This window comes from Lycium barbarum, chromosome 3 (assembly GCF_019175385.1).
Source record: "Lycium barbarum isolate Lr01 chromosome 3, ASM1917538v2, whole genome shotgun sequence".
NCBI lineage: Eukaryota > Viridiplantae > Streptophyta > Magnoliopsida > Solanales > Solanaceae > Lycium > Lycium barbarum.
The window spans coordinates 129,652,874-129,781,054 of record NC_083339.1 but is presented as its reverse complement, the minus strand read 5'-3'; the positions used below and the strand labels follow the sequence as shown (position 1 = coordinate 129,781,054).

Here is a 128,181-nt window from a genome sequence, read left to right as displayed (position 1 = left end):
AAACATAATACAATAAAAAGATAAGATAATCCGTAACACATTGGTCAAAGTTTATTTTTCTCTAAAGTGTTTTTTTTTAAAAGTGAGTTGAAAATAAGTGCTTGTGCAGAGTAGCAGAAGCTGTTTTTTAGAAATTAATTAAAATAAATAACTTCTGCCAAAAGTACTTTTTTAAAAAATTACTTTTGAGAAAAATACTCTTAGAAGTACTTCTTAAAAGTTAGATCAAACATTAATTATTACTTAAAATTAATTAGCCAAATACATATAGCTTTTTAAAAGTGCTTTTTTAAAAAATACTTTTTAAAATAAGTTGATTATAGAAGACAAGCTATAAACCTTTTCATTTACCTGGGGTCTTAATATTGTCTTTCCAATAAGTAGAGCACCAGTTTGTAAATAATTGTAACGAAAACCGTCCATTTTTCTCATTGCGGGTCCATCGGCAAGCAGCAAAATAAACTAAAGCAACCGGTTTCAGGTCAAAAGTCGGGTTTTTTTCCTCAGTTCAATCTTCTTATGGCGGCGGCGGTAGTAGCGGATACCCGAAAGCTTCCCCGGCCGGGTCGGGGCGGAGTAGTATCCCTCGGCTTAACAGAAGAAGAATCCAGAGTTCGTGCTATAACAGAGATCGTCAACAACATGGTTGAACTCTCACGTAAAGGCAAAGATGTTGACCTAAATTCCCTTAAATCAGCAGCTTGTCGCAAATACGGGCTTTCTAGGGCACCTAAATTGGTAGAGATGATTGCTGCTTTACCTGACTCGGAACGTGAATCACTGCTTCCTAAACTCCGAGCCAAGCCTGTACGTACAGCTTCGGGTATAGCTGTTGTTGCTGTTATGTCTAAGCCTCATCGGTGTCCGCATATAGCTACGACGGGGAATATTTGTGTGTATTGTCCTGGTGGACCTGATTCTGATTTTGAGTATAGTACACAGTCGTATACTGGATATGAACCTACTAGTATGCGGGCTATTCGAGCTAGGTGAGACTCAATTCTATGTATTTTTTACGCACATATACATGTAAGTGTATTTGCATTTTGATGCTACTAATGATATTAAGGTTTTATCCTGAATTATGCCTTAGATTTCAGAAGTTCATCTGTATGTTCAATTTTTTATTGGAGAAGTTATGCTGTTATCACCTGAAACAGAGGCGGAGCCTGAAGCTTGTGGGTTCGGAATTCTAATTCGCTTAAGTTATTGGGTTCCAAATCAATAATTTATACATATTCAATGAATTTTTCAAGACAAATACAGGGTTTAGACCAAAGTTACTGGGTTCGGCCGAACCCCCGACTACCATGCTAGCTCTGCCCCTGACCTGAAAGTATCATATGTTTGCAGAAAGATAATCATTAATGTTTGTTGATGTGTCTTTTCACCCGAGATTGTTGAGCGACATATCCCTTTGTCTCAAATTATCTGTTGTGCTTTCTAAGGATAGTTGTCTCAGATTATTTGTCATTTAAGAAGTTCAAGACAAAATTCATTTTTTTTCCTTCATTTTAACCTTAGTAGTAATTGTTCTTGAAGACTACAAACACCTCAATTATGGGGAGATGGCACATTAATATAGTCAATATTAGATGAAGAGAGATTATATCTTAAGACATAAATAAGAGTAAAATAATCAAAACCCCTCCTAATTAATATTTTCTTAAGGGTGTGTAAGAGAGAAATACGACAGATAATTTGAGACAAAGGAGTATTTGTTACACCTTCCATTTACCATCAACTGAATTTTTCTTCTTCTTATGAAGATAAATAGACTAAACTGTGAATATTAGCTTTTCTTCTCCAGGTATTATAGGTCTTGATCTTTTAATTTTATTTCTTGTATGGGAAAAAATGTGGCATTTGCTTAGACATGGCTAACTAGAAAGTTGTTTTTCTCTCACTTACTCAAAAAGTGGTGTTTGGAAAGACAAGATCAGGTTTTGTATCAGAATTAGGGGAAAGTACTTACGTGGTTCATTTTTTCAGATACAACCCTTATGTACAAGCTCGAGGCCGGATTGATCAACTTAAGAGATTGGGCCACAGTGTTGACAAGGTTTTTCCCCTCAGAAGTACTACTAATTCTATGCTGATTTTGGAAAATTGTTCTGAAATTGGCTGTTTTCCTCATAGTTATGAATGTCTAATTGCAGGTTGAATTCATCTTGATGGGAGGCACATTCATGTCATTGCCAGCAGAGTACCGTGATTACTTCATACGGAATCTTCATGATGCTTTATCTGGACATACTTCTGCCAACGTTGAAGAGGCTGTTGCATACTCTGAACATGGGGCGACAAAGTGCATTGGGATGACAATTGAAACGTGAGTAACTATTGGCTACATGAAAAAACACTTGGAAAAAATCCACAGGGAAAAGCACGTCGAGAAACCTTTTACCTTATATATTGTAACTGAGATATACTCTTATTATCAACCTTATTCTCCTCCCTTTGTCCTGCTTTTTCCATGTGTGAGCTGAGTTCGGACCAAGTGTTTAATGCATGATAGTGTACTTCCAGTAGGGAAGAAAATGCATTTTGAGTTCTTGTCTTCCTCCTTATGATTATCACTGCCATCTTTGGTTTATTAGTTATATTATTATTCTGTGATCTTTGATCGTTGTTGTAATTATTCTTCTGTTATTTTCAATTATCAGAAGACTAGTTAGGTGATGGGAAAATATTTGAACTAAAACAAGAATCAGATTGTGCTATACTTAATTGCTTTGGAGGCTTAGATTCATGGTTGAGCTATTACCTCGGAATAATATAAGCATATATCATTATAGTCATATCTTTGTTGTGTGCTCAATAGTGTTGTTTTTTGCCAATAGGAGGCCAGACTACTGCCTTGGACCTCATCTGAGGCAGATGCTTTCTTATGGTTGTACGCGGCTAGAAATTGGAGTCCAGAGCACATATGAGGACGTTGCTCGTGACACCAATAGAGGCCACACTGTAGCAGCTGTGGCTGATTGCTTTTGTTTGGCAAAGGATGCTGGCTTCAAGGTTCTTTTCTAATTTCCTTTTGTTGGTGATTTAGGTTAAATCTCTACATTTAGTTCCAGGCTACAAAACCCTTCCGCCTCTAATGCCCTCGCCCCTTCACCCTCATCAAGCCCTGCGTTGCAGATGAGCCTTGAAGAAGAAATGAAAATGGAAAAAATAATGAGGAAAGTCAAATTTACCTTCGTAGTTGCTATTTAGAGGTATTTATACCTTGTTAATTTTTTGTAGGTGGTTGCTCATATGATGCCTGACCTTCCAAATGTTGGTGTTGAAAGAGATTTAGAGAGTTTCAAAGAATTCTTTGAAAGTCCTTCATTTAGGGCAGATGGACTTAAAATTTATCCCACACTTGTTATTCGTGGCACGGGACTTTATGAACTGTGGAAAACTGGAAGGTATAATCTACTTTCCGGATTTTGTTATCCCACTTGTTGTTTTTCCTATGCCTAAATCATTTATTTAATCATTCAATAAGACTGACTGATGCAACGTAATTTGCAGTAGCACTAATAGCTATAATGTTGGATGATAACTTGAAACGACTATTTCAATGAGGTCATTTTAAGTGTTAATACGTGCAGGTATAGAAATTATCCACCAGAGCAGCTTGTAGACATTGTAGCTAGGATTCTTTCTATGGTGCCACCTTGGACACGTGTTTACAGGGTCCAACGTGATATCCCTATGCCTCTAGTGACTTCTGGAGTTGAGAAAGGGAATCTCCGAGAATTGGCTTTAGCTCGAATGGATGATCTTGGCTTGAAATGCCGAGATGTCCGAACACGTGAAGCTGGGATCCAGGTAGCAGAAACTTTATATCTACTTTCTTGCCTCTGTTACACTGTGGTCACCAAACTCAAAAGTCTTTTGATCGGAATAACATATTAGGACATTCACAACAAGATAAGGCCTGAAGAAGTTGAGCTTGTTCGCCGTGATTATACAGCAAATGAAGGATGGGAGACTTTCCTTTCATACGAAGATACACGTCAGGTATGTCAATTCAGCTGTTTCTCTTGCTGATCTACAACTCCTTCCTTGCTCTAGTGTCAAACTTGTAAATTGAACTAAATACATTTTGCTGCCGAAAGAAGTTACTTGCTCTGCATTCATGAACATAAAAAAGTTACTTGTTCTAGATTTGTTTTACTTCTCCTGCCGTGGGATCAGCGCAGAATTTCTTGTAAGGTGATGAAACAAAAACTTTTTTTCTTTTTCTTTTTTAAGGAAATTTATATGAAGTCATGTCCTGCAATTTAAAAATGGAGAAAATGGGCCAGGAAAAGTCATATTGCTATTTTTCTTTTATCTTTTTAATTTAATAACGCAAGATTGTGGAATCTAAACGTGTCTTCTAGATCTTTTTATTAGTGCTGGTAACTTGAAACCATTGCAACAGTGGGTCTTCTTGCTTGCACTGGGAAGTCATATAATTGCTGAAAAACTTTGTTGTCTCAATTTCTGTCTGTCGTATAACTGTTAACTTCTTCATAAGAAGGGACCTTGAATCAGATTATACAATTCCTTTTTTCTTCTCTTATGATGGCAGGATATTCTTGTTGGTTTGCTACGGCTGCGGAGGTGTGGACGGAATGTGACTTGCCCAGAACTAAAGGGAAGGTGTTCAATTGTTCGTGAGCTTCATGTGTATGGGACTGCAGTTCCTGTTCATGGTCGAGACACAGATAAACTGCAGCACCAGGGTTATGGTACTCTGCTGATGGAGGAGGCCGAGCGAATTGCCCAGAGGGAGCATAGGTCGACCAAAATTGCTGTTATCTCGGGTGTCGGAACCCGGCATTACTACAGAAAGTTAGGCTATGTACTTGAAGGTCCTTACATGGTAAAAAGCCTCGTGTAGAAGTATGCTTGTTATTTTGCTGCAAGGTCTTACTCCTTGCGACAAATTTTGTATCACGGTAGATTGTATTTTAAATGGTACGCATATTTCAATGCTGGTAATGACAAGTATCGTTTCCTTCTCTGACCCATCCCCCAAACTTCCCGGAGTGCAATACTTCTTTCTGGAAATATCTATCAAAGACCATTTTATACTGTGCTTCATTTGGAAATTTCTATGCTGTAAAATTGCTTTTCAAAATGTCATTAGTTAAATGCATTGGAGTTGACAAATGGATCTTGAAGGGGGTCTCTTATAACAGTAGTGGTTACTTTTATTTGACGAGCTATTTTACGTCTTTGGTTGTCACCTTTCTTCATCATTCAAAGAATTAAGAGGGTGGAAAGACGAGTGAATGTCTAACATGAATAGCAGTGGTGTGAACTTCTATTATCTGATATTTTGTCTTTATTTCGTCTTTCCACGTTGGTTTTGGAATTAACAATGGATATCATTTTCTTTAAAAAATTATAATTTGTAGTTGTGTACCCTGTCTTCTTTTTTCCCAATGGAATAAATAGGATTATGCTTTCGGGTGACGAAGGCAAAGACTTTTCTAGTCAAATGAAAAGGCAAAAGGAAAAATCATTGTTATGATCCGGTGGAACAATGTTTTGAACAGCTATATGAAGAGTGACAACGTGATTTTTAGAGCACTTAGGGGCCAAATGGTTTGAAGTACAAGTTAAAGTTCAATCTTGGCATATCAATCGATATTATTTTATACCATATTTGATTTTCGGTATTAAACTCTGCACAAGGATTTGGGGAATATATAAATAGTTGCCCATCAAAATAATATTCAAAAAATGTATATATACATTCTGAATACATAATAGTGTATTTTTGTACATTTTGGATAGCGAATGTAATTATTTTTTACCGATAGGCTAAATGTGTAACTTACCCCGAGTTATATGAATTTTAATATCGGAAACCACACATTATATGACTAATATAGGTATAATTTGCACACAAAAAAATTGCATTATTTTATGGGGAAAGTGCATAAAAACACCCCTAGACTTGTCCTGAATCATCAATAATACACTTACACTTTGAGGAGTCCTATGACCCTCCTGGACAATTTTAAACTGGAATTGCTAACTCTATACGTGCTGAGGTGGCGTGGCAAATAGAGTGTATTTCACCCTCTTCAAGAGTGTGAGAAACACAAAATAATGTTAAAAGTTTATTTTTGAATATTAGTTGTTTCCTTTTCTAACACTTCGCTCTTCCTTTAAATGCAAAATCGGGTCAAACTACTCCATATCTAGAATTACAGAAGCATCTTTGTGCATTCCTAAATTAAATACTCCTATGGATTTTGAGAATTGACAAACGATATGGATGATTGATTAATATAGTACAACCTTAACAACCAAAGATCAATCTCCATAGATGTAATGAAATACTAGGATAATTAACTTATTGTTTCAAATTTTTAAGTTTAGACCCAATTAAGTTTACACCATGAGTAGACGGTCAACTGAAGAAATCAAAACAAGAAAGTTCATGAACAAAAAACAAACCCAACTTTTTTGCACAAGGGATTAATTTTCTATCAACAGTTTTCTTTGTTACGGTGCGGCAGAGATGATGGCAAGGACAGTGGGTGTGTCGATTAAATGTGGTTTTTCATTGCTAAGAACGTGAAAAAGATAGAGAAATCACAGTGATTTTTTTTTTTTTTTATAATGAGAAGAAAGTGGGTTTGTCGTATGGTGGATGTTTAGTGGTTGATTTATAGGGTTTTCTGGTAGTGAAATGGAGTGTTTAGATTTTGTGGTTGTTTAGTCGCTAATGGTGGGTGTTTAGTGGATGATCTATGATGTTTTTTGCAGTGAAATGAAGTGTTTCTGGCTGTGAAATGAAGGGAAGTCGAAAAAGCTCCAAACTCCAGCTATGACAAACTTCACCATTTTCGTCATCGATCATTTTGTAGTTTCACCATAAACAACCGCCTTGATCCTTCAAACTAAAATTTGAAGAAATCATAGAGAAATATTGAAGAAGTTAAAAAGTTTTAAAAAAAAATATTTAGTGAAAAATACAAGTTGGGCGCGTGTATTTTACTACTCAAACACATATTTGGTGGTACCATTTCAGGAGATAGTAATTCCGTTTAAAAAATAGTATAGGATTTATTTTAACTATTTTCCCTATTTTATATGGAATAAAGGTGGAATAACTTAAGGGAAAATGGCTAAAATACACCCTAAACAATGCCCGAAATTACAGTAACACACCTAACCTTTACGGGGGGTCATAGACCTCCCTGAATATTTTTAAAATGAAATAAACTCCACCTTAAAATTGGATAGTTAGATTTCTGGTAGAGCGCGTTGTGCACGCACTGCCATGTGTACATTTTACAATATTTTTTCTTTTCTTTTCCCTTTTCCTTTTTCTTTTGTTAAATATATTCCTTTTCTATTTTCCTTTTCATTTTCTTCCACTTTCCCTCTAACTCCCTCCCATCTTCACTGTTGTCTCTTCTTGTTGCACTTTTTTTCTTCTTTTTTCTCCACCTAATACATTATTTATATTCATGGTTAGTTGTCTAGGTTAAAATTGAGCTCAATTTTTTTTTCGGTTATGTAGCAATTTTATCCGATGAATTTTGTTTCTTTTCATGGGTTTTGGAGTGTTTCTTCACAGATCTACAATCATTCGTGGGTTTTGAATTTGAAGGGCTGGGTTTGGTTGCTTTTGTTTGGATCACTTGGGGTGGTGTTGTTAGGGTGGTATTAGAGCAAAGGCTTGTGGGGTGATTGAAGGGATGTTCTTGAAATCATCTGAATTTGGTTTTGTTAGAACATACGTGTAGCATCCCCTTTGGGAGGATACCACTTGCGAAACAAAAGCAAATTTCATACTTCAACATTTAGAAGAAATTAGTTTAATAAGATATTTACAATAATTTAGTAGCGGAAATAGGCCCATGTGAACAAGTTTCAAAAGTGCATACCTAAGTGTGTCACATGGATCACGTACAAGTCCCCAAACGTATGCAAAACGAACATGCTCATGCAAATGTGATCTTCATCTAAGCTTCCAAATAGTCTACCTCAATTGGTCATCCTTAAGTCTCCCTCGGAACATCACCTACGATAGTAACAAACTAAGTCTCCCTCGGAACATCACCTACGATAGTAACAAACTATCGCTAAACATAAAGCTTAGTGGCACATAAACTTAACTAACATTTCATATCAAAAAGAGAAGCAGGCTATGTAAGGAGTACAACAATAAATTCTAGGAATAAGCTTGTCAAAATCATCATCAAGTACTTAATGAAGGTACAATGGTTTCAAGGAAATGAAATATCAAACAAGAACTAAATGAAGGTACAATTCTTTCGAGAAAGTAAATATCATATATTAAAATAGTTCAAGATATCAATATTCAAAATCTCACATATCAAGAAGCTTTCAAAAAAAAATCCAAGAATTTCCACCATTTGGTTAATTTAATAGTGAGCTATGAATCAAATATAAATGCAAGAAGTAAGTTCAAGACATAAGGTCATCCGAGTTATAACCAAGTACTTAATCAGTGTACGACACTTCAAGAGAATCACCAAACCATAAGATAGTTCGAGATACTAATATTTCAAATACCGAGTGTCAAGAAAGCTTTCAAAGCTTCAAATACCAAATGTCAAGAAAGCCTTCGAAGCTTCAAATACCAAGTGTCAAGAAATCTTTCGAAGCTAATTCACGAAACGGCATTCAGTTAGTTAATTTCGCCCAACACATACTTCATGTTATCACATCAAGCACAATCGAATATCAAGAAGGACCGAAGCCCCTATCAAGAAGGATCGAAGCCCACATCAAGAAGGACCGAAGCCCATATCAAGAAGGGTCGTCACCCAATAATCAAGAGAATCATGAGCCATGTTGAAAGTGGCTTTCCACTCATACTCGAGAATGGACAAAGGTCCATTATCAAGATGAAATGCAAATCCAAAGTCAAGATGGGCAAGATCCGAAATCAAGAAGGGTTTTCACCCCATAATCAAGAATGCAATAATGCTCAATAAATCCGTATATGTGGTCGAATTAAGTCGTCTTACAAAAATGCTTCGCATAACACCAATGTGATCTTAGCATACTCATAACTCAATTACAAAATTATTGTTACACCTCGGAAAATTTCATGACGTCGTGTGGTGGACAGATTAACGCAGGGTAAGTAGTATATGGTGTTTCTACAAGTAAGAAGTGGTATTTAACGGTTCCAATCATGATTCCAAAGACATTTGAGGCAAGAGAAGAAAGTTCGTTGAAGAATGTCAAACTTAAGTCGTGTTTTGGAGAAGGGTTTGCAAGTACCGACCTAATGTTGATTTAATAATGTCTTGAGGAAAAGTTATAATGCTTCTTAGGTTGTTATTAAAGTGATAAACAAGTGCTAAGAAAGTTCCATAAGGATTGGAGATCAAACGAAACGGCGGAAATAATTTCAGAAAAGTAGAGTTATACGACCACTTATACGGTCCGTATAACCCAACAGAAAAAGGGATTTCCTTGATGGTGAAATACGGTCACTTATACGGACCGTATAATATTATACAGACCATATAAGGGTCTGTATAACACCTGACGGGCTGAGTATTTTTCAAGTATAAAAATGTGATCCCACTTCAATTCCTCATTCTTCCAACTTCTCCACTTCTCTCCAGCTCTCTAGAATAGTCCACCCACTCCATTTACATAAATCCAAGGAAAATAAAAAAACAACATCATTAATTCAAGGAAATCAAGTGCAAAGAAGCTCTTTAGGGTTGCTAGAGGTCAAGAATTTCTTTGGTAGTGGAGCTAGGGTTTTCTTCAAGAGAGCTATTTCCATCCAAAACTCGTTCCTACATAATCAAAGGTGAGTTTTATGATCATTTCATGCTATTAAGAATATTGAATGGTTGAATAATGTGGATTGAGGAAGAAAGTAGAACATGGAGTTCAAATATGGAAATTGTGATATTCTTGAATAGTAGATTGACATGAATCGTAATTCTTGACATGTTATGGGTATGATCTTTCTATAAATGATATTAAGAATATTGGAGAAGCATTATATGAGGATGAATGTAGTGTTGTATCATGGCCATGGTTATGGATGACCTTGAGAGGCATTTTGAGAATTGAATAATGTCGAACTTGTCAAATTACGGATTATGATATTATGAATGTTGTTATTGATGTTTGGGAGTTGTTATATTATATGGAGAAAGTTATAGAAACAAAGGAGATGCTGCTCAATTTTCATTAGCTTTAGCTTAGCTTCAAGTATGTTTCCGATTGTCTACTTTTAGCACGGATTCCCTTGAATGTAGAATTACAAACTCGGAAGGAAGCATTTAGTCGGCAAGTTAGAAAGGCGAAAAGGTATGTAAGGCTAGTCCCTTTTTTTTCTAAGGCACGATTCCTATAATATGACCTCCTTTATCTTTCCATGACTTTCTCATATTCCGGAAATTATAAGCCTATGACTATTAAGAACTACTCATAAGATAAAGATAAGCGATATGGTATGAATATGATAATGATGATGATGGGTCTAAGTCTAGAGACTCTAAAGCTCATGATATGATATTTCTACGAAGCTAATGATCCTTATATGATTCTTTGATATCATTCATTGTTGATAGACTCACCTTATAATGCTAGTTCCTTCAAGGTGAGACATGATGATCATGACTACTCCATAATGGAATCAGGGGTTCTCGACCTTACGTCACCCCGATAGAGTTGTAGTATTTAATTGATTCCTAATGCATGTTTTACGATAAGTGTATATGATGATGATTACACCGTGCATAGATGGCAGGATAACACTGCTAAGGCGGGCGGCTTACTACACCGTGTCTATATAGTACGAGCAGCACCAACTAGTGGGCGGCATGGGATGATTAGCCCGGACACGGGCTAATGATGTTGTTGATCCAGACAGTTTATGAATGTATGTGTGATATGTCTTAAGGGTAAAAGTAAACCAGTGTGATTCCGCCTTAAGGGGCGCGCAGTACAACCATCCCTTCCTCTTATGCTTATGCATTTTCTTATTATGTTATCATACATGCCTTACATACTCAGTACTTTATTCGTACTGACGTTCTTTCTTTTATGGACGTTGTGTTCATGCCCACAGGTAGGCAGGGAGGTGGCCCAGATTCCTACGAGCTACTCAGCAGATTTACAGCAGCACTCCATTATTCCGGAGGTGCCATTTTTGAGATATTATTTTGTGTATATATATTTGGGCACGACGGGGTCCTGTCCCGTCCTTATGTCTAGCACTCTAGTAGAGGCTCGTAGATACGTATATGTGGATAGTAGATTTCCCATGATGACTACATTGTACATTCTTGTATATCATTTTTGCAGTCGTGAGGGCCTATGTATATTTGTGCATTGCTTGAAGGGTATATGTGTTCAGGTGGGGTCTGATGATTAGTATAATGAGTGGTGCTCGGTAGTCAGCTCCGGGTACTCGCCATGGCCCCCTAGTCGGGTCGTGACAATTATACTCCCAATAATCATGTTATCATATTGATGTGTCTCAAGATATTCTTCTCAGCCCACAAAACAAGCAAGCTATCAAGTAGCAATAAAGCCAATATGCCAACAATTTAAAGTAGATATTATTTCACCAAGATTCAAGCTCCTCACAATATCTCAACCAAAACAAACTGAAAGAAAAGTTCAAGTTTAGGTGCAAACCTTGGAGCTTTAGAGCTTCTAAAGCTCAAATAACCATCAAGAAGTTATAAATCCCCAAAGCAACAACAAGTAAAGATGTCAACTTCCTTAGCCAATTTTCCCTTAGCTTGTAAAAGGGTATATATATATATACACTCAAATACACCTTCAAATATCTAATTAAGTTCAATGGTTTCAGCACGTTAAAAATAAACATGATATTAGTGAAAATCACCCTGAACTAGCAAAACAGAAATTCTGGACAGTGTTACTGTCTTGTATTGTGACTCAACCCCTTTTTTACCGTTTACTTCGGAAGACAACCGTCCTTCAATTTTCACATGGCCCAATGCCTCTTCATAGGCGAACACTCCTCCACTACAAGTGGAAGACACTTTTCCTTGTTTGTCAAGGTAGGCATCCCTCGATGTGGCAACTTTTGCCAACCATTTCCTCATGGTCCTTTGTCCGTTTTCCTCCGCAAGATCCCGCTATACCAACTGTATAAACAAATCGAGGCTCTACCCCATAAATCGAAGTTAACTTGCCCACACACTGGCACTAGCGGCATTTCAAACCCAATCTTGTATCCTTTGACGTATAACACGGCCCCTGCATGACCCACGCTCCACAGTGGTGTCTTTGGCACTTACATACTTTGCACCCTCTTGGCACTCGTCAAGTTCTTGGGACGTACTCGTGGTGAGTACTTCATTTCCATAAAGTGGTAGCTTCGCCCATTCTGAACAACATCTTTGTTCTTAAACTGTCACTCCCTCGACAGATTCCTTACGATCCCGGTGTGCCTCAGCACTCGATTCCATCTCTATGGTTCCCCGGTCGTTTGGTGTAACCCAGTACTCTCTGCTCTGGAAAGACTACATTCTCAAACTTGGAAACCCCATCTAATCCGAAGCTCAGCTAACCCCACTTTACCTTGGCCTTCTCACATCCGTGATTCAGCCCATTGCCTTCTCGGCTAACTCTTGTATCTCCCCACTCTGGTGGTTCGACACATTTCCATACATCTGCCTCCCCACGCTAAGTGGTTCGGCTCGCCTTCAGCATCACCGCCCTGCCCTCGCAGTTTGGCCTAATTCCAGCTTTGCCTCCCTACAAAGTGGTCCATCATTCTTCAAAGATCTCCCCGCTTCACGCGGTTCGACTCCGTCCACTTCCTGCTCCACGCAATTCCATATTCTAACCAACAATGCCTCTCCGTCTAGCGGTTCAGCTTGGTTTTTGTCTATGCTTCCCTACCTCTGTAGTGGCTCCCTTCTGATTTTACCTCCCCACTAAAATGGTTTGGCCTTCCATTTCACAAACATGGTGGCTGCCTCCACCTCATTGTGACATTCAATCATCCCGCAAGGAATCCTGCTCTCAGGCCATTCCTTACGTTGTCGCGGCTCACTGGCACGCCTCACTGATCCATGTTGTAGGCACCAAGCCTACTTGTCCGACATGATTTTTTTAGGGTCTCACCTTCGATTCATTGCAACCCTTAAGATGGCTAGGCATCCGTTATCTTCCCTATAACGTCCAACCCTCGAAGGACGCTTTTCAATGCCCTCAGGCAATACTTAAGTCTATCCATCCTGGAAAGACACTCAACTGATGCGTCCGTCACATCCACTGTAGGATCTCCACGATCAATACCAAAGTTTGTAGTCCATGGCTCGTAGCTCTCCACAACATGGTTGCTCGACCTGGCAAACATGGCCTTTTTCCTGACCACCCGACTCATCGGCATGTCCCTCTCCTCAACGGGAGCCCAGACTGTTTGAAAGAAAAAATATATTTCCTATTTCCCCTTTTCAAAATGGCCAACAACTCTTACTTGTTGCATCACACGACCAGACATTTTGAACCGACAAGTTTCTGATGCAAGTGAACCCTCTGGAACGCTTGCTACCTTCACTTGACATTCTAGCCAAGTCCATGCCTTGCTCAGCAAAGCTGCTAGCCCACTGCTAACAGAGTTTCTAACTAACTGATGGCTCATCACAATCAAGAACATTTGAGCTTCAACTATCCGTTTGTCCCATCTTGCAATAAGATCCCAACAGTATAGCACGCTGGTGCACTAAGATGACCATCCTCTGATGGCACAAAAGCCAACCAAACATGCCTCAATGGAATCCCTCTGAAAACAGCATCCACTGCACGGAAGACATCCCCTGAAGATACTTCAATCAAAACTAGGATGCCCCAAAATCAAACTCCCAAAACATAGACGATGGCGGAAACAACGGCTGTGAAGTGGCCTGATCCTGAAAGTTGTAGTTCATGGCTGACAAAGCAATTCTAGCCATAATACGCGCAACCAATCCCTTGTAACCAGTAGTATCGAGTTCACCCATTCGACTGGCACGAAGAATATCATTCCTGCTTTGATGTGATCTCTGCACTGACACTCAACCAATGCTCTTAAAAAATTTTTTAGCTCATGGGAGCTGTGAACATAACCATGGCTTCACTTGTCTTTCTGACCCTGGCCAGATCAACCTTCGCCAATGGCTTCATTTCAAACCGCACTGCAATCCACTATTGCTAATATCAATCACACGTGATATCAACTCAGCATCACAATGCTCACCCTTCGCTCTGATACCAACTGTCACGGGCCGACTCCTCCTAAGCGGCAGCGGCACACAAATAGCCCGTGCGGCGCCCGTAGTCCCACCTGACTACAAGCCATCCTTTCTCTATCCCAGGTTTTCTTGGCACGACCCCATGCCTATGGTGAAGCTTGCCTCAGAGGCTTAGCTTTCCTTGTGCCGCCCGTTTGATGTCAAGGCTTCAGCCTTGTCTTGCTATCATACCATTGTAGCACATTTCATATGTTGGGTCTCGTCTATGCGCACCCCTTGGGTTGGCTACGGACATGCACGTCCCTCGCCTGGCACTGAGCGTCGCTCCTGCGCGCACAGTCCTATCCTCAAGCTTGACACTTGCCTTGTGTCGTGCCCGAGTAGGGAAACTTCCAATCCTTGGCCTTTGTCAGGTGCGGTCCTCTTTCATGTGCCTATGGTTGTCCCATAGCATTGTAAAACATATCCCTCGCAACTTACTTCCATCCCTCGTGGTGCAGCGTCACCCCACGACTGCACGTCTAGGCCAACGGACCCTTGCTTGCAAGGCTGAACCCAAGCCAAGCTCACAAGTCAATATACGAGGCTCTTGAGTGGTGCCTCGAGTACTCAATCGGCACGGAGGTCTTTAACATCCATAAAGATAGCCCGCGGGGCATAATCAGTTCCTACGTCAAGCCTCCGGCACATGTTGTGCGCCCAACGCGGCCCGCAGGCACGACGTCGTCTATAGAGTCCCCTAACTCGTATGGATACCTAGGACACTCCTATGAGATGCCTAGTCAGGCCCTTGAGGTCCTCCCTCAAGGTTTCTCACTTGGTGCGACTGGCCGACAGCACGCACGGGGGAGGCTGGCTGAGCTGTGACACCTCTGCCCCCCTTATATATGCTTTAAAAAGAAAAACCCAAGTTCTAGCACTCGACATCATTTTGCCAGAGAATCACAATGGGCCTTTCTCACTCTTCTGAACTCCAAATGAGGCGCCGTCTGTTCCTAACTCTTTCTCTTGACTTCGTTCACTCCTCCATGAAGTTTCGTCTCATCCCCATACTCGTGGAACGAGATATAGCCTTTGGGAGCTTTATCACTGACACTGCTCCTTGGCTAAGTCAAGCCCTTAGGTGAACGATCTTCAAATGACGCCAAACTTGGTAAGAACATTCCATAACATCCTAGGAAGGGTCCCCTCACCCTAAATCCCAAGATTCCATCCATAGCTCGGAAACGCACGGGACTGACACTCAGGCTCACGAGTAGCCTCATCCGCCGACGGCCCATGGGCTCATCCCAGATCCTTGCTAAACTTCCTTGGCACTCTTATAATATGCCATAGAGCATCTCTAGATGCTTATTGACTCTCGCCCGTCGGAGCCCCTTTTCAATGCACGTCGCCCGCGCACGACTGACACTGCCTGCGCGGCCGACCCTGCCTGCGCGCACGGCTGACACTGTCTGCGCGCGGCTGACACTCATCTGCGCACATCTCCTGCATGACTGACACTCTCTTGGCCCTCCTGGGCGCGCACGGGTTATGGGCGTCAAGTCACAACGAAGGCAGCCCGTAACAATACGTATGTGTTGATAGTAGATGTCCCATGATGACTACATTGTACATTCTTGTATATCATTTTTGCAGTCGTGAGGGCCTATGTATATTTGTGCATTGCTTGAAGGGTATATGTGTTCAGGTGGGGTCTGATGATTAATATAATGAGTGGTGCTCGGTAGTCAGCTCCGGGTACTCGTCATGGCCCCTTAGTCGGGTCGTGACAATTATACTCCCAATGATCATGTTATCATATTGATGTGTCTCAAGATATTCTTCTCAGCCCACAAAACAAGCAAGCTATCAAGTAGCAATAAAGCCAATATGCCAACAATTTAAAGTAGATATTATTTCACCAAGATTCAAGCTCCTCACAATATCTCAACCAAAACAAACTGAAAGAAAAGTTCAAGTTTAGGTGCAAACCTTGGAGCTTTAGAGCTTCTAAAGCTCAAATAACCATCAAGAAGTTATAAATCCCCAAAGCAACAACAAGTAAAGATGTCAACTTCCTTAGCCAATTTTCCCTTAGCTTGTAAAAGGGTATATATATATATATATATATATATATATATATATATATATATATAAGTTCAATGGTTTCAGCACGTTAAAAATAAACATGATATTAGTGAAAATCACCCTGAACTAGCAAAACAGAAATTCTGGACAGTGTTACTATCTTGTATTGTGACTCAGTTTCAAAGGGGTAAACAACAAAATTGGCCTTTGTGGTCTTAATGAATGTTGTAGATATATGTCTTTGGGTTCTATAGAAATTTAAATCACCCCAATGTCAATTTCGTACAAAAATATATGCCCAAAATACTAACAGTAGCACGTGGGGGTTTGTAAAATAGAATCTGGGCAGCACCTTCCCTATACTTCATCACCTCTTTTTGAGTAAATACAAGCAAAACTAGGTTTTGGGGGCCTGAACAACAGTTATATATCTATGAAATAGCTTTCCAGATCATCTTGGCTCACTTAAAACTAAATTTTATACAAGGAGATAAGCTCAAAATACCATCAGCTGATCAGTTAAAAAACGAGATTCAGCAACTTACCTCAATCGTGTGGAGTTGTTTGTGGCTCAACCAAAACAAGTCTTGATGATTGATTTAGAGGATGAATATTATGAGAGGAGAGAAGATTTGGGGTTTTATTTTTGGTGGAGGAAACAAAATTGGGGGTGGAGAGGATAAGAGCCCAAAAAGATATTATATATTACTTTCTTAAGGATGAAGGAAAAAAAGTGGTTGACCAAAATATCAAATATCCATTCCATTTCTTAATTTACTAAGATAATAATAGTAGGAGTAGTTTACATAACTACACCATAACACTTCAAACAAGTTCCAAATATCCTCAAATTCATGTTCAAGAAGCGCGAAATAAAATATATCCCTACTATCAAGATATGGTCAACCAAAAATTCAAGTGTTAGTTTAAAAATTTCGGGGTGTTATAATACGAGTTCACTAAACAGTGTAGAGAACCAGGTTCTCTATCTGTTCCCTTAAGTAAAACTAAAAGTAAATAACACAAGATATTTACGTGGAAAATTCCTTGTTCAAGGGATTAAAAATCACTACCTACAGCAGCAGGATTTTCTCAACTTCACTATAAACGAGCAACTTCATGTTACAACCTATTGCAATCTAGGATTTAAACTCTTAATCCCTCATCCTTACAATAACTCTATTGCAAATAACACACCTTGACTAACTCTAGCCAAGTGAACAAACTCAAAATGGTGGTAGTTCTTTCCTACTATTACACTTCTTGAAAGCCGTATAAGAATACAAGTTAATAACGAAAGGCAGAGACTCAACAAACCTAAGGACTTATGATATCTTCAGTGGTTGGGAACTGATCCTTTTGTTTGTTGAAGCTTTGTTCTTGAGATCATCTTGAGAGGCGGCTGCTTGCACTTGAGATATATGTGATTTTCTAACTTGCAAGTGTTAGGTTAAACCTTGTAAAATGTTGTTTATATATGAGAGAGCATGTGAGATGTGAGAGGGGCATTTCATTATTTGCTTTGGCCTTTAGCAAGCTATAGTTGTGCTGCTGCCAGTTGGTATAGTGCCACAACTTTTACAACTGTAGAGTTAATTGTACGACGGCTAGGGAAACTGATCATATTTGGTTCCTGTCTGGTCCCTCATCTGTTCCCTCTGTAAACATATCTGGTTCCTCATTTGGTCCCTCTAAAGACATATCTGGTTCCTCGAGTAGGTTTATCAAATCATCAAAACACGAAGTAGCATAACTTATCAATTTTCCTGAAGAACCAGATCCCCACATATTCCCCTAAGAAATAGAGCCATCTTCAGGTATGAAAACACTTCCCTCTATAAACATATCTGGTTCCTCGAATAAGTTTGTCAAATCATCAAAGCACGAAATAGAATAGATTATTAGTTTTTTTCTTGAGAATTGATTGAGGGACTTCAATATTTTGGAGTGACAATGAAAATACTTTTGTGATTTTAGGTGTGAGAGGAGAGACAAAGATTTGAAAACCCAAGAAATTGGAAGCAAGCACAGAATTCGACATAATCACTATTTGGGAGAGGTTTCTTCACAGATCTGGAGCAAAAAAAATTAACAATCGCCGGCCTATTTGTGGAGTTATATCTTTGGTGGTATTGCTAGTTATACATACAGACAAATTTTCGCAATCAGTAACTTTATAGGCGCGAAGTCGATAAAGATAGTGAGGTGTCCGGTGATTTTCAGCAGTGGTCAGTGGTGAATAGTGGTCGGATGGTGATTTCCCGGCGAGAGTGAGATATTTTAAAGGTAGTAATGAAGAAGAATGGAAAAGAAGAGAAAGAAAAGGAAAAGGAAAATGTAAAAGAAAGAAAAAAAATTCTAGATAATGCTTATAAAATAAAGTTTTAATACATTTACTGCTCCCCACTCTCGTTGAGAGAGTGAAAGACATACTCTCTGCCAACTCATCACTTAGGAGCTTTATAATACCTGTTTAAAAATATTTGAAAACCTTAGAAATTGGAAGCAAGCACGGGATTCGACATAATCACTATTTGGGAGAGGTTTCTTCACAGATCTGGAGTGAAAAAAAATTAACAGTCGCCAGCCTATTTGTGGAGTTATATCTTTGGTGGTATTGCTAGTTATACATACTGAAAGATTTTTGCAATCAGTAACTTTATAGGCGCGAAGTCGATAAAGATAGTGAGGTGTCCGGTGATTTTTAGCGGTGGTCAGTGGCGAACAGTGGTCGCATGGTGATTTCTCGGCGAGAGTGAGATATTTTAAAGGTGTTACTGAAGAATAATGGAAAAGAAGAGAAAGAACAGGAAAAGGAAAATGTAAAAGAAAGAAAAAAAAATCTAGATAATGCTTATAAAATAAAGTTTTAATACATTTACATTTACTGCTCCCCACTCTCGTTGAGAGAGTGAAAGACATACTCTCTGTCAACTCATCACTTAGGAGCTTAATAATACCAATTTAAAAATATTTGGGGGTGGGGGGTGGGGGGGGGGGTCATAGGACTCTCGTAAAGGTTAGGTGTGTTACAGCAAATTTAGACATAGTTTAGGGTGTGTTTTAGGCATTTTCCCTAATATTCATATTAGTAATAGTGTATCTAAAGATAAAATGCTCTTACAATGAATAATAACAACTTTTGCTTTATTCATTCTCACCATAACAATTTTTATCTTATTAATCAGTATATTCATAATTATAATCTTCATATTATTAGTCACCATATATTTTTTTCAATTAATGTTTATGAGGCCTCATTTATTTTTATAAGATTACGATGTTTAAATGTGATAACACATTATAATAATACAACAATATATTTAGATTTAAATATTTTAAATTTTTTTCAACATCTAAATTTAAAAATCTTCTTTATTTAAATATCGATAAATATAAATTTAAGTAGTTAATAATAAATACTATTTCACAAGGTCTTAGAGAAAATAATAGTAGCTTATATAGTTGTTCGAAAATTGTTTAAAATTATGAACTATGATCCAACAATTAATGGCAATTGACGCTAGTTGTCATGGTTAGTGGGTGGGTTGGAGATGGTGTTGTGTGATGGTGGCCGACAGTGGTTATATATTGAGTCAGGGGCGGTGAATGTACAATGATAGTTGGTGGCAGAGGTGCTTGGTAGTAGAGATGTTTTGCGATGATGGTTGTGCTGGATGCTAGTGGTAAAGGTGGTTGGTAAGACACTAATTGCGATAGTCAGTGGTGAAAGTGGTTAGTCGTGATAGCTTAATATGATGACTACCGATGGTAAATCGTTATAATTGTACGGTTAAACGGATAGTGAAGATGCACGATGCGTATCGATTTATAGAAGCGACTGTAACGGCTATGTTGTGGTCGGAAATAGTAAAATATACATGATAAAGGGAAATTCTTACATTAAAAGTTTTTTAGTGATCATCTAAATGATTTTAGTATTTTATGCATGTTTAAATCTTCACACCTATAAAAATGAAAAGTGATTGTAAAAGCAAGAAAATATATATATCAAAGTTGATTTAGTACAAATATCGATTAAACACAAACAATAAAGATCTTAGTACGAGATATGCTTAGCAATATACTTTAAGATGTTCTAAATTAGGAATGATCATTTTGATCGATCAAGTCAAGTGTCGCTTACTACCACTTTGAAAGATGGATTGTTATCTTTATTATCTTTAACAATTTTTAAAAATATGTAAGGTATTATTTTAATAATTTTCTCGCTGTTTCCTTATACTCGTTCTCAACTTCAAACTTGATTATAAATATGAGATCTGCATTTGTTAAAAAGTAAATTTCAAATTTCAAATTGTTTAAGAGTTTTAGAAATTCTTTTAGTGTTAGGTGAATAACGGAAATATAAAAAGTTAGATTGAAAAAGCTGTGGATGATATATGATAAATTGCAAGTTGCAATCACTAGATTCTGTCAATATGGTGTGGAATTTTAATCCCCCCGTTCAAGTATTCGTCCATTTACTTTTAACCACACAACCCATATTCTTTTGTGGTCCATGTACATATGTGTTGCATCTCCAGTCCTATCAATATCTTTTGTTGAAATGATATAAGTCCAGGTTACCAACTTATAAGCTGTTTTCAGTTTTTTTTGAGTGTTTGACTGGCCAGCTTAAAGTTATTTTGTGTTTAAAATAAGCTCAAAAAAATAATTGGGTCCATTTGACTTAACTTATCTAAAGCAGCTTATAAGTTGAAAACAGCTTATAAGCCAAAAAAAAAAGTTAGACTACCCCAACTTATTTTTTTTAGCTTATAAGCTGCAAACAACTTAAGCAGCTTATAGGCATAAGCCCATCCAAACAGGCTCTTAACCGTGTTATTTTAATAATATGTACTATTTAGGAAATTATCGTTCGATTGTCTTTTCTTGACGAGTATTAATAGTTTTACCACATTTAATTATTTAAACAAGTTTAACTTTTTAAACATTTTAATGTCATTTAGAAGATGATCACGTGCAATTATAGAATTAATAACTAGAAAATAGGATTAACAATATATTATAACAACTTAAATTACAATAATAGTATTAAATTTCATTACACTGCAAATGAGTATAAGTTCTATTCAATTTGTTTACCTGAATTTCTAATGTCATTATTATAATCTAGTTGACTCCTTAAATGCTCCGTGATTAAAAGCAAAAGAGAGAGCTAAGATACTGAGTAACTAAGGCCATGTTTGGCATATATTTTGGTTTCAAATTTGAAATAAAAATTGAAGATTATTTTAAAGAAAAGTTTGTTTATTGAATTGACTCATTATTTCATGTTCAGATTTTAAATTAGAATATTGAGTTTGAAAAATAGAGTTTAGGAATTCATTTTTTTTTTAACTTCATTTTTTTTTTTAAATCTAAATTAAATTAGGTCTTGATTATCCATATATTTTATTTTAAAAATTCAAAATAGTAGTTGAATTTTATTTCAAATAAATATTTATTTATTTATTATTTCAACTTCAACTTGAAATTTAAAACTTAAAGCTTGAAACTTTCTAGGTTTATTGATCCAATTAGGTAAACTTCTTAATTTCAATAAGACATCAGAACCTCTTAAACTTAGTTTACTTTGATGTGAATATAAATTAAAATAAGCGGCGTTGATTCAAATAACGGGAAACGAAAGTTTCCTTGTTCAGTAGTGTAAAAGTAGTCATCCTCCATTCTTTCTTTTATACATACCTCTTTGTATAGTATCATATGATTAATTAGGCCATTCTATTGATCTCTTCTTGATGCAAAATGAAGAAGTCATTCCCACGACTATTTCTTGTATACTAGGTTCACTTAAATAAATTGATGGATAACCCATTCCTATTATGGAAGTTGATTTTCGTTGTCCATAATCAACAAAGGTTTTAATAGTCGAGTAAATGGTGGAACCTCCTCCCAAAAACTCTAATTAATTAATTTTTATTGAGCCTTTCTTCTATGGCTGGTTTACTCATCTAATCCTAAATCATTCAATAACCCGAGTGTTGCATCTCTTTTTTGCTCTTGACTGCTAGACGGGGAGCTAGATAGAGAGATAATATATCTGCCTTTAGAAAGGTAGTTTTTTTTTTTAAGCCAATTCCACAGACTACTGTTGTTTGTGGTCACTGGGGGGTTTGGCATTGACCCCTACCTTGTTCATTGAATACGCAAAATATACATGGGAGTAGGGTTACGCCATGACTCCCTCTACAATTTACTAAGGATAATCCTCTATAACCAATGCCCTATCGCTAAAGAGAACATTGCTAATTAGAGAACAACTTCTAATTAGCTATGTTCTCAATCAAACTATGATACTATGGTACATCATAACCAAAATGATAGAAAAGCCTACTAATTTTACAAAGGGCATGCAATACATTCAGCTTGAAGGTATTACCAATTGCCCGACAAAAAATAGCTATCCTTTTATACAAAAATTTATGCTTCTTAGTGCTTTGAGTTCCTGTGATCTTCTTCTGCCTGTAGCTTCTTCTATTTCTTTTGTGGTTGTGCTTCATTTTATCTTGACTGTCTGATCCTGAAATTTTCCATTTGAGTTTTATCCATCCTTGCTGCTCCTCTAGCTTCACTTGGCATTTCCTGCATAGAATTGACTACATTAGCTATCAGACTAAGTTGAGAGTTACTACCAAATTTGGACAATGCTTCAGCTACTGTGTTTGCTTCCCTGAAACAATGCTGAATTTTGATGTGCCTTCTTTCAATGATTCTCTTCATATGCTCTACTTCTTGTGCAAACTCCCACGGGGTGGAATATGTCCCTCTAACCATTTGACAACCAGCATAGAGTCCACCTCTAAAATGCAGTTGTTGATACCCTTGTGTTCCATCCAGCTGATTCCAAAAGAAGCTGCCTTGATCTTTGCACTATTGTTAGAGCAGTATTGCAAAGATTTGGCAAAAGCCATAATGATATCTCCATTTGAATCTCTAACAACTCCCCCAATTTCGACTTTGCCAGTTTGAGCTAGACTACTCTCATCAGTGTTTATCTTGATAACACTATGTGGAGGTTTGTCCCATATGACAGGTCTGCTGGTTAGCCTAGTTTTATAAGCCTCCATTATGTTACAGATCCCTCTCCAGTTGCAATTTGGTTCCAGTTTATAAGCCTTCTTGTTCATGATTTTTTTTAGGTGTTGAGTAACCTCATAGCAGATCTTATTGACATAGTAGCTCTTATGACCATATTTAACAGAACTCCAGAATTTCCAAAGTTCCCAGCAAATAAAGACAGGCAAACTTTGGCAAATTACTCTGTTCATAAAATTCTTAGTGTTAAATTTCCACCAGGACATTATCATGGATTGGATACTGTCTCTGCATATTTGCCCAATGGTTCTCCAAAGAATTTCCACACTTTACTAGCCATATCTCTATTAATGAAAACATGAAAACCAGTTTCATCTTTGGGATGTTCACAGCAAATACACTCAGAGTCAGCTATCCTAGCATAATCTTTTATACTATCATACATATGGAGCTTTCTTTTGATGGCTCTTCACGTAATGAAATCCATTTTGAAAGGAATACCATTGTTTCAGACACACTTCCAAATGGGGACCTCTGGCATTGTTTTTCTAAGGATTTAAAAGCACTTGCACAGGAAAACTTACCAGAGGAGTTGTGAGTCCAAATAGCCTGATCCTTTCTATTTCTGGGGCCAATTTCCACTCTATGTATAACCTGACATATCTCCATTGGAAAGATTTTAGAAATATATTCCATGTCCCAGTTGTCATCCTTTAGGCAGTCAACAACATTAAGAGTTCCAGGATTATTGTCAGAGTGATGGTACAAAGCTAATGGTCTTAGGCCAGTCCAGTTGTCCCACCAAAAAGACACTTGAGCTTCATTGATCTTCCACAGAATATGTGGTTCAGCTTCAGCTTTGATCCTCAGTAAATCCTTCCAAATAAAGGAATGCTTCCCTTGAGCTTTTCTAGCCACTACATGGCCCCTTTGACAATATTTAGCCATCATGAATTGAGACCAGAGGTTGCCTTCAACTCTCAACCTCCACCATCTCTTAGCTGAGAAAGATCTGCATATATCCTCTAGTCTTTTAAAACCAGTTCCACCCTCTTTAGGTGGGTAACACATATTAGCCCAAGAGCTCCAATGATACCTCTTCTTGTTGTCTAATTGACCCCAGAAAAAGTCAGCCAAATAACCTTCTAGCTGTTTGATAATACCCTTGGGTGGGGACATAGCTGCTAAGGTATGGAGAGTTTGATATTGTAACACATGCTTGATTATGATTGCTCTCCTACCGGAAGATAGGATATTTCCATGCCAACCTTGCACCTTGTTCATAATAGCCTTAGTTATATCAGCAAAGTGTGAGTTCCTTTTCCTTCCTGGAAAAATAGGACAGCCAAGATATTTATAGGAAAGAATTGATGCTGATATCCAGTGATTCTACTGATTCTTCTTCTTCTTCCTTCAGAAGAATGTGTGGCTGTCAAGAAGACGCTTTTATCCATGTTAATTTGCTGGCCTGAATCCCTTTCATAGTGTCTTAAGGTTTTCATGATCATATTAATAGTTCTCTTATTGCCAGATGAGAAAATCACTATATCATCAGCATAGCACAAGTGGTTGATAAAGGGCCCTTTTGGATGCATAGTATAACTAATGTATTTTTCTCTGTTGTGTAGAAAATTCAGAGCCTTGGAGAGAGTCTCAGCCGCTAAAACAAATAGACCAGGGGAGAGAGGGTCCCCTTGCTTGAGTCCTCTAGTAGAGTGAAAAAATCCATATCTTACCCCATTGATCATAATTGAATACCAGGCCTCAGAGATGAACCTGTGAATTAGATCAATGAAACTTTCTAAAAAACCCATCTTCCTGATCACCTCCTTTAGAAAGAGCCAAGACACTCTTGCCATTTGATTCTAGCCTTCTGTCTTAGCATGGAAGATTCCTTGTTTAGCCACTGGATTTGCTCAGCATATTTAGAGTGAAGCTCAGTCCTGTTCTGATCAGTGTTCTGAGAAGTGTATCTTGCTTCTACATCTTCCACCTGTACCTCCAAATCTTTTAATTTATCAAAAACATTTCCAATGGACCTTTTAGACCACTGACTTAGGCAGTTGCTTAATCTTTTCAGCTTTTGTTGAAGGATCCACATAGCATTTCCTCTGATTTCAGCTTCCCACGAATCTCTCACAGTTTCTATGAAGTCCACTTGATCAATCCAAAAGTGAAGGAATTTGAAATAATTCACCTTTGGAGGCTCAATTGTTCCACATTTCATAAGCATCACTCTATGATCAGATCCAGTTCTTGGTAAGTGTCTGACACTTACCACAGGAAAACTTTTGGACCAACTATCATTGTACATAACTCTGTCCAGCCTCATTAGAATCCTTTCCCTCAATCTCTACAGGTTCAGGTGCAAACGCATTGATAAGACTATCTGCCACTTCATCTTCAGAGCTGACCTGGTCAACTGCATTGTATTCTTTTGATTGTCCTTCAGTACTATTCTTTTGATTGTCCTTCAGTACTATGCTCTTTCATGTCATTGTTAGAATCTGTCACTGATTTCTTAGGGGAAATTCTAATGAGGCTAGTGTCAGCATTTCCTCTATTCATGATTCTCTTTTGATTTTTCTCCTGGAATAGTATCCTCTGTATCCTGCCTTTGGACTTCTTCATTTTCCTCCAACTATCCAGTATCATCAGCTATGCTCTGGTAAGTATTGTGAATTTGAATTGGAGGATCAATGGGGACACTAATGTCCTGAATATTATCCTCCCCAGTATCATAAGTAGTTATAACTACTACAGTCTTTTGCATTTGTTTTTCTTTTGCAGGATTTGTGATGCCATTCTCCTCATTTTCCTTAACTTTGTTTTGCTTCTCTCCTTCCACTGTTGGTGCTGACTGCACCTCAGTTCCAGGTTGAGAACTTTTGTCTCCAAAGTTATTTTTGTCTTGATGCCGGGCATTATTACCTTCATCAAGTTCTGATTCTTTATCTTCCTTTGGTTGTTGTTCCCCTTTGTTTTTGTTGCTTCTTTTACCCTTATTCCTTGCAACTTTCAAAGCATTTCTCCTTCTCCTTTGTTTTATTTTTTTCTGTGTTTTTCCCCTTTGGTTTTTGTAGCTTGAATCTCAGCAACTTTTTCTTCAAACTGCTCTTTTCCTTCCTCCTGCTCAACATTGATATTTTCCTCTATGTCCTTATTCCTACTAGTTTCAGCATTTTCATGAGTTTCTTGACTTTCAACTTCGTTTCTAACTTCTTTTTTCTTCTTAGCAAATCTACATAAAGCTAAAGCATGTCCTAGTTTTTTGCAATGAGTACAAAATTTCAGTACACTCTCATATTCTAGCTTTTGGTAAAATCCTCTAAGTGGGTGTGATTCATCTTCCAGTCCCACCCAGATTTTATCAGGGAGAAGCTTAGTCAAGTCAACTTCCACTCGAACTTTAGCCATACCTGGTCTAGTTCTGTTGGCTGTAGCCGCATCCATAATGAGAGGGACTCCCACTGGCGCCAAGATTTGACACACATAGTGCCATGAGTGACAGTGAAAAGGAAGTTTGGGAAGAAGAACCCAAACTGGAGCCATAGGTGAATCTTCTTCAGGCTTGAAGTCCGGATGCCACATCTGAAGCCACATTTGAGCCCCATTGATCTCAACCGCCCGTCTGAAAATAGTCCTTTTGCAGTCATCTTCATTTGTGAAATTTATGAATACAGAACTGTGATCATAAGCTTCAATTGTGGCCGTTCCTTTCAAAGTGATTTTTTCTGCGAAAGCATCTCGAACAAGTTCGATTTTGGGTCTCCCTTTCAAAAATTTCCCAATTATAGTGTACTTGCACTCCATTGCCATGATTCCATAGTAATCCTTGGATTTAAAAATTACTGCAGGGACGCCATTGTGGTTCATTCTCCGAGTTTTTACCGATGGACAACCGTATTGATTATCCGGTGGTGGAGAAGCGGCTGGTGCCACAATTGTACTTGCATATGAAGGTTTCTTTCCTAATTCCTCTTTGGATGTAGTCGCCCCTGCGAGTTGGGCATGTTCCCTCACCGGACGCGCCATGATTTGGCCGTCAGGTGGCTGTATGATGGCCGCACGTGGTTCACGCGACTGATTTTTGGGTGGAAGTATACCGTTAGATGTTAACGTTATAAAAAGTTTTTAGAGAGAAGCTAGTGTTTCTCTCTCATCGAATAAGAATCCATTTAGAAAGGTAGTTCTACTCTTGATAGCTTGCAAAATTAAATACAAGATTCTAATAAAACAAAAAATTTAAAAAAATTCACTCACAAAATTTCAACTGCATTTCCTTATCGAAATACTTTTTTAACTTGTAAATATTTTTTTTCCTTAACATAACTTCAAATACTAATTATTTTTTCTTAAATATGAATCAATTTAATGTCCAAACACCTGCTTAAAACAAAAAAAGGCAACAGGAGAAAGTGTGAAGGGTGGAATACTCCTGCTAATCCAAATTTAATTTGGATTCATCCTTCCTACACCAACCCTCGGCTACTCCCATCTCAACTACACACAACAATCATAATAACACATATACTTAATTCACATTTACATACCACAAAGAAAGGAAACGACAAGAAAAATAAATAAAACCCAAACTACTCTCTCTCTCTCTCTCTTTCTTTCTATCTTTCTCTCCAGAGTTTTTGGTATTTGGAGAAAGAAATGGTTGCAACAAGACGAAGTGGATCTCTTCCTTCCACTGTTAAACGCTCAGCATCTTCCTCCGATGATTCTTCCTCTAAGCGCCACAAGGTAACTTCACCTTACTCTAGTTTTTTCTTTTATTTGTTCGGTGTGAGTTTTTTTTTTTTTTTAAATGGTTTGGATGGGGTGATTTTTTAGGTAGATAATACTAATGCTGAGTCATCGGAGAAACCGAAGTCGCCGACGGAGAATCCTAAGGAGTTGCCTGAATTCAACGGCGGTGGAGATACTGCCGACGGTGAGACCGCCGCCGCTGCCGCCGCCGACAAGGTTGATGATGCCGCACCTATCGCTGAAGGTTAACTTGCTTTTTTTTACTGTCTTTGTCTTACTTGTTTACTTTACTTTGAATGTTGATGATCATGTACAAAGGGCATGTGAAGTAAGTGGCCGTTTGGCTATGGATATTCTTTTTACTTTTATTCCAGAGTTGAATTCCGGAATTTGAAGAACACCAAAAAGTTGTTTTCACTCTAAATCACTCACAAAAATTCAAAAACAACTCCAATTTGTATTCGTGACCGAGCAAACCTCCAATTTCAAAATGCTATTTTTCACTTTGCAAACAAAAAAAATACTTTTTTTTTTTAAATTTCACAATTTTCATGGCCAAATGGGCTCTAAAATAAGTTTCTTTTCATTTTTTTGGGGTTTTAGGGGCTACACCTGCTATAGTTGATAAGCCGAGGAGTTCAATGACTTTGAGGAAGCAGAATCAAGGTTCGGAAACGACGTCGCCTTGGTGTAGGCTCATATCAGAGTATCCACAGGTGAGCTTTCTCGCTTCAAGATTCTCTTTTTGTTATTATTTCCTTTATGTTCTTTTCAGAGGTTGAATGCAATTTGATTGTTGTACTCTAATTTGTCGGAGTTTATGTTTTGCAATTCAAGATATATTACTTGTTTTTCACATATGTGCTGCAGAACCCAACTATACATGTTTCGGCGACAAATTTCTTGATTGGTTCTAGCAAAAATGCTCATCTTCCTATCAAGCACCAAACAATTAGTGCAACCTTATGTTCAATAAGGCTTACACAGGTATTGCTTCAGTTTCTTGTCTTTACCCCGACTCTATTCCCAAATCTTGTCTCCATCTGCCCATGTTTTTAGACTTTCCCTTGTGCCAGTGACGGTATCAATAGATAGAATTTGGGGAAAAGAAGAAATAAAGAATAAAAAGTTTCTTTTGACATTTTGCATTCTGAAAAAAAAAAAAAATGTTTCTTTTGCCATTTTGGATTTTCTGCGTTTTTTTTTTGGTCAGCTTATGGACTGTTTCTGTCAGAGATTGCAATAAGATACCGCTATCTAACTTGTTGTGGCTCAGCCATTTTTTCCTGGATCACTGGTTTTGATTGTAAAGCTATCAACCATTTTGATAAAAGTCAACATTCCCGGTCTGAAATTTAAACAATTCTTGGCACTGTTTATATGTGGGCTGAAACTGTGCAAGTTATTTGGAGTAAAAAATCTTTGGGCGATCTCGGATAGTTTTTCAGACTTGGCTTTGAACCAACTGCTTGGAACAACTGCACCCGTGCTCATTTTGGTGTTTATTAATTTACTTTTTTGAACTTAAAACTGTGCATATGAAGTATGAGTACTAATTGTTTGTGAAAATGTTCAGCATGAAGGAAATTGGGTTGCTGTGCTTGAGAGCAGGGGCAAAGGATCCGTGCAAGTTAATGGAAAGACCATTAGGAGAAACACTAGTTGCATTCTCAATTCAGGCGACGGGCTTGTTTTTGGTCTTGGGGTGAATCATGCTTATGTATCCTTAAAGTCAACAATATTCCCAAGTCACTTGTTACTTCTCTGCTTTTCTCTTTGGGTTTTCTTAGGTTCTGTGTTTTTCGTTTTCGGCCGCATGATTTGTAGGAATATCCTTAACACTTTTACGGTATAGATATTTGAACAGCTGCCATATGAGGTTGGAGTTAAGGCACCTCCTTCAGATGTTAGGACCAGTGCAGGTAAATTGCTGCGCGTTGAAAGAAGAGCAGGAGATGCTTCAGCTGTGGCAGGTGCTTCCATTTTGGCATCGCTTTCAAGCCTGAGGCAAGACCCATCGCGTTTGAAACCTACGTCTCAGGTTAGTGGGAACGAGCTGCCTTCTTCCCCAGTTATTCATGAAGATGAGCTTGATGGCCTCGAAGTCGATTCAGCTGCAAATGTTGACAGCAGCAGTGCTGCTGATGTTGGGTTGACTAGTAAGATCCTCCCTCTTGATGGAAACCTGAACTCTGGCAGAGAGGCAGGCAATGTAAAGTGTCTAACTGATTTATTTCCTTTTGGTCTTTTATTATGGGTATGAGCCTGCTGATATGTGAGATAAACTGATTAGAATTACATATGGACAGATACCGGAGGAAAGAGAGTGGACCAGAGATTCAATGCCAGCTTCAGCAGCAGGTGTGTCTCTGAGATGTGCAGTATTTAAAGAAGAGATTCATGCTGCAATAGTTGATGGACAACAGCTAGATGTTTCATTTGATAGCTTCCCATATTACTTAAGGTATGCCCCAAGACCACAATGCATTATCCCATTTACATCAGATACTTAAAATAAGTTTGGTTTATATGCTATATGATCTCTTTGAGTTGAAAGATATGGTATTTATGGAGTATATTCTGTATTTTCTCTTATTCGTTTCACTTGAATGAAGCAATTTTTGCTTAAGCCCTAGGGACTTATGTCTTTCTGAATGATGTTAATGAGTTACAGCTTGTGCCAATGTGTCACGAGAGTCACAATCATATCTTGTTTCCGCGTGCACCGTAGTCCTCAATACTCTACCCTCTTTTGAAAAATCTGTTTTTGTTGCCCAGCTTCGGACAATTGCCATGTCAAAAAGTTTGTGCGTCGCAAACAGTATTCTTTGTTTGTAAAATGTTACTGCTAGAAGGGAAAAAAGCCAAATTAATCTGTGTTCTGGAATTTCAAATTCAAAAATATAGCTGTAAATGTCCTGAATGTATTTCTTTCAAAAGTTTATGCCTATCTAGGAGGTAGAAGTTGACCCAATTCAACTTAAATATTATCCATATTTTTCGATCTATTCAGTGTATCTCTTACGATGCCCGACTCAGTGAAAGAACTTTTAACAGCTGGGATGTTGGGGGAACAGAAAGAAAACCTTTGAGAAAGATTTGGAACATAATACCTGCTTGTCTTTGTTGGATAGTGTGGAAGGAAAAGAATGCAAGATGTTTCAAAGGGAAAGCATATGCTATACCGAAGATTAAAATTTTATGGCTTTTGTCTTTTTGGTGCAACCTGCAGGATGTCAAAGATGAAAAATTGCATGCAAGAATACTTTGTTTCTCTACAGTATAACAGGAATACTACTTTGTAGTTTGTACAGAAAGAATCATCTTTTTTTTTTTTAATGGTATTGGGGGGATTTCTGTTTTTATAAGGTCTACCTTCTTAGTGCTAGGCTGTTTATTATTTTCTTATTAGTAATATAATCAATATTTACCTGTTAAAAAAGTTGAAGTTGAAAAAAAGAAGTGTATTTGAGGCTGAAGTTGGAAAAAGTTTATGGCATTTGTTGGAGCTTAATGGTAGTATAACTTATTTTAACCTACCAGCAAGAGTATGGACTGCAGGCAAGTAGTTTCTCTTTTTTTCTTTACCCAGAATTGTGGGGGTGTGGGGGATGGGTGTATCATCATTTTTCTGTATAATTTTACATTTCAATAAGTAGTTTTTCTCCACTACTAAAATAACCTTACAAATTTTTAAGCAGCATGAAGCCCTACTCTCCAGGAAAGGTTGGGAATTCATCTACGGATTTTTTGTCTGTCTTTTACTGTGATGAAAGTCCTGAACGCAATAAGTGCATCACTAAAGCTATTAACTACACTTCTCATTTCAGTTGCTAAATGAGTGCGTTCAATTTTTGGTCCTTACTGAGCATTGTAGTGATGGAATTCTGTTGGCTATTTACCAGGACTAGTTGTGCTCTCATTTTTGTTCTTAATTGGTTTAGCAATCTCATAGTTGTTACCTATATTAAATAGCCAATGTATACAACAACCATGATTGGTGAAGATTCGTTTGATATCTGAACTTGCAGTGAGAACACAAAAAATGTGCTGATTGCGGCTTCATATATACACCTGAAGCATAAAGAACAAATAAAATATACATCTGAGCTACCCACTATCAACCCAAGAATTCTGCTCTCAGGTCCTGCGGGTAAGTTGCTTTCCTTAGTATTTTTTGATGAAAGGCTTCTTATGAATTGTTTGTCTTGTTGATTTTTGGTAGTAAATTTTAATGTCTGCCTATTAACCACTTCTGCATTTGTATATCAGGATCTGAGATATATCAGGAGATGCTGGCAAAGGCACTTGCTCATTATTATGGAGCTAAACTGCTTATCTTTGATAGCCATACCTTTTTGGGTGTAAGACAATATTCATGTTATTTTTTTTTGAGGATTGATTGCATGATACCTCGTCATGATTTTCTTAATCGTGTTTGACCTCCCTTGCTTCTGAAATACTTTGTTTCCTACCTTGTTCACTGCAACTTCTTATTGTGATTGCTTGCCTTGTAGCTTGTCCTGTTCGTATTGTCGGTATTTATGGACCTCTTTCTGCTTCTCTACTTATGGAACAGAAACAATATTATCTATTGGAATGATACTGGAGTAACCTCAAAATTTTGAAGAGACTTCTTTTTCTCCAAGTGTGTTGGATGGGGGATGTCACATGTCTCCCTATTTTGTAACAGTGGGAATCTGTGCTCTATTCTGATTTTTTTAGAATCATCAATCTAAAATTTTCATGTTTGGGTTTGTCACACTCTTGCCCCTTTACTGCTGTTAAGTTGTTACGTTCTCTTTCAAAAAAAAAAAATGTTACAATGTAATGCAACTTACGAATTACTATCATATCATTCAGGGTCTATCGGCGAAGGAGGCTGAATTACTAAAAGAGGGATGCAGTGCACATAAGAGGGATGCTAACTCCAAGCAGATCCCTGGAGATCCTGACTTGCCTAAAGGCAATGGGTCATCATCGGGTCAAACAGCTAATACTAACACTCAGACTGATCCGTTGGGTTTGGAAGCACAACCAAAGATGGATAGTGGCACTGTACCCTCTTTAGCCGGGACATCAAAGAATACATTGTTCAAGACAGGTATTGCCATTGGGTTTTAATGTTTATTAATTCTTACTGCATCTGGTGTTCTTTTGAGTGCTATATAAGCATGCTACGGTTTCTTTTGCTCTTTTACCTTAGTAACCTATGTTGGTAATATTTAGGTGATAAAGTGAGGTTCATTGGTTCTGCTTCTGGTGGTTTGTATTCAAACTCTGCCAGGTAAGTTCTAGAGAACACTTTCTCCTTAAAACTTTCACTGTTTCACTTTTTCGGGACCCAAAATGATTTGTATTATCTTATTTTTATGTATATTTTTTTGATTTTGTATCTGCTCTTTTTTCTGCAACTTTTTTTAGTTTTGAATTTGGATGCATTTGAAAATGATGCACTACTTTGCCCACAAAAGCGTAACTGTTATGGTTGTCAAGAACAGTGCTATCAAAAGCGCAAAAAAGCTCTAAGGTCCTTTGGGGTTTTAAGCGCAAATAAAGTGTGGGCTTTTTGAAAAAAAGGCACTACTGGAGAATATATACAAATATAGATGCTTAGTCCAAGACTAATAATTCTAAGCATGAATAACAAATATATGGACAAAGAAATTGAAAAAAATTATGATAAAGTGAAATATCAATTGTTAGTGTCGCTTCTTCAGGACACGCTCATTGGCAAGGAAAAATATGTCTTAAAGTCGTGATGATGACACTGAAGTGCACATTAAGCGAGGCGAAGCAGTCAACATGTTTTGAGCCTCGCTCCAGGGCTTAAGCGTGCCTTTGATAACACTGGTCAAGAGATATCATCATTTCTGTGATTTATCAAGCTAGAGTATGTCTATCTTTTGCAGTATATCCATTAAATTGTAAGGTAGAATAACTTGTTTCAATTTAGATATTAGAAAATAGGAATGGAGGAGAAGAACAATATAGTTATCAATTCTTCTGATTACTAGCCTGTTTGGCCAAGTTCTGGGAAGCCAAAAGCACCTTTTTTGGTTTCTCCAAAAAATCATTTTTTTTTTTTGGGGAGAGATTTGTGGTGTGCAGTTTTTGAGCAGCAGTAGCAACAGTTTTTGTGTCGTTGGGGAGAGGCTAGAAGTTTCTGCTTCTTTCAAGACAAAAGTTTATATACCAAATTATCTCTCATTAATTTAACCAATATATTTCTCAAATATAAGTACAAACCTTTTCTCTTCTTCCTTTTTTTTTGCTTAACAATATTTATATTAATTAAAAGCCTTAATATAGGTTCTCATATTATGTTTTAAATTTTAACCAAATAAAAATAAAATCTTAATTTGAAGTCTTCCATAAAAAATATTTTTCTATTTAAATATACTAAATATAAAATGAACCTTAATATTGTCTTTTTTCGTAATTTAACACTCAGAAGCAGTTTTTGGAAAGGTTGGTCAAACACAATCAGTTTATTAAACAATAAAAGAAGCATTTTTCAAATCAACTGGCCAAACACAATCAGTTTATTAGACAATGAAAGAAGCACTTCTCAAATGAATTGACAAAACACAATTGCTTCCCTCCAAAGGTACTTTTCTGAAAAGCTCTTAAGACTAAAGTGTTTTTCAAAATAAGCAGTTTTTAGAAGCTTGGCCAAACATGCTGTAGGTCCATTTGTGGGATGACGCAGGGACTTATGTAGAGAAGTTCAATCTTTTCTTTTTGCCTGTCCACAAGTGAAGTTGGGAAAAGAAACATAGTTTAGTCAATAATGCCAAAGGTGCTCATGGTAATGAGTTTGGCATTTTTAAGAGAGCGCATGTTCAGTCAATCAACTCATATCAGGTCCTCTTTTTCTTTCCTAGGAAACCAAAACAAGACCAACATGGTTGCTATCTGTATTTCTTTTTAAGCGGCTTCTCTTTTGCTCAGTTAGTTAGATTCAGACACATTCTCAATGAAAGTTGATGTGCTAACGTTTGGTTTATTTACTGAGCTCCTGAGCAGGACGGAAGGGGGTAATGTTTTGTTTCCACTTTTTCTATAAAATTTCCTTATGTATCGCCATTCTGCCAAGAAAGCTAGGAAAGTATATGAGTTGCAGGAACTTATATGAGTCAAATCAAATAATAGGGAGGAATTGACGTGTGAGTATTTTGGACTTGCTGTATGGATTTTTATAACGTATAGCAAATAATCCTTGGAGGCGATCAAGTTCAGAAATACCTTATAACCTATTTGGAGACCTTATTAAAGACCTAATTCATTAATAACCATGATTGTTTCTCTTTATGCATCTCTTGGTCCAGTTGGTGCTTGGCCTGTGATGGTGTCTTGTAAGTTGTAATCAGTGGCAGATGTATCTTAGAGCTACGGGTTCAACTACCCAGTATTTTTACACGTGATATAAATGTGTCAAAAATAATAAGATTTCAACAAATATTAGATTTTGAACCCATAATTATGAAGGTGGAACCCATGAAATTAAAATCTTAAACCTGCCTCTGGGCTTGTAACTACCATTTGTTCCAGATATGATGTATATGGAATATTAAAAAAGTTGATCTTTTCTCCGAATCTTTTGATCCTTAAATGCCACCTGCAAAAGGATTTTTTAAGTCTAGAATCATAATGCCGAGGGTCTATTGGAAACAACCTCTCTACCCCCACAAAGGTCCCTATAAGGTCTGCTTACATCCTACCCTCCCAGATCCCACTTGTGGGATTACACTGGGTATAGTGTTGTTGATAGTCGAATCATAATGGAGTTTTAACTTTTTTTGTTGCCGGCAACTCAGACCAGTGATTGTGTTGTACAGTCGTTTTGTTTTCTACCAGTGATAATATGTGAGAAAGATCAGCTCATACTATTTTACATCATTATGTGAGTCAATCTGGGAAATTTAACAGTACTTGAAGTGGGTATTTTATGTGGATACATGATAGTGAGATTGCATGTATTTTCCATTAAGAGAGAGTTATATGGCACAAAGAAGATGGAGAGAAAAAAAAGGGTAGACAAGATTCAGTGCTGGTTATTTTCTTTTACTTTATGACTGGGAGGCTTTTGGAAGAACCAGAGATTCAAAAAAGAAATTTCTAAATATAACGGGTAACATGAAAGTGATAGTCGGCGAGTCTATTTTTTCAACTTGTGTTAGCAGTGACATTGAAGGCGAATCTTCTGTTCTAGGAATATGTCTGAATACCCAGTTGATGCACTTACAATGGTAGGGATAAGGCCTGCCTACACCCCACCCTCCCCAGACCCCACTTGTGGGATCACACTGGGTATGTTGTTGTACCCAGTTGATGCACTGATCATATTTGTCTGTCAATTTGAAGGTAACATTAGGCCTGCAACTTGCATGAATTCAGTGCCATTCCCAAATGTATCACTCACCTTTTATAACTGTTTTTTTTTTTTCAAATTTTTCGGAACTTTGGGATTGAGACGCTGTTTGATTGATTTCTGTTCTGGGTCTGGCCGTGCATATGTATGTTCATGCTTTACTTGCAACATTGTTTTGATGCCTTTTGTTGTCGTTAACTTTATGTTTCACTTGAATCCCGATGCTTTCTTGATAATTTGATTTCATATGGACTTCCATTATGGATGCATAAATCTTTTCTTCCTCCTGTTTCATCTGTGGAAACCTTTTAAAGATTAAAATTTTTCCAATGCTTCAATTTTTACTTTGAGTCTACGCCATACTTCTTTATTATCCTCCTTTTTTTAGGCTTTACCTTTCCTCATTTTTATTGATTGTAAAGTAGTCATGCTTGTAAGTATTTCATTCTGCAACAGTGCCTATGCTTAAGTTACAGTACAATTTATAACTTTTTTATTTAACTTATCTATCTTTGTCCGAATTAGTAGGGGCCCGACTTTTGGGACTCGAGGGAAGGTTGTGTTACCTTTTGAAGATAATCCATTATCAAAAATTGGTGTAAGATTTGATAAGCCGATACCGGATGGTGTTAACTTTGGGGGTCTTTGTGATGATGGTCATGGATTCTTTTGCAAGGGTATTGTCTACATGGTCTTACTTTCTTTTTCCTTTAATTTTTCAAGTTCAGTGATGCCGAATTTAGTTTTTCTTGCCTTTTATCATCTCTCTCAGCCAATGAACTGCGCTTGGAAGCCACAGGTGTCGACGATATGGATAAGCTACTCATTAGCACATTGTTTGAGGTTTGATCCTTGTGATTACTTTGTGAACTAATGCTATTGAAAGTTGTGTTAATTTTTCTGGTTATTGTGAGGTCCTAATTATCTCTGTAATTTTTTTTTTGCTTGTAAGGTTGTGTTCAACGAGAGTAAAAATTCCCCCTTCATTTTATTTATGAAAGATGCTGAGAAATCTATGGCAGGAAGTTCAGAATCGTATTCAACTTTTAAAAGCCGGCTTGAAAAGCTTCCTGCTAACATCGTTGTTATTGGGTCTCACGCTCATACAGATAATCGCAAGGAAAAGGTACTTTTGCTTTCCATGTTGTTCTGAAATGTACTGATGTACAATTATTTTTGTTGTCGGTATGCGGATGCTGTGTTTTAGGAGCCCTCTAGTATGAATCTCTTTGCGATTAAGTTTGTTGATTAAAGAAGTCAAAGGAGCAAAGGCTGTAGAGGTGATGCCTGATAAGGAAGCGAGGGATTTTTTGATCAAAGCTTCATTGCTTCCTTTAGACATCGATTCCTTTTGGACTGGAACCTCTTCTGCCATTTCGCTAGCCACTTTGATCAGCAAAGAGTAACTTTATTTAGGATAATGCCAGCCAAAAGGGATGATGTTGGGTAAGTTACATCCCCAGAGAAAGCCATTACAAGTTTTGTAATGTGCTAATGAAGCCAATCATGGCACTAGAGTCAGAAGCCTAGACTCTTTTCAGCCCTTTCAATGACAGGATTCCAAAGTGAATGGTCTATGCTAAATTGCTCCTAAGCGGTAGTCCTAGATAAGCTGTTGGCACCTGTACTAACTGATCGATGTGTTCCACATATCCCACCGGTGTAGTACCGCATTTCTTAAGATCCGTTTTCAGTCATGAAACTACTGAAACAGACCGGTACTTTCATTTGATAGGAAAGATTTAGAGTCTGCATCACAGCATATCAGGGTGTTATACATGAACAGTAAATGGGAGACTCTAAAATTGTCATTTCACCTCGTGCCTGCCTTGAAACCTCTAGAAAATCCCCTGCCACCAGATTGTCCAATATCTTGATCAACACTGCCATCATCATAATGAACCAACATCGGCGATAATAGGTCTCGTTGTTTCAACCTGCTGGAGCTATCTGAAAAGCTACAAGGGCTTCCAGTGACTGGGAGAGAATTTGACCGTCCATTTGCAAAACATTACCTGCCTCCTTTACTTCTCTTCGAAGCCCATGTCTACATCAGAAAATACATGATATTCCTGTTCACATGATCTTAGGAGTTCTTTATGTTGTGCAAATTTTCTCTTCTTAATTCCATCACTTCATTTGTCGTCAAAGTTGCATCTACATTCTGTCTGCCTCCACAATGGGTCTGAGATTGTGATAGTGTTCATTTTTTCTAAGACCTTCTTTAGTCTGTCTGAGTCTCTGAGAGCACTTTAGAAATGATCTATAACTGGGAGAGAAACCAACCTATTTCTGCATTGCAAATTTACTGCACAATTGTGGGACATGCTTTTAACATTTTTGGACCTAAAATGGACAATGTCGATCGGAAAACTTCTACACAGTTGTCACAAGAGGGGGCTGAGAGGGGCTGGAATGCAATTCCAGCAACAAATTGGTGGGTTATTTGGAGAGAGAGATACTCCAGAATTTTTTTAAACAAAAAGGAGAAAGTAACTAGTTTAACTAGTTTTAAGTTTTTTTATATTTCTTTGCTTTCCTTTGGGAGCAACATGGCAAATGTACATTATGTTCATGACTTTGAGGCTATGGTTGACTTTATTAGTTCTCTAAACAATCTGTAAGAAGTTCTTATTATGTACCATGTTACATGCAATTGATGCTGATACATATATGTAATTTTTTACTTTATCAAAAAAGAAAAAGACGTGATCTAGTAAATGCTTTCAGTAGACCAATTGTAATAGGTCTATAATCCTGATATTTGAAGCTCCCTCTTGAGAAGGATTGCATTAAGGCTCTTTTCAAACTCCCCAATTTCGTGGAATGATGCTATAGTATCCATGACTTCCCCGCACTTTTGAAAGGATGCTAGAGTATAGTTGTTCGGCTCTGGTGCTTTGTCTGAGGTGCATTCGTCCATTGTTTTGCTCACTTCCTCCTGTCTAATCTCCCTTCTTTCCCCTCCAATTTGGCCAAACTTTATTCTGCTCAGAGATAGGTTTGAACTACCTCTCCTCTTTGTATAAAATGGAATGAAAATCCACTATAGCCTCCTTTGCACCTTCCTTATCCTTTATATGCCATGTCGCCTACTTCGATTGTCTCCATTAGGTTCCTTCTCCTGTTCATAGTTGCCACCCGATCGATGAATCTTATTGCAGCAGGACAGGTTTAGAAATGCAATACTTTCAGTAGGTTTGAAGGATTTATATTTTCTTCGCATGCAAGCAGCCTAAGACATCTACAACTAAAAATCCCAATTGAAAGGGTGGGAAGAGGAGATATTCTTATAAATGAGCTGTAAGTAAGAACTTGCAAAAGTGATGTTACAGCATTACAATTTTGATTAACTCAAGTTCTTATCGAATGGAGTGTCGAAGAAGAGAGACTGGTTTGCCGGATGCTCAATTTCAAGTAACTTTTGTTTTCTTGATTGATAATTGAAAGAAATTGTATTCTGAGTGCTCTTCATTATCTTTCTTATTGGAACTCCAGAAAGAACTAACAATGCGCTTGTAGGTTGGCTGCTGTTGACCTAGTGGTCAGACCACTAATCTGGTTTATAATTAGTCGGGGTTTTTTTTTTAACAAAAGCTGCTTCATAATTATCTGGTACCTGTTGCTGGTATCCCGTGGAATCAGTCGCGGTGTGCGCAAGCTGGCCCGACACCACGGTTATCAAAAAATAAAGGCCAATGGGTATGATGATCCAAAAGAGTAAGAAACATATTAGTTGCTGACATGCTTGCAACAAGGGCAGGTTTTCTCATAAAAGATAACAGTTTGAGTGACTAAGATTACGTTATAGCACGACCGCAGAGGTCCAATGGAATTATAAAAAGAGAGATCAAAGAGGGTTTATAAAAAGAGAGATCAAAGAGGGTTGGAAGCCTGACTTTTGCTTAATCATATGCTTTGTGATTAAACATATAGATATCACACAAAATTGTTTTCAAAAGTCTCTTACGGCATCAATTTTATATATTTTTAGCTGTGTTATATTATGTGTGGGTTTTAACTTTTCTTTTAAATTTGTCAATCTTTGTGTTAACTATTTATTAGTTGGGATAAGGTCTAATTTTTTTTTTCCGTTCTGCCCCTTGTAGTCACATCCTGGGGGATTGCTTTTCACCAAATTTGGCAGCAATCAAACTGCTTTGCTCGATTTGGCTTTCCCGGTATGTACTCTCTTACAATCTTTTCTTCCGTAAAATCCTGGGTAGAGTTTGCTGTTCTTTAAATTTATACTTTTATTTGTGCAAGTATTTTTACAAGACAATGCCAACTGAAAACAATTGCTTTATTTGTCTATGTTTTCTCTTTGTTTCTTTTTCTAACTTTTGTTTAGGGCCGGGAGGGGTGAGGGAATGTAGTTCAGGGGAAGCAGTACCCCTAGTATGAGTGTACTATACTATGTTATATCTCTTGCATCACACTAGCAATATTCTGCCGATGGCCTTCAATACAGACTTATTACACATCTTTATTTCCCTTTATAAACAAGCCTGCCCCGTTTCTTCTCTGATTTGAACTTCTTTTCCTACTTATTTGATGTGGATTGCAATTTCTTTTCACCAAATTCGTTAAGTCATTACATCTGAAAACACTGGAATCGGGCAACCCTAAGCGTGACATTTTGAGTGGTTTCCTTTCGTCTTGATACTAGTTTAGAGTACAATGAATATAAATTTTAAAAAAAATCACATAAATATTAGACAATGTGTTTGAGTTAAATAAAAATTAAAGAAAAATTCCTGAAAAATGATACATATTTTACGCATTTAGCTAGCTCAAAAAATGGAAAAAAATCAATGTTACACAGTAATTTTCAAATGCCTTATAGTGATTTTGAGGACTTATATGGAAATATCTTATGGGGATTTTTGTGACATATTATTGAAAACAAAATACAAAAGTAATTTTATCAGAATGCTTTAAAGATTTGTCAAATTACACATATTGAAAATGAAATCTTTTGGTCTTTCAAAGATTTGGGAAGGAGAAGGTTGTTCCGGATGCAGACTTAGAAAGTAAAGCACCTCCTTTAGGCCCCAAAATTGTTAAAATACTATTATATGATGTATATAATCATAACGTATAATTATTAATTTTAAACCTTGTCTTTTTATAAAATAATCTTCAACATTTTGATTGAATTCTACAACGTACATGTAAGTTTTCCACAGGATATCTCTCAAAATTTATAATATCTTTATAGCTCTATTTTTATAATTCTGATTTTTTTTTAGCCGAATGTCAGCACCTGGATCCGTACCCCCGAATCTTAAAATTTCGATTTTGCCGAATCCGACCGTCGGACACGCATCTGTGGCAGATTCCTCCACCCAAGTCCAAGCAACTTAGAATCTAATTATGATTAAGAAATTAATATACTACCAAAAGAAGGCAGAGAAAAGTCCCAGATATATTACACATTTAATTAAAGTCCTAAATGTAAGGTAGAATTGTGTGTTTATTTTGAACTCTAATAATGATCATTAATTACTATACCACGAAGAAGAAAGAGGAAAAAAACCAAATATAAAGGAAATATTATTTATACATTTAAAGTCCTAAATGTAAGGTAGAGTTGTGTGTTTATTTAGAACTCTAATTATGGTTGGGGTCGGAAAAAACTTTTCCAACTCAAGTGTAACAAACAAAATTGAGAGTATCAAATTTATGATATAACTTTGCATGGAAATTTAACCATTGCCCATAGAAAGAAAAATATTTTCCAAATTTAATTGATTTTAAAGTCCTAAATAGTAGAAAAATGATTAAATGACAATTTTGTCCAATGTGAAATCTATTCTGAAAGGTGAAAAAGACGATCGATATTTCGCTAAGGGACGTCGTGCTTTTAATACAATATAGTAGATAGTCTGTCTCTTTTTTCTGATGTTACTCGCACTTGGATATTTTTTTTCCTTTCTAACTTTAACCTACAGGCTTATATTGCTCAAATTTGTTGACCTCAGGATAGTTTTGGGAAGTTGCATGACAGGGGGAAGGAAGTTACCAAGACAACTAAACTTCTGACGAAGCTTTTCCCCAACAAAGTGACCATTCATATGCCACAGGTCTGTTTCCAATTTTTTTTAGAATTTTTGATGTTCTTACTGTCTTGCATAACTGATGAGTGGTTATGGCTATTGCAGGATGAAGCGCTTTTATCTGCTTGGAAGCAACGGTTGGATCGAGATGCTGATACCCTCAAAATGAAAGGAAATTTGAATAGCTTGCGAACAGTAAGGGCTTGTAACCTATCTTTCACCTGTTCGTTGATTATATTGTTGCTAATCACCCTTGCTAAAAGTGTGAACCGAATACTTTGAACTGTTCAACGTTTAAATGAATTGTCTTCTCTGAGTTCGTATGAAGATACAAGCTTCTTAGGTTTGGTAGTTCGTTTTCCTTTACATGAATTTTGCTTTTGGTTATATAAAAAAGTTGAAGAGAAACTACTGCTATGTTATCCCATTAAAGTTTTGATGATAATACGTGCCTTGTCGTATTCCTTTTTTTTTTTTTTTTTTTTTTGATAATTCAGAAGTATTTAGCTAGTTGTACACCAAATAGTTGTTACTAAAATGCTTGCATTAGGTTAGGCTATCTACATCACACCCCTTGGGTGCGGCCCTTCCCCCAACCCTGCTAACGCGGGATGCTATGTGCACCGGACTGCCCTTTTTTCTGCCCTGCCAGTTGTTACTAAAATGCAAAAACTGACAGGATGGCTGAACTGTCAAGGAATTCTCTTTACACCAAAATGATGGGCCAAACTAGTAGATGTCACTCGTCATTGATGTAGTTGCTTTCAAACCCTCGTGGTTCGCTTAGTCATAGCTCCTATAGCATCAGTAGCAAGTCTATCTGTCAGTCTTGTTGCATCACCTGCCAGACAAGTGTCTCAATGTCCTGATATTCCTGTCTGTTTCCTTGCTGCTAGACAAGCTTCTCCATATTGTCAACGTGAACGTCTTCCTTTTCTTTTCTTTTAGGGGGGAGGTTGGGGTATCCACTGTTGTAGAAAAGAAGATAGATTTGAGATCATTAACATTCTTTGGTTCATTACAACCTTCTTTAACGATATGGAAAAACAGTTTGAAGTAGAAGAAAAAGGGAAAGCATTGTTGCTGAGGGTGATGAAATTTCATGTGAATCACTATCCCTCTGTACCTTTGGGTTGTCTGAACTTTCAGCTTGCGCCCTCTCTAGAATACTGGTTGTGATTCTAAGTTGGCCAACAGAACACGGTCCACTATTTTAGTTCTATTCTTCTTTAGAAAGTGGGTAACACGCCCCAGCATTCCGAGGTATTGCAAATTATTTAAGACTAGTGGGCTATATTATTTTATTTTAAATTGTGTGAACAAGTTGTACACTTGAGTAAAATGCCCCAGCGTTCCGAGGTATTGCAAATTATTTGAGAATAGTGGGCTATTTTATTTTATAAATTGTGTGAACAAATTGAACACCTGACATGCGAGGTCAAGAAATTAATGAAAAATTTATGATGCTTTTTACTTATTACTATTGTTGGTTGGTTTTCCCCCTTTATATCCGGTGTAGGTTCTTAATCGGAATGGATTAGACTGTGATGGACTTGACACTTTGTGCATCAAAGACCAGACTTTTTCTGTTGAAAGTAAGCAACTTCTTTTTCATATTGTTTACAAATTCTTTGGGTGGTGAAGGGGGTGGGGGTTTAAGGTGTTTGTCAGGCTACTTCACATTGTATTCTGTTTAAGTCAACATAGGATATTCATGAAATGGAAAGAACTGTTTTTTGTCATTTGATTTGATTTTGTTGCACAGAGGCAAGGGATTTAGTTTTTTGTTCTATTTCTTTTGGTGCTTTGAAGGTGCAGAAAAGGTGGTTGGATGGGCCTTGAGCCATCATTTGATGCAGAACCCTGCTGCAGATTGTGACGTGAGGCTTGTTTTGTCTCCTGTGAGGTAATAGAATTAGCAGCAGCTGGGACTATATGTGGCTTGCTTAACTGTGATATTATTGTGGTATTGAACAGTTGTTTGGTATCTTTTTCAATCTAGCAGTATTCAGTATGGTTTGGAAATTCTACAAGCTATGCAAAATGAAAGCAAGAGCTTGAAGAAGTCACTTAAGGTAATCTTCTTTCTGGTTGTTTGCTGCTTAATTTTTCATGAGATGTATCCTAGTACAACTCTGGCATATGAATTTCTGAACAAATTGTTTGTCTGGCCCAGGATATTGTGACGGAGAATGAATTTGAGAAGAGACTTCTGGCTGATGTTATCCCCCCCAGTGATATTGGAGTAACATTTGATGATATTGGTGCTCTTGAAAATGTCAAGGATACATTAAAAGAGCTGGTCATGCTTCCTTTACAAAGACCTGAACTTTTCTGCAAGGGTCAATTAACCAAGGTTTTCATCTTCTGTTCTTGCTTGCTTACATGGTTGTTTCTAAGTGGAACATCTAGTGATTGATCTTGATGAAAAAATAATTTCTTTTTTATTTATCTTTGTCACCTTCCTATATCAATATGTTAACTATATTTCCATCCTCTTGATCTTTGTGAGATCCTTGTTATGGATAGTCAAATTGATTAAAACATTATGTGGCGTGAGAGAAGCTTCTTGTACTTGGATACTCTCTCTTTGGTGGGGGTACAAGAGAATCTTTTTGTAAATAAATGCTCTCTTAATTGGCTTTGCTCAGTATTCTTCTTAGTATCAGATATTTTATATCACATGTAAATGTAAGTCTCATTTGGGATTGCCAAAGTTTTTACAGAAGATGATGTTCTTCAACTGCTTATTTTGCAGCCATGCAAAGGAATACTTCTATTTGGGCCCCCTGGAACTGGAAAAACCATGCTCGCGAAAGCAGTTGCCACTGAAGCGGGTGCTAACTTTATCAATATTTCTATGTCAAGTATCACTTCAAAGGTTTGCTTCATTTGGAATTTGTCGGACTGTTCTATCGAGTATGATTATGTGTTCATATGTGCTTTTTGTCAAGAATAAACCTTACTATTTGTTTTTCCATGCTACAGTGGTTTGGCGAGGGTGAGAAATATGTGAAAGCTGTCTTCTCCCTGGCTAGTAAAATTGCTCCAAGTGTCGTTTTTGTTGATGAAGTATGGTTTCTAGAACTCTTACTCATGTCTTTGTTCTTTTCCGTTTTATTTGCATATTCTTATTCTCTCTCTCTCTCTCTCTGTGATGTGATCTACCTAAGGTTGATAGCATGCTGGGACGAAGGGAAAATCCAGGAGAACACGAGGCCATGCGTAAAATGAAAAATGAATTCATGGTGAATTGGGATGGCTTGCGCACAAAAGATACTGAACGGGTGTTAGTACTTGCAGCAACAAACAGACCGTTTGACCTTGATGAGGCTGTCATAAGGCGACTGCCGCGTAGGTAAAAAAAGAACCAGTAATTTGCACTTACCAATGAAGTAGGCAAATTTTGTCAGTCAGTCTCAATGTTCTTATCATGACATTTCATGAACAGGCTGATGGTCAATTTACCAGATGCTCCAAATAGAGCGAAAATTCTAAAAGTGATACTTGCGAAAGAAGACTTGTCTCCAGATGTTGATCTGGATGCAGTTGCAAGTATGACCGATGGATATTCCGGAAGTGACCTTAAGGTGTCTTTGCTATTTCATTGCTGCATGATAAATGACTATTCCTTTGCAGAGGTTGACTTAAGTCCGGTATTTTGCAGAATCTTTGTGTTACAGCTGCATATCGACCCATTAGAGAAATCCTAGAAAAAGAAAAAAAGGTACTCTCTTTGTTATTTGATGTTTGTGCGTGTCATTGTTAGAGAACATATGCATTGCTTCTTCAATAGATATTTATGAGTGCTGCTGTTTGGATGTGTCAATTCTACTTTAATTATTAAGTGCTTGGGAGGACTTGGTGAAAACATCCATGCGCAATCAAGAGGGAATAAGATGTAGGTATATCAACATAATGTGAAGGTTCTCAAGATGTGGATTTGGCTCTAGAGTGTGGGAAAAGACGCCTCTTCTTAGATAGTTATAGTTTGGCAAATAGTTCAAGATAATGAATAGGCTTCCTTAGGTAGTTCCAGAAGTACTTCACCTAATTTTGAATTGTACTTGTAGGCACAGGTTAGGAGTCACTTGGGAAGTATTGTCGGGAAACTAAACTAGATCCATCTCAAGTACATAACTTTTCCTAATTCATGTATTAGGATTTAACATGAGAATGCATGTACGGTTTTGTACATGCATTTAGAAACGGGAAAAGTCGAGAGTAAAACTATGATACCTATAAATACTTTGGTAAAATAATTATTTTATTCAAGCCAAGCTGGAAGAAGTGAAGAAGGCTACTTTCTTCCATTTGTCTTCAAGACAATTTGATTGATTCAGAGTGCTCTTCCTTTTTTCTTTTTTTGTGATGAAGTAAGAATATTATCAACAAAAGGGAATAAACTAAGCCCCTATACAAGAAGTATACCAAAAAGTAGAAAATCTTGCACAAATACATGATTTTCTACGAATGCCACTAAATCATCTATGCAAAAAGTAACCTCATGGGTACACCAAAAAGAAATAAGGAAAAGAGGCTATTTCTCAAGTGTACAAAATCTCTCTATCTCTCTGAATTTTCAACATTTGGTGCCAGAAATACTTCTCCGACGACTTCTCCTTGTTCTCTCTCTCACTCATTCCCCTCTCAGAACTCACCATCTTAAATCCACCAGTCTATGACAACCTTCAATCCACCAGAAAACCCCGCATGCAACCCCATATAAGAAAACGGAAGAAGGGCGTTGCATTGGTAGGCTGTACTTGAATGTTCTTAACTTATGTATTAGGATATTACTATGAGAATGAATGCATGGTATTTTGTACATGCATTTAGGAAAAGGAAAAGTCCAGTATTAAATTATCATACATGGACTAGACTGAGGTACATATTAGAAGCATACCTATAAATAACTTTGTATGGCATTACCTTCCAATAAACCTATAAGTACCTTTGTAATATAATATTCAAGTCAAGTTGGAAGAAGCAAAGAATACTTTCCCCACCTGTCTCCTAAAGAATTTAATTGATTGAGAGCGGTCCTCCCCGAATTTCCAACAGTGTGCACTTGATCTGCCATTCATAAATTTTCCCACTTAATAGACTTGCTATTACTGGAATCTCATGCTTGGAGTTGATTTTAGGAACATGCTGCAGCTTCGGCAGAAGGTAGACCTACGCCAACACCATGCTGCAGTGCAGACATACGGCCTTTGAACATGGACGACTTTAAAAACGCTCATGAACAGGTGAGTTGACAAATGTTAATGATGTGCCTTTAAGCTCTTTGTTTATTTTGCTGCATCAGAATGCTGAGAATTCAAGTGTTTCGTCTTTTTATAGGTTTGTGCAAGTGTGTCATCGGAATCCATAAATATGACAGAGCTTCTCCAGTGGAATGAACTGTATGGAGAAGGGGGCTCTAGAAGGAAGAAGTCCTTGAGTTATTTCATGTAAAAGCTGTTCATATTGTACATTGGTGTCTTCAGGAAGAAGTCCTTAAGTTATGTGATCTCCTCAGGCCCAGGTCAGTCGCCGCCCATTGTGGTTTGCCATGAAATCCTGGAAGTTTGTACAATGAGTATAGGGTCTCTTTAGTTATACATGAGTTTTGCGATGTAATGAGGGTGGAGTAGCCCTCTAGGAATAGATAGTATCTCCACCTTCATTTTCTTTCCCCTCTTTCTCATAACGAGCAGAGAGATGTCGAGGCTATTATTTAATGCAGTTGCTACTGTTGTCATTATTTATTATATGTCAAGTTGGAATCAAATAATATGCAAGTCTTCTCATTGCTGCTGCTATTCTTGGACTCTTTGTTGTAGATGCTGACTTGTTTTTTTTGGATGCTTGCTTCTTGATGAGCAATTACTTGCCGAGTTCCAGCAAATATAGAAGTAATTTTTGGTACTATTGCATAACAAATAGGTGTTTGGTTGTTATTTTTGTTTCTGCATTGATAACGCCGGGATTAGTAATGACATAATTCCTGTGCTAGTTTGCATGAACTAAAGTATAAGTGCACAGTTTTTATGCTATTATTTGTTAGATTTACATAAATTTTAATCCTATGTACTACTAAATCAATTTTTTAAGTTGGATAAGATAATGCAATATAGGTCAAGGGTATCATTTGGATAAATCTAAATCAAGAAAAGAGCATGCGCACTAGACTCGGACACTCGATATGTCTTCAAACATGATGGCCCTTTTTACCACAGGGGTAGATCTAAATCAATTTAAAGTCGAACACGTCCGTTTTATTGACTTTTAAGATGATTAACCAAGCATCAATAAAAATAGCTCAGATGATTATCTATCACACTATCATGTGTGGACAACCCGGTACACTAAGCTCCCGCTATGTGCGGGGTCCGGGGAAGGGCCGGACTACAAGGGTCTATTGTACGCAGTCTCACCTTGCATTTCTGTCAGGAGCTGTTTTCATGGCTTGAATCCATGACCTCCTGGTCACATGGCATCTATCACACTATCATCTGTTTTATAATTCTAATCAAAACTCAGAAGACCCCTTAACGTCTATTGATAGAAAATTTGGGGGCACTTGAAATATGAATTCACCATAAATTATAATTTGTGGTGTGGGCTTTCTATCGGGTTTTCTTGTCCACCACCAACCAAGACGCATGAAAACGGTCTTAATGAAGCTACGTAGAAAGATATCATGGCATTAAAACTTAATTATGTATATTGATTGTTCGTTCACTTCAAAGATTCAAAAAAGACAATTTTCCGTGTCAAATGACAGGGATTTGTTTGGTTGCTTAGGAAAATCCCAGACAAAGAAATAAATAATTTTTGGGTCCATTAGTAGGAACAAAAGGTCCCTTATTCAATTCAATACCATGTTCACGACATCTTTTTTTTTTTTTAATAATGTTATTCACATTTGACTAGGCTTTTCGGGCGTTCAATAATTAAGCCGTTGTTCAGAATAATGCTATTCGAGTTGAAGAGGTATAAACCTTAAGAGTGTGTTGGTATAGCATTAAAAAATTCTCTGCTAAAATAATTTTTTAGTGTTCAGTTTAAATTGTTGACAGATGAACATACTTAGTTGAACTGGTGTTTGGTACTTTATTGTATTTAAAATTGGATTAGACCAAATGCATTGCAAGATGATTGTTTGCATAAAAGTAATAGTTTTTCCTTCAATATCACTCTTGTCCACCAAACGATGACCAAAAACAGTACCCAGAAGGAAGAAAATAAATGCAAAAGCAGACGAAATTTGGTGTCCAACTTCTTAAACAAAGAGTACCCCTTATTCACAATGATTGATCATACCAACATCACATCAACACTTACTAAAAAAGTCCCAATTTAAGAGATACTATTGAAAATTGTGACAACTAAATTAAAAGGCAAAAAAAAAAAAAAACGCTTCAAACTAAAGGAAGATACCATTCCTTCTTCTTCACTCAAAAATTCTGAAGGAAATTAAACACACGTCACAACAAATTTTTAAAAGCCCCCATTTAGGTAGAACGTAGTGAACATAAGAAAAGAACACCACAATGCCCCATTCTGAAATTGCTTTCCCTCTGCTTCATTTCTCACCCAAAACTCGTCTAAAAAAGACCCTTTTACACAAGTACTACAGAGTTATGAAATTTACAAAAAGAAATATCATCCCACTTCTTGTTTTCATCTTATCATTTGCTTCAATACTCAGACTCATCAAGATTTCTGTAATCACTTCATATTCTTCTCCAATTTTTTCCGTCTTGTCTCCAGCTGAATACCGCCCTCATCTCCTTACGGAGAAAGAAATCAATTTTCTCTATGATATTGTATCCCGAAAATCCCCTGGCAACATTCTTGTTTTCGGGCTTGAAACACAATACTCTTCTCAAATTTCGACCATCAACAGGGGTGGATTCACTGTCTTCCTTGAAGACAACCTCGCAAAGATCAATGCTAACAATTCCACGAGTAATACAAATAGTACTCGAATTCACAGAATCGAGTATCAAACAGTTGCTAGAGATGCTTACACGCATTTAAAACACGCTAGACAAAACCAAAAACACTGCTACATTTCATCAAGAAAGTGCAAATTTATGTCGCTTGTGACAAAAGTTCCTAAAGAAGTGTACAAAGTGAAGTGGGATTTGCTGATTGTGGATGGACCAGATGGGGATAAGCCAGAATCACCAGGAAGAATGGCTGCAATTTATATTGCTGGTGTGTTAGCAAGAAGAAGCAAAAAGAAAAAAGGGACTCATGTGTTGGTACATGATGTTGATAGAATGATTGAGAAGTGGTTTTCTTGGGAATTCTTGTGTGACACTAATTTGGTTTCTTCTAAAGGGAAATTCTGGGATTTTAACATACTAGCAAAACCAAATGCCACCACATTTTGTCCAACATAATTGAACATGTATAGTCTGATATTGTAGAAGAAATTCTTTTGTTTGCCATTAGATCTAGGCATCTAGCTTATGTTTGTTTCATTACTATGTATCTTCCCTAAGTTATCTTGAGAATTCATCTTAATTTATCTCTTTGTAAATTAGCTCCCTTCAATAGATGTTTAAATCCAAGAATGCCTCCATTCGTTAATCCTTTCAATCTTAAGGTTTAATCCCTCCATTTGAATGGTAAATAGTATATAAATTTCCAGAATGGAGAAGATGAAGGATCTGGTACAGGTTAGACTGAATTTGAGCTGGTGAAAATAAGTTGAGTTAATAAATGGGTTGATTGGAGCAATGTTTGTAGCCTCGTTCTAAATATTTGTAACTTTAACACCACTAATTCCCCTCCCCCCCCCCCCCCCACCGGGACCCCTAACACCCAAACCCCCAAAACCATCACCACGACACCACAATCCTCGAGTAAATTACCACTCGTTGAGTGCAATATATCATTTTTGTGGTTTGAATTAGTTTGCCTGAAATTCACCAAGTGGTTTTAACTACATAATCAGTTCCTGAGTCTCTTATCACCATTTGGCTATTCTATACTTCTTCCTCCCTACCCTTCTTTCTTCTCACTTTTAGAGATAATAAGTCTTCAATAGAGCTTACTTATTCAATCAAATCTATTTTAATAGTTAGATACAATTTTAATCTAAAATCTAACAAGACAAGTGATGTGTCAAAAACTACCTCCTTTTTCTTAGAACAAGTACGGCATTAGTGACACTTATTACTTCTATTCACTTGCTATTTACCCTTTTGCACCGAAATCAGTCCCATAATAGAGCAAGCAATGGTCATCTACTGCTTGTTAACAACGAAAGATCAAATGCCAATAGTTTGCCACCAAAAGAGTCAACTTAGATCTACAATAATAATTCAACAATCAGCATGTGTGTGCGCGCGAGAAGGGGGGCGGGGGGGGGGGGGGGGGGGGGGTCACGTCTAAACGACAAACTTTTTCAACCTGATAACCAATAAGGTTTAAAAACATGAAAAGGTTTTCTTTTCCCATCAACACTAGAGATATCTACAGAAACTGTGTTTGCCACAACCTGAAAATCAACAAGGTTCAGATGCAAGAGACAGTTTTTTTTTTCGAATTAACACTAGAGATATTAACAAATAAGAGTGTTTGCCATCAACAACTTTACCAAGTTAGCATCATAAGTATAATCTGGATGATGAAACTTAATCGGGCATTAGCAAATCTCAGTGTCAAACTTGAGAGATATGCCCATGCTGAAGAGCTCCTGGCACAGCAACTTTGCACCATATGGCACATTAACTTTCACTATATCTTCAACTGATTCACAGAACCGGCAAAACGGACCCCTTACCTTACCACCTTGCACAGATCTCTGGATTACATTTGCCATGTTCTTGCACTTACCACAGATGTGCATCTGGGAGGAGTCACTGAGTGTGAAAAGACGTTCATGCAAATTTGCTGCAGCACCATGAGCTATAAGACAGTCGCGTTCCATTTCACCAAACTTAATTCCACCAAAACGTTTTCTGTCTGCCACAGGTTGGCGAGTAAGGGGATGGACAGGCCCAGTGTTACGGAATTTCACCTTGTCTTCAGCCATATGGATGAGGCGTTGATAGAATGTTGGGCCCATGAAAATTAGGGAATTAACCATTTCACCGGTCCGGCCGTTGTAAACTCTCTCATTTCCCCATCTGGAGAATCCTCGCCTGCAGGTCATATAGCATTTAATAGTCAATGACAAATCACCAGAATTCACAAGTGAATACAACAAGACAAAAACACAGCTTGACTGGTCGGCACAAGAATATGGAATTATGAAAAAAGGATATCAGATATCTTACCCATGAAGCTGCTCCATTATGGCATCAACTGATAAAGTGGAGAAGGGAGTGGCATATTTTTGACCACCACCTAGGGCAATGCCCTTCCCCAAAGAAGCTTCCAGCAGCTGACCAGGAGTTTGCCTTGAAGGAAATGCATGGGGATTGATTACAATATCTGGAACAATCCCCTGAACTGTAAAAGGAAAGTTCTCCTGAGATTCCAGAAATCCAAGGACACCCTTTTGTCCATGCATGCTAGAGAACTTGTCTCCAAGACATGGAGAACGAACCTGCACAGAATATACAAGACAACTGGAATCATTTGAAGGGAATTAGGATTAGTTATACAATGTCTTCCCAGTATATTCTTTTTCTAGAGGGAACAGGGTGGACGAAATGTAAAGATGGGTGGTAGGTGACCAGCTCACACTATTTGAATCGTAACACAGAAACATAATGCTTACCCCTAACAGCTTTCTTTGCCAACTTTTTTTTAGAAGGTAACGTAATTTTATAGATAAAGTAGCACAAAGGATGTGCTATAGGAACTGTACAATGTTGTCATAGCAAAATAGCAAAAGTACTCCCAATCTAGTCCTGTAGGGGATTCTAACATCTGTAGCATTGATTCAAACTCAGTCACATGTTCCAATTTACACCACAAGTAAAACAAAATATGTGATTAGGCTTTCTTTGCTAACTCTAAAGAGTACAAAAACTTCTGAATAGATATATCAAATAATGTACTGTGTGACTTAGTATCAGCTGTTGGTACTTGGGACCTTGTCCCACATATGTCGAAGACACGGGGCTTGGACAGCTTATGAGCTCTCTCCACTCACCTCAGCAGGCATCTTTTTAGGATAAAAAATCCCTCACACCATGTTGGTGGCGGAGTGATACCTCATAAGGATTTGTTGAAGGATCTATTTGTCAATAGGTGGCGCAAAAGGGCAGCCACAAACCCCTCGTTGGGGGTGGAGAGAACTCTGTTGATACATCGGACATTTTCTACACTAGTTGAAAACAAGGAGCTTGGGTAGTTTATAACTCACTTGCTACTATCACCTTGTCTTACTGGATAAAACCCCCAACACAGGATAATACTTCCTAAGGGCACGTAGATGGATGACCAGAGGCGGAGCTAGGATTTTGAGTTTATGGGTTCTAGATTCTAGAAAAAGAAACTTATTGGGTTATTGATAAATTATTTATACATATTAAGCTATTTTTTTAACACGAATACAAGGTATGCGCCAACGCTACTGAGTTCTGCCAAACCCGTAAGCGGAGTGCTAGCTCCGCTCCAGGATAAATCTGAATATCAACATAAGTCAGTCCTTAAAACATCAAGCTGGAGGTTTTCTACAATGGCTTCTAGTTTCTAAGAGATAGCATAATCTAGTAGTGCTACTTATAGACAGATCAGCTTTTATTCAGTTCAGTGGCTAGTCTTTCAATGTGTTCATTAATAAGATGGTTCAAGGCACTTGCAGCTATATATGGTGTTTATGTATATAGCATCCTTTTTCCTTTATCATGAAGATATCCCATGAAGCGCAGGTACTTTAAGAAGCTTGCTAAATTGCCTGCAAACAGTTTTCCAAGGACTTAATATGGTGTTTTACATAAAGAAATGTTTCTCATAAACCTGCATCTTAAAGCAATAGTTCCATATTGAGATACCGAGTCGCATAGGTAGAAGCATATACATAAACACACACACACACACACACACACACATTATATTGTGCATCTTACTTGTCTGAGAGATACAACAGCAAAATTCTTCCCTTCATCATTAGCGGAGAGCAAAACCTTCTGAACCATGCCCCTTTCCGTGTGCTTCAGCTTGACACTGTGATCAGCCCCTGATTCAGCAAATTTCCCAATTATAATATCTCCGCTCTGGAGATTTGCCCCAATGAATGGAAAACCATCATCATCCAGGCTGTCCACTCGTCCAATTTTACTCTGGGTTTTCCCAAAGTTAACAGAGTCCTCAACCTTTAGCTTCTTAGCAACAGCTTCCTTATTATCGACCTCAGCCTTGTAGCTCCTAACATGCTCCGATCGAAACATTCCACGCTCCAGTGAAGCACGATTCATAACCAATGAATCTTCTTGGTTATAGCCAAGGTGAACATTTACTGCGACAATAGCACATTGCCCATTGTAGTATTCAGGCCGAGGAAGCATTCCTTTCTGGTGACGAGCATTTTTTGGTTTCCCAAGGGAATCTGACAGCATTGTCCGGAAAAGTGGCCTCTGAGGATAATATAATTGATGGGTATTCGTATCAACTCTATTGTTCGGATTCACGGTTGAAAACCCAATTGCCTGTTGAGAGTGCTTCTCTGATTGGTAGAGGACCCTCCTAGCATGATCATGGTTTGCAAATGGGATAATACCACAGCTCAAGCCTAACAGAAATGACATGTCCAGCTCACAATGGGTATACTTTGCGGGTGGGTTCTCTTTATCTGCTTTCAAGACGTATTCAACTCCCCATGCAGTTCGACAGTCTTCTTCTTCTTCAGGTCCTATGAGCTCAATAATCCCATTGTCCAGAAGAGCTTGGAAGCCATAATCTCCCCCTTTCAGAGCTTTGATTTTCTTTAGATTTGAAACAACAAGAAGAGGGCGCAGAATCCTCCCCGCATCAGAAAATATGCGAATTTCACCCTGCAGCTCATCTCTCTTAACTTCAACCTAGAAGAAAATTTTAGATTGTTCAGTGTATAAGTATCAAATTGACAAAACTTATATGAAAATATACATCTTCTCAAAAGAAATATACTAGACTGAATTTTTAATATCCATGTACAAAGAGAGACTTTTCGCAGCACATCCACTGCTAATGAAAGAGTTATCGGGTCAAATTTCCCCAATCAAGAAACGTCAACTTCCATGATTATAACATGCATGGTATATCTACAAGTGCTAGAAGAAAACATCAAATCAATTGCCAAATTTGTATAAAGGTTATTTAATAGAGAACTCTTGGATTTAATCTTATTGTTCTGCCAAATATGAGATAAAGGTCATTTCATCGAGAACTCTTGGGTTTAATTTTATTGTTTGAATCCTTCAATCTTTAAAATGTTATAATTCTTATTTGGTCGTTTAAATTTCTGCACACTGCAAAGAGATATTTTCCAAAAGGTGAATTTTCCCCCCTTTTCCTGAGCCTTGGAGGGTAGAGTTAATGGTGTCTGTGCTAGTAGGAGGAAGCAAGTAGCTGGTGGATTAGCCGAGGTGCTCGCAAGCTAGTTGGACACCACCATTAAAAAAAATGAGATATTTCCCAAAAGGAAAAAGCATCACAGAAGTGGAAAGGACAGAGTTCAAGGATTCCATCTATTCCGAACACATTGCGTCTATTTCCATTTAAGGAAACTCGGCAATGACAAGAGAGGGTTGCTCTAATAGTAGACCCTCTACTTCCAACCAAGAATGCAGTTCAGGTCACCACTGGACGTAAGAGGCACAACATACTGTTTGGTAGCTTCAGGATTTACTAGCATACAAAAGTTATTCTACATTCAATAAAATATACCACAAAAGTCACGTCTATTTCAGGAACAAAGAGGAAAAGGCGAGTCTTTCACATTTGGTTTATAATTTTATAATCACATTGAAGGAATTAATGAACGTATTTGCAATATAACGAAGCATTCTACAGTAAGTTTAATGACTCTGCTGTACATAATTAAATGAAAATGATCACTACTTACCCGGTGTGACACTTTATTCCTATCGGTCCTATATGATATTTTGCACTCTAACGCAATATACCATAAACTTGAGGAGCCAAGGGCATGAGACAAGTGTTTTACATTTGGCTTACAATTTGATAATCGTCCTTTTGATGAATTGACTATCATACTTATGATATAAACAAGTATTCTAATTTAAACAAATATTATAGCCATAAGAATCTGTACATGACTGAACTAAAATGATCATGAGTTAACCTGATGTGGGACCTTATTCCAGCGGCATTTACATGATATTGTACATCCAATACAGTATACCAAAAGATTTACATCCTGCTTGAGGAAAATAGAGAAAAAGACAAGTCTCTATGTTTGGTTGAAAGTTTCATAACCATCCTTTTGGTGGATCAATGAACAAACTTGCAATAGAAAGAAATATTCAACAGCAAGGTTCCATGACTCTACTGTACATAATTAAATGAAAATGATCATGAGCCAACCTGGTGTGGTACTTCATTCCTGCGGCGCTTACGTCTTAGCTTTGAAACGAAGAGTGCAGAATCTTCACATACTCCAACCCACTCCCCATCTAGTAGTACCTTTTGCTTTCCGTGGAGTGAGGTGGCACTATCGTCTACTAATTTTTGCATCCCACACCGGAACAATGTCTCAAGAAGTGGTTTCAAAATAGTTGTGCTGACAAGACCCATACTAGCCAAATTTTTTACCAGGCCACAATTTTCACCATCTGGGGTAGAGAGAAAACATACCTTTCCCCAGTGTGAAGGATGTCTGCATAAGTTATTTTAACAGTCATTAGATTATCATATTTAAGTTAAACAAAACAGAAACAAAATACCAAAAATAATTATGACAGAATGAGCGATGTTCAGGAAGCAAGAAAAATGAAGTCACCATTTTTGTTAATGGAAGCACAAAAAAATGGTCGGTATAAATTTACAAACACTTACGGGTATCTAGCATCGCCAACCTTCCCGGTGTATGTAACCTGCTGACGCGTTTTCCTCATATCAGCAGTCATTTGCAATGGATTTGTTCGTCTAAGAGTTGCAACTACACCAGAAACCCTCTCCATTCTCTTGTAAGCGTGACACCAATGTCCAGTGGAAAAAGCCCTGGAGAGACCATTGGTGATTATTGATGCATCCAAATAGTGCTCAATTGGCTGCACTTGTCGATCTCCATAAAGATCTCTTTGCATTGCCTTCACCATACGCCTTTCGGCATGTTTAATGTGCGCCCTGAGCTCCCGTTCAAGAAGCTCACCAGCCAGCTCCAATCGCTTGTTTCGAAAATCATCTCTGTTGTCAACCTTTCTGCGACCAATGAAAGAGTGCAACAGGCACTTTACCATATAGCCAAGGAAGCGAGCCTTCTGCTTGAAACCACTAAGATTAGGGAACAGGTATTCTTTTATGCACTGCTCAACAGATTCTTGAGGTGGAAATTTACAGCTCTTTATAAGTCTATCAACATAAGCAAGAGCCTTTTTCCCCTTCCTGAAATCCTCACAATTCTTATCAGCCTCATGGATTGAAGCCATTAGTATATTGACGATATTACTATCTTCAATATCCACATCTATTAAATTTACTACCTCCCTGTCAGAGGATACACCTAGAGCAAAAAACAAGATCCAAATTGGCATTTCTGCCAGGAAGTACACACTGAGGGCTTTTTCTCCTCCTTTAATGTGCTCAATCTTCAAGGTCTCAGTCAGTTTAATGTAGATTCTCTTCCTTTTATCACCAGGGCGATATCCAACCATCCAAGTGGGATTGCTATACACCCAGAGTCTTTTTAAACAAATCTGCTCCTGTGCAATGAAGGTCTGAAATGGAAATTACAAAAGGTTTCAATCTTTAAAGAACTGCGACATGAAATTTACTTATAAAAGGTCACAGAGATCAAACAATATTCTAAATCAATATAGTAATAGCACAAGTGTAGAATGCATGCCAAAGTTACAATTATTTCCTCAATCCCGAAAGAATGATGGATTCGGAGTATGAGAGTCGGACACATTAAATTTCCGATATGAAGTATCCATTTTTTTTTTCTTTTGCAAACGAATATTACTCCTACATATTTAGAAACAACATAAAACGTACTCAAACCACAATTTTTTTTTGCTAAGAGTAATTAGAAAATGTTGGAAATTTGTAGTCAAGAAACAAACGGTTTGACCTCCCAAATAGTACTTTGTCATTGTTTTTGTGACAAAGGAGTACTATATAGTCAGACAAGGGAAAAGATTGCATTACTCACCTAGAAGCTTGAGAAGGAGCTTCTGCATATAAGAGAGCTAAAGACTCTTCATAGGTAACAATACTACTTTACATTACCAGTTCAAAAAATTGAGCAAATAGTTTGGTTAGGTAATAAAGTCCTTAAGACATTTAAAGTATCCAAACTAAGTTAAACCAGGTAACATGAAGTTTTTCTGTGCTTCAATTCTTAATCTGATCCCAGTTCCATATGAAACGGCTTTAAGATGTAACAGAGCTGACATGAAGCAGACACGGTGAATGATTCCTTATTCTTCCCCCAGAAGTTAGAAAAGGTTTGTCGTGAAAGTATACATCAAGCTCATTCCTGCATCATATACCCCCTTTTTCCCCAATACAGAAGCTAAAAAACATTATTTGTTTAAATATACCGAAAATGTTGGTTCACTGTCACCACCAGCCAAGTTATGCAGATAATGCTGTAAAAAGAATGTTCAACCATGAAGTGTTATTACAACTGCCTTATATTCAACAAGCACAGTGGATTTTTTTGGATCATTGTCTTCACGTTAACAGCTTAGGTCCAAAAGTGCATTCCTTTGAGTGTGTATCACCTTTTTTGCACATCAAAATTCACAATCTACGCAACAACACAGAGCAGCGAAATCCATCTGATATACTTAAAATCATCAGTCTCTTAGCTGCCTAACAATGAAATCTGATCTCCAACTGCTCTGAGTCATTTTATGGAAAGATATGTTGTTGTTAACGTCGAATCATATATAAGATACGAAGTAGTCACTCCAAATGTCTAGTGTCTTAATGGAACACAAGTTGATGCCTTGAGGTCCTGCATCAGAATTTTTTAAGCTGCACATGTAGGTTATACAGGGTCTGGCTCTAGGATCCATCATACTTCCGCTATATTCTATATATAGGTCATGCAAAAAGTTCTTGAAAAGTTCAAGTTCCTTATTACCTCTTGTCTATATGACTCTTTCTTTTACATTCATTTGCTCTTATAACTCAGCATATTTGCGTCCCAGGTTAAAAGATAGAAACCAAGACTAGACTCGATAGGTTTTCAGAAAAGTAAATGACCTATCACCAGAGATTTGTGCTACGTGTATTAAAAGGCATGCATGCAACACTCTAATCACCACATCATAGAAAGTCCCAATTTTTTTTGTTTTTGGGAGAAATATACAATGTCAAAATTACAGTGTCAAAATTCTATCGAATACGCGCTTTCAGAAAAAATAAATAAAATACACCACTTACTTGTGCAACTTGTATTAAACATGCAGCATGATCGCTTGAAATCAACACATAATACAAAAGACAAAGTTCTTATATTATTTCCAGACTGGCGTTGAGGTTTTTACAGAAGAAAAAATAACTTGTCATCATATGCTTTGCAACTTGTCTTACAAAATCAGAGGTCTTATCTTACTAACAGTATGTAATATCCAACCACATCAAATTCCGCTTGCGCTAAGGTGGATAGGTTGGAGAGAGAAATAGGAGAGCTTTTGAAGTAGTGTCAAGTTTCTCTCAGCTGAGTAGTAGTCTCCGTTCCCTTATTTTCTTTTGGTGTAATCAGAAAGTTCCTTGTTGTCTAGATGAATGGGCGGAGTTTGTCGAAAATCATATTTGGTAGATTCCTTACCTTTTAATCCTTGTATACAACCAGTTTGTCCATGTTTATGAATGAAAATACATTTACTTCATAAAAAAATGATGGGAGGCATATCGTCTTTCCTCCTAAAGGTTCATACATGCTAAAAAACTGTTTCATCAGTTCGAACTCTAAAATACTGGACATTATGTTAAGTGATACATAAATTTCACCTTCATAAGATCTTCAACAGTATGCTCAATTAAAAACAATAAACAAACCCAAAAGTAGCTAGCACCTTCAGAACGACCTCACACTACACATCATTTTAATTAATCACTTGGTTAAATGTCTAACATGAAAGATCTCTTTCATCCTCTTCTGTTACGCCTTCCATTATACGGACACAACTGTTGCAATTATCTGAATTTTCAAAATTAGAATATTTGTTAAAATTACTAGTACAACACTACGAATCAATTTGGGCTCGAATAAACAAATCATCCATATGCTTTCCATCCCATTGGACTCATTTTATTTTAATATTCAAATATATTGTCTTGTAGGAAAAAAGTGTCACAATCCAACTAATAGCCTGTTTGGCCAAGCTTATTTTTCCCCAAAAGTGCTTATTTTTTCAATAAGTGAGGTGTTTGGCCAAGCTTTTGGGAGAAAATAAGTGCTTCTAGGGAGTAGCTCAGAAGCTAAAAAGAAAAAAGCTTTTGTCCAAAAGTACTTTTCTGAAAAGCACCTTTGAGAAAAATACACTTAAAAGCACTTTTTAAAAGCTTGGCCAAACACTAATTATTGCTCAAAAGTGCTTTTTAGATTGATTGGCCAAACACAAACTGCTTTTCACCAAAAGCACTTTTCAAATATGCTGATTTTAGAAGCTTGGCCAAACAGGCCATAAAGCTAAGATATTTAATTTGAAACATAAATTCTAACACTAACAAGTGAAATTCCTCTGTCTTGAGTTATGATAGGTTGATGTGTAGTAAAATGGTTGATGTGGCTGTTGTATTTTGAATAGTATCTTTATGTTTCACTTTGGACTCGATAAGGCTTAAATAATATACAAACTACCACCAACTTTCCAGCCTTGTATTCTATGCCCTCTTTAGGTAGAAAAGAGGGAGGTGTCGAGAGTGAGGTGCTAACAGGAAGATCTTACCTTTTCAGCCCCTTTGACTATGAAGTATCCCCCATGATCAAATTCACAATCAGGCTTGTCAGCACCATTCATCCAGCACAACTCTGAGTTCACCATCACAGGGATTCTCCCAACCAAGACATCTCTTTTATCTTCCATCTCCAACTCCTTGTCAACAAATCGTTCTACCCCAGTTTTGAACTTGTCACTTCTAACTAGCTTTTTTGTATACACCTGAAATCATATACAAGGGCAACCAATGAAAATAAAAGAACAAGAAACTAACAGAGGGAAAATAAATGACATGTGACACGGATGAGAAGGGATTATATTTCAAATATCAGTAGTACTCCAGATAAAGGTCGAATTTTGTGAAGTTTAAAAAGATGGTATCTAAGTATAAAGGATTAGGATGCAACAGCTCAGAGCCTCTTATTTCCTTTGTGATGAACATTTTCTCACTTTTCATCAGATGGGCAATGCATTTAAAAAAGAACTGTTCAAGAGAGACCAACAAGATTGGCAACTTAATCTACGGAAGAATAACACAATGCAATTTTAGAACATAACTACCTAATTCAAAAGATTTTGATAAAGTAAAGTTTTACTATAAAAAGTCACTTGTATACAAGGAGTATACCACAAAAAAAAAGTAGAAAACCTACAAGCTGGCCGATTCAAAATTGAGAATAATGAGGAAATGAATGTATATCAATAAACAGAAAGAAATTGATACACATAAAACTATAGACTATAGACAAGAACCATTGTTTTTTTTATTAATATTAGACAAAAACAAATTCCAAACCTGAACATGAGTTTCAACCATAATTCTAGCGGAATAAGTCATGTTCTGAAGGAGAGCATGCCGTGGCCACAAATCCAGGTACTCTTTCCCACCGTCCACAGAGAACTTCTCCCCTGCCCAAAACTTTGGCCGCTCAAGGCTTACTTTCCCAAACTTTATAGAAGCGTGCTTCCAATCACCTTCACCTCTCTTTGATGGATCATAACCTGGCTCAACATGGATCTCCCCAACCGAGGCAAACACCCTTTGGATTCCATAGTTGATGAAGTCATTATATGAATTAATCTGGTGACTGATTAAACCATACTTCTCAAAAAAACCAGTTGATGCCTTTTTACAGAAGGTTTTCAAGAAACTTTCACCCAGCTCTTTTATTGAAACCACATCAAGATCATCATCCTCATCCTCATCTTCTTCCTCGTCATCGTCCCAATCATCATCACCTACTTCAAAAAGATCATCTATATCAAAATCCATCCTTGCTGATCCATTGGATAACTTCTCTTTACCACTACTACATCCCACTTCTTCCGTGATATCAGAAATTGTCATTTGAATGAAACGCCTGCATCAAATACAAAATCAAAGTGCATCAGTCGATATTAGTTTTATCCCAATACTTGTATGCACAAACATGTTCTGTACTTTCAAAAAGCATATTCAATCATTAATACAGTAAAGAGACAATTTTGACAGCTAAAAGTCTTTAGATAGCCCAGCTGAAACTGCGAATAGTGTCCTTCCAGGAAGGCCAAATGAACATTTTCTCTAAAAGGAGAAAGGACTAAGGCTTGGTCTTTCATTTCTAACTAAAAAACGATTTTATTTAGAAAATAACAAAGTAACAACTTGGTTACTACCCCCACCCCCCCAAAAAAAATGTCCATCAGGTAAAAACTGCAATTGCTTGGTGAAATTTGCTCTTGAATGTAAACTGTGCTTTTGACATCCCATTTCCATTCAAATTGAGCTATTTCTAAAGATGATAAGAGCTAAAAAAATATAGAGAATACGAAAGGCTGTGACTTAGAGTATCTTTTATGTAGCTTTTGAATGTGTAAATGTTACTTTTAAAAGATTAAAAATCACTGTCTATTCACACAGAAAATTCGATGCACTGATTCATTCTTCTCGGGATGGGGAAGATATATGAAACTTGTGCATGCCTTGTAAAGAAATTATGAGAAATTCCAAAATCATGACTAGTTATGGTGAGAGCCAACAGAGAATAACAGAAAAACAAGCTCGACTTGAATTTACTCTTAGCATTTGTACATCAACTCATAAAAACCGGAAACTTTGATGACCCAAGACATTCACCAGCATTTCAAAAGACAAATAATCAAATGAACTGTATAAGCTACCCACATTACTAACTTTTTTGAAACTGTAAGAAAGCCCTAAAGGTGCTTTCTGCATTTCCTGAAATGTATAAGCTGCCTTAAAAGATCTCTTCTCTTCCTTATTTGTTTCACCTCTAGAAAACCCATAAAATGCCTTCAACATTTTCTGAGAAGTATAAGCTACCTTGAATACCAAAAAAAAAAAAAAAAAAAACTTTTCATTTCTTTGTACCAAAAGAAAACCCATAAAGTGCTTTCAGCTATTTTTTTTTTTAGGGATTTTAGTCAGTTCACCTTTAAACTCCTAAACCCTAAAACCATAAAACAGAAACAGAAGAACTCAACATGCAAGAAGTATCAGAAAAACAATTTAACCTATTTTTTTTTATTATTATTTTACTTTCAAAAATAGCTAAAATCAGTTTCATTTCTAAAACCCCAGTACTTTTCTGATTCACCCACTTCTAAATACTAAAACCCTAAAAAGAATTTGCAAACAAAGCTGCATTATAGCTATATTGACATCATTACAAAAATTTGTTAAGAATCAAGAAAACCCACAAAGATTACTTAAAAACAAACACAAAACTATGTGAAACCCCACATTTTTCGGAATATCTTAACAGTTTAGCAGAAAATAAAGCAATGTTGAAGCAAGAAAAGAGAAAGACTTACAAAGTAGCTTAGATTCTGCTTTGCTTTGCTTTGCTCCTTTTGGAGTGAAATTTTTGACAACTTTTTCGCAGTGCACCAACAAACAAACAGAGTGAGAGCAGTGAGTGTTAAACGCATTGGAAAAAGAATCACTTTGTACTCAGTGAATTGTGGGAGAGAACATGACAAAAATGGTCCCTTATGTTTAGAACTAGGTTCAAAATAGTCCCTGAACTATGTTGAATAGTTTCGTCCTTTTAAGTTCGTCAAAATTTAACGCTTTTGATGGGAACTATGGAAAAAATACTTGATCAGAAACAGTAGGAGTGGTTCATCAAATTCTAGAAATTGCAACACAAAAATTAAACTAGATAACAAAAAGATTGATTGCAAGTAGTAGAAATTACCTATAGAAAACTACACCAGATTCTAGAAAGTGACAAAGAAAATGACAATAAAAATGCAAAAAATGTACCTTCAAATGCGAGTTTCCGCTAGACTTTATTTTCTCTACATATTTCATTGAATATAACAGACAAAATTTGTTAAGTATTTGAGGGAGACCACAAGCGTTAACTTTTGGCAAACTTAAAGTACCAAAAATGTTCACAGCATACTTTAGGGATTATTTTGAATCTACTCTCAAATATAAGGGGTCATTTTTATAATTTTTTCGATTGTGCCAAATGTGTTAATGGAAAAAAAGATGCAATTCCTCTCTAGTTTTATATTTTAAATTGTATTTCTCTAGTTTCGATTGTCGATGTTTCTCTAATTTTTTAGTAGTGTGCTTTTCCCGATACATGAATAATACTCCCCCGGATAAAAAAAAAATAGTTCACTTAGCAAATTAAAAAAGAATTAACCTTATTTTTTCATATTTACCCCTATTAAGTGTTATATAGTCAAATTTCAATGTCTATTTAATTAGGGGTAATTTAGTCAAATTATCTATTTTTGTTTATGAGTTAGTATTTTCATAAGGAGTGTGAAAATGAATAAGTCGACTCTTTTTTTGATCTGGATGGAGTAGGACTCTATCTATTGTTTTAAAAAAAACTATTTAATAAGTGTAAGTATCCTTGGACAACCATGGGTAGTTCTGAAATTCACGCTAAAAATTATTATTAAATGTCCCATATGTGTCTAATTGTAAACACTGTGTGTATTTTGTTTTTGCCCATCATTGACTTTGTTGCCATCTAGAGCAACTTCTCCGATTTTCATTTGACTTTTCTTTTTCTTTTGCTAGTTGTTGATCTTTTCTTCCTCTGAATATTTGTTTTTGAACTAATAATAATCAAGAATATTGAAATTACGAACGGTATGAGCTACAATGAATGTAGGAGCATAAAGAATTCACGAAATTGTCATTCTTAAAGGTAAGAATGAAGTTAAGGTGAATGCGAATTTATATAATTAAGTGCGATGAATTTATCTTCTCCTTTTATTTTTTTCAATGCTTAGAATTTAAGTACGAGAAAGATGATTCTATTTTATTCTTACGATATAGATAGAATGTTATTAATTACATAATTGTGTAACAAAACAAACATGTAATGAAGTATGTCCATTTAAGCACGCCAAAGATGTTTTTCAGGTCTTTTGATGAATTGTTGGTCTGTAACTCCACCTTGTAGAATGAATCAGGAGAGATTTATTGATGACTAAACCACTCTTATACTACTCTATCTTACTTTTCTTGTCACTTAAAGGAAAAGGAACAAAAGAAAGCCTGCTATAAATTCTCATTTTCGGTTTCAAACGGAAAACGTTGATCATGAGAAATTTTAATAAATGTTATCACTTGAAATTAATTTTCTTTTACCTAAAAAACACAACATCTCAAAGAAGATTGATATCAATCAGAAAGGTTTTTTAAGAATGAAGAGAACTCTTGATATCAATCAGAAAGATTTGTTAAGAATGAAGAGAACCCACAAAGATATGGTTGAAGTATGTCTAATTTTTTCATACTGTGTTGTTCTGGATACATGAATAATGAGACTGATCATTGTTATTTTTTAAATATTTAATAAGTGTAAATAATCTTGGACAACCGAGCATAATTCTGAAATTCACGCTAAATCATTTTTAAGTCCATATGTGTCCAATTGTAAGTACACCATGTATTTTGTTTTACCCACCTTTTGGCTTCTTCGTTGCCATTTGAGAGCAACTTTTTCGATTTTCATCTGACTTTTCTTTATCCCTTGTTAGTTGTTGATCTTTTTCTTCCCCTAAGCTTTTGTTTTTGAATAGTAATAATCAAGGATGTTGAAATTGGGAACGATATGAGCTAAAATGAAAGTAAGAGCATAAGGAATCACAAAATTATCATTTTTAAAGGGAAAAATAAAGTTAAGGTAAATACAGATTTATATAGTTAAATGCGATGGATTTACTATTTCCTCTCATTTGTCTTGATTTTTAGAATCTAAGCACGAGAAAGACGATTTTATTTTCATTCTTACAATATAGATAGAATGTCCTTAATTTCAAACAATTGTGTAACAAAATAAACACGTAATGAAGTTTGTCTTGCTACACACACAAAAGACGTTTTCATGTCTTTTGATGGATTGTTGCTCCGCAACTCCACCCTGTCGACGACTGAACTACTATTGTACTATTTCTTACCCACCCTCTTGTTACTTAAAGGAAAAGCCATAAAGTGTGGCATCTCGTCTTCAATTCCATATTGAAAACGCTGAACATATGGAATTAACAAATGTTATCACTCGGAATTAGTTTCCTTTTACCTAAAAAACACAGTATCTCAAAGAAGATTAATGTTACAAAAGAGTATTTCTTCTATTTAAAAAATTTAAAAAGAAAAGTGTAATTTATTGTACCTTTTGTCGTATAAAAAGTACAATACAACAAATGTCAGAGTTATAAAATATAACAACATTTATCATTTACAAAAAATGTAATAGTTAGGTTCAAATCTTCCTCGTTTTTTCTCTTTCTCAACAAACACACCCCAGCAGAGAAAAATTCAACTAACAACTATAAAAGACTTTAAACTTTGAATTCGAAAACTAGGTTTTACGAAATTATTATTTATTTGAATTAGATGTTGTTGCAAACAATTGAAAAAATCATTTGAAGTTTAGAATTTCAGATTGAAACTCGAAGAGAAAGGGAAAGAATGAATTTTGTTTTTCTTTCTCCACATCCTGATGTATAAATATGTTATACGATATTTTGTATTTTCGATGCTTGTCATTTGTGTGTCCAATGTATTACTGGTGATAAAGTGACATACACGTGATACGAAATTAATACAAACGACATACAAAATTCATACAACAACATAATTGTATGCAAGTTCTATGTACGTTGTATGATTCGACTGGATTCTATACAACAAAAAGTTGTATGCAAATTGTTTGTTTTGACTTGATTGCATATATTTTTTAAACAAACTCTCGCTGCTTTTAACAAACAGATAAATATTTGTATAATTTGCATACCCAATACAAAACCCAAATAAAAAAGAGAACTGACATAGCTAGCCACCAACGAATTAATAGCCAAAAAAATATATGTTTCTTTTGTATATTAATAGATGATGCATAAAATATACTACATTTTTGACACAACACAGTGTCTATTTTTTGTACATTTGGCTAGCGACTGCAATTAATTTCAGCCGACATATGTAACTTAGCCCAATCAAAAATAGTTGAAAGCCCATTTGAACTTGCAGGGCCTAGACATAAGCCCAAATTCTTTGTAGCGGGTTTAGTGAAAATGAAACCGAAACTGGAACTCTTCCTGCCATTCTTGCGACACTTGAGAGAAACCCAATTTTCGTTAGACCAAAAATGGATGCTCTGGACTCTGTTTTCGATCCCCTTAGAGATTTCGCCAAAGACAGCGTTAGGCTTGTTAAGCGTTGCCACAAACCCGATCGCAAAGGTACAAATCTTTTACTTGTCTTATCTATTGAATTGAATCCATGCATGTTCTTTAATTTTAATTAATTGTTTTTTTGTTGTGCAGAATTCACCAAAGTTGCCACGCGTACTGCAATTGGTTTCGTTGTGATGGGATTTGTAGGATTTTTTGTCAAGTTGATTTTTATTCCTATTAACAACATCATTGTTGGTGCTTCTTAACTGGTAACTCCTCCTCTTATGTGGATCTTTATATATATACTAGATCTGGATGACCAGTTTGGTGTTTTGATGTTAATTATTATCATAAGGTTTCTTCACGGGTGTGTTAGATTTGATTGCTATTTTGTATGTGTTCGCATGACCTGATTTTTTTTTTTTTTACATATACATAGATCAAATAGAGCCAGGTTAATCTGTATTATTTAGGATGATATTGGTTCTGGTGATCCCATGATTTGGATTAGCTAATTCCGACATATAAGGGATTTCATCATAAATGCACAACAACATGTCCAATTATCTGTTGGTTGTAAATCTAGAGCCCGTTCGGATTGGCTTATTTTAGGTGCTTTTAAGCCATAACAGAGTGTTTGGATAAGATAAAAAAAAATGCTTTTAAGCACTTGTTTTTAAGCCAACATAACAACAATAAACCAAAAGCCATAAGTTGGGATTAAGTTATAAGCCCATCCAAACAGGCTCTAGTACTGTGTAAGTATGTGAACTTTGTCTATGTGAAGTGTGGTATATGATGGTCATTGTTCTTATTTAACCAAGTGATGCATTATATTTGTGTGGATTGCTCCTCGTATTGGCAGCTTAACCTTCATTTCAATAGTATCATAAGCTTTGTTTGATGTTCTCTTAATTATTTAGCTGTTACTTAGAAGTGATATTTCATTAGACCTAGGACAGAAGAGTATGAAGACATTCAAGACACGAACTTCTGGAAGTTTTGATCTGCATTTTAATTTATGAGTTCCTTTTGTGAAAAGGTCTGATCCTGCTAACCTGAAATCGACCCGTCATTTTTCTCAGGATTGTAGGAAGTATGGTAATAACTTTGTTGGTATTGTTAACTAAAACAAACTTCATCTTTTTTCCTTTATGGGTCCCAATTCCATACCGACCTCGGCCCTCAAAAGAATTTCATTAACTAAATAACTCCTCGCCCTCTTCTTTTTTCTTTCCCTACGCTCCCCAAAACCACCAATCTGTATCAATTTGTTACAATTGATATGTGGAAGGGTGCTAGCAGAAAGGGAAGATATCCTCAGTTATGAATCTGTCCAACCTCCATTCATCATTTGATTGAAATAAAGAAAAAATTGACAATGTTATTGGAGTAATTCGAAAGAAACAGAATATGCAAATATTTTTTTTGATGATGTGTGCACCTTGATTAGTCCACCAAGTACTAATTACCAACACAGGTATTTGGTAACTCTATCCACCAAGGCCTTACAGAGGAAGAATTTGAATCTTAGTATCTCGTAGTCCATTCTAGCTTCATCGATCCCTAGGCCACACTCCTAGTCTGCAAAAAGCTGAACTATGCAAATTTAAAAGCTAGCTTCATCGATCCCTAGGCCACACTCCTAGTCTGCAAAAAGCTGAACTATGCAAATTTAAAAGCATAGTTTCTAGGCAAAATATCATCACCTTGCTTTCCATTCCAGCATGAAGAAAATGGCAATAGTCAATCTCGTCTATTTTTTTTCTTATTTGAGACCTCCTTGGTCTTTTGCTTTCAGAATACAGATCATGTTGCGGCTTTGGATGTTTTGCTCCATGGATTGTAAAATGCCTTAACTTTTTTGTGAAACTGCAGGCCGTGTGAAGGAGAAACTAAATGGAGGTACGGAAGGAAGCAACACATGACAGTTCCTCCTAATTTAGTTTAATTTGTAACCTGTTGCTTTTGGACCTCTGTGACATCTTATTCTGAACCTCCTCTGTGACATCTTATTCTGAACCTCCTTATTCTTACTAAGTTAATAGCGTTCAAATTGCCTTCCTTACCTCCCACCCTCTCCTTGCAGCCCCACATATTGGTATTTTGTACACTCTCTTTCAGGTCAATACACTTTGATTTCTTAGTTTTACTTTTCTGGTGCGTTTGGTACAGAGGTAAAACGTTTTGTGTGAAAACTGTTTTCATGAAAGCTGTTTTACTATGAAAGTAATTAAGAATGAAGAATGAGTTGTGACGGATAATGGGGCCTGTATTTGCTAGCCAGGCCAACCCTTAGTTTTATTCAATACATTTGATTTCGAGTCTGATGTGAAGTTTAGTAACACTACATCTGATTCATTTGGTTCCGAGTCTTGTGCATTGTTTCGTGGTTTCTGATTATGTTTTTTTAAATGCCGCTAGAAAAGCATTCAACTAATTAATCGGTCGAACTAGCTAACATTTTACGAGTAAATCCCCCTTCTTCCTAGCCCCCTTCTATCTTTGGTTTTGTTATTTAATCGTTCCTCTGGCAAACAACCATCAAGAAGGAAAAGCAGATGATGTTCTTTAACCTTCGTTTTTTCCGTCGCTCTTCAACCTTCATCTTATGCACGTAACATGCTTAACTAAATTCATCATTTCCACCGCATGTTTTGTTCAAAGCTATTTAGAATGAAAAGACCATACAAAAACCTTCTGTAATAAGTCTGTTCTATCCTATTCCCTCTCGTTGAAAAAGCATACAAGTTGGTCCCTGGTATTTCATTCTATGTGAAAAATTTAAGTTGTATTTTCGAGAGCGCGGCCAGTTTATTGGTACCTCTGAATTGATGCTAACCCCATGAATGATAATATGAAATTGCCGATTTTATACAAAATATCTAGATACATTTTTAAGTTGAATACAGAGAGTAAATTGTTTAGAGATGATAACATCTTCATTGAAGTTATCGTAACAATGGAATATGCATTCAACACAATAAACAAATTAAAAAAAAATGGAAGTTAGTGGTTAGTTGGTCAAAATAAATAAAGCGGTGGAACCATAACGTATGCTTTAAAAAGAGAAAGGAAACAACAAGACTAATCCAAATACAAAGTGAAAAAGTTTTTGTTATATAATGACATGGAGTACAACAAAACAAGAAATTCATAAAGTAAAGATATCGTATGAACAAAAAACTTTCAAATTTCTCTTCTATTTTGGTTGGTAAAGTAACAAGAAATTCACTCGAAAAGAAAAATATAACATTAAGCAACTCTACAAATAGAAAGGATAAATAGGGCATTAATTTGGTAACTTTTGTCTCTCAGGCTCCTCATTTTCTCTGCCGAAGAATTCTGATAAGAAATAATTGAAGGAACAAAAAAGTCCGCCATGTTCCTTGTTTTCGCTGCCAAGTTTTCTTTATCAAATCAGTCAGAAAAAAAAAAAAAAAACACTAGAAACTTCCGTTTACAAAAAGAAAAAAGCCCTCAACTTGTCCTTTTATTTTTGTTTTCTTTGTTGCGTTGGTAAGAAATTCGGTTAAGTAAAAACTGTAAACTATAAACTAAAAGAAAAAGAGAAGAGAACTTGGGGTCTCTCTTCGTGTTTCCCTTGCCCTTGGTTGTGTACTTGTGTTCATGGCCAAGTTCTATACATAAGCTAATCTGTTCCTTAAAGAGTCGGGAACCAAAATGTCCAAAAAATAAATAAATTATTTTGAACCAAACAACCCTAAAAAAAAAGGTTATAAAAGTACCTTTAGCGTAGTAATTTACTGCGCTAAAGCATTTCACGAAGACGAAGCTGTTAAGTGCTTTAGCGCAATATTTTACTGCGCTATATAAATCTTTCTCTCACCTATTGCGTAGTAAAATACTGCGCTATAGGACTCCGCATTAAACCCATCGGGTTCCACCACTGGTCCCTCCAGTGGTAAAAAAAAAAGTTGAAAACGCCATTGGAGGCGAAACCGAGGTGGTCCCTACACCCAAAAACGTCATTTTCTATTAAATTTCGTTCGGAAAGTTTACATTCTCGGTATATTCAAGTCAAGGGGCAAGATTCTAAGTTCGAATTTTGGGAAAAAGCGGCATACAACTTGATTAAAATAACTCTACAAAAAATCTTCGATTAAGATTTTCTACTATGAACTTTTGTTATTATTTTGTTATATACATTATATTTTAAGCATGCTTAACATTTAATCCTTGCTATTTTCCAAAAAAAAAAAATCAATTTTTTTTGTTCTTGTTCGGACTGGGCAGTGGCTTTTGCCACTGTTCCGTTTTTTTTTTTGTTTTGTTTAATTCATTATTTGTTAAATGTTTATGAATTGTTAATTTGTGTTTATGAATTGTTAATTTGTTAAATGTTTATGAATTGTTAATTTGTTATATGTTTATGAGTTGTTAATTTGTTAATTATTTATGAATTGTTAGTGAATTATTATTTTGTTAATTGATTATTTGTTAAATATTGATTATGAATTTATTAGTTGTTAAATATTGTTTATGAATTGAAAGAAGTTGATTGGTAATGAATTATTATGTTGTTAACACTTTGTTTGGATGATTGTTATGTATTGTTTTGACATTTATCGTATTGTGTTGTATTGTATAGGACCAAATCAGTGGTTACATAAAATTAGACCTTTCGTCGTTACATAACAATAAAATTAAAGTAACAATCAAAGCAAGCATTGTATTTAAACTAACAACATAATATAATACAAATAGGTAACAACCATCCAAACAAGTTGTAAATGATTATGAATTGTTAATCTATATAATTTTAAAAGCGTGAATATATATATGTTAAATAAAAAAGATTATCTTAAAAAGAATAGTTAAAGTTCTTCTTTTCATAAATACATAAGCTAACGAAAAAAATGTAAAGTTTGTAGGAAAATATGTGGTCGACGAATATACTCTTTTAGTTTAATTTTATCGTAGTTGTGTTCGCTATTTAGTCAACTAAAAATATATCACATATTCAAAATAGAGTTCCAAACAGATATTACTGCTGAATTTCGATTCCCAAACTAATTAACTTAACAAGTCTTTGCCATCACATAATTCAAAAGTAATTAACTTAAAAATCTTTTCCATCACATATGTGTCCTTACTATCACATATTAAATTTACTGCATATCCCATGTTAATTATTCACAAGATATAATACTACATAACTCACATATTCCCTACAAATTATTAATTAGTTAATATAATTTATCTTCCATTTCAAGAATAATGACTAATTTAGTTTGTACAGACCGGACTCTTTCATGGATACGAATGTTCCCCCGGGCCCGATGTTCCCCGGCGCTCGATGCTCACCCGGGGCCCGATGATCACCCGGGGCCCGATGATAGATCAGTATTGTCTTTGCAAGACAATCATAGGTCAGAGTTATTATGGGCCGGTACTATAGGGATATCTACTAGGCTCCATCCCTGTAGGCTGCAGAGAGCGTGGGCTCTTTTACGCGAGCACCCCCCACACCCTAGCGTGTTGGAGATATTGTTTCGGGCGGCATCTACCGTTGCGTGTCCGTTGGTCGGGTACAACATGATTGGGTGTTTATCACGGCCATAGTTAAGCGGTGGAGGCTAGAGACACGTACCTTCCACCTTCGCACTGGTGAGACCACGATTACACATCAGGATGTGGAGGTCCTCTTTGGATTGCGGGTAGATGGAGAGCCACTACACACTCGGTACGAGCCTCCTCCTGGTCAGACGTGTGCGACAGAGTTGACTAGGCTCACCCACTTCGTGCCTGATGTCGAGGGCCAGATTTCGGGACAGAGTCGGGTTAAGATTAGTGCACTCTGCACTTATTTGGAGGGTCTGGATTCGGTTGGCGACGGTACTCGCAGGACGATGTTGATCGTCATGCCCGTTTGTACCTGCTTATTATATTCGGGGGCCTTTTGTTCCCGAACTCATCGGGTGCTTTTGTCAGCTTACGTTATTTGGTTTTCTTGGAGCATCTGGACTGCCTGGGAGACTACAGTTGGAGTGGTGCTGTTTTGGCGTATCTTTACAGATGCATGTGCCGAGCGTCTGTTGGTGTTGTCAGAGATGTGTTTGGATTTTTTGCTCTTCTCCAGGTAATATTTTAAGTGTGCCTTCCTTTAATGTAGACAAATCTCTTGAAATGACGACTTAAAAATCGTATTTTCTAATATCGCTTACAGTTATGGGCGTGGGAGAGGATGCTGCCTTTTCAGCCCGTACCTAGGCATCAACTCGAGATTGACATGCCTTATGCGAGGAAGTGGACAGCGGGTTTTGATCGAGATGTGGATACGCACCACAGTATTCTTCCATTCCGGGACCAGCTTGATCACATGACGGACGATGCGGTAAAACTATTTAAATTTACATTAACAATTTAATTAAACGTCTTTTCTACTTGGTGATCACTCATTTGTATTTATATGTTATGCAACTATTTATATGGACGCCGTACGCTGCTATATTAGATGGTTTGCCGCCCTTCTGTAGAGCAGGTCAGGGGGTTTGGAGGTCGCGGTGTCCATTGATACACCTGGACATCGTAGAGGATCACATACTCGAGCGTGTCTTACGATAGTTTGGGCATACACAGAGTATACCCCCTGACGTCCGTCATGAGCTCCGACACTACCAGCGGGACGATCGGGCTGCCGTTGATGATGATTTTCTGGCTTTCATGGATGTCCAGCTCCACCGTTGGGAGAACAGGTTGGGCACTTTAGCGGTGGTCGGCCATTTGACTCCCATTGAGCATTACATGCGCTGGTATCATCAGATCATACGCTGATTGATCGGTAACCCAGCTTTGCGTCCCCTTAGGGATGTAGGATACTCAGCACTCGCGGGGCAGTACGAGGCATTGGTAAGTTTATCGTATTTAGATTTATTTAATTGCATTAATTGTTACATTTTAAAAATAAACTTTTTTTTTCTGTTGAACACAAATGCAGCTGGTAAGCGTACAACGTTTACACATCTTGGGGTTAGAGCATATGACTTACCCTGGGCTTGCAGGGCTTGCGGCGGAGATGGTACGGATATCCGAGGATGGTATCCAGCAGGCAGGCGATATTAGGCGCAGGGAGGAGCCTGTTCCGGAGGCTGAGTATCAAGCAGCGCCAGGAGGAGGACCGGATGCTCCCAGAGGAGGAGGCCGTGCTGGCAGAGGACGCCGTGCTGCCGAAGGACGCTATGCGCGTAGAGGACGCGGTGCTACTGCTAGAGGACCTGGTGGTGGAGGACACCATCTGGTAGATGAGGCGGATGAGGCCGATCCCATTCCAGAGGGCGTTCATGGTCTAGTCCATCTGCAGCCGTTCCAGGCCGGTGGCAGCTCACCTGGGGACTCACCTACGTTTACGTCGACGCTCTTACTTGCTGAGATACCCGGGTCTTTATCACAGCCAAGCCAGAGTGCATACATGGAGAAGCGTGATAACGTTGATTGGGTGGCGTTACGCGCTTCATTAGCTAATGAGCGGCCTGTGAGGAATTTAGAGGGAGCCAGGATTCTTGACTTTGATGAGTTTTTGATCCCGGTTAGTATTTAAAATACTTATTTGTTCATTTAAATTATTTATTTTAAATATATATATGTTACTCATTATTTAGTAATATTTTATATTTTAGGATTCGGCGCCAGCGGGTCCACCAGAGCCACCCACTCAGGCATTTTCTCATGGGTCTGCTGAGCCAGCGATGTCTTCCCATATGACTACCGAGCCACAGGTAAGCTTTTTATTAAAATTTATTTTATTCAATATAAGGTCAATATTTAATATACACATTTTATTATTTAAAGTACTTATTTATTTTAATATGTATTTTACTTATTATTTCGTTTTTTTCATATTTTAGGATTCGGCGCCAGTGGGTCCACAGGAGCTACCCATTCAGGAGCATTCTCATCAGCTTGCCGAGGCAGAGGTGTCTTCTCATGAGACTACCGAGGCGCATGTAAGTTTTTTACTTAAAACTAATTTTATTCAATATAAAGTAAATATTTATTTAATTTTTATAACCTTTACTTGGACTTCGAACAACATCTCGTCTAGAAGACTACCTCACCACACCCATCTCAGGAGCCTACTCAGGCGCCCATTGGCATACAGGTTTGATTAAATAAATAACGTTAATGTATTCAATATAAATAAGAAATGGTACTAATTATTATATATTTTTTAGGTTCATCCTTCGGCGCTCGCGGTGGCAACTCCTGACGAGTTAGAAGTCGAGTTTCCAGACCTAGCTCAGCCTGAGGTTCTGAGCCTGCCAGCGGGACTAGATCCCAAGAGGAAACACGTTCTAGTTAAGGGCGCAAGGGTTAGGGGAAGATGAGATGATCATGACTTGGAGCGCCTGGTTATTAAGAGGAAAAAGGGCGATGGAGACGATGGCGAGGGCGGTGGGGATGGTATGAGCCTTAGGCCTAGGGATAGTCTCCAGCATACTACATGTGGGACCCATCCTCGATAGTGTATATATATTAGTGTTGTACAATTTATCGTAAATATTATATATTTTTTTGCATATTTACAAATATTATCTTAGTCTTTATTATTGTTTATAGTTTCACATCCTAAATTGATAATAAAAAAAAACGTGACATATTCGAAATAAAGTTAAGTATTAATTTAAAAATAAGACGAAACCCTAAAAGATAAATAACTTAAAGCTAATGACTACAAGTCTTCAAACAAAAAAGGACTTCGAACACTTTTCAACCACTAAAACGACAATCCAAAGTATTGCGTATTTTTGATGTGTTGAGCCTATTTTATTAATTGTACAAATATAACTAGGGTTCTATATAAAATATTGAAGTTCCGGAATCTCAAAGCATAATTAATATACGGCTAAACTACGTAAAAAGAAGTGAAAATGTAAGAGGCTAGTTTTGGGTTTAATGCGGAGTCCTATAGCGCAGTATTTTACTGCGCTATAGGTGAGAGAAAGATTTATATAGTGCAGTAAAATACTGCGCTAAAGCACTTAACGGCTCCGTCTCCGTGAAGTGTAAATTACTGCGCTAAAGGTACTTTTGTAATTTTTTTTGTTGGGGTATTTTGGTTCAAAATGATTTTTTTTTGGGCATTTTGGTTCCGGACTCTTCCTTAAACCTATGTAAGACATGTAGCTGCCAATGGTAGGGACCACTTTATCGTCAAAGTGAAAGTTACTTTTCAGCAGCAATTCGGATTAATCAACTCTGAAGCATGTATCGGACACCAGATGAAAAATCCAAAAAAAAAAAAAAAAAACCTGTGGCTCCGTTAATTCATGGAGTAGTGTGTTTGAAACCTTTTCTTCAGTTTAAGCACTCAGTATCTCAAATTGACTGCAGAACTAGCATGTTTGAAACTGCAAGCACGGCTCGACAGACTCGCGCTTAACTTGTTTATGTTCAACAAGATTATTTAATCCCTACTCCTTTAATGTCGCAAATCCTTTTACATTTTTAAGCAAGGTCTTTCCCTGCATGCAATTATGCTACGAGACTAATGGTATTCCAGTCAATTCTGCTGATCTCACCTCTACTTGCAAGGACTAATAAAGAACTCTTTGAGACACCAAAAAGTGGTTACTTGAGCTTATCTTTGTGGCAAAATAGCTGTACTGAACCAAACAAGAAAAAAAGGGAGAAAAAGAAAACTCTACAAGGCATTGTTGCCACTAGGTTCGACTAATCTTTTTTTTTTTTTTTTCCTTCTTATGACGTGATGTCTCAGCTAATTTGCTTGCATCTGGACTATTCCATCAGGTACCTGCTACCTTCCTCAAGTACAAGTACCGAGTTAACTCTACCCATCAAGACTTAGAACTCACAAGGACGGGAGAAAGTCACCTCCTATTTTTTGTCTATGCAGGAATTTGAACCTTAGTCACCAAGATTTGCACTAGGTTGGGTGACACTAGGTTTTACTAATCATCCCAGTGCTGATAAGTTTTAGTGGATCCATCATAACACTATAGCATGAGAACAATAGTCAAAACACTAAAAAGGACACAAAGAGAACTGATTGAAGTAACATGCGCAATTGTTATGCAAGAAGTAAGATCAGTTTATTATAACACCGGAAACCAGAACTCCATAAGCATTCTGATAAACTACACAGTTTTATACAGACAAAATGACTGAAGGATTCAAGTCATTACAGTTAAGCCAGTATCAAGGGACAGTAGCAAAAAGGTGCATTCACATTTGAGAGGACCCGTGGCATTAGTAACTAATAACTTCCCTTGTGCCACTAAGCATCCGGGATCAGCAGCAAATGTGATCTTTAACTGCAGCAAAGATTAAATAGAAAAATTACTACAAATGATTAATGAGTGAACCATATGAATGAGAAATCAGAGTCTTGTATCCTCAAACAGAACCATATTAAGAAACTACAGCAAACAACTACTAAATAGATAAATTAGCTGCTTAGCCTAGCAAGAAAAACATCATCAAGAAACTACAACCCATAAACAGAACTGCGGAGTAAGAAAGTTTAACCTTAGCAATCATAGGCCATCTACGAACTAAGATGCCAACATCATACCAAAGAAATTAAGACATGCCACAAATGAGTGAATAACATGAATACAACCGGATTAACGAATACGAATAGCTCATTAATTATGAGTCGTCTAAACCAAAAAAAGAAAAGAGGGGTGAAATAAATAGGAAAAGTATAGAGGTTGTTACAATGATAAGTTCCACGTTAAAGAAAGAAAGAAAAAGGTTGGTGGAAAAGTCACCATGAACTAGCTAGACTATAAACAAGCAATATCAGATGTTCACATGCATTTTCTATATCAATTAATAAAACGCTAATACATGAATTTACAGAACAATGAGAGCAAGCATGCCACATGATACACATCAGAAAATTAACACCAACCAGCCAAGTTTGCAAGGCTTAGAATCATATCCGAGCTCCAAATGTGATGTTATGAGATATTTGGCAACCTAAACTGCATTCACGTTTATGCTGCTCACACGTGATATTTGGCATTTGCAACTCAACATACATTTCCTAAAATAACATTTCTAAGAGTGACGGTGTCCGAGCCAATATTAACCAGGTACCTCTTAAATTAACATTTATACTCTATGATTTAGTTATCTATAGGGATATGTTGAACATGAAAAATATTAGAAATAATTTAGTTGTCAAACCAACTAAAAGATTGTGTTTATTGGGATTTCATTTATCAAAATCAATTAATAAAAGAGACATTTATTTGACTACGAACTCCATATTTCCAAACTAGCACTAGATATTTAAATCAGCTCTACATTAAGTAAGAATATGAGTTATACTTTCACAAATCTTTGATATTCTTCTGCTGTACAGGAAAAACACTTTTTAGGTCAACATTACAAAATCCTCCTATATGTTAGCCCTTGCAATCCGAATCCCAGGTTAAGTAAATGCTATTTCTTTAATCATATAATTATAAAAGTGTAAGATTGGCCAATCATGGAAAAACAGATGAAAGTCATTTTACTAATATTATATATCGGATACGCATCAATATGAATGAATAGAAAAAAATGACAAAAACAGCGGAACCCTAAATCTCTCTTCAGAATAGGTTTCTCAACCCGCACCAAAAAGTAGTAATAATAACAATACACATGAAGACATCAAACTTACACATAAGACCAAAAATGGAGAAGTTATAGAAATTTCCGAAGATGATAATTTGCTATAGCATATGGAACTGTAACAGCCCAGCCCACTAGTGATATTGTCCGCTTTGGGCCTAGGCCCGCACGGCTTTAAAACGCGTCACTAGGAGGTAAGGCATGCTTACTTATATACCCAGCACCTCTCCTGTGTTATGCCGATGTGGGGCTTTTCCTCCTAAGCTGGGGTGTCACATACACCCCCTCTTATGGACTCAGCGTCCTCGCTGAGGTTTGCCCCACCGCATGGGATTTGCCTAGACTCAACACTGAGGTTTGCCCCGCCTACCCGGGATTTGCCTAAACTCAGTTGAACTCTAGCCCCCTATCAACAAGGCTGACACAGGAGTGGCTCTGATACCATCTGTAACAGCCCAGCCCACTAGTGATATTGTCCGCTTTGGGCCTAGGCCCGCACGGCTTTAAAACGCGTCACTAGGAGGTAAGGCATGCTTACTTATATACCCAACACCTCTCCTGTGTTATGCCGATGTGGGACTTTTCCTCCTAAGCTGGGGTGTCACAGGAACCATGTACTGATCCTCCTAAGTTGCTGAACAAAGAAAATCATCAAATTCATGCATGAACCTATGCCTTTGGCAGCATTCGAAATTCTGTAGCCAATATCATGTAGACTTGTTTTGAAAATAAAGCCAGCAGAATTACATTGTAAACTGCCTAAGCTGAGTTGGAACGCATAAAACGTAACTTGTGTCAGCTTCTGAATAGTCCAATCCTACATTCCTATCTATCTCTAAGAACTACCATATCGCAAGCGAGATAAGTACATCTCTGTTGAAGGATGGTTCCTGGTAAACACAACAGAGAGTTCCTACCATAATAATTTTAACATATTTTAGCAGATAACTTTAAATTTGAATTTACAGTTTTACACTTTATGTTTTTTTGATGAAGTTTTTACACTTTATGTTTTAGTCCATCTAGCCGACACAACTCACTTATTGGTAATTTACCTTAAATTCAGTCCCACTCTGTTTGCATCAAGAGGTGTTGTTTCCTTTGAAGTACTCTAATTAGAGAACCATGTTCTAGAACATCTAGTAAATACAGCAATAGCTCGTCTATTGTCCATCTTTAGAGAAGAAAACTCAATTTTGACAGGGTTTCTGCTGGATAATCTGCTACTTGCTAAACCAATGTAATGCAAAAAGTGAACTTTCTGTGACTAATATGAAAAGAATTCAAATTTACGGTAGTCATGCGAGATATGGCAGCAATGTACTGCTATTAATTATTAAATTAAGAGGGAATGCTACACTAGTACTAGGTCCACAGGTTAGGTAGTTGAAATTCAACTTTGTTTAAACATGATGTGCTATAAGTCTTTCTTTCTATTTTGATAAAGTAGAGTTTCATACTGTGCATTGTTCTTCATCCTTTACAACTGTGATAACTGATGAGTACTGGACATAATCACTCCATTTCCTTCTAATTTTCTTCCCCTTCCTCTTCATTCAAATAGACTAACCCTAAAGAGAAGAGGGATCAAAGAGGGAAAAAATAAAGGAGGATTTCAAGAATTTAATCTACTCAACTATGAGAATCAAACTGATTAATATTTAATTATATTCTGGAAGACACTGAAATAACCCTAATTCATTTTCCCAATGAAAACAAGATAAATATAAACTGTGATCATCCATTAACCATATATAATTTTAATTTAGCAAGTGTTTGAAGTAACTCTTGTAAAGTTTTCTATTAAAACAAAGAAAAAAGAGTTAGGAACATCCGACCGCATGCAATTCTAATTTAAAATTGAGCTCACTAATATACTTTTTTCTTGATTGGTCTCACTAATATACTTCTTTAATTAGGTTATCTGGAGTTTTGGACCTGGCAATAAAATGAACCAAACAATGGATGAGTAATGAGTTACAAGCCGCTGCCTAAACAGTCTCGTCGAGCAAAATTCAGCTGTTGAAGTAACATCTAAAGTACGATTTGAAAATTCTATCACCAGAAAGAAAGTCACTTCAAAATTTTCATCACTATATTAGCATATTAATTAGGTAATCGGATAGACAAGGATGTCCCATGGGATTAGCTAATCCCCTTTCTATGTGCGATAGCTAATCCCACCATTTTAATACATCCCCTGGGATTGTTATCCCTTATCCCACCAACCAAACAACCCTTGAAGGTCAAATATAACTTCCACTCACGCCCTAAAAATGAATCATAAGACAGTGAATGCTTTTTAACTCTAGCTTCATTGAGAAGCCAAAGTGAGAGACCCCCCTACTGACACAGTTTTTAGAAATATATAGGTGAGCTTCTACCATGAACAGAAAGTCATTGACGCGCTGACTGCTCATGCAAAGCACCAAATATTGGTTCCTAGCTGTCCTAGTTTCTCTTTCTTGGCATTTACGCAAATGACAGATAAAGGAGAAAAGAAATGGTTATAACTAATCAAATCCAACTATCCTAGTTCTTCGGACTTGCTCTGGATTTTCTTTCCTATAAGACATACTCTAAGCCGACGGAATTAGTAACGAATTTATTCCCACTTTACCTACCGGCCACGTGTTCTATATGCACTAGTGTAACCAACAATTAATTTATAAGGAAAAACCAAGAATTATACCTTGGTATGCATGTAACCTACACAAAAGCCTATGAGACATGGAAAACACTTTCTGTACTTTGCAAAACCAATCAAGACAGCAGATATTAGTTGTTTCTCAAGATAATAGGTAACGGTTATGGATGCGATATCCCAAGCATGCATATATGTAATTATTGCATAGGTAAGAAAGTTGAAAACTTATGCCTTGCATCTCAGCATCAAGACCGATAACAGTTACCATTGTGATAAAATTCGCAATATCAGATTAAGAGAATCAATCATGAACTCCTTTATAAGTAGTAAAAAGTATCAAGCAAATGTGTGAAAGCATATCAATATGTTGTTCTAAATTTGGATACCCACAAAATCAGATATGCCAAATCACTTTCTCCACCGATGCAAAATATGAAGCAAAATTGATTGATGAAAATCTAGACTGCACATTCAACTCCTATCTCCATGTTACAGCAATATCTGTTTTTAATTAAGTAAAGAGAGAATGCACAAAATTATACAAAGTACTTATTCTAATTTAGCAAAGATTTCACTAAATGTGTTCAACATGCAAGAAGGCAAACATATAAAAAGCGAAAGTATACATAGCTACTATCTGATAGAAGTAAAATTAAACCAAGGAACAAAACTTGCAGTCTTAACAACAAACAACTTGTAAGAAAAAAAGAAAGTTACTACCTTTCAGGAATATGGAATAAAGCAATTCCAATCTAGCTTATCTAGATCTGAAGGAAATGAGAAAATTACCTTTGATCATCAACATTACCCTGTCCACTAGCATAGTTATTATCCTCAGCAGTCTGCCATACAGACTGCCACGCTTGCGAGGGTGGTGGTGGAGGCTGAACATACATTGAGGGATCAACCCCAGGCATAGCAGGCCTACCCATCATAACCCCAGGGGGAGCAGGCTGTCCCATTGGTGGATAATAATACGGAACACCACTTGCTGTAGAGCCTACCATTCCAGGCCCAAGCGCAGCACCCTCTTCCTTGATCTCATCCCTCGGAACAATATCAACAAGGAAATCGAAAATGTCAGTCCTCGTAATGGCCGCAGCGATATCATTCTTCTGCAAAGTACGACGCTTGTTTTCCTCAGCGTGTAGCCAAGAACGAATGGTGAGTTCAAGAATGAAGAGCTCACATGCTTTAGCAAACAAAATGGGTGCTTCAGCTGAGATCATACGGACATCCTCGTCAGCTTTCATGATCTTCTTGATACGGGCAAGAGGAAGTTGGTGGTTCTTGAAATCGTTAACGTTCTCAATTTCTTGACGCTGGTAGTTCCAAAACATCTGTAGCTCTTGTTGTTGCTGCTGAAGGAGATGGTGGTACGGTTGCGGTGGGTACCCACCTGACTGAGCCGCCGCTGCTGCCGCCGCATTCGCCGCCGATTGCTGAGGGCTGTTGTCCATACTTCACCGGTGGTTTTTTTTTTTTTTTTTCTATTTTAACACACTCAAAGAAATGGAAGATGGCTTATAGCTGTGCTCAATATATTATTTTAATGAAGGAACTAGTGTTGTAGGTTGAGGTACAAATTTGGAAAAGCAAATGAGGGAATGGGGGCCCATATACTTTATTTTAAGGACATGAAAATCTTACTAATAGTGGAGAGGATTTATGGAAAATATATAGTCCTATCTACTACTTTGTTTTATTATTGGAGGAAGAAGGCGTGGGATCCACATAAGAAGGAGACTCAAGTTCTATTGGCTTATCCTTAGCTTTCATTGTTGTTAGATCGAAGAGTCCTTAAGCCATGCCACATGGAGAGGTCCTCGTTCAACACGGGGACTTATTTAAGCTAAAGTGGCCCCTCCTCTCATATCTAAAATCTATAATTCTATAATATCCAAATTAATTGACGCATCTCATGTTACAGTAATTCAAAGTTAAGATATTATTCTTTCCGTCTCATTTTATTTGTTGTTTTAGTTCACAAATTTTTATTAGTGTTAACTTTACAAATTCAAGATTAAAGTTGGTAATTCTTTTCAACTATATTTTTAACATACCACACAAGAGAGGTAAACCGCACGGGGGCTAAACCGAAAAAGTGTGCAGGGGATTTTGAACCCAAGACTTTCCATTTGGGAGATCACCTGCTCAACCAACTCGGCCGTCCTAGCGGGTATTGTATTTATTAATGAGCGTGAAAAGAGAATGACAGTTAAAATGCAACAGAGGGAGAGTAACAAACATTTGTCATATATTTAGTTTACAATTACAACAGAAAATATACATGTTCTACTTTTTGTGTAAGGGTTCTTAATTAAAGAAGAGGTAAGTTCATTCACACGTTACATTTAGTTTATTCCACCATGGCATCATGAACAGTTTTATCCCTTCTCAGAACATTTTTGACAACTTCAGGAGCAGTTTGCTTCTTCTTTTCCACGTCCTTTTTCTCCTTGTCTGAAGTCCGAGAAGCAGCAGCTGCTTTAAGCTTCTTGCTAATCTCCATCTTAGCATTTTTCGCCAGCATATTGCGAATTTCTGAATCGGACAACTACCTTTTCTTTGAGACTTTAACTTCAACTCAGCTATGCGTCTCTTTTTCTCCAGAAAAGCCTCCTGATTCAGTGCACTCATAGCAGCTTCTGCATGAGCTCTCTTCAAATTCCCACCAGCTGGCTGGCAAGAGTGTGCTGCTTGCCTAGCTGTAGAGGCATAGGGCTGCGCAGCATTTGCACCTCTCGTCTTAAGAACTTGATCCTGCTGAATATTTGCTCCAACTATTGAGCCAAACCAGAATTTCCAGTTTGTACGGAGTTTGAAGCTGTAGGGAGCTTCACACCTGAAGCAGAAGATCCATTAGCAGCAGGATAGTTTGTACCCTGCTGCTGGCAGGAAGACAACGGAAAAGCTGAAGCTTGATTGTTCACGGGAGTAGAAACCTCCCTTGCCTAAATAGGTCGGTGACAGTTGGGGCACGAAAGACTTCTGTTTCGGAAAAGCTTTAAGCAGTCATACTTTATCTGACATAGTTTGCAAGATTGCCACAATGTCTCAGGTTTTGATGGCTGGGGAGGCACCGGGTGGGCTGAAAATTAGCATCAGTTGAGTTTCTCGCACTAGCTGGGTTCATGGAAAATTTACGAAATTCCTGCTGGTTGCCTTGCATGGGCATACTCCTTATGGCCATAGCTCGCCGATGGCCATACATCATTTTTTTGATTCTATCTGACAACAAACTCCATGCTTCACATATAATCTTAAACGCCCCATCTGCCCCAACAGATTGATTTTTATCAGGGTGAAGAGCTAGAGCAAGCTTTCTGTAACGTTTACTTATTGTTTCATCATCAGCTGAGGAATCCACAGAAAGGAAACCGTAAAAATCCACTTCACCATGAATCTTCTTCTCATAAGCAACATAAACATTGACCACCTCCAGGAACTGAGAAAGATCATCAAGGCCTGGAAACAGATTTTGAGCCTTCAAAGCAAATCTTTGAGCTCCAGCAATGTCCCTCTCAGTTAATTTCCTCTCAGCAATTTCTTTGGCCCTAGCAGCTTCATCTTTATTACATTCCATTTGCCTACAATTTTGGCAGGCCGCAAATAAGACAACTTTATTGTCTCCCTCAGATTCAACCAGCAACTGGAGCAACACTCGATAACCTGGTTATTGGGTGAAGTTAATTATGGAGAAGAACTGTCTTCAACTCTTCAAACCCTATAATACAAACATCACAAAAACGTAAGTCAGAAAAACCACAAATTAAGCGGGAAATAGTACCAAAAAAGAAAAAAGGGTATAATAATGCCAAGTAATAACGGCTTTAAAAAAGAAAGGCAAGCCGGATTAAGTGTGAAACTATAAGTTTGATTACGTTTTTTATGGATATCATGAATTAATGCACTATCTGGCTTCCACGAACACCAGAAAAGCACAAGCAAGGCCCTGAAAGATTCTGAACTTTACGGAAAAAATCTAATTACTAATAAGACAAGCTGACAAGGGAAACTTACAATAACGTCTATCATTATACCGTTTGATCTATTAAAATTAACCGTGTTAAACCTTTCTAAATCTAACCATGATACAGTTCCATCTAAATGAAATAATTGCATATCACCTTCTAGATCGGACAATGTTTATTGAGAATCACCATTTTCTTATTACCAAAAAAATGAGATATATTTCATCAATTAGCCAAATGTAAAGGACTGTGGACAAATAGAAGTAAGAACCAACAAAGATGGGATAGAAACTTCTCAACAATCTCTCTCTTTGACAGGAAAGGAAAATTTAACTTCATGCCAAACCATGGATGTTTAAGAAGCCAAAAACAAAACCAAAATGATGGAGAAGTTGAAAAGTAACATTCTCCGTACAGCAGGACATAGCAATGACAAAATCAGGACACTCATTCCAGCCATAAAATAAATGCATCTTGATATTTCTCTCCTATCATGTGCCCAAATCTATAGGAAACTGGTCAAACAATCATAGGAAACCGACAAACTGAAATACCGACCTTTTGAAAACCTAAATTACAATGGCGCGAAAAGCAATTTTCAACATCATTAAGTTTCTCTGAGCACTTAAATAGTAACAGAATATGCTATGAACCACAGATGCATCTCTTCATGCTCATTTAAAGCTCGAAGTACCATTTGTACAAATGAAGTTGATTTATACAGATTTCTACTGAGATCCATTTTTCAGAACCAAAAAAAAAAGCCTCAAGCCAAACTAGTTAGTGTTGGCTGTATGAATTCTCTGCATTAATTATTTTCTCAGAAACAAAAGTAAAATTCGACAGCTCGAAAGGACATCCTAAATCTTCGTTCTTAAACCATTCTGAACTGATAAGTAATAGATACCAATTTATGACTGAAAATCTACTTCCTTTTACCGAAGTTTCAGAATTTCAGATTAGACACTTCAAAAAAAGTGAAAGTGGCACTTTCTTTTCTTTGTAAAACATTCACCACAAAATTTAGAACTGAATCTCACAATCAACAACAACAACAACATAGCCAGTGTAATCCCACAAGTGGGGTCTGGGGAGGGTATAGTGCACGCAGACCTTACCCCTGCATTGTGAGGTAGAGAGGCTGCTTCCGGAAGACCCTTGGCTCAAGTGCAGCAACCAAAGCAATTATGAAAAAGAAAATATGGCAGTGAAGAACTGAATCTCACAATCAAACCTTCAAAAAAAATCAGAAGTGTGCATCACTCTCAAAATAGACTTTAAAAATGTATAGATTATAGGTAGATTCTATATATGGATTCTAAAGCCTTGAATCAACATAGCAGGACAGGAACTCAGCAAGATAACTAAATCCCTCTAATTCCAAAGTCATCTATAATCAACACAGATTAAAAAGGAATAAGGGCTATATAATAATAATAATAATAATAATAATAATAATAATAATAACACACACACACACAAAAAGTAATATTTTCTGGAAAAAGGACAAAAAATTAGGAAAAAGGCCTTGTTTTCCTGAATTTAAAGTAATATTTTCAGGTTTGGCCTGGCCCTATTTATTTTGATCTTTTATAGTTGGGGGGAGGTGGGTTATTAGAGGTTAAACCCTTACCATGGTTAATTTTTAACCATAGTTAAATTATCCAACTTTTTGTAATTTGGAGAATAAAATTTAATAAATTAGTTTTTGGGCTATATACATTAATTGTAACTTTCCTTGCTAAATTTTTTTCCTTATATTTTCTTCTGTCTTTTAAATCACATCCCGAGAAAAGTTTTGAACTTCTGACTGTAATTGTACTTCCTTGAATAGATAGGATTCATATTAGATTTCATCTTAATATCTAAATCTCTTTCAGATTTAGTAATCTTAGTAACTTTTTTTTTTCTTTCTTCTTTTTGTTGACCGGGAAATTCATTTGGAGCTGACCCTTTTGGGCCAACTGCAACCTTCGAAACTCGAGGATGATGGACCCACCCATCAACCCTTCTTCACTTAAATACCAGAGTTAGTTGGCTTGGCGCGGGGCTTGAACCAGTGATCTAAGACATAAGTCCCTCAACTTTGCCAATTGCACCAACCCCTGGGGGCCTAAACTTAGCACTCCCTCAGTTGCAATTTGTTTGTCTGGTTTAGGACTTGGCATGGAGTTTAAGAAAGTAAAGAAGACTTTTGAATCTTATATGTAGAATGTACCAAAATGCCCTTTAATCTTGTAGTCTTAAACATGCCATGTGAAAGTTGGAATTAAAGAGTAGGCAAAAAAGGAAAGAGGTATTCTTTTTGAAACGGACTAAAAAGGAAAGTAAGGGAAACAAATTGAAAAGGAAGGAGTAATTTTTTTTTTTTTGATGAAGTAGATTCATTAAAAGGCATCAAGAAGATGCAAGTTTTACAAGGATAAATCAGTTAAGTTCACAAAAATAAGGATTGGTAGCTTCTTTCTAAACCGGAGGCTGAAGATATATACGTGCAACAACAACAACAACAACATACCCAGTGAAATCCCACAATGTGGGGTCTGGGGAGGGTAAAGTGTACGCAGACCTTACCCCTATCTCGGAAGATAGGGAGGCTGTTTCCGAAAGACCCTTGGCTCAAGAGAAAACATGATGAGAAAAGGTCAGATAAGCACAAATAGCTCAAAGCAATATGAAAATGCAACTAACAAAAGCGAAAAGGCCCTGATAAAGCAGTCTGAGAAGAAAGAAGCATTTTCAAACTAAAATGACTTTTAAGAAAAAAAGATTGGGATTGAGCAATTTTTTGGCTTTAACTTATTTGAAGCACTTTTTAACTTAGGTTAAGCTATTTTTTATTTTTATCAAATATTCAAATAAATTAAAAATGACTTATAAGCTGATTGTTTTGACGACTTAGAAGCCAATCCAAATGGGCTCTTATTAATACGAAGGAAATGACAAAAAGTTATCTTTGATCATCACGGTTACACTGTCCAGTAGCATCCTCAGCAGCCTGCTAGAGGGACAGCCATGCCTGTGACGGTGGCAGCGGAGGTTGGTGGTACATTGAGGGATCAGGCTGTTCCATTGGACAGTAATAGTAGGGCCCACCACTTGCTGTGGAGCCCACATTACCAGCAGCAGCCCCTTCCTTGTTCTCATCAACAGGAATAACGTCCATAAGGAAATCGAAAACTTCATCGAGTGATTGCCGCTTCGAGATGGTGAGTTCCAGAATGAAGAGCTCACATGCTTTCGCAAACACAATGGGTGCTTCACTCGAGATCATGTGGACATCCCCGTCAGCATTTCATGATTCTCTTGATGCGGGCTAGAGGAAGATGGTGGTCTTTGAAATCGTTAAGATTCTCAATATCTTGACGCTGAAAGTTCCAAAATATCTCTACCTGTTGTTATTTTTTCTCAAGGAAGTGGTGGGGTTGCGGTGGGTATCCACCAAACTGAGACGCCGCAGCATTAGCAGCCGATTGGCGAGGGTTGTTTTCCATGGCGATTTGGACGAGGTGGCGATTTTTCCTATATTAGCACAGTACACACAGAAATGGAACAACACTTGTGTAGTTGGGCTCTATATATACACAGATTAAAAAAAAAAAAACTAATTACAGATATTAAAAATCTAATTCCGGAAATTGGCCAAAAATGCCTCTATACTATGGAAAAAGGTCTAAGTATAAATTTTTAGTTTGAAGTTCCATAAAATTGGAATAGATTTTTTGTTTACAATTTTAACCTTGATATTTCAATAACTTAGATATGGTTGAATCATAAATTGCAGAAACTGGAACAAAAAAATGCAGAAATTGTGCAAAAAAAGTGCAAAAACTGTGCAAAAAAGCTGCAGAAACTGTGCAAGAAACTGAAACAAAAAAGTGCAGAAACTGTGCAAAAACTGTAGCTAAAATCATTGTAGAAACTAAACAAAGATCAGAAGCTAAATATGTGCTGAACCAAAATTAAAACCGACAAAATTAAATCCCCATCAGATTTCATGATCCTCTTGATGCGGGCTAGGGGAAGATGGTGGTCGTTGAGAATAAATTAGTTTTTGGGCTATATACATTAATTGTAACTTTCCTTGCTAAATCTTTTTCCTTATATTTTCTTCTGTCTTTTAAATCACATCCCGAGAAAAGTTTTGAACTTCTGACTGTAATTGTACTTCCTTGAATAGATAGGATTCATATTAGATTTCATCTTAATATATCTAAATCTCTTTCAGATTTAGTAATCTTAGTAACTTTTTTTTTCTTTCTTCTTTTTGTTGACCGGGAAATTCATTTGGAGCCGACCCTTTTGGGCCAACTGCAACCTTCGAAACTCGGGGATGATGGACCCACCCATCAACCCTTCTTCACTTAAATACCAGAGTTAGTTGGCTTGGCGCGGGGCTTGAACCGGTGATCTAAGACATAAGTCCCTCAACTTTTGCCAATTGCACCAACCCCTGGGGGCCTAAACTTAGCACTCCCTCAGTTGCAATTTGTTTGTCTGGTTTAGGACTTGGCATGGAGTTTAAGAAAGTAAAGAAGACTTTTGAATCTTATATGTAGAATGTACCAAAATGCCCTTTAATTTTGTAGTCTTAAACATGCCATGTGAAAGTTGGAATTAAAGAGTAGGCAAAAAAGGAAAGAGGTATTCTTTTTGAAACAGACTAAAAAGAAAGTAAGGGAAACAAATTGAAAAGGAGGGAGTAATTTTTTTTTTTTTTTTGATGAAGTAGATTCATTAAAAGGCATCAAGAAGATGCAAGTTTTACAAGGATAAATCAGTTAAGTTCACAAAAATAAGGATTTGTAGCTTCTTTCTAAACCGAAGGCTGAAGATATATACGTGCAACAACAACAACAACAACATACCCAGTGAAATCCCACAATGTGGGGTCTGGGGAGGGTAAAGTGTACGCAGACCTTACCCCTATCTCGGAAGATAGGGAGGCTGTTTCCGAAAGACCCTTGGCTCAAGAGAAAACATGATGAGAAAAGGTCAGATAAGCACAAATAGCTCAAAGCAATATGAAAATGCAACTAACAAAAGCGAAAAGGCCCTGATAAAGCAGTCTGAGAAGAAAGAAGCAGTGTCTACCATAGATAAATAAGATAGTTGTTTTTGGTGAAGGTGCAAATACTAATATTCAGATCACCATCTACTAACTTCCTTTTCTTTTTGGAATTTCAATATGAAAATACTATTTAAGAAGTTTTTCTTTTTTACTCCTTTTTCAAGAACAAAGTCCTTAGTTTTCATTTACCTTAACTTTTTCAACAGTCATAGTAACAATGATGTTAGCACTGAGTTGATAACTAAGACTATGGTGTAAAGTTTTAATGACTGATATATGATTTAGCCATGTTTTGCTACTGCTTAAAAGAGAGTTGTATTACTCAATGCTTTTGCACCAAAGATTTAAGGTCTTAGACTGCAATTCAGCAGAAAACATGAACTCTGCTTTTGTGTATTCTGATCAACCTAAGCTGGATGGAAAATTGTATCAGAGTGAAAACCAGTGTTTTTTACACTCAGATACAGTCCAAAAACCAGAACTTGGATTCAAAACTATCACTATTGTCTTTATCTGATACTTTGCAGTCTGTGTTATCATCAAACCGACAAAATATTGTCTTTTGCATAACCTCCTACACTGCATACAGTCCAAAAACCAAAACTTGGATTCAAAACTATCACTATTGTCTTTATCTGATATTTCCAGTTTCTGTTATCATCAAACCGACAAAATATTGTCTTTTGCATAACCTCCTACACTGCATACAGTGCAAAAACCAGAACTTGGATTCAAAACTATCACTACTGTCTTTATCTGATCCCTTCCAGTATGTTTATTAAATACACTCCTCTATCGTCCATCTTTAGAGAAGAAAACCCATTTAACAGAGGTTCTGCTGGATGAAAATGAAGTTTCCACTAGTTGCTAAACCGATGGAACGCAAAAAGTGAACTTTCTGTGACTAATATGCAACGAATTCAACTAGAAGGTAGTCATGTGATATATGGCAACAATGTACTGCTATTAATTATTTAATTAAGAGGAATGCTATACTGGTACTAGCTCTACAGGTTATAGGCTGTTGACATTCAACTTCGTCAAAACATGCGGTGCATTAAATTTTTCTTTTTATTTTGAAAAAGTAAAGTTTCATACTGTGCATTATTCTTCATCCTTTTTACAATCGTGATAAGTAGTGGAACATAATCCCTCTTTTTTCCATTTTCTTCCTCTTCATTCAAATAGATTAACCCTAAAAAAAAGAGGGATCAAAAGAGGAAAAAATAAAGGCTGTTACCATTATCAAAAAAAGAAAGAGGAAAAAACAAAGGAGGATTTCAAGAGTTTAATCTACACTACGATTAGATCAAACTGACTAATTCAATTACTTCTGGAAGAGACTAAAGTAACCCTAATTCAATTACTAGGCTACACTCTTCGGCACCCACTAGGTTTACTAATCATCCAATTGCTGATAAGTCTTGTGGATCCATCATCCAAGTATAGCACGAGGAAAATAGTCAAAACACTATAGGAGAGGAAGAGAACGTATTAAAGTAACATACACAATTGTTACACAGGTAGAAAGGTCAGTTTATTATAACAATGAAAACCAGAACTCCATAAGCATTGGATAAGCTACACAAAGTTTTATACAGACAAGACAATGACTAAAGGATTCAAGCCATTACAGTTAAGCCAGTATCCATGGACAGTACCAATAAGGGGCATTCACATTGAGAGGACCCGCAGCATTAGTAACTAATGGCTTCCTTTGTGACACTGAGCATCTGGATCAGCGGGAACATGATCCTTAACTGCAGCAAGATCAAACAGAAAAATTATAACAAAAAATTAATTATTGAACCATATGAATGAGGAACCAGAGTCTTGTATCCTCAAACAGACCTTACTAAGAAACTACATCAAACAAGTACTAAATAGATAAATTAGCTGCTTAGCCTAGCAAGTAAAACATCATAACAAACTACAACCATAAACAGAACTGCGGGGTAAGAAAAACAATTTAGAGACTACATATTTAACCTTAGGAATCATAGGTCCTCTAAGAACTAAGATGCCAACATCGTACCAGAAAAATCAAGACATGTTAAAAAATGTGTGAAATAACACGAGTACAATCGGATTATTGAATACAAATACGAATAGCTAATTAATAACGAGAATCTAAACCAAAAAGACATAAAGAGGGAAGGGATAAATAGGACGAGTGTAGATAGAGATTGTCACAATGATAAGTTCAGCATCCAAGAAAGAAATCACAAGGTTGGTGGCAAAGTCAACATGAACTAGCTGGACTATAAACAAGCGATATCAGATTTTCACCAGCATTTAAATAATAAAACGTTGTACATGAATTTACAGAGCAATGAGAGCAAGCATGGCACATGATACACATCAGGAAATTAACACCAACCAGACAAAATTTACAAGGCTTAGAATCACATTCGAGCTCCAAATGTGATGTTTGCTGAAATATTCGGCAACCTAAACTGCATTCACGTTTATGCTGCTCACGCGTGACTTTTGGCATTTGCAACTCAACATATCTTTCCTAAAATAACATTTCTAAGAATGACGGTGTCCGAGCCAATAGTCACCAGGTACCTCCTAAATTAACATTTAAACTCCACGGTTTAGTTATCTATAGGGATACGTTGAACGTAACAAATATCACAAACAATTTGGTTGACAAACCACCTAAAATATCGTTTTTATTTGGGATCTCGTTTATCAAAATCTATTCATAAAAGAGACACACTTATCGGACTACTTACACCTTGATATTCTTCAACTGTCCAGGAAAAACACTTTTTAGGTCAACATCACAAAACCCTCCTATATATTACTCAGGGCCGGAGCTACATAGGGCCAAGGGGAACCCCCTTCGGCGGAAAAAAATATTATTTATATATGATTAAAATTATTTTTTATGTATATATAATAGATATCGAACCCCATTTGGCTTCTTCGTATGTTAACTCTTTTATATTTTGAATCCCTTAGTGAAAATCCTGGCTCCGCCACTAATATTACTCCTTGCAATCCGAATCCAACCTAAGTAAATGTTATTTATTTATTCATCTAATTATTTAAAAGTGAAAAGGGAATCCTAAATCTCTCTTCAGATTTAAATTGGATACTCCTCATTAAGAAAGAACCAAACAAAAAAGTGACAAACACAGCTATATGTTACCTTCTCAAAAAAAAAAAAAAAAAAAAAAAAAAAGAAGAAGAAGAAGACAAACACAGTGGACTCTTCAGAATAGGCTTTTCAAATATATGTAGCCACTATCCGAGATCCGACAGGAGTGAAATAAAAATAAAGAACAAAAATTGGAGTTTTAACAAACAAATACAACAATCTCAACTACTCATGAAAAGATGAAAGTTAGCACCTTTAAGGAAAATGGAAGAAAGCAATTACACTTGACAAATTTATTTTTTGATAAGGAACACTTGACAAATTTAGAAAAAATGGCTCTTAAGCATAACTGCTTTTAAAGTATTTTTAAGTGCTCAAAGTTATTTCATAAATAAGCAGTTATGCGTGTCAGGATAAAAATGCTTAAAGGATTTTTAAAAGTAAACATAGTATTAAAATTAACACAAAATATAAGGGATAAAAGAATAAAGTTGTTCGTCGAACTAAAATGACTTTTAAGAAAAAAAGATTGGGATTGAGCAATTTTTTGGCTTTAACTTATTTGAAGCACTTTTTAACTTAGGTTAAGCTGTTTTTTATTTTTATCAAATATTCAAATAAGTTAAAAATGACTTATAAGCTGATTTGACGACTTATAAGCCAATCCAAATGGGCTCTTATTAATACGAAGGAAATGACAAAAAGTTACCTTTGATCATCACGGTTACACTGTCCAGTAGCATCCTCAGCAGCCTGCTAGAGGGACAGCCATGCCTGTGACGGTGGCAGCGGAGGTTGGTGGTACATTGAGGGATCAGGCTGTTCCATTGGACAGTAATAGTAGGGCCCACCACTTGCTGTGGAGCCCACATTACCAGCAGCAGCCCCTTCCTTGTTCTCATCAACAGGAATAACGTCCATAAGGAAATAGAAAACTTCATCGAGTGATTGCCGCTTCGAGATGGTGAGTTCCAGAATGAAGAGCTCACATGCTTTCGCAAACACAATGGGTGCTTCACCTGAGATCATATGGACATCCCCGTCAGCTTTCATGATTCTCTTGATGATGCTGGTCTTTGAAATCGTTAAGATTCTAAATATCTTGACGCTGAAAGTTCCAAAATATCTCTACCTGCTGTTTCTATTTCTCAAGGAGGTGGTGGGGTTGCGGTGGGTATCCACCGAACTGAGCCGCCGCAGCATTAGCAGCCGATTGCGAGGGTTGTTTTCCATGGCGATTTCGACGAGGTGGCGATTTTTCCTATATTAGCACAGTACACAGAGAAATGGAACAACACTTGTGTAGTTGTGCTCTATATATACACAGATTAAAAAAAAAAAAAAAAAACTAAGTACAGATATTAAAAATCTAATTCCGGAAATTGGCCAAAAATGCCTCTATACTATGGAAAAAGGTCTAAGTATAAATTAATAGTTTGAAGTTCCATAAACTTGGAATAGATTTTTTGTTTACAATTTTAACCTTGATATTTCAATAATTTAGATATGGTTGAATCATAAATTGCAGAAACTGGAACAAAAAAATGCAGAAATTGTGCAAAAAAAGTGCAAAAACTGTGCAAAAAAGGTGCAGAAACTGTGCAAGAAACTGAAACAAAAAAGTGCAGAAACTGTGCAAAAACTGTAGCTAAAATCATTGTAGAAACTAAACAAAGATCAGAAGCTAAATATGTGCTGAACCAAAATTAAAACCGACAAAATTAAATCCCCATCAGATTTCATGATCCTCTTGATGCGGGCTAGGGGAAGATGGTGGTCGTTGAGAACGTTAAGATTCTCAATTCTTGACGCTGGAAGTTCCAGCACATCTCCAGCTACTGTTGTTGCTACTGAAGGAGGTGGTGGGTATCGATTGTTGTTTTTCATGGCGTTTTGGACGAGGAAGTCAACTTTTCTGCTTTAACATTGACACACAAATGGAAGATGACCTATGGAGCTGTCCTCTATATATAGAACGAGAAAAAGAAAAAAGGCCCTCAAATTTGGCATAGCTGTGAGGAATACCCTCCAATTTTGAGTGTGCATATACAGGTATCTCAATTTGTATAAAATTAAACACGTAAATATAAATGCTGATGTGTCATGTCACGTAAATTTTGAAGTTATTTAGATAATCAGTTTGTAAGTTGGAATGTTCAATTGACAAAGTGAAGGCCAGTTGAGTTAATTAATTGTGTGCATTCAAAGTTGGAGGTCATAATTATCAAGTGCGGCCAAATTTAAAGGTCTATTTATGTATTATGCTCCAAAAAAATTAATTAAAGATTTTGTAAATCTGAAATTCTTTAACTTTAAGGGGTCGTTTGGTACACGGTATTAGTTGGAATATTTCAGCACTAACTGTGGGATTAATTTTGTACCATGTTTGATTTATCTCAAGATAAATTTATATCTTATACCAAACAAAATATAAAGTGCATCCCAAATTTAAAGATGGGATATCCCATCTTATCTCATTAATTCTGAAATTATTTTATAACATCTCTTAGATGAGATATATTAGTCCCAAGAGATGAAATAAATTAACCGCAAGATTATAATCCTGAGATAATTTTATCTAGGTATCAAACTTTTTATCTCCGTACCAAACGACTCCTCAGCAATAGGTGTTAGACGCTTGAGGTACAACTGACGGAGTACGTAAATGAGCGAAAAGGAAACAGGGGGCCCCTATACTTTACCATTTTAAGTAAATGAAAATCTTACTAAGAGGGAGTGGGGTCCACATGGAAGTCTATTGGCTTATCCTCTTTGATTTCATCGTCGTTGATGATCGAAGAGGACTTACACGATGCCACATGGAAAGGGGCCCACCATCAAATTCAAAAGTCTCGAGGTTGACACATCTCTTATAAGAGAAAATAATGATACAGTTAAGCGTCTATAACAACATATGCATATAACTATCATTTTTCTATAACATTTAAGTTTTTCTGAAACCGATTTTTATGTTAAAGTTACTTCTTTATAACAACATTTTACCTATAATAACAACAATCAACTTTATAAAAATACACTCTTTGTAAAATTACATCCACACAACAGCTAACTTTTTTTTTTTTTTGTAATATAAAAATTAACCATATTTATAAAAATAGAATATCTATGATTATGAATAATAACTGTAAAGATTTTAACCAAATATTTGATGCTTTAATACACTATTTATGACAAAGAATATCATATGAATATATATATTTTCATCAGATTTTCCTTAGTTATACAAAGTGAGATTAAGCTTAAAATTTGACAATTAAAAATGAAAAATTCGATTTTATGCATCTTTTTTGCCTATAATAACGAAATATTATTTAAGTATTAATGTTGTTTATAGATGTATAACAACCATTTTCTATAACAACCAAAATATTTCGGACCCAAAAATACTGTTATAGAGAGGTTTGACTGTACTGATATAAGATTAATTGCCTTCTAAACAACAAATTAATCATTTAAGAAAAAGAAGAGCACAAAGACTAAAGTAGTGGATTATCGGATGTTGAAGTCCGAAACTCAAAGCGAAAATTTTGATTTGGCTATCATCGCAAATAAGAAACAGAAATGAACATATATAACATAATAGTTTAAGTTTTGAGCATTGACAATGTCAAAAATATTTACACCTACTAATCAATTTGAACGATAATTGTAGTTCATCTATTAAGTAGCACCCATTGGTGAATATCTATAATAAATTTAAATAACCTAATATAATATGTTGAATGACACCAAACATGTGCATGAATGTTTTTGTGTTGATGCAGTTTTGGAGAAGATTGTAAAAGAAAAACATTATGTTATCAATGTATATAACTTCATTCCTAAAAAAAAAAGGATAAAATTAAAATTGAAGAGTGACGCAAATATACTAATTAATGAGTAAAGAAAATTATCATAATTTATGAACTTGTTGGTATAAAATAACCTCAATCAGATAACAAAAAAATGTTGTAAAACTTATAATAATTATTTATAAAGCATATAATAATAATAATAATAATAATAATCTACTATATATTAAAAGCACGAGGGGCCTTAGAAATGTTGATTGAACTTTTTGCCCTTCATTAAAAGACACTACAATAAACAAAATTGTCATTTACTATTTGCCTAATATTTATTTAGGAATAAACATTTAATTATTCTCCTCATAGTTAGTACTTCAAAACCAACTAAATTAGGAGTCCTTTTATTTTTTTTAACCTTTGTTTGGATGGTTGTTTCCCGTGGTTCATTAATGTACAATATGGTATGGTATTGCATTGTATTGTTGATGAGTCGTGAAATTACGCGATATTCGATGCTAATTCCTTAAGTTTTTGCGACTCTTTAAGCACTTTTGTTGTTACTTTTTGTGTTTTTATGTTGTTTTGTAGGAAAAGATGCCCGGAGAGCATAAAAGATCAAAATGGACCAAAATGGAACAAAATAGAGCAAAACAAGCCAAGTAGCTGAAATGAGTGATCGAAAGAAACCAAGTGAAAAGAAAGTCAAAAAGAGGCCAAACTGGACCATTTTGCAAAACTGTCAAAACTGGACAGTTTTGCAAAAACGGGACAGATTTGCAAAACTGTCAAAAGTGGACAGTTTTGCAAAAACGGGCAGAATTGCAAAAACAGAAATATGGGGGCAGATTTTGACATTTTTTGGACTTGGAAAAATTGGGGGGAGCAACAAAAGAGAGGCTAGGGCAAAACATTATCATCTTTTGCCATTTTGCAAGGTTTGGAGGCTAGGGTTTTTCTACACCATTGGAGGAGAAGATTGGAAGCACTTCAATGAGATATTTCTTAATCCTTTCTTCAATTCCTTGTTTTGTATTGTATATCTAAGTGTGTAGTATTTATTTTCTTCACTTGAATCTTGTTTATGGAAATATTCTATGATTAAAGTGTTGAATGAAACTCTTGTTTTGCTTATGTATTGAATGATTTTTATTCCTAATGAAGTGGGTTATTGTTGATTTAATTAATCTCGTTCTTGAACGTTTCCAAAGGGATTAACTAACCCTAGGACTCACCCATTTACTTAGATTGAGCTCGGAAGAGGAAATCTAGGTTGGGAAAGATTAATTAACAAGAATTTGGGTCATTAAACTCATCTAATAACTTGAGCTCGGAAGAGGATAGTTACTTGAGGTTAAATTGATTGTACCTAACATCACACTCTAAGGCTTGGAAAAGCTTAGAGTGAAATTCATTGATTTGGTTGGAAGACTTTCAATGAGATTTTAGATATCATTATCTATCAACACAAACCCGCTCTTAGTTGTAAAATCGTAAAATACGTTGGATCGTTACTTGACTGTAATCTCCTATTATCCATGCTTGTGGCCATTGATCATTTTACTTGCTTTCTAGGTTAGTTTACATTTCCGCATTAGTTATAATCTTAATCAAAAACCCAAAATATCATTTATCGTTTGGCTTTAGTTTAGTTGGTGAAAGTTCCTTACTTTCTTAATCGCCTAGCATATTGTTCCCTGTGGGATCGACCCCGACTCATAGTTGGGTAAATATATTGCATACGACCGTGTACACTTTCTCTTTGAGGAGTGTATTTGGACGTTATCAATTGTATTGTATTGTATTGTACTGTATTAATGAAAACAATGTTTTGATAGACTGTATCGTTTGTTGTGGTTTAATAATATTTGTATTATTTGGTTTGACTATATGGTACTGTATAATAACTTGTAAGTTTACTAAAATACCCTTAACTCTTAATTAGAAATTAGTTTATATATATTAATAAAACTCAGGTAAAGAATAAAATAGGAACTTTAAAAAATAAGTAGGTAGTGAGTGGGGGTAGTGGGTGGTAGGGTAGGGGTAGGTGTTGGTGAGAGGTAGTGGGTGGTGGAGGGGTGGGTGGTGTGACGTGGGTGGTTGTGGGATGATAATGGGGGTAGTGGGTGGTAGGGTGGGGGTGGGGTTGGGTAGTGGTGAGGGGTAGTGGGTGGTGGAGGGGTGAGTAGTGTAAGGTGGGTGCAGTGGCGGATCTAGCTTGCTAGGTGGGGGTTCCATTGAACCCCCAACTTTCGACGCGGAGCGTAAAATTATGTGTAAAATTTTATTAAAACTGCAATAAATAGTAGATAGGAACCCATAACTTTTAAAATACGACGGGTTTACACTAAGAATCTTAAGGTTGAACCCATACAGTTTAAATTCTGGATTCGCCTCTGGGTGGGTGCTTGTGGGATGAGGATGGGGGTGGGGGTGGGGGGTGGGGGGTGGGGGTGAGTGCCGTGAGTGGGGTGGGGGTGGGGTGGATGGTGGAGGGTGGGGCAGTGGTGGGGTGGGGCTGAGTGGTAGGGTGGGCGTGGGGTGGATGGTGGAGCAGGGGTAGGGGGAGTGGTAGGATGGGGGTGGATGGTGGAGGGTGGGGTATAATGGGGAAATGAAATATGTAACCACGGAAAAATCACCAAATCCGTGGTTACAAAAATTGAGACTTTTCATGGTCATATAAACTTGAGATGAACCACGGGTTTACAACACCATACCACATAATTTTAAGAATAATAAAAACAAACATGATTTCATACAAAACCATATATTAATGAATCATGAGAAACCACAGTCCAAACAAGGGGTTAGGAGTCGGTGTCCTTTTTTTTAACAAAGCTTTCCATATAAACTAGGTTTCAATGCAAATATATACGTTTCTCGAGTTGGAAAAGAGAGAGGACCTAATAAAAGATGCAAGGCAAGCTTGGAAGAATGTTTAATCCGTTCTCAATGCAATATTTTTGTGGATTCTATCTTGTTTAATATATTGGATTTTATCTCTAGAATGATTGTAAGTTAGGTAGAATTTTGGTTAATAGCTCTATCGGTATTAGTAATGCACAATTTTATGTTTTTGATATCTCTAGGGAAATTAAACGATCCGTTGGAGATTTTTATTTTTTATTTTTGGCAGGACTATCTTAAAGTGTTTGATTATGGTAATTATTTTGTTATAATTAAATGTTATAGATTTGATGCTTTTTAGACCAATTACTCAAAGACAAATTCTCTTGAATACTTATTAAGCCATAAGGTATGTGACTTCGACCTACTGCTAAAATCGATTTCTATTTTCATATATTGATCTTTTTGGAAAGAGTTTTATTTGTCCAATTTCATTATTGTAGAATCTTTTACATATTAATAGTGATGAAATTGTTAAGTTTCAGTTATTCAAAGAGATCAATTATGATCATTATTTTATAATTAATTGTGACAGGTTTGATGTTTTTTTCATCAATTACTCAATTCAAATTCTTTTGAATCCTCGTCAAGCCATCAAGCTAAGGTATGTTGTTCGCCTTTTTTACACTTTAAGACAAAAATATCATTTAATTATTTTCCTAATACGTAGGACTTTGAAACTAACTATTTTTTTTTAAATTAAATTGCTCCTTATTTGAAATATATATGAAGTCCTAATATTTAGGAGTTTAAAATCAATCAAAATTTTACCTTATATAAATTCAGTTCTTATTTGAACTAGGTAAAATAGTTAGAAGTCTTTTCATGTTATAATTTAGAATATATTTAAAGTAATTCAAAGAGCACGTACAAATTTGTCATGATTTATATATGTATTTTGTATTTTAAACTATACATGCGAGTTTTATCATTTTATATGTGTAAAATTAAATTACATGTGGCTGCACTAACATTAAAAACTATTACCTGTAGCGGTGTAATAAACGAAGTGGAGAAAAACATATATAATATGACACTTTACTAAATAATATAGCTCTTCTAAGTTAATAGATGAAAACTTAAATTGGCAAGAGCTCCAAAACAATCGAAAATAGCAAAAATGGGAGGAGAAAGAGGTGAACTGGATTACTCTGGGTCGGTAAAAAATAAAATAAAATGGAATACTCTGGAAAATATATTATTTAACAATAGTTCTCCAAAACGATAGAAAATAGAAGCAAATATGGAGGGGTAAGAGGTGAATTGGAAAACATAAAATCTAAACAATTTAACACCAGTTCTCCCAATCCAAGTAAAATATTTTAATTTAACAAAACTAAGTAATTCGTCAATATGTATCAATAATAATATTTCAGATGTCTGTTATCGTATGTATTTAAACAAATTAGACCAAAATTTTGTACAATGTTACTAAGCATAATAAGCCCAAATCAAATATAAAATGGTCAATAAATTAATCAACATTAACCAAAATTAATTTTAGTATTAATTATAGTTCATAGATTTAATCCGGTCAATATTTCTTTGGTCAAGTTCTATCCCATTGTTTTAATTCTATTAAAGCACGATATTAACAGTTACTTATATGAGAAAGAATATAATTTATTATTAACGCAATATACACATGCAAAGCATGTACTCTATATGTCATTCGTCTTTTTTTTTTTCCCTCTAAAAATAGATTTCAGTCTGGACAAAATAGTCATTTAATTATTTTTCTAATATTGAGGACTTTAGAATCAATTAAAGTTTTGATTAGTAAATCTCTTATATGAATTACTATGTAGGAAGTTCTAATATTTAGGACTTTAATATCAATTAAAAAGTTAACTTATATTAACTCCTTTCCTACTCAATCAACAACCCTTTATTATTTTCTTGGATAGGACAAAAAACAGTCGATTTTCGAGTAAAAAAGTAAGAAGTATATAAAATTTACCACGACTTGATGATCACTAAAAAGGGAGCAATGAAAATGAACATTAAAAAAATAGAAATTAACTGTAGTGATATTCAAGTACGTATAGAATTCTTATGGAACGTGAAAAAAGCACGAAGCCCCAAAATAAAATGTTGAGAGGTAGAAAAAATGCATAAAGATTTAAAAAGGAATAAATTCAAAAGAGTCAAACTAAGAAAATTCGCATGGAATTCTTATAGATAAAATCATAATTGCAGTTAAATATTTAAAATTTTGAATGAACTAATATCATGAATTCGAACTAATGAAAACTAAATAATTTCTTATGATGTTGCAAACAAATAATTAAAATTTTGGAGTAAATAATTAGCAAAAAAATCCAATTTTATAATTTTTTCAAATTGCTCACATAAGTAAATTTATTTTTCAAACCGACAAAATTGTTAAGTAGATAAATTTGTTAAATAGGACAAATATTAGTGGTGAAAGAAACTAATAATAAAGCAAAATCGATTATAGCATAATGCCAAATTGGTAAAATGCAAATTTAAAGTAACAAGGATGAAACAATAGAAAATAAACTATATTCTAAATGAATTGTCATGTTATTATACTTATTCTAACAAAAATGAAAACTCCCCAACATTCTTTTATTTATTAAATTATTTCACTACTAAATAAATATGAATTATCGACGGAAAGTTAAATAGTAAAATTCGTCGCTAATTCTATTTAGCGACGGATTTGTTTCTTAGCTATGAGCAGTTTAGCGACAGATTAACGTCGAAAATCGTTGCTAAGTCCAATTTGTTTATGTAGTATTTGTTATCAAGCGAGGTACGTGCTTTAGTCACGCGCGAAACGCGTACGCTAAAACTAGTAATAATAATAAGAGTATAAAACAAATTTGGGACCTTCAGATTTTGGGGGCCTAAGGGCAACAACCTCACTTGCCTAGCCTTAGAGCCGCCCTTGAATTAGCCACTTTTTCGCAGTGTCGCTTTTTTATAATTTTAAATTATGTTTGTTCTAATAGGAAATTCAAGTTCCTACAATTAATTTATGGCTTGAACAATCCATAATTCTTTTCTAAAATATAATACTCATATAAAAAAAAACAACGACTTAATGAAATAATACAGTGAAAAAGACATCATCCATAAAGTAATGGATGGTCAAACATTCGTTCTTTTTCTGGTAGTTGTTAAGTAGGCAACTAATTATTATTTCAAAAATTTTATATGTAATTTAGAAAAACACTGCAACAATGAGGTTGGGGCTGGGGTTAGGGAGTGGGTGGCTAACAGTGGGGATTGCGGGGTGGCGTGGAAACAATGAGATGCCACTTATGGAATTTATTTTTTCTACTTTCATTAGGAAAAATATTTTTATTCTAGTTTTAAGGAATGTGTTTTCCTAAATAAAATACTTTTCAAATCTTTTGATCAACCAAACATGAAAAAATAGATTTTCTTTCTCCTCCATACTAGACACACACTTAATCTTTACACAATGAGACACTCAGAACAAATTAAGCTATCAAAAAGAGTAGAATTAGAGTTTATTTTATAAAATATAAATAGTAGGAAGGGACTGGTTTAGATATTTTATGATTTGAATTGATGGAACAATCATGTTCTGTTCCTTTAATCCTTAAAATGAAGGGATCGAAGATTAAAAAAAAAAAAAAAGGTAATAAAAAATTTAGTCTTTCTCAAGTAACATGTTTTCCTATCACATTTATTTGCAAACATAATCCAAATAGTAAAATTGATAGATCATTTGAAGAAAATAATATTTTTCTAGTTATTTCCGTCAAGTTCTATTTGCAGACAAGTTTTAAACTAGCATTTTTGTCTTAAGTTTGTTTAGAGAACAAATTCATAAAATAAAAATATTTTTAGTATTTCAAAAATAGATAATGCTAAAAAAAAAAATATTCAAACTTTTGTTTCATGTTTGTCGTTTTCTTCGAGAACAATTAATTTGCGGTCAAATTTTACATTTCGACTTTGTTTTATCTTACATAAGAGAACATAGATAGCTGAATTGATTGTCTTTTTTCATGCACCTCGTTTTTTCCACCAAGTTGCTTTGCAAACAAACAAATCTGAAAACCTATTTGATTTAACTTATATACTTTGTAGTGTTGTGTTTGGGAAGCTTCATTTCCTCAGTTATGTTTGCTCAGTTATGTTCTTTACTTAGCGTTATGCTAAAACTCAATTAAAATAATGATAAAATTCCGAACAAATGGACAAAATAGCCAACCTTAGTCACAATTTTGTTACATAATTAAGTACAAGTACACTTTCATAATTCGAAGTAGTAACCAAAACCAACTATAAAGTACTACACAATTTGTTGACGAACTTATAACACTAGACAGAGTGCCTAGCAGTTTTTTTTTGTTAATAAAGATCAGTCTTTTTCCGCACAATATGCTTAGAAGAGAAGACGCTACACCGAACTCCTTGGGCAGCCATTTGATCCAAAATAGAGGTGAAAACCGGGCCAGCAGCTATGCACGTACAACCCAAAAAATAGAGCAGTCCTCATTTGAATATTCTCAGCAGTTCACGCTAAACGGTTGCTAACCAATAAAACATAAGCAGTATCAGACCTCGTCTCAATTTTATCCCAAACATTTTGCTACAAAATTTTGTTGTCCAGTTCATTTAAGGAAAGTTATCACCTTTTCTCATGAAAAGAGGAAAGTTACCACCTTTAAGGAAAATGGAAGAAAGCAATTACACTTGACAAATTTATTAATCTGAAGGAAATGACAAAAAGTTACCTTTGATCATCACATTTACTTTGTCCAGTAGCATCACCAGCAGGGTGCCAGATGGACAGCCACGCCTGCGATGGTGGTGGCGGAGGCGGGAGGTACATTGAGAGATGAACTCCAGGCATATCAGGCTGTTCCAATGGAGAGTAATAGTAGGGCCCACCACTTGCTGTGGACCCCACATTACCAGCAGCCCCTTCCGTAGGAATAACATCAACAAGGAAGTTGAAAATGTAATTGCCGCTTCGAGGTTGCTCTTATGAAGAGTCCTTCGCTCTTCTCCCTCGACGTGAAGCCAAAAGCGAATGGTGAGTTCCGGAATGAAGAGCTCACATGCTATGGCAAATACAATTGGTGCTTCAACTGAGATCATGTGGACGTAGCTGTGCTCTATATATACACAGATTAAGAGAAAACTAATTACAAATTTTCCAAATCTAATTTTGAAAATTGACCAAGACTGTCCCTAGATTATTGAAAAAGGTCTAAGTATAAACTTTTGGTTTGAAGTTCCATAAAATTGGATAAATTCTTTGTTTTCAATTTTAACCTTGATATTTCAATGACTTAGATATAATTGAATCATAAATCGCAGAAATTGTAAATTTTTTTTTCCAAAAACTGTGCAGGAAACTGGAACAGAAAAGTGCAGAAATTGTGCAAAAAATTACAGAAACTGTTGTAGACACGTAATTTTGACCCTCCCCACGTGTTTCACCTTATAGTTTTTAAATATTTCTTTTAATTTTAATTTTGACGTGGCGATTTTATTCTATTTTTATTTAGTAGACTTATTTGCGAAAAAAAGAACAAAAATATTTGCTATTTTTAGAGTATAAGTTTTGTGTTTTAAAGAAAGAAAAATTACAAAAAATATGCTTTATAGGTTTTAATTTTGCTTAGCCAGTTATTTATTTTAAGAGTTTTTTTTTTAGTTACCTAGAAATAGTTATTAAATATTTTTTGTTTGACGTTAAATAAAAGGTTAAAAAAGAAAAAAAAAAGCAAATAGGATTATACCACCTCACGACAAAATGACAAAGTTTGATAACAAACCTTAGCACAAAAGGGGAGGGGGTTCACTTTTTTTTCCCCTTTGGGTGGGACCCTGGCTCATTTTTCATCATCATCAATATATAACACACAGGCAATACATGGAGGAAACACCATAGATACACGGAAAACAAAGCATATAAAGAGTTGAATCATTTTTAGAATAGAAATGAGGATAGGGCGCACACACAGATTGATAGAGAGAAAGTTGTTGGAATGAAAAACACCATTGATGTTGTTGCTGTTAGTAACAAACAGAAGAAGATGAAACAAGAGAAGGATAAGAAAACATTATGCCACGTGGTTGTTAGTAACAAACAGAAGAAGAAGAAGAAGATGAAACAAGAGAACGATAAGAAAACATTATGCCACGTGGGTTCATCACAAAACATCACACCGGATATGTCTTGATTTTCTATCAACCGTTGGATTAAATTATTGTGGGCTGTTGGATGATTTTGTGCACAGCTGGAAGATTTGTTACACTTCTCACGTGTGGTGCACATGAGAGAATATTTGAAATGATGAGGTTTTGAGTTTGTTAGGAGATGCACAATCACAATAGAACAAGTGTACAGTCTAGATTAATAGCTATTTCATTTTTCTTTATTCTTTGTACAAATCCAATTGTATAAATACATGAACAGTGCAATGAGAAATACACAGAGAAAATTTCCCATATCAGTTTTCTTCAAATCTTTCATGGTATCAGAGCATTAGGCCTGATCCATATCTTTTCTCTTCTTGTTCATCTGCTGCAGCTTACTCAGGGATAGAAAATGCCTGAAACTGTTGTAATTGCAGCATCCAGTGATGGAAAAACAATCACCATTGATCACACTCATCCCTATTACTTAGGATCCTCTGATTCAGCCGGAATGACTCTTGTTAACACAGTGTTTGATGGAAAAGGGTATCTGGGTTGGAGGAGGTCTATCTTACTATCACTTTCAGCCACGAAGAAGCTTGGCTTTATAAATGGAAGTTGCAAATCTCCAAATCCAACTTCAGCAGATTTTGAACAATGGAATTGCTGCAATGATATGGTCATTAGCTGGATTCTGAATGCATTATCAAAAGAAATAGCTGATAGTCCTCCACAACAGCAAAGGGTTTATGGGATAGCTTGGAGCAAAGGTTTGGCAAATCTAATGGAGCCAAACTTTATCACCTGCAAAAAGAATTATCTGTCTTAGTACAGGGAAATAGCGACATAGCTGGATATTTCACTAAGATAAAGAGAATCTGGGATGAACTAGACTCTCTAAGTATCATTGTGTGTTGCTCATGTGTGTGCACTTGTGAAGGCAAAGAGAAACTCACAAAATCTTTGGAAAATCAGAGATTAATTCAATTTCTGATGGGGTTGAATGATGTGTACACACAGGCAAAGGGAAACATTCTTATGATGAATCCCTTGCCTAGAATCAATGTTGCTTATTCCTTATTATTACAAGATGAGAATCAGAGAGAAGTATATGCAAATGCATAGTTCTATGCTGATTTTGCATCTTTCATGGCAATGGGTCAAGGTAAGTTTGCAAACAATCAGTTAATGGCTGAGTTTGCAGCTTTTATGGCAGCTGGGCAAGCTAGGAATGCTCAGAAGTTCAAATTTCAACCACAAAGAGGAAGAGATATGAATCAGAAATTTAACAATTCAGCACAAAGGTTTGTAAAACCACAACAAAAGTTCAAAGGAAAGAAGAAGTATAATCCCAATGCCACATGTACTTATTGTGGAAAGACAGGACATGTTATGGATGACTGTTACAAACTGATAGGATTTCCTCAAGATTTTGAGTTCACAAAAGGGCAAGATCAGCCTAGGGCAAGTGGGATAATATCAACAGAAGGAGAGGGAGATAAGGCCATACAATATGTTGAGAGTAAAGAGACTGACATCACTCAGCAGTATACCAAAAAGGAGGTGGCAGAGATGATGCACATGTATAAACATGCAAAGCAGGCACAGAAGGGAATTAATGCAAATGCAATTGTTGGTACTGTTTTAAAATATTCAGGATCATGTTTTGCTAGTCTAACATCAAACAACTGGATCATAGATTCAGGTGCTTCAGAACACAAGTGCTACAATCCTAATTCTTTCATGTTTCTAATCCCTCTTCCTGTACCTTTAAACATTAGTTTACCTAATTCTTTCAAGGTTAGTGTTACCCATACAGGAAGCATATCCATTCTGCCAGGTCTTGTCTTAACTAATGTCCTCCATGTCTCAGATTTTAAATATAATCTTTTGTCTGTGCATAAGTTCCGTGTACAGTTCACATGTGACATCTTATTTACATCTAGTAGTTGCATATTGCAGGGCCTTTCAAAGATGAGTCCACAAGCTTTTGATGAAGTAAGAGAAGAACTTTATTTATTGGAGCCTTCTAGTCCTAAGTCTAGATGTTTATTTACTTCTGATGTTGTTTCAATTCCAAAAGGAAGCAATTCCATTCAAGAGTCTGTTTCAGTTCCTAGTTCAGTAAATGTCAACTTTGTCCCTAATGTAAGACTTTGGCATGTAAGATTGGGACATCTCCCATTTTCAGCAATGAAACATTTACATTTCCTTCATTGTGTTTCAAACTCTAATTTTATATGTGATGTGTGTCCTAAAGCAAAGCAAACTAGGCTTCCTTTTCCAGTTAGTACTATCAAGTCTAAGGGAATTTTTGATCTTATTCATGTGGACACTTGGGGCCCTTATAAATCAAATACATACAATGGTTATAAATATTTCCTCACTATAGTAGATGACTATAGTAGAGGAACATGGACTTTTCTTTTAACCACTAAGAGCAATGCTTTTCCAATACTTAAGAGTTTCTTTTCTATGGTTGAGAGACAGTTTAAGGTTAAAGTGAAAATGATCAGATCTGATAATGCTTTGGAGCTAGGTAAAGGAACACAAGAAGCTGCCTATTTAGCATCAGAAGGTATTCTACATCAGGTATCTTGTGTTGCTACCCCTCAACAAAATGGGATTGTTGAGAGGAAGCACAGATACCTCTTGGAAATTGCTAGAGGTTTAATGTTTCAGTCACATCTGCCTATTTCTTATTGGGGAGAAGCCATTTTAACTGCTGCACACATCATAAATAGGTTGCCATCTCGTGTTCTCCAAGGGAAAACACCATATGAGATGCTGTTTCATCATCAACCTAGTTATGAACATTTAAGGAATTTTGGATGCTTATGCTATGCATCCACTTTTGCACAAGGCAGATCTAAATTTCATGCAAGGGCTAAGACATGTGTCCTTCTGGGATATCCTATACAACAAAAGGGATACAAATTGCTGGAATTGAACACAAAAAAGGTTATTATTTCAAGGGATGTGGTCTTTCATGAGGATCACTATCCCTTTGCAGAGACAGAACCTACACATGTGCCCATGTTTCCCAATTTCACTTCATCATCAGATAATGCCTTTCCATTCCTTGATGACATGCCTTCAACATCAGACATCTCACATATTCAACCTTCATCACCTAGCCATTCTCCAGATCACTCTTTTTCTCAGTCTATAAATACACCCAATCCCTTTGACACTTCTAATTCACTTCCTACAAGCACTACAAATCTTCCTTCTTCCAACACTACAAATTTTCCCATTACTCCACCACCAGATAATCCAAATCAATCTGCACCATCTAGAGTTGTTTCCATTTTGCCTACCAGACAAACAACTAGAATTTCAAACCAACCAAGCTATCTCAAGGATTACATCTGCAACAACATTAGGTTTGCAGATTTAGACAATGCCTGCATAGGGGAAACAGACAAACCAAGTGATTTCTCTTTCAATGCCCTAACTACTGACAACCAACATGTTTTGCATTCTATTTCCAGTCTTAGTGAACCTAGTAGTTTTTCTCAAGCCATTCAACATCCAGGTTGGGTTACAACTATGGAAATGGAAATTCAAGCCCTACAGGACAATCATACTTGGGAGGTGGTGGAGTTGCCACATGGAAGGAAAGCACTTCCTTGTAAATGGGTTTACAAGGTGAAGCATCTTTCAGATGGCAGTGTTGAAATACTTAAAGTAAGGCTTGTGGTAAGGGGGGATATACAAAGGGAAGGCATTGACTATGGGGAAACCTAGGTCAAAATGACCACCATTAGATGTTTACTTACAATTGCTGCAAAGAAAGGGTGGTGTGTCTCGCAACTTGATGTCAACAATGCATTTTTGCATGGTGACCTTCAAGAGGAGGTATATATGAAGTTTCCCCCAGGTCTAGAGCCTCCCAGTCCTACACATGTTTGTCTTCTAAGGAAGTCCCTATATGGTTTGAAACAGGCTTCCCGCCAATGGTATGCTAAATTAGCCGGTGCTCTAAGTTTCAAAGGTTATTCATCATCTTTAAATGATTACTCTTTATTTTTCAAACAATCAGGGGACCTCATTTCTATACAAGCAGTGTATGTCGATGACATACTCATCACTGGGAACAATTTATCAGAGATCGAAGACATTAAGTGTTTTCTTAATTCTGAGTTTAAAGTCAAGAACTTGGGCAATATTCACTACTTTCTTGGCATGGAAATTTTGCGGGAAAGACAAGGATTCATAGTAAGTCAAAGGAAGTTTACCTTGGATTTATTGAAGGAGTTTGACATTTCCCATCTACCTCTGGTTACTTCGCCTTTGGATCCATATTCCAAACTTTGTGCAAATGATGGTCCTTTAATGGAAAACCCGACTCTTTACCGACATTTGGTCGGAAAACTGAACTATTTGACACACACCAGACCAGATCTCAACTTTGTTGTGCTTGCATTAAGCCAATATATGCAGAATCCTTGTGTGACACACTTTTTCGCTGCTTTAAGGGTTCTGCTGTACCTCAGTGTCAATCCAGCCCAAGGAATATTATTGAATTATCATCCATCCTTCATCTTGTTGGCATTCTGCGACGCAGATTGGGCTGCGTGTAAGGATTCTCACCGATCTGTAAGCGGATTTTTCATTACTCTCGGTGGAGCTCCGATCTCTTGGAAATCAAAGAAGCAAATTTCGATCTCCCTTTCCTCTGCTGAAGCAGAGTACATATCTATGCGACGAGTCACGTCCGAGCTTACATGGTTGATTTGTCTCCTTGAGGATCTATCTGCACCAATTTCTCTCCCTATTTCTCTGCATTCCGATAGTCAAGCGGCTATACATATATTACGCAACCCGATCTTCCATGAGCGCACAAAACATGTCGAATTAGATTGTCATTTTGTGCGGCAACAATTTCTAGCCGGGTTGATTACATTGTCATTTCTTCCGTCTTCTCACCAACTTGCAGATCTATTTACGAAACCCTTATCTGGGGCTTCTCACAAACAAATTCTCAACAAGATGGGGGTCATGACACTCCCCTCCATCTTGAGGGGGGATGTTGGAATGAAAAACACCATTGATGTTGTTGTTGTTAGTAACAAACAGAAGAAGAAGAAGATGAAACAAGAGAAGGATAAGAAAACATTATGCCACGTGGGTTCATCACAAAACATCACACCGAATATGTCTTGATTTTCTATCAACCGTTGGATTAAATTATTATGGGTTGTTGGATGATTTTGTGCACAACTGGAAGATTTGTTATACTTCTCACGTGTGATGCACATGAGAGAATATTTGAAATGATGAGGTTTTGAGTTTGTTAGGAGATGCACAATCACAATAGAACAAGTGTATAGTCTAGATTAATAGCTATTTCATTTTTGTTTTATTCTTTGTACAAATCCAATTGTATAAATACATGAACAGTGCAATGAAAACACACAATCACAATAGAACAAGTGTATAGTCTAGATTAATAGCTATTTCATTTTTGTTTTATTCTTTGTACAAATCCAATTGTATAAATACATGAACAGTGCAATGAAAACACACAGATAAAATTTCCCATATCAGTTTTCTTCAAATCTTTCAAAAGTGACGCACAAAAAGGAAAAAGAAAGTCCTCATCGTCTTCTTCATTCTTCATCACCCACAACCACCGAATCGTCATCATCTCCACCCAAAACACCACCTATTTTCCCACCCGTCGCCCCATACAAAACGCCCCTGTCCACCAACCTTCTCCACCGCCACGAACCCACCTGAAAAACCCCAAAAACGACAACAAAATACCACCATCTTCTTCATTTTATTGAACTGAAAAAAGCCCACCGGAAAATACCCACTAAACTACCAGTCCTTCACCCATCTCCACCACCGTCATCCTTCAACCACCCTTCACCGTGAAACACCCATCATTAAGCCCACCCAAACTACCAAAACCAAAAAAAAGGGACTACTGGTGTTGGGTATTAAAACAAGTCCGAGAGGTTGGAGCTTTTCCGTCGGGTGTTTCGAGTTCCGGTTGCGGTTCCCGTCGAGTTTAAATTCATCGTTTGAGGTCCAATTTTCTATCTCTTCTCTTTTAATCCTCTAACAAACATATGTTTGTTGAGTTGGTTATTTTGAATGATAGATGGGATGAATGGTGGTTGATTGTTTTAATACTTTGATCTTGTTTGTTTCGGTGATTTTGTTTTTCCTGGAAATTAACGTGCCATCGTGATTAAATTCAAGTGGGTACTTAAACACTAAGATAGTTTTAATTTGAGTATGAATGAAGATTTAAGTTGGATTTAGTTCGTTGGGAAAGATTGATCATTAAAAATTGAATTTTGGACTTCGCACGTCTTATTCGTTCTTCAATACGTGCTATACACGATTTAAAGTTTAGGCCAAATTGGACAATCGCCGGGGTTGGTAGGCAAATTTTAGGTTCATATATTTGTTTGTGTTTTCTTTTACTCGCTTTTAATGTTATGTATTCATTCCGGGTGGGATGTCCCGGAAGAAAATCAATGGAGGCCGATCATGGAGAAGACCCGGGATGTCAGGGATAGCTTAGTATAGTTTAGATTAGTGTAGTATAGGTTTATTTTCTCGCATTTTTCTTTTATTTCGGTTGTAATAATTCAGACTTTATTTTTTGAACTTTTCTTGTGCGTGTGCTGGTTTGTTTTATGTGAGTTTACTTGATTGAGTTTTTATTTAAGCCAATATGAGTTAATTAAAGCGATCGTGCTAAAACCACGGGACTCGAGGGATGCCTCACACCTTGCCTTTGGTCAACAGAATTCCTTAACCGGAATCTTTATCGCTGATCAGTTTTTAGAGTTAAACTTGTTTTGAAAGGGATATGGATTTTACGGTGACATGGCACACCAAAACTAGATGCCAGATGGCGACTCTTTTCTCTAAATAAAATCCCTTTTCAAAGCACCATTTTAGTCACTTTCTAATTTAAAACCCTTTTAAGCTCAACATATAATAAATCATGTTTTTTGTGGGGACAAAAAAGGGTGTGACAACTGTGCAGGAAACTGAAACAAAAAAGTGCAGAATCTGTGCATAAATTGCAGCGAAAAAAGTGCAGAAACTGTAGCTAAAAACTTTGTAGAAACTAAACAAAAATCAGAAGCTAAATATATGCTAAAACAAAAATTAAAACCAGCAAACACATACACACAATTTAATCAATGAAAAGGATTCAGGGATAAGATGATCATTTTAAAAATTGCAGAATCTGTGCATAAATTGTAGCGAAAAAAGTGCAGAAACTGTAGCTAAAAACTTTGTAGAAACTAAACAAAAATCAGAAGCTAAATATATGCTAAAACAAAAATTAAAACCAGCAAACACATACACACAATTTAATCAATGAAAAGGATTCAGGGATAAGATGATCATTTTAGTGGTCGTTTGGTTGCTAGTCAAAATAGTCCCGGGATTACAATCCCGGGACTAATTTATCCCATCTGTTGGTATTATTTTATACCATCTGAAAGATGGTATAAAATAATCCCAGTATAAGTGGGTTAAGAAGGTATAAGTTGAGTTATTCCAGCACTAATTTTTATACCACGTTTGGTACAAGGTATAAAATAATCCCGGGATAAATTTATACCTTATACCAAACGTGGTATAAAAATTAGTACTGGCATAACCCATTTTATACCTCAAACCAAACGACCACTTATAGTATTATCCCAAGGATTACTAATCCTAGTATTAGTCATCGAGAGTGATTGCTGCTTCGAGGTCATTCTTATGAAGAGTCCTTCGCTTGTCTAACCTGGCGTTAAGATATGAGCGAATGGTGAGTTCAAGAATGAAGAGCTCACATGCCTTTGCAAACAAAATGAGTGCTTCACCGGAGATCATGTGAACATACCCCTCAGCTTTCATGATCTTCTTGATGCGGGCTAGGGGAAGTTGGAGGTCTTTGAAATCGTTAGCATTCTCGATTTCTTGTCGATGATAGTTCTAGAACAACTGTACCTGCTGTTTTTGTTTCTTAAGGAGGTGGCGGGGTTGCGGTGGGTACACACCAGAATCCTGAGGGTTGTTTTCCATGGCGTTTTGGACGAGGTTATTTTTTCTAATTTACTAATAGAGACACAGAAATGGTGAAGACCTATGAAGTTGTGCTCTTATAAATACAAAGAGAGAGAAAAAAGACATAATATATAAACAGACTCTCAAATTTAACTTCAGCTAACAAGTATTCTTTGTAACTTTGGGTGTGCACAAGTAGGCACCACTTTATCACTCAGATAATAGGCTACACTCTTCAGTGCCCACTAGGTTTACTAGTCATCCCACTGCCGATAAGTCGTGGTGGATCCATCATCCAAGTATAGCATGAGGACAATAGTCAAACTTCTATAGTGCAGAAAGAGAACTAATTAACATATACAATTATGCAATTGTGGGTAGAAAGGTCAGTTTATTATAATACTGAAAACTAGAACTCCATAAGCATTTGGATAAACTACACAGTTTAATACAGACAAGACAGCGACTAAAGGATTCAAGTAATTACACTTAAGCCAGTATCCATGGACAGTACCAATAATGTGGTGCGTTCACATTTGAGAGGACTGTAGCATTAGTAACTAATAGGTTCCTCTGTGCCATTGAGCATCTAGATCAGCAGGGAACATGTTCTTTAACTGCAGCAAGATCAAACAGAAAAAATATTACAAGAAATTAGTGATTGAACCATATGAATGAGAAACCAGATTCTTGTACCCTCAAACACAACCCTATAAAGTAACTACAGCGAAAAAGTATTAAATAGAATAATTAGCGCTTAGCCTAGCAAGTAAAACTCATAAAGAAACTACAACCATAAACAGAGCTGTGGGGTAAGAAAAACAATTTAGAGACTACATATTTAACCTTAGCAGTCATAGGTCATCTAAGAACTAAGATGCCAACATCATACCAGACAAATCAAGACATGCCAAGATGGGTGAAATAACATGAGTACAACCTGATTAATGCATATGAAAAGCTCCTTATTTTTTAGAGTCTAAACCATAAAAAGATAACAGGGAAGGGATAAATAGGGCAAGTGCAGATAGAGATTGTCACAATGATAAGTTCAGCATCGAAGAAAGAAATCACAAGTTTGGTAGCAAAGTCAACATGAACTAGCTAGACTATAAAGATTTTCACCAGCATTTAAACAAAAAAACGCTGTACATGAATTTACAGAGCAATGAGAGCAAGCATGGCACATGATACACATTAGGAAATTAACACCAACCAGACAAATTTACAGAATCACATTCGAACTCCAAATGTGATGTTTGCTGGGATATGCGGCAACCTAAACTGCATTCACGTTTATGCTGCTCACACGTGACTTTTGGCATTTGCAGCTCAACATACCTTTCCTAAAATAACATTTCTAAGAATAACGTTGTCCGAGCCAATAGTCACCACGGACCTCCTAAATTAACATTTATACTCTACAATTTAGTTATCTATAGGGATACGTTGAACGTAACAAATATTACAAATAATTTGGTCGACAAACCACCTAAAATATCGTTTTTATTTGGGATCTCGTTTATCAAAATCTATTCATAAACGAGACACACTTATCGGACTACTGACACTGTGATATTCTTCAACTGTCTAAGAAAAACACTTTTTAGGTCAACATCACAAAACCCTCCTATATATTACTCCTTGCAATCCGAATCCAACCTATGTAAATGCTATTTATTTATTCATATACTTATTTAAAAGTGAAAAGGGAACACTAAATCTCTCTTCAGATTTAAATTGGATACTCCTCATTAAGAAAGAACAAAAAAAAAGCGACAAACACAGCTATATGTTACCTTCTCGAAAAAAAAAAAAAAGGAAGACAAACACAGTGGACTCTTCAGAATAGGTTTTTCAAATATATGTAGCTACTATCCGAGATCCGACAGGAGTGAAATAAAAACAAAGAACAAAAATTGGAGTTTTAACAAATCTCAACTGCTCATGAAAAGAGGAAAGTTACCACCTTTAAGGAAAATGGAAGAAAGCAATTACACTTGACAAATTTATTAATCTTAAGGAAATGACAAAAAGTTACCTTTGATCATTACGGTGACCATGTCCACTAGCATCATCAGCAGGCTGCCAGACGGAGAGCCACGCCAGTGACGGTCCTTCACTTGTCTAACTCGGCGTGAAGCCAGGCGCGAATGGTGAGTTCCAGAATGAAGAGCTCACATGCTTTCGCAAACACAATGGGTGCTTCACCTGAGATCATATGGACATCCCCGTCAGCTTTCATGATTCTCTTATGATGCTGGTCTTTGAAATCGTTAAGATTCTAAATATCTTGACGCTGAAAGTTCCAAAATATCTCTACCTGCTGTTTATGTTTCTCAAGGAGGTGGTGGGGTTGCAGTGGGTATCCACCGAACTGAGCCGCCGCAGCATTAGCAGCCGATTGCGATGGTTGTTTTCCATGGCGATTTTTCCTATATTAGAACAGTACACAGAGAAATGGAACAACACTTGTGTAGCTGTGCTCTATATATGCACAGATTAAAAGAAAACAAATTACACATTTTCTAAATCTAATTTCGGAAATTGGCCATAAATGGCCCTATACTATGGAAAAAGGTCTAAGTATAAATTTTTAGTTTGAAGTTTGATAAAATTGGATAAATTTTTCATTTTCAATTTTAACCTTGATATTTCAAGATATAATTGAAGCATAAATTGCATGCAAAAATGTTCGGGCAACTGAAACAAAAAAGTGCAGAAATTGTGCAAAAAATTGCAGAAACTGTGCAGGAAACTAGAACAAAAAGGTACAGAAATTGTGCAAAAAATTGAAGAAGAGTTCCCTTCGTTATACAAAGTGTGATTAAGCTTATAATTTGATAAGTGATTAAGCTTATAATTTGATAATTAAAATTGAAAAAAATAGATTTTATGCATCTTTTTTGCCTATAATAACGAAATATTATTTAAATGTCAATGTTGTTATACATGTATAACAATCATTCTCTATAACAACCAAAAAATTTCGGATCAAAAGATGTTGTCATAGAGAGGTTTGACTGTACTGTTATAAGATTAATCTCTTTCTAAACAACAAATTAATCATTTAAGACAAAAAATGAATTTCAAAAAAAGAAAAAACTAGGAAAAAGAGCATAAAGAATAAAGTGGTGGATTATCCGATGTTGAAGTCCGGAACTCAAAGTGAAAATTTTGATTTGGCAATCATCGCAAATAAGAAACATATATGAACGTACATAACATATAGTTTAAGTTTTGATCATTGATAATGTCAAAAATATTTACACCTTCTAATCAATTTGAACGATAATTGTAGTTCATCTATTAAGTAGCACTATAATAAATTGTAAATAACCTAATATAATATGTTGAATTACACGATTAATGTTTTTGTGTTCATGCAGCTTTGGAAAAAATTGTAAAAGAAAAACATTATGTTATCAATGTATATAACTTAATTCCTATAACAAAAAAAAAAAGATAAAAAATAAAATTGAAGAGTGACGCATATATACTAATTAGTGAGTGAAGAAAATTGTCATAATGTATGAACTTATTGGTATAACATAACCTCAATCAAATAACAAAAAATATTGTAACACATATAGACAGAGAGAGAGAATATAATAATAATTATATATATATAAAATAATAATAATAATAATAATAATAATAATCATAATAAGAGTATAAAACAAATTTGGGGCCTTCAAATTTTAGGGGCCTAAGGGTAACAGCCTCACTGGCCTAGTCTTAGAGCCGCCCCTGAATTAGCCACTTTTTTGCATTGTCGCTTTTTTAAAATTATAACTTATATTTATTCTATTGGGAAATTGAAGTTCCTACAATTAATTTATGGCTTGAACAATCCATAATTCTTTTCTAAAATATAATAATACTCATATTAGAAAACAACAACGACTTAATAAAATAATACAGTGAAAAAGACAGCATCCATAAAGTAATGGATGGTCAAACGTTCGTTTTTTTTTTTGGGTAGTTTGTAAGTTGGCAAATAATTATTGTTTCGAGAATTTTATATGTAATTTAGAAAATGCTGCAACACTGATGTTGGCGCTGGGGGTAGGGAGTGAGGGGCTAAGAATGGGGGTTGCGGGGTGGCGTGGGAACAATGAAATGCCACTTATGGAATTTATTTTTTCTACTTCCATTAGGAAAGATATTTTTATTCTATTTTTAAGGAATGTATTTTCCTAAATAAAATACTTTTCAAAACATTTTTATCAACCAAACATTATAAAAAAAAATAGATTTTCTTTCTCCTCTATACTAGACAGACACTTTATCTTTACACTTTGAGACACTCAGAATAAAATAAGCTATCAAAAAGAGTAGAATTAGCATTTATTATGTAAAATATAAAATAGTAGGAAGTGACTGGTTTAGATATTTTATGATTTGAATTGATGGAACAACCATGTTCCGTTAATCCTTAAAATGAAGGGATTGAAGATTAAAAAAAAAAAAAAAGACAATAAAAAATTTAGTCTTTCTCAAGTAACATGTTTTCCTATCACATTTATTTGCAAACATAATCCAATAGTAAAAATGACATATTTGAAGAAAATATTATTTTTCTTTTTATTTCTGTCAAGTTCTATTTGCAAACAAGTTTTAAACTAGCTTTTTTGTCTTAAGTTTATTTGGAGAACAAATTCATAAAATAAAAATATTTGTAGTATTTCAAGAATAGATAAGGCTAAAATAATATTCAAACTTTTGCTTCATGTTTGTCGTTTTCTTCAAGAACAATTAAATTTGCGGTCAAAATTTGCATTTCGACTTTGTTTATCTTACAAAAGATAACATAGATAGCTGAATGGATTGTCTTTTTTCATGTACCTCGTTTTTTTCCACCAAATTGTTTTTCAAACAAACAAATCTGGAAAACCTCTTTGATTTAACTTATATACTTTATAGTATGGTGTTTGGGAAGCTTCATTTTCCTCCTGATGTTGCTTCTACAGTATTTTGTGATAGTGTTAGCACTACGTATATCTGTGCCAATCCTTAATTTCATAGTCGGATGAACCACGTTGCCATAGACTTTCATTTTATTAGGGATCAAGTGTAGAACTAGGAGATTGAAGTCAAACATTTACATGCTCCTGACCAAGTTGTTGATATACTCACCAAGCCTCTGCCACGTGCTTCCTTTGAGCGGCTTTTTCTAAGTTGGGTGTGGTTGATACGTGCACCAACTTGCGAGGGCGTAATAACGACTGGAATATCTCTTGCATTTTAGCTTATTTGTTTCAGTTGTTTTTCTGTTTCTAGAGTTAGACTTCATCTGAATCACTTTCTTAGTTTAGTTCTTTTTAAATTGTTTTTCTGTTATCCTATAGTTATCATTTATAGACTTTTTATATATCAGGACTCTATGTATCAGTTAGGAATAGCCCTTTATATATTGCTGTAAAAGTTAATAAAACAAATCGATTCATTATTTAACTCTCACTATTTAAGCAGGCATGAATTCAACTAGATAACTAAATCCCTCTGATTCCAAAGTCAATCAACACAGATTATAAAGGAATAAGGGTTATATATATATATATATGAACATAGATATACATATACACACACAAAACACACACACATACATATATAACATGTATATATAAACCAATGCAGAAATCATCTTCCTCAATAAATCAAATGAAGAAAACAGTTACAACAATCTGAATGTAGCCAAGCATGAAAACTACACAGAAGCATTTGACTAAATACAGTAGACCTACAAAAGGAAGCAATGGTGAACCGCATAGAGTGAGTCGTTGTTGAATTTTCACCCAAGAAAATTTCTTTCGTCCGCTTCTATTTATAAAGAGTGTTGATCATTCAACATTTCAACAAACCCTAGAGAATCTACAATTTTAGCTGGTAAATGCCATTTTCTAGAAAAAGGTCAAAAAATTAGGAAAAATGCCTTATTTTCCTGAATTTAAAGTAATATTTCTAGGTTTGGTCTGACCCTACTTTTTGGTGGTTTGATGCTACATTTTTGTGCTGATTTTTTGGTGTTGTTTGGTGCTGGTTTTTGTGCAGTTTGGTGCAGTTTAGTGATGTTCTTGGTGCAGTTTTTTGTGCAACTTGGTGCAGTTTCTTTGTGCAGTTTTTGTGCAGCTTGGTGCTAGTTTCTGGTGGTCTGATGTTGCTGCCTAGTGTTGCAGCTTGGTGCTGATTTTTTGTACAATTTGTGCAGTTTTTTGTGGCGTCTGCGCATTCTAGTTGCTATTTTTTTGCAGTTTAGATGCTAGTTTCTGTGATTTAATGCCGATTTTTGGTGTTTTAGTGCTACAATTTGGTGAGTTTGGTACAATTGTTTTTTTTTTTTTTTTTTTTTGCAGTTTAAAGCTATTTTCTGCACAAAAACTGCTGAAAACAGGGCATTCTAGTTCAATTTAGTTGCTGTTTTTGGATTTTTCTGCATTATTATGCAATTTCATTAATTTAATGACTGTTTATTAATATGGACATAGAACTATATTTTTTGCTCACAATGTTTGCTTAATTGTGTTCTTTGCTTAACGTTCCGCTAAAACTCAAATAAAATAATAACTAATGACATAAAAATTCAAAACAAATGGACAAAATAGCCAACCTTAGTCGCAATTTTGTTACATAATTAAGCACAAGTACACTTTCATACTTTGAAGTATCAAAGACCTTGCGGCCTTTCAATGAGTAACCTAAACCAACTATAAAGTACTACACAATTTGTTGACGAGAATTTTATATGTAATTTAAAAAAATGCTGCAATATTGAGATTGGGGCTAGGGGTAGGGAGTGGGTGGCTAAGAGTGAGGGTTGCGGGGTGGCGTGGAAACAATGAGATGCCACTTATGAAATTTATTTTTTCTACTTCCATTAGTAAAAATATTTCTATTTTATTTTTAAGATAATAGAAATAATATTAGAGTGAGGGTTGCGGGGTGGCTAAGAATATGTTTTCTTGAATAAAATAATTTTCAAAATCTTTTTATCAACCAAACATTCATAGATTTTCTTTCTCCTCTATACTAGACACATACTTAATCTTTACACTTTGAGACACTCAGAATAAATAGAGCTATCAAAAAGAGTAGAATTAGCATTTATTTTATAAAATATAAAATAGTAGGAAGTGACTGGTTTAGATATTTTATGATTTGAATTGATGGAACAATTATGCTCTGTTCCTTTAATCCTTAAAATGAAGGGATCGAAGATTAAAAAAAAAAAAAAGACAGTAAAAAATTTAGTTTTTCTCAAGTAACATGTTTTCCTATAACATTTATTTGCAAACATAATCCAAATAGTAAAATTGACAGATCATTTGAAGAAAATAATATTTTTCTTGTTATTTCCGTCAAGTTTTATTTGCAGGCAAGTTTTAAACTAGCTTTTTTGTCTTGAGTTTGTTTAGAAACAAATTCATAAAATAAAAATATTTGTAGTAATTCAAGAATAGATAATGCTAAAATAATATTCAAACTTTTGTTTCATGTTTGTCGTTTCTTCAAGAACAATTAAATTTGCGGTCAAAATTTACATTTCGACTTAGTTTTATCTTACAGAAGAGAACATAGATTATAGATAGCTAAATTGATTGTCTTTTTTCATGTACCTCGATTTTCCCCACCAAATTGCTTTTCAAACAAACAAATTTGGAAAACCTCTTTGATTTAACTTATATACTTTGTAGTGTGGTGTTTGGGAAGCTTCATTTTCCTGTTGATGTTGCTCCTACAGTATTTTGTGACAATGTTAGCACTACGTATATCTGTGCCAATCCTGTATTCCATAGTCGGATGAACCACGTTGCCATAGACTTTCATTTTGTTTAGGATCAAGTTCAGAACAAGGAGATTGAAGTCAAACATTTACATTCTCCTGACCAAGTTGTTGATATACTCACCAAGCCTCTGCCACGTGCTTCCTTTGAGCGGCTTTTCACAAATTGGGTGTGGTTGATACCTGCACCAACTTGCGGGGTGTAATAACGACTGAAATCTTTCCTGCATTTTAGCTTATTTGTTTCAGTTGTTTTTCTGTTTCTAGAGTTAGACTTTATCTGAATCACTTTCTTAGTTAACAGAAGCATGGGAAAGCAAAGCAAATAAGCAAAATATTCTATGCAAAAAAATAAAACGAGAAACCAAGCACATTAATGATGATTGTGCATAAGAGTGCAATACAAATAAGAACTTACAACTTTCAACAATGGCAGAATAATAAGAAGTTTTAAGAAGATGGTTATGGAGAAAAAGAAGTACCTGTAACTTTGAAACAATGGCAGAAGCCTGAGCAAAAAGTAAACATATAAAATTAGAAGAAGGAAGAAGAAGCAGGGAGCAGGACAATAAAGACAAAACGTAGAAGGAGATAGAAGAAGGAAGAAGATGTAGGGAGCAGATAAACCAAACCTAGAAGGAGACAGAGTTTACGTAGAAGACGTAGGGTATAGGATATTTAGGTGGAGTTAAATAATATAAGGTAAAGGGTAAAATAGGATTATGAAATATTAAGTAAGGATATAATTGGAAAAAGAAATTAGGTAACAATGGGATAACATCAAATCGGGTGTTACATAAAATGAGGTTTTTCACTGTTACGTAACGACGAAATTTAACAATACGATATAATACATTTTAATTAACAATCAAAACAAATATTGTTTTCTTGGTAAAAATACAATGGGTAACAATGTTCCAATCAGAGTGTTAGGTCCTTTTAAATTGTCTTTCTGTTATCCTATAGTTATCATTTATAGACTTTGTATATATCATTTAAATCTATTCATTCTTTATCTCTCACTCTTTAAGCGGACATGAATTCAACAAGATAACTAAATCCCTCTGATTCCAAAGTAATCTATCTATCTATATATATATATATATATATATCACACAAAACACACACACATACATATATAACATGTATATATAAACCAATGCAGAAATCATCTTCCTCACAAAAGCAAATGAAGAAAACACTTACACCAATCTGAATGTAGCCAAGCATGAAAACTACACAGAAGCATTTGACTAAATAAAGTATACCTACGAAAGGATTAGTCGCTGTTGAATTTCCACCAAAAAAAATTTCTTTCTTCCGCTTCTATGTATAAAATAAAGAGTGTTAATCATTCAACATTTCGACAAACCCTGGAGAATCTGCAGTTTTAACTGGTAAATGCCATTTTCTAGAAAAGCTCAAAAAAATAGGAAAAAGGCCTTGTTTTCCTGAATTTAAAGTAATATTTTCAGGTTTGGTCTGACCCTACCTTTTGGTGGTTTGGTGCTATTTTTTTGTGCTGATTTTTTGGTGTTGTTTGGTGCTGGTTTTTGTGCAGTTTGGTGCAGCTTGGTGACGTTTTTGGTGCAGTTCGGTGACGTTCTTGGTGCAGTTCGGTGATGTTCTTGGTGCAGTTTGATTGTGCAGTTTGGTGCAGCTTTTGTGCAGCTTGGTGCTAGTTTTTGGTGGTCTGATGTTGCTGCCTCGCGTTGCAGCTTGGTGCTGATTGTTTGTGCAGTTTGTGCAGTTTTTTTGCAGTTTAGATGCTGGTTTCTTGATTTGATGCCGATTTTTGCTATATTTGGTGTCTTAGTGTTGAAATTTGGTGAAGTTTGGTACAACTGCTTTTTCTTTTGTAGTTTAAAGCTATTTTTTGCACAAAACTGATGAAAACAGGGCATTCTAGTTCAATTTAGTTGCTGTTTTTGGATTTTTCTGCATTATTATGCAATTTCATTAATGTAATGACTGTTTGTTAACATGGACATAGAACTATATTTTTTGCTCACAATGTTTCCTTAATTGTATTCTTTGCTTAACGTTCCGCTAAAACTCAAATAAAATAATAAAAAACGACATAAAAATTCAAAACAAATGGACAAAATAGCCAACCTTAGTCGCAATTTAGTTACATAATTAAGTACAAGTACACTTTCATAATTCAGGTATCAAAGACCCTGCGGTCTTTCAATGAGTAACCTAAACCAACTATAAATTAGTACACAATTTGTTGACGAACTTATAACACTAGACAGCGTGCCTAGAATTTTTTTTTGTTAGCATAGATCAACCTTGTCCGCAAAATATGCCTAGAAAAGACGACGCTACACCGAACTCCTTAGGCAGCCATTTAATCCAAAACAGAGGTGAAAATCGGGCCAGCAGCTCTGCACATACAACCCAAAAACAGAGTAGTCCCCATCTGAATATTATCGGCAGTTCACGCTAAAAGGTTGCTAATCAGTAAAACATAAGCAGTATGAGACCTCGTCTCAATTTTATCCGTAACAATTTGCTCCGAAATTCAGTTGTCTAGTTCCTTTAAGGAAAATGGAAGAAAGCAATTACACTTGACAAATTTATTTTATCTGAAGGAAATGACAAAAAGTTACCTTTGATCATCAGGGTTACCTTGTCCACTAGCATCACCAACAAGCTGCCAGACGGACAACCACGCTTGCGACAGTGATGGCGGAGGCTGGAGGTACTTGCTGTGGATCCCACATTACCAGCAGCCCCTTCCTTCTTCTCATCAATAGGAATAACATCAACAAGGAAGTCAAAAATGTTATCAAGAGTAATTTCCGCTTCGAGGTCGCTCGTATGAACAGTCCTTCGCTTGTCTAAATCGGCGTGAAGCCAGGAGCGAATGGTGCGTTCCAGAATGAAGAGCTTACATGTTTTCGCAAACACAATGGGTGCTTCAGCGCTGAGATCATCTGGATGTTTCCGTCAGCTTTCATGATCCTCTTGATGCGGGCTAGGGGAAGATGGTGGTCTTTGAAATCGTTAAGATTCTCGATTTCTTGATGCTGAAAGTTCCAAAACATCTCTACCTATTGTTTCTGTATCTCAAGGAGGTGGTGGGGTTGCAGTGGGTACCCGCCTGATCGAGCCGCTGCTGCATTCCCGCAGATTGTTGTGTGTTGTTTTCCATGGCGTTTTCGTCGAGGTGGTTTCACTGGCAATGTTTCCTATTTTAACAGAGACATAGAAATGGAAGAACACTTGTGTAGTTGTGCTCTATATACAGATTAAAAGAAAACTAATTGCAGATTTTCTAAATCTAACTTCAAAAATTGACCAAAATTGCCCTTACACTATGGAAAAAGGTCTAAGTATCAATTTTTGGTTTGAAGTTCGATAAAATTGGATAAATTTTTTGTTTCCAATTTTAAGTTAGATACAGTTGAATCATAAATTGCAGAAACTATGCAATTTTTCTTTTTTTGCAAACACTATGCAGGAAACTGGAACAAAAAAGTGCAGAAAGTGTGCAAAAAATTACAGAAATTGTGCAGGAAACTGAAATAATAAAGGGCATAAATTGCAGCAAAAAAGTGCAGAAATTGTAGGTAAAATCTTTGTAGAAACTAAACAAAGTTCAGAAGCTAAATATGTGCTGAAACCAAAATTAAAACCAGCAAAAACATACACACAATTTAATCAATAAAAAGGATTCAGGGTGAGATGATCATTTTATAGTATTATCCCAAGAATAACTAATCCTGGTATTAGTCATCGTGAGTGATTACCGCTTTGAGGTTGTTCTTATGAAGAGTCCTTCGCTTGTCTAACTCGGCGTGAAGACATGAGCGAATGGTGAGTTCAAGAATGAAGAGCTCACGTGCCTTTGCAAACAAAATGGGTGCTTCACCGGAGATCATGTGAACATCGCCGTCAGCTTTCATGATCATCTTTATGCGGGCTAGGGGAAGTTGTTGGTCTTTGAAATTGTTAGCATTCTCGATTTCTTGTCGATGGTAGTTCTAGAACATCTCTACCTGCTGTTTATGTTTCTCAAGGATGTGGTGGGGTTGCGATGGTACCCACCAGACTGTTGAGGGTTGTTTTCCATGGCGTTTTGGATGATATTATTTTTTCTATTTTACTAATAGAGACACATAAATGGTGAAGACCTATGAAGTTGTGCTCTTATAAATACAAAGAAAAAAAGAGACATAATATATAAATAAGCCCTTAAATTTGGCTTCAGATGACATGTATTCCCTTTAACTTTGGGCGTGCATGAGTAGGCACCTCAATTTATATAAAATGAAACACGTAAACACAAATGTTGATGTATCACTGACGGGACACATAAATTTTGAAGGTGTTTAGATGATCATTTTGTAAGTTGAAGTGTTTACTTGACAAAGTGGAGACAAGTTGAGGTGTTTACTTGTGTATACCTAAAGTTTGAGGGCACACTTGTCAGTTAAGGCAAGTTTGAGGGCATATTTACGTAGTATGTCGAGAAAAAAATTAATTAAAGATTTTCTAAATCTGGATTCTTTAAATTGAAGGAATAGGTGTTGATGCTTGAGGTACAACTGTGGTTAGGCAAATGAGCGAAAAGGGAAACAAGGGCCCCATATACTTTACTATTTAAGTAAATGAAAAACTTTCTAAGAGGGAGTGGGTTCCACATGGAACTCTATTGGCTTATCCTCTTTGCCTTCATCGTTGATGATGGAAGAGGCCTTACGCCATGCCACATGGTAAAGGGCCCACCATCAAATTCAAATAGTACCAAAAGATATAAAAAATATCACAAGATTATACAAGAGTAATGATGATATAGATTAATTTAAGTTGAATATTAACAAGCATTATGTCACAATATTTAGCTTACAAAATTATAAGAGT

The 128,181-nt window shown here is 36.2% G+C and overlaps 9 protein-coding genes, 1 long non-coding RNA gene and 1 pseudogene across 25 annotated transcripts; 5 read left to right on the top strand and 6 right to left on the bottom strand.

Annotated features, from left to right (window-relative positions):
• Positions 1–375: 375 nt before the first annotated feature.
• On the top strand, positions 376–5,002 carry LOC132632484 (elongator complex protein 3). The gene is made up of 8 exons (XM_060348444.1): positions 376–989; positions 1,993–2,062; positions 2,160–2,332; positions 2,844–3,018; positions 3,247–3,413; positions 3,600–3,819; positions 3,907–4,011; positions 4,568–5,002. The coding sequence occupies exons 1-8, from the start codon at positions 520–522 to the stop codon at positions 4,877–4,879; spliced, it is 1,692 nt and encodes a 563-aa protein (XP_060204427.1). The 5' UTR covers positions 376–519; the 3' UTR covers positions 4,880–5,002.
• Positions 5,003–27,783: 22,781 nt separating this feature from the next.
• Positions 27,784–48,349, top strand: LOC132632483 (uncharacterized). Of its 2 annotated transcripts, none has more exons than XM_060348442.1 (28): positions 27,784–28,103; positions 28,194–28,353; positions 28,713–28,825; positions 28,980–29,096; positions 29,686–29,829; positions 29,965–30,321; positions 30,419–30,573; positions 32,141–32,262; positions 32,382–32,473; positions 32,973–33,213; positions 33,339–33,396; positions 37,009–37,160; positions 37,256–37,326; positions 37,436–37,609; positions 40,593–40,664; positions 42,468–42,569; positions 42,648–42,737; positions 44,062–44,137; positions 44,355–44,448; positions 44,548–44,617; positions 44,719–44,898; positions 45,301–45,423; positions 45,531–45,614; positions 45,716–45,900; positions 45,994–46,132; positions 46,210–46,269; positions 47,690–47,794; positions 47,889–48,349. In XM_060348442.1, exons 1-28 carry the CDS (start codon positions 28,014–28,016, stop codon positions 48,000–48,002), a joined length of 3,540 nt encoding a protein of 1,179 aa, XP_060204425.1. In that variant the 5' UTR covers positions 27,784–28,013; the 3' UTR covers positions 48,003–48,349. The 2 variants fall into 2 exon arrangements, with proteins under 2 accessions (XP_060204425.1, XP_060204426.1); XM_060348443.1 differs by having other exon boundaries at positions 27,785–28,103; positions 37,012–37,160.
• A 1,436-nt stretch (positions 48,350–49,785) lies between these two features.
• LOC132634173 (arabinogalactan O-methyltransferase 1) lies at positions 49,786–51,224 on the top strand. Its single transcript, XM_060350468.1, has one exon. The coding sequence runs from the start codon at positions 50,084–50,086 to the stop codon at positions 50,939–50,941; it is 858 nt and encodes a 285-aa protein (XP_060206451.1). The 5' UTR covers positions 49,786–50,083; the 3' UTR covers positions 50,942–51,224.
• Positions 51,225–51,972: 748 nt separating this feature from the next.
• On the bottom strand, positions 51,973–64,535 carry LOC132632481 (DNA-directed RNA polymerases IV and V subunit 2). Its single transcript, XM_060348441.1, has 8 exons — positions 64,373–64,535; positions 62,355–62,919; positions 61,568–61,780; positions 57,498–58,378; positions 57,027–57,318; positions 54,569–55,519; positions 52,826–53,097; positions 51,973–52,690 (listed from the first exon to the last, which is right to left on the bottom strand). The coding sequence occupies exons 2-8, from the start codon at positions 62,904–62,906 to the stop codon at positions 52,192–52,194; spliced, it is 3,660 nt and encodes a 1,219-aa protein (XP_060204424.1). The 5' UTR covers positions 62,907–62,919; positions 64,373–64,535; the 3' UTR covers positions 51,973–52,191.
• A 3,582-nt stretch (positions 64,536–68,117) lies between these two features.
• Positions 68,118–70,280, top strand: LOC132632480 (protein transport protein Sec61 subunit gamma-1). The gene is made up of 3 exons (XM_060348440.1): positions 68,118–68,278; positions 68,363–68,481; positions 70,091–70,280. Exons 1-2 carry the CDS (start codon positions 68,185–68,187, stop codon positions 68,476–68,478), a joined length of 210 nt encoding a protein of 69 aa, XP_060204423.1. The 5' UTR covers positions 68,118–68,184; the 3' UTR covers positions 68,479–68,481; positions 70,091–70,280.
• Positions 70,281–72,657: 2,377 nt separating this feature from the next.
• LOC132634172 (uncharacterized) lies at positions 72,658–76,708 on the top strand. 5 transcript variants are annotated; one of them, XM_060350466.1, is made up of 8 exons: positions 72,658–74,315; positions 74,403–74,570; positions 74,691–75,085; positions 75,238–75,761; positions 75,853–75,951; positions 76,081–76,179; positions 76,278–76,334; positions 76,408–76,708. In XM_060350466.1, the coding sequence occupies exons 4-8, from the start codon at positions 75,252–75,254 to the stop codon at positions 76,558–76,560; spliced, it is 918 nt and encodes a 305-aa protein (XP_060206449.1). In that variant the 5' UTR covers positions 72,658–74,315; positions 74,403–74,570; positions 74,691–75,085; positions 75,238–75,251; the 3' UTR covers positions 76,561–76,708. The 5 variants fall into 5 exon arrangements, with proteins under 5 accessions (XP_060206449.1, XP_060206450.1, XP_060206447.1 ...); XM_060350464.1 differs by having other exon boundaries at positions 72,659–74,315; positions 75,174–75,761; positions 76,281–76,334; XM_060350462.1 differs by having other exon boundaries at positions 72,660–74,315; positions 75,174–75,761.
• A 1,552-nt stretch (positions 76,709–78,260) lies between these two features.
• On the bottom strand, positions 78,261–84,080 carry LOC132632479 (nuclear transcription factor Y subunit C-1). The gene is made up of 2 exons (XM_060348439.1): positions 83,256–84,080; positions 78,261–78,507 (listed from the first exon to the last, which is right to left on the bottom strand). The coding sequence occupies exons 1-2, from the start codon at positions 83,924–83,926 to the stop codon at positions 78,504–78,506; spliced, it is 675 nt and encodes a 224-aa protein (XP_060204422.1). The 5' UTR covers positions 83,927–84,080; the 3' UTR covers positions 78,261–78,503.
• A 592-nt stretch (positions 84,081–84,672) lies between these two features.
• Positions 84,673–121,066, bottom strand: LOC132632477 (uncharacterized). Of its 11 annotated transcripts, XR_009579423.1 has the most exons (6): positions 120,666–121,066; positions 95,753–95,881; positions 95,330–95,639; positions 93,173–93,271; positions 87,559–87,674; positions 86,051–86,193 (listed from the first exon to the last, which is right to left on the bottom strand). XR_009579423.1 is itself a non-coding variant. In XM_060348433.1 (4 exons), the coding sequence occupies exon 4, from the start codon at positions 86,050–86,052 to the stop codon at positions 85,489–85,491; it is 564 nt and encodes a 187-aa protein (XP_060204416.1). In that variant the 5' UTR covers positions 86,053–86,193; positions 87,559–87,674; positions 93,173–93,271; positions 94,874–95,202; the 3' UTR covers positions 84,673–85,488. The 11 variants fall into 11 exon arrangements, 7 of the variants coding, with proteins under 7 accessions (XP_060204416.1, XP_060204414.1, XP_060204415.1 ...); XR_009579425.1 differs by lacking the exon at positions 120,666–121,066 and having other exon boundaries at positions 87,554–87,674; positions 95,753–96,592; XR_009579422.1 differs by lacking the exon at positions 120,666–121,066 and having other exon boundaries at positions 95,753–96,589.
• LOC132632478 (nuclear transcription factor Y subunit C-1-like) lies at positions 87,685–93,153 on the bottom strand (annotated as a pseudogene).
• LOC132632476 (uncharacterized) lies at positions 105,615–106,447 on the bottom strand. The gene is made up of 2 exons (XM_060348429.1): positions 106,079–106,447; positions 105,615–105,874 (listed from the first exon to the last, which is right to left on the bottom strand). Exons 1-2 carry the CDS (start codon positions 106,443–106,445, stop codon positions 105,864–105,866), a joined length of 378 nt encoding a protein of 125 aa, XP_060204412.1. The 5' UTR covers positions 106,446–106,447; the 3' UTR covers positions 105,615–105,863.
• Positions 121,067–122,772: 1,706 nt separating the features above from the next.
• Positions 122,773–125,038, bottom strand: LOC132634171 (uncharacterized). The gene is made up of 3 exons (XR_009580066.1): positions 124,578–125,038; positions 123,792–123,818; positions 122,773–123,533 (listed from the first exon to the last, which is right to left on the bottom strand). It is a non-coding gene; the product is annotated as an uncharacterized LOC132634171 (long non-coding RNA).
• Between the last annotated feature and the right edge of the window lie 3,143 nt (positions 125,039–128,181).

Bases quoted from the DNA above. Each gene is read 5' to 3' on its own strand.
- LOC132632484 (XM_060348444.1), top strand. From the start codon at position 520: ATGGCGGCGGCGGTAGTAGCGGATACCCGAAAGCTTCCCCGGCCGGGT. The intron at 990-1,992 runs GTGAGACTCAAT...TCATTTTTTCAG, and splicing joins ATGCGGGCTATTCGAGCTAG to ATACAACCCTTATGTACAAG. The intron at 3,414-3,599 runs GTATAATCTACT...TAATACGTGCAG, and splicing joins GAACTGTGGAAAACTGGAAG to GTATAGAAATTATCCACCAG.
- LOC132632483 (XM_060348442.1), top strand. From the start codon at position 28,014: ATGGTTGCAACAAGACGAAGTGGATCTCTTCCTTCCACTGTTAAACGC. The intron at 29,097-29,685 runs GTATTGCTTCAG...GAAAATGTTCAG, and splicing joins GTTCAATAAGGCTTACACAG to CATGAAGGAAATTGGGTTGC. The intron at 33,214-33,338 runs GTATTGCCATTG...GGTAATATTTAG, and splicing joins GAATACATTGTTCAAGACAG to GTGATAAAGTGAGGTTCATT.
- LOC132634173 (XM_060350468.1), top strand. From the start codon at position 50,084: ATGCCCCATTCTGAAATTGCTTTCCCTCTGCTTCATTTCTCACCCAAA.
- LOC132632481 (XM_060348441.1), bottom strand. From the start codon at position 62,906: ATGACAATTTCTGATATCACGGAAGAAGTGGGATGTAGTAGTGGTAAA. The intron at 58,379-61,567 runs GTAAGATCTTCC...TTTCCATTTCAG, and splicing joins TAGTCAAAGGGGCTGAAAAG to ACCTTCATTGCACAGGAGCA. The intron at 57,319-57,497 runs GTAAGTGTTTGT...TAACTTATGCAG, and splicing joins GTTGGCGATGCTAGATACCC to ACATCCTTCACACTGGGGAA.
- LOC132632480 (XM_060348440.1), top strand. From the start codon at position 68,185: ATGGATGCTCTGGACTCTGTTTTCGATCCCCTTAGAGATTTCGCCAAA. The intron at 68,279-68,362 runs GTACAAATCTTT...TTTGTTGTGCAG, and splicing joins CCACAAACCCGATCGCAAAG to AATTCACCAAAGTTGCCACG.
- LOC132634172 (XM_060350462.1), top strand. From the start codon at position 75,216: ATGACTTACCCTGGGCTTGCAGGGCTTGCGGCGGAGATGGTACGGATA. The intron at 75,762-75,852 runs GTTAGTATTTAA...TTTATATTTTAG, and splicing joins TTGATGAGTTTTTGATCCCG to GATTCGGCGCCAGCGGGTCC. The intron at 76,180-76,277 runs GTAAGTTTTTTA...CATCTCGTCTAG, and splicing joins ATGAGACTACCGAGGCGCAT to AAGACTACCTCACCACACCC.
- LOC132632479 (XM_060348439.1), bottom strand. From the start codon at position 83,926: ATGGACAACAGCCCTCAGCAATCGGCGGCGAATGCGGCGGCAGCAGCG.
- LOC132632477 (XM_060348436.1), bottom strand. From the start codon at position 86,052: ATGGAATGTAATAAAGATGAAGCTGCTAGGGCCAAAGAAATTGCTGAG.
- LOC132632476 (XM_060348429.1), bottom strand. From the start codon at position 106,445: ATGATCTCAGTTGAAGCACCAATTGTATTTGCCATAGCATGTGAGCTC.